The sequence below is a fragment of the Solanum stenotomum genome, chromosome 1 (genome assembly GCF_019186545.1).
Source record: "Solanum stenotomum isolate F172 chromosome 1, ASM1918654v1, whole genome shotgun sequence".
In the NCBI taxonomy this organism is placed as follows: domain Eukaryota; kingdom Viridiplantae; phylum Streptophyta; class Magnoliopsida; order Solanales; family Solanaceae; genus Solanum; species Solanum stenotomum.
The window spans coordinates 10,073,005-10,205,599 of NC_064282.1; the positions used below are offsets into that span (position 1 = coordinate 10,073,005).

A 132,595-nucleotide genomic window follows, 5' to 3' on the forward strand; every position below is an offset into this window, starting at 1 on the left:
AATCAGCATCACAAATATGCAACAAAACTCATGAATGGAAATGTCTCAATTCTCATATATTTATATACTATTTTAAATGCTTTTTTCCATAAAGACAATTGTATAATATAAATTTGAACAATATATATAACGTAATAATTTTCTTTAATATTATCCACGCAACGCACGGGCACGTATACTAGTATAGAGGAAAGACTCAAAATGATCCTTTTTCTTTGAGTTTAGAATCAAAGTAACCTTTATCTTTTAATATGGAGCACTAATAGTCTTCCATGTTTCTAGAATTGATATATTTTTAATACTTCATCAAACAATTGTCTAATATTTAACTGACTTATAAACTGTTCACGTGAGAAAGTTTTCCCCTCAAAACTGAATCTTTGTTTCCCCTGTCTCTCACTTCCTACAATGAACCAGGTTTGAGCGGCAGTTAAAAAGAAGAGAAAGATGAAAATAACAACCTAGAACAAACTCTATCGACGGCGGAATAATTCAACATGTGGACGAGATATGTTGAAGTTGGACAAGAAAAAATACTACCAATCCAACAAAATGCAGTTACATTTTAAAGATCAATTTTTTTTTTTACAAAAAAATAGATCACCTCTTGTTTTACAAGTAGAAACTATATTTTGTTATTGTTTTTGAAAAAAAAATTTGGTGTAGTTTTTTGTGCGAATCTGCTATTGTTTGTGGTTCAATTCTAGTGTTGTTTTAGTGCAAATTAGGAGCTGCTGGTATGGTGCATTTCTGGTGCTGTTGTGGTGCTTTACTAGTGCAGTTTTGGTGATGTTGTGATGAATTTCTAGTGCAGTTTGGGTGTTTTTCTACTGTTGTTTTGGTGCAATTTTAGTGCAAATATGAAGCAATTCTAATTTGAAATATGAAAATTTCTTTGTGAAGATTCAAGGGACCAAACAAATTGAAACCAAACATACATCATATTTGTTCCATAGCAAAATTCATTACATTGCAAAATGAAAAGATACATTATTCTATACTAAGTCAACATGTGATAGCATTTCGAAACACCCGTTTTACAATTATTTGATCGCAACTACTTTTGGCTCATTTTTTCCGCTTCTTATCTCGAATTCTCTATCAAAACTTGCATTTGATAAACTTCTGCTAGGCAGAGCTTGAATCTGCCTGGATCTTTTCTCTTCTAGATTATCGCGTGCCTCTAATTGTCTTCGAGCTCACTCATGTTTAGCATGTATTATGTCATAATTGGGACAATCAAAATGATCAATGGAACAATTGATCGAGTATCTGGTGTGCAAATACCTTTCCTATAGATGCACATATATCAATAATGATGAAGAATGCTTTGCAAATGAGAAGAGACTTCCATTGAAGGAGATGAAAAAAAAAGGCATTCCTCAATAATCATTGAAACACCGCTGACATATTGAATATTACTTCTCGGTCTATTTCATTTATGCAAATAGATGAAAGAAACAGAGTTATGATGGATAAATTAGGTATTGATACTATTTGAAGGAGAACAGAGACGGGGAAGGTTTGAGTTCAGAAAGCATTTCTCACGTGCAAAGAAAAGTGCCGTCAAAAATTAGACGGTTGTTTACGAGAGTACTAAATATGCACCAATTGTTGAAACATGGAAGACTATTAGTGCTCCATGTTAAAAGATAAGGATTACTTCGATTCTAAATTCAAAGATGGAGGACTATTTTGAGCTTTTTCTCCCAATATCTATCTATCTATCTGTGAAAAATGAAAAACTCCACCTTTACCCCAAAATAAAAACAAAGGTGTTCGGATTTATTTATTTTACTAGTGAGCTCATCCGCGGTTATAAAAAATGATAAGATGTCATAATATATTTATTCAGATACATAATTGATTTCATAGAGAAAAAATATTTGGTTAGTAGTTAGATGACTTCCAACAAAATCATAAGCTATTCTTTTAAATCAGAAGAAAATATAATTAAACTTACGACAATAAATTTTTTATATAAAATAAAAAATAAAGAGGAATCATAAAAAAAATGTATTTTTTTACACCGCTTACAATCCTAATCATTAAAAAATAAAAAGAAAAAATATGAAATCAATACACAATTTTTTGAACTTTTATCGATATCCATTTTCACAAGTCGATCACCATTCACTAGCTTTTATTTTATTCTTCAAGTCAAATTAAAGAATGAATAATTTAAGTATCGAAAACATAACAATTTAAAAGGCTCGTGTGATCATTTATCCAAAGTCTTACAATGCTTTTATTTATAGGACTATAATATGAATAACAAATAATGTCAAGATTATGACTAATAATTATTTAGATATTATGATAATAAAATTGTGGGAGTAACGAAAATAATGACTATTGAGTTTTGTGTTAAAGAATATAAATGAATAGTTAATTGACATATTTATTATTCTACAATAAAAAAGATAGAGAAATTGTAAAGGAAAAAAAGAAGAAAATAAACAGAATTCTTAGCATTATTGTGTAGATTTTATTGTTATTTAAAACTTGTAATGAAATATTTACAATTGAAAATTCATGGGAAAAAATTATAGTTAGACATTTTTGAGGAACTAAACGGACATAAAATAGAAAAGAAGAGATAATTATGTCCAATAAAGTCACAGTTACTATTTTGAACCAAATGAAATTATAAANCTTTACTAGTGCAGTTTTGGTGATGTTGTGGTGAATTTCTAGTGCAGTTTGGGTGTTTTTCTACTGCTGTTTTGGTGCAATTTTAGTGCAAATATGATGCAATTCTAATTTGAAATATGGAAATTTCTTTGTGAAGATTCAAGGACCAAACAAATTGAAACCAAACATACATCATCTTTGTTCCATAGCAAAATTCATTACATTGCAAAATGAAAAGATACATTATTCTATACTATGTCAACATATGATAGCATTTCGAAACACCCGTTTTACAATTATTTGATCTCAACTACTCTTGGCTCATTTTTTCCGCCTCTTATCTCGGATTCTCTATCAAAACTTGCATTTGATAAACTTCCGCTAGGTAGAGCTTGAATCTGCCTGGTTTCTCTTCTAGATTATCGTGTGCATCTAATTGTCTTCGAGCTCACTCATGTTTAGCATGTATATGTCATAATTGGGACAATCAAAATGATCAATGGGACAATTGGTCGAGTATCTGGTGTGCAAATACCTTTTCTATAGATGCACATATATCAATAATGATGAAGAATGCTTTGCAAATGGAGAATTTTTCTTCTGCCTGAGACTTCCATTGAAGGAGATGAAAAAAAAAGGCATTCCTCAAAAATCATTGAATATTACTTCTCGGTCTGTTTCATTTATGCAAATAGATGAAAGAAACAGAGTTATGATGGATAAATTAAGTATTGATACTATTTGAAGGAGAACAGAGACGGGGAAGGTTTGAGTTCAGAAAGCATTTCTCACGTGCAAAGAAAAGTGTCGTCAAAAATTAGACTACTGTTTAGGGGAGTACTAAATATGCACCAATTGTTGAAACATGGAGGACTATTAGTGCTCCATGTTAAAAGATAAGGATTACTTTGATTCTAAATTCAAAGATGAAGGACTATTTTAAGCTTTTTCTCCCAAATATATCTATCTATCTATCTGTGTAAAATGAAAAACTCCACCTTTACCCCAAAATAAAAACAAAAGTGTTCGAATTTATTTATTTTACTAGTGAGCTCATCCGCGGTTATAAAAAATGATAAGATGTCATTATATATTTATTCAGATACATAATTGATTTCATAGAAAAAAAATATTTGGTTAGTAGTTAGATGACTTCCAACAAAATCATAAGTTATTCTTTTAAATCAGAAGAAAATATAATTAAACTTACGACAATAAATCTTTTATATAAAATAAAAAATAAAGAGGAATCATAAAAAAAAATGTAACAATTTTTTTACACAGCTTACAATCCTAATCATTAAAAATTAAAAAGAAAAAATATGAAATCAATACACAATTTTTCGAACTTTTATCGATATCCATTTTCACAAGTCGATCACCATTCAATAGCTTTTATTTTATTCTTCAAGTCAAATTAAAGAATGAATAATTTAAGTATCGGAAACATAACAATTTAAAAGGCTCGTGTGATCATTCATCCAAAGTCTTAAAAATGCTTTTATTTATAGGACTATAATATGAATAGCAAATAATGTCAAGATTATGACTATTAATTATTTAGATATTATGATAATAAAATTGTGGGAGTAACGAAAATAATGACTATTGAGTTTTGTGTTAAAGAATATAAATGAATAGTTAATTGACATATTTATTATTCTACAATAAAAAAGATAGAGAAATTGTAAAGGAAAAAAAAAAGAAAATAAACAGAATTCTTAGCATTATTGTGTAGGTTTTATTTTCATTTAAAACTTGTAATGAAATATTTACAATTGAAAATTCATGGGAAAAAATTATTGTTAGACATTTTTGAGGAACTAAACGGACATAAAAAAGAAAAGAAGAGATATTTATGTCCAACAAAGTCACAGTTACTATTTTGAACCAAATGAAATTATAAATTTACGACAATCAAAACTTTATATAAAATACAAAATTAAGAGAAATCATGAGAGAACTAAAAAAAAATTAAAAAAATAATACAACATCATTCTTACGATCTTAATTATTAAAACATTAAAAAAATACGAAATCAATGTACAATCTTCCGATCTCTTGTTGATATCCACTTCCACAAGCCATAATCACCATTCAATAGTCTTTATCTAATTATTCAAGAACCAAAACATCAACATAATAAACACTAAAAATATGACAACTTAAAATGTTGATGTGCTCATTTCAACAAAGTCTTACAATCTCTCTATTTATAGGATTACAATATAGAATACCAAATAAATATCATGAATATGACTATTAATTATTTTAGAGGTTCTAATAATAAAATTTTATGGGAGTTATGAAAATAAAAACCATTAAGTTTTACATTTTTTAAAAAAAAACTAAAACGACTTTTTAGCAATTTGACACTGAGCTTTTGATATAAAATTTGCATTACTTTCAACTCTTGCAAATTTCTTACAATAAAATTCAAGTAATAAAAAATACGACTTACATGTAAATAAAAAAGAAAAATAAGTATACCTTTTCGCCAATAATCTTGCGGGACCTTGTTTAAATTTTCTCACTAAATTGCGAGACTGAAATTCGATCAATTTATCAAATATCTTGGAGAAGATGATTTTTCCCATTCAAAAAAAGACACTTGCAATAAAACAATTAAATTTATATAAGTAAAAAGTTGAAAGCAATATATAAGCTATAAAATGCTATTTTATTAAATTACAAAAAAAAATTGTGATTCTTGGTCAAAAAGATGAGCAAGTTTATCACCTAGTTATTACCTAGCTCAACTATACATATAAATTTGATCATTTCATTTGTAACAAAAATTTCTAATGCCTCTATTTATAGGACATAATATGGAATACCAAAAGATATCATGAATATGACTCTATTAATATGAATTAGGAGTTATGGTTATCAAAATACATGGGAGTAATGAAAATAAAGACAATTAAGTTTTTATATTAAATAATATGAATAAGTGCAGTAGTAATTGGCACATTAATTTTTGTACAATAATAATTTAAAAAATAGAAAAAATTGTCAAAAAAATGAGAAAAAGATAAATAGAATCCTTGGCCAAAGAGAGGTGCCACATCACTTTTCTTTTATCTAACTTTATATTATATATAGATAGATTTATAAGTAATTTTTTTTATGAAAGATGTTTGAAACAGATAAAAAGTATTTTAAAATATTTATTTCTAGGTAAAAAAAGTACCCAAAAAAAATAGCCTAAAATTGATAATTTGGATATGATTATCTGTGACTTATAACTTTTAATTTACAAGCTGATCAGTCTAAAACATTTAAAACGGACTTCCAAGAAAATGAAACAAATCCTGGAGTACAAAAAATGATGAAACCACAACTTTTGTATCATATAAAACATAAAGAGGAGAATTTTATTCTCAATTAGCAGCGTACGATTTTATGAAAATTGAGGAAAAACAAATAGAGATGTATTTGTCTTTATAGNATTTTAAAATATTTATTTCTAGGTAAAAAAGAGCAAGCATTAGATGAAGCCGACTTTGTCCATCTCGCATATCAACTTCCTCTATCGATAGCGTAAAGCCGCCCAACACAGAGAACGAACATGTTCGAAAGTACCCAAAAAAATAGCCTAAAATTGATGATTTGGATATGATCATATGATTATTTGTGACTTATAACTTTTAATTTACAAGCTACTTAAAAGAAAAATCAGTGTAAAACATTTAAAACGGACTTCCAAGAAAATGAAACAAATCCTGGAGTACAAAAAATGATGAAACCACAACTTTTGTATCATATAAAACATAAAGAGGAGAATTTTATTCTCAATTAGCAGCGTACGATTTTATGAAAATTGAGGAAAAACAAATAGAGATGTATTTGTCTTTATAGAAATTGAAATTCAAGAAGAGGAATTGATTTTTCTTTTCTTTATTGTTGTCTTCATTGGTGTGTAAACTTTTACCAAATGGTAAAGTTTTGATTATTTTTAAAACCACAAAAAAATACAATTATTGATATAATTAAGGCCCTTCAAAATTAGGTGTGTGAAAAAATCAATTTAACTGATAAATTGAATCAAATAAATGTTAATTTAGTGTTGTGAGGTTATTAGGTTAACAATTATGTAAATTAAAATTATTGAACTATCGGTTCAATTTTCAGTTCTTAGATTTTAGTTAATGGTTAATCAATAAGCTAAGAAGATCATATAAAACCTATTTTTTTTATTCCTAATGTTATAAAAGGTGGCTTATATTGTTATTTTTAGAGATATAAACGCTTTCTTATTTCTCAACAGTGAGACATTATACTTTTAGAGTATCAACTTTGGTTCATAATTTTGCATTGTAGTTCAAAATTTCAAATTATAGTTTGTTACAAGGGACATCTTTAAGAGAATGCTATTGCATCTAAGTTTGTATGGATTCATCTTTTTTGTTGTTGAATTAAATGACAGACAAATATTTAAACTCTTTAAAATTTTTGTTTTGATTTGAAATGAATAGGCACTATTAACACTAAAAATACAAGGTTGTACTTAAAGTGTATGAATTCATGTCTTTGAAATGCAATTTTTCGCAAGTTATTTCACAATATTATTTTTGTAATTCTGTTTGATTGATATATTTTTTATTTATAGGTCTCGTATTTATTAGATCATGATGCTTGTTTTAGCAATCAATATTATGTGAATACAAACGTCATGAAGTAACAAACGTCATAACGTTTGTTTCATTTGCTGAAATAAAAAAAAACATTCTTATTGGATAAATAAATAACTAAACCGCTAAGAACTTTTAATCGATTAATAGAAATTGATAACACTTATCTTACTAGTTTAATTATCAATTTAGAATGTTTACAATCTGACAAAGGTTATTTGAAAGAAGGTCCTTATTTTAGAGATAATCTTTAAGTTTTATCTTTCAACATTTTCAACAATAAGAAAGTAACCAAAAATAATAACAAATTGAATAAACCTATTTTACAATAATATTGATTTGCCTTTGTTTTAAAACTTTTCTAACTACACATGTTTATTTTCGAACTTTTTAACTAAATTAATTCAAATTTAACACTAATGCATAAAAAAAAACTAATAATCTCAAATCCCAAAAAGCGAGGAAAAGGAGAAAAAAAATGGCACATCAGTCTTTTGTCTCAAATGGGTATAGATTTATTTATTTTTTTAAAAAGAAGTATAACTTAAACGAAGAAAATTGACTTTTTAGGCTATTTATAATTTATTATTATAATTTTGCAATTTCTTTATAAAAAATATTTATTACACTTAATTAAATTTAAAAAGAAAAGACGGTGCCCGCACGCCGTGAGTTCTTACATTTTTAACTTACACTCGTAACGGACTAAACTGAAAAGTTTAGGGCAATATTGGTTAAATCCCTAGAGCCGAAAATCCTAATGACAGTAAAGTTCCCTCTCCTCNTAAAAGTGGCTCATATATACCCCTATTATTATACAAATGGCTCACATATACCCTTTTCCTCTAACGGAAGTGAAAGAATTAATTTTAGTTTAAATTTTTTAATTATTTTTAAAAAATATAATCCCATATGGGTATATTTAATCTTCCTCAAACATATATTATTATTTTAAACTTTTTTTTGTTTCAATGACTAATTTAGATTTATTATTTTGATGGTCAAATTTATTTAAGTTTTGTTAATATTCTTGTAAAATTTATTATAGATGACCCAATTTTTTTCTTCAAATACAAAAACTAAATTATATCCGAAAAAAATTGTTTTAAAATTTTTTTCTTTACACTAAGGAATGAAAGAAAAAATAAAATAAGAATAAGAAACTCAAATAATGATAATCAAAAAGTCACAAAAAATAATTATGTCCGAAAAAAATTAAAATATACCTTGAAATTTGCTAGAAAAATCATATATACCCCTAAATAATTTTTTTTTAAAATCAAAAGTCAAAAATATAACTTTAAAACTATTTTTTTTCACTTCCATTAAATAAAGGGTATATGTGAGCTCATTTTGTAACGATAGGGGTATATGTGAGCCGTTTGTATAACGGTAAGGGTATATATGAGCCACTTTCATAACGAGGGACATATCAATTCCAAATAACAAAATTAAGGGGTATATCAGGCCCTTTTCCCAATTTAAAAAGAAAAGACGGTGCCCGCACGCCGTGAGTTTTTACATTTTTAACTTACACTCGTAGCGGACTAAACTGAAAAGTTTAGGGCAATATTGGTTAAATCCCTAGAGCCGAAAATCCTAATGACAGTAAAGTTCCCTCTCCTCCAAATCCCTTTGATAAATTTCTTCGCTTCTTCTACCAGAATTTCCCGGCACCGTCGATTCATCTTCATGGCGAGCCAAAGCTACTTCGATTCTCCCTCGGCGGCAACCACAGATTACCCAGTACCATTATCTCCGCCATTGCCTGCCTTATCTAAGGACATAGAGCCGAATAGAGCCTTAACAGCTTCTTCGAAATCTGCTTTGTTTTCTCTCTCTCGAAGTCATGTTATCTTTGAAGACGAATGGATCATTGCGGTTAATAAACCTCAAGGAATTTACTGCGAGAGCGTTTTGTCTTCACTCCCGGATTTACTCAATGACACTGGTGAGATTCCTTTCGTGTACAATTGGTTGTCTTCTGTAATATTTGGAGTTGGAAGGGGATAATTACTTACTCATAGATAATATTTGGATTAGCAAAATATAATTTCAGTTAAATTGATTCTATAGACTGAGTAACTGACCATATGAACTCTTTTGTTTGTAGTTTATAGGTCGTAGTATACATAATATACACCTGCGGATGTCACTAAACCCTTGCTTGATCGGTGTAATACTTGTACTTCTGTTTATTAACAATGTATAATCAAACAGAGGCTTTTACACTCCCAAAGATGATTTCGGAAAGAAGAGGAATGAATCGAACAGAGGCTTTTAATCATATTATGTTGTTTTTATCGTTAAACATTTGAATCATTTTATATTTTAAGTTAAGAAATATATGAAGACTAATACTACTTGGATACTTGTGAGGTTTCCTTATGTTTTCACCTCCACTTGCAATATCTTCAGGGGCTAATGTTTCCGAGCTTCATTTAGCTAATAGACTTGATCGTGACACAAGTGGTGTGATGTTGATTACTAAGTTACACAAAGTAGCAGCTAAGTTCGTAAAAGCATTTACAGACCATAAAGTACGAAAAACATACCTGGCTTACTGTGTTGGGCTTGCTCCTAAATGGGAAAAAATAACTGTAAAATCAGGTCATGGACGGTCAAAATATGGAGCTTGGCGTGTTTATGCTGCATCAGATGCGGGCAGAAAACTGCCAGGTGGATCACTTGTTAAAGACATGGAGACCTCTTTTGAAGTATTATCAGTGAATGGTCTTGGGTGTTTTAAAGAGGTTGCTGACTTTCATAAAGATGAAGATGTAGTCATAGTTCAAGAGAAATCAGTCATTGGTTGTGACTTGAAGAAAGATGAGATTTTGGTCAGGGCGAGCCCTCAGAGTGGAAGAACACACCAAATTCGCTTGCATTGCCAGTATCTTGGAATTCCTATACGAGGAGATGTAAGATATGAAGGTGTCTATGAGTGGAAAGGAAGCAGATATGATAGTCATGAACTTCATGCAGAAAGTTTATCTTTTGAGCATCCTATTACTGGGAAACCAATGCTGCTTCAGGCACCTTTACCTTCCTGGGCCATTCAACCTTAAAGTCTCAGTTCGAGTAATGATTGATCTTGCAGTTTGATAGTATTTTGAGCTCTCTCAAGCAAATGGTAAAATCCTAGCCTTCATTACTTTGTTGACTTTGATAGTAGTTCTTTTGCCTCTTAATTTTTGCTTCTTGAAATTGTTATGACAATGCTTAAAGTTTGATAAGTTATTTGTTGTTTTATATACCTAGAGGGGAAGTTGGAGAAGGAGAGAGCGAGAAATTATCTCTGGATGGCACTTTATTAAAAGGCAGTAGAGGAAAAAGAGATACCCTTGTATATAGAGAAGTCAATGCAAACTGTTGTCGGGTTTCTTTCAATTGAATTTTTCTTTCTTCTTCTTCTTTTCCTTTGTCAATGGTGGGGGGTCTGTGGCTGTTCTGTTTTGAGTGACAATGCTGCTTTTATTTTGTGATTATCAAATACAAATGCAATTGGCTCCTTAATTTTATCAGTGTTGTTTATGGACTTCAACACATTTTTCCTTTTGCTTAAATTATTTTGTCGATAGGTGATTCCTGATCAAATGAAGCACCCATTTTGGCCCACGTAATGGAAAGCCAAAAAAAAGGGAGTCTGCCCACCAATTTTCTTGGCAGTGTATCTTAGGATGTGAATCTTAATATACCGGCTGTTTTCGTTAAATCCTTCCTGCTAAACTTAGCATGTTTACATGTTTAGTATCATCCAAGATCCTATACATGTGAATAGGCTATACATTTTTCTGGTTATTGTCAAAAACAAAAATGTTGTGTACTGCTGTGAACACAACACCTACAAGAGATCATGTTCAATGGATGTGTCTACATATCTTGTGCAATTCAGCATATATGTGCTTTATTGCTTTTAGTGGATGTTTTTTCCCGAATTATAGTTGATGTCTGTGGACTTCTTCTTGTAAAGAGTTGTCTCAAAATCATCTCCTTTTTGTGCAAAACACTATGTTTCATGTTCTAACTTTTGATAAATATACTTCATAATTGTTGACGATTTTTTTTTTTGGGGATAAAGCTGGTGTGCAGACCAACTTGAGCACACCCAGACTAATACGCTGGGTACCTGCTATCTCTCATCTGCAAAAATGTTAGTGACTCTATCCATCAAGGTTCAGATAGATGGAAAAAGTTTGACAGTACACTTTTTTTGGAGGATAAAGTTGCTGACGATATGCTATTTATCTTGCTTTGGACTAGAGAAAAATATGCTCGGTAGTTGTTGACTATCTGCTATTTAGGATTTTTCTTATACAGTATCTGCAACTAAATTGGAACATACTGACTAATATGAAGTTAATTTATGCGGAGCATCTATGGAGATGTTCTCATTCTCTGCAATTTGTTCAACAAGGGAGAGAGTTGCATAGATGAGCTGCAGGCTGCAGCACCGGAGAGGATTTCCAGTCAGATGTTATTGACATTTCAGTAACTGCCCTTTATGTTAATCTGCTAGTTGTTGGGATGAGGGAGGGAGCAATGAAAAAGGAGCTGCAGGCTGCTGCATCGAAAAAGATTTCCAATCAGATGTTATCGACATCTCAGTCACTTCCCTTTATACTAATCGTTATGGAGGACATTGCAATTCACGCCAATAACAGTTGCATCTCATGTGGTGCATCCGTTTCTTGTTATTAGTGTTTGATGTGTCTCCTTTGCTGGTAAACGGAGCTATGTGCATAAGATTGTTATGATCCCAGAGCTTCCTTGTTCTTATTTAGCATGCTGTGGTAGTTTTTGCTCCAAGAGAGATTGGAGTACTGAATTGTAAATCATCATTCTCGACATGTTTTATTGGATTTGGTTTGCCTGAAGTTATTCCATGGACTGAATCAGTGAAATAGATCAACATTAGTTATGTGCTGAACCTTCCATGCTTTATAAACAATAACAATATTAATTATGCCTCACTTCCAAATAAGTTGCGGATTATTATACAAATTCTCACTTACCATATTACTCTCTCTAAGAGTATTAAAAGTTTTTCAAATTTTCTAAAACGTATAAATCTCTGAAAGGCGTGATCAAATAATCGCAAATAAGTTGACCTCTGTTATTTTTTTAATGCAGTCTTGGGTTTGGTAGAAACGCAGAAGGAACACCTTGATTATTTATTCTTAAATCTTAATCGGTAAGTAATTTTCCACCAAGACAATTCAAAATACATGCATAGCTTCAAGTTGACCGCTGAGAACCCTGAAAGAAATTACGGACACTAAACTATACTCTTTTCTTCTTTTTTTTTAAAATTGGTTTTTCCATAATGGTTGGATTAAGGAAAATTGGAGTTTGAATACTTAACAAGGTTGAACCTAATTAGGTAGTTAATGACATAAATAGTTGAACCTAATTACATTGATCACATTACATACATAAACTTTACAAACTTACCTTTTTGTTTTTATACAAGTATCTTATTAGTGAGGCATCTTTGGTTGACTCTGGATTAGTTTAAATTTAAACTATCTAATTCTGAAAAATTAAGAGAAGTCAAAATTTCCACGATTAAGCAATGGTTAGTCAAAAATTGTAAATTGAATAAATACATAATCCTATGGATGTTGATTAATTTGATTTTACTTAATTGCTCTTTACCTGAGGTATTTCCTAGCAGGTCTCTTGGGAGTAATTTTTCTTATTCAAACATAACGGTTAATCAAATCAACCCAACTTAAAGCTTTCCAACAATTTCCTTGCATGCTAAGCTACGTAGATTTAATATTTTTTCGTGTGCATTTAATATTTACAAATAGTCATAAGAAATACCATATCTTGTTTTATTTTATTCTCTTTAGTTCTTTATAAATAGTCATATAGTCTTTTATTTCCAAGAAATGTTTCCTTTTTGTTGTGTGGTTATATAGAAAGTGAAGTATTCAAGAAAGTTGAAAAAGTGTGAGAGATGGGTTTGATGAGTGAGGCCTTAACACAGATTCTGATACCTTTAGCTGCTTTTTTTGGCATTGGTTTTGNATTGAAAAATACATAATCCTATGGATGTTGATTAATTTGATTTTACTTGTCAATTGCTCTTTACATGAGGTATTTCCTAGCAGGTCTCTTGGGGAGTAATTTTTCTTATTCAAACATAACGGTTAATCAAATCAACCAACTTAAAGCTTTCCAACAATTTCCTTGCATGCTAAGCTACGTAGATTTAATTTTTTTTCGTGTGCATTTAATATTTACAAATAGTCATAAGAAATACCATATTTTGTTTTATTTTATTCTCTTTAGTTCTTTATAAATAGTCATATAGTCTTTTATTTCCAAGAAATGTTTCCTTTTTGTTGTGTGGTTATATAGAAAGTGAAGTATTCAAGAAAGTTGAAAAAGTGTGAGAGATGGGTTTGATGAGTGAGGCCTTAACACAGATTCTGATACCTTTAGCTGCTTTTATTGGCATTGGTTTTGCTCTGCTTCAGTGGTTTTTGGTCTCAAAGGTCAGAGTCTCCAGTGGGTCAAAATTGGAAAGTGAATACAATGACAAGTTGATTGAAGAAGATGAACAAGAAGAAGGTATTGATTCTGATGATGTTGTTGCCAAGTGTGCTGACATTCAAAATGCCATTTCTGAAGGTAGGATCTTTTTTACCTCTCTGAATTTGACTCTCTCATTTTTGTTCAGATAACTCTATTCACCAAAGCTTAGATAGATAAATGAAATCACCTAGCCTTTTGAATGATGATGACATGAGTATAGCTAAATGGAATAATGAGTATTCATATAAGTCGACCTCAATTTGTTTGGGACTGAGGTATAGTTATTGTTGCATCGGATTTTGAACTTTGAAATGGTTTCGTTGACCGCAAAGCATGAAACTTTTCTCCTTTCACCTATTGTTATAACTATTATTGGTTCCATGTGGTTTATAGTTACTTTACTATCCATGGATTTCTCCTTCATTTCAATGTCCTAAACAATGCACGTTTTCAAGGATGATCCATTTTTGTCTTCATCAAGAAGATTATTTGAATTGTTGTATCCGAATCTATAAGATTGCATCTTTAACATAATTGTGTTACATGTGTCTTCTAATAGTTATTGTCATGTCATCTAATTAGTACGATCTTCTTTTTCAAATTTAATGTTTTTCATATTGATCGATAGCTGACAAACAAAACTAAAATCCTAATGCCGAGGTATCTTCATTGTGATTTAAGGATGCAAACTTTTAACATATACTAACAGGTTTCCAGTTACCACTAAAAGAAGCCACAGGATTGTCCTGTTACTTTTGTATTAACTATGTCGAACATTGGCAGGGGCAACATCCTTCCTGTTTACGGAGTACAAGTATCTTGGCATATTCATGGTGGTATTTGGAGCAATCATTTTTCTCTTCCTTGGATCAGTAAAAAGTTTCAGCACAGAAAGTGAGCCTTGCACTTTCAACAAAGAAAAAATTTGCAAACCAGCTTTAGCCAATGCTTTCTTCACCACCATTGCCTTCTTTCTGGGAGGCCTAACTTCAGCCCTCTCTGGCTTCCTTGGAATGAAAATTGCAACGTATGCCAATGCAAGAACGACTCTGGAAGCAAGGAAAAGCATTGGGAAGGCCTTCATTATAGCTTTTCGCTCTGGTGCAGTTATGGGATTCCTTCTTGCTGCTAATGGCCTCTTAGTTTTATATATCTCTATCAACTTATTTAAGCTGTACTATGGAGATGATTGGGAGGGTCTGTATGAGTCTATTACTGGTTACGGTCTTGGAGGATCTTCAATGGCTCTCTTTGGAAGAGTTGGTGGAGGTATATATACAAAAGCAGCAGATGTTGGTGCTGATCTAGTAGGCAAAGTTGAACGTAATATTCCTGAAGATGATCCCCGCAACCCAGCTGTAATCTCTCATCTTGGGACCTTCTGCTCTTGCTATAGTTTTTACACCTTCATTGTTTATAAGTTGAAGCCTTATAAGTTTTGTGTTATATTTTCCTTTGTTGATCACAGGTTATTGCAGACAATGTAGGTGATAATGTAGGGGATATTGCTGGAATGGGCTCGGATCTATTCGGTTCTTATGCTGAGTCATCATGTGCAGCACTGTTTGTTGCATCCATTTCATCCTTTGGTAGTAGCCACGACTACTCGGCTATGTCTTATCCTCTGATTATCAGCTCAATGGGAATTGTTGTTTGCTTGATAACGACTCTTTTTGCAACCGATATTTTTGAGATAAAGAATGTGACTGAGATTGAACCATCTTTGAAGAGGCAACTTCTCATCTCAACTGTTCTGATGACTGTTGGAATTGCTTTTGTCAGTTTCTTTGCTTTGCCATCAGAATTCACTATTTTCGATTTTGGATCTGAGAAAGTGGTGAAGAACTGGTATTCTTCTTCTTGCTTCATATTTTGTGCATAGTTCTACCTATTGTCTATGTTTCCAATATAGCATGATCATTATGTATTGCTACAGGCACCTATTCTTCTGTGTTTCAATTGGTTTATGGGCTGGCTTGGTCATTGGTTATACTACTGAATATTACACTAGCAGCGCTTACAGGTTGGTATTTTCAATTGTTAAACTATGCTTGGATAACTTTATTACATTATGTTAGGTTTAACATCAGTATCATTAACTATGACATAAGTTGAATTAGCTTGCCAATTTTTAAGCCATATCAAATACTACTTGTTATTTAAGTGAGTCTTTCCCAATCGCAAACATGTTAACGAAAATTAGCTTCAGAATGGAAACAAGGAAATCAGTCACTAATGATCAGTTAAGGAAATGTAAGCCCTGATATCACTTTACAGAAGGTAGTAGAGATTGTGACCTGTGATAATCAAACTAGAATTCCGTCTGTTTTCTGGGTTGGAAAAAGAGTGAATTTTCAAGTACGAGAATCATATGATATGTTGAGAATCTCTTATGATAATCATCCAACTAGCCATCAAGTTTTCCTCTCTACTTCTTAGTAATAGTAACTAGTGTTTCATAATGAAATATAGAAGAGTGTCTCTCCACTAGCAATGAAGCATTGTGTTTATGCCTGTTATTTGTCTCTTTTTCTTTTTTATTTTGAGGAGGGGGAAAGTTATGTAGTACTTATCTGATCTATGTCCTTAATGTCTACTATTGCAAAATCTTGCAGTCCTGTACAAGAAGTGGCAGATTCATGCAAGACTGGTGCTGCGACAAATGTAATATTTGGATTGGCTCTTGGATATAAATCTGTTATCATTCCCATATTTGCCATTGCCGCTTCTATATACGTGAGCTTCAGCTTAGCTGCTATGTATGGCATTGCAGTCGCTGCTCTGGGAATGCTTAGCACTATAGCCACTGGGCTCGCAATAGATGCTTATGGTCCTATCAGCGACAATGCTGGTGGCATTGCAGAGATGGCTGGAATGAGCCATAGCATTCGTGAAAGGACTGATGCTCTTGATGCTGCTGGGAACACAACAGCTGCAATTGGCAAGGTTAGATAAGTCTCCTCCTAATCTATAGCATTAACCTCTCTATGTTTGTCCAATTACGCAAATGAGTGTTTCCTGATGTACATAGAAATTCTTTCCAATTATATGAGTCCTTTACACTTCTTAACTAGAAAGTTTCAGCAACTCTAATTAATCGGCAGTTAGGTCACTTGTGAGTTGAGTGAAATAGACTTGCTTCAAAGTGACAGCTCAAAGTTGTGCTCTTGATATTGGTGCCTTCTGTACTATATTATGTGTACATGAATAGTTAACAATTCAGAGACGGATCTAGGGTGAGTTCTGCTGGTTCAACGGAACACATTGCTTTCTGTTCAAACCAAATTATGCATGTTTTTTTAATGTTTATATAATAAGATTACACTCATTTTGAATCTACTTACTCTAGATTTTGGACTCGCCTTTTGGGAACATCAGTTCCAGAGCAAGTATACCTGACAAACTACTTTCCCACATTATCAGGGTTTTGCGATTGGATCAGCTGCACTTGTATCTCTTGCTTTGTTTGGTGCCTACGTGAGCAGAGCTGGTATCAAAACTGTCGATGTCTTATCACCTAAGGTCTTCATTGGTTTGCTAGTAGGAGCAATGCTTCCGTATTGGTTCTCAGCCATGACAATGAAGAGTGTAGGCAGTGCAGCTCTGAAAATGGTTGAAGAAGTTCGCAGACAATTCAATAGTATCCCAGGGCTAATGGAAGGAACAGCAAAACCAGACTATGCAACTTGTGTCAAAATCTCAACAGATGCTTCACTCAAAGAGATGATCCCACCAGGTGCTTTAGTCACGTTAACACCTCTTATTGCTGGTACATTTTTTGGAGTGGAAACACTAGCTGGTGTGCTCGCTGGTTCTCTCGTTTCTGGTGTTCAAGTATGCAACTCTTAGTACCTTCAATTTGCAACATTCATGTCTCTTAGAATTCGCAATCTTATAGTAACTATTTCACATTTTTCGATGACTCTAGGTTGCTATTTCAGCTTCAAACACTGGAGGAGCATGGGATAATGCCAAGAAGTACATAGAGGTAACTGACTAACAAAGCCTCAAGTATTTCAACATATTATATGTAAAGTCATTTTCAATGTTTTTTTTTTTTTTGCAGGCTGGTGCAACAGAACATGCTAGATCATTAGGACCAAAAGGATCAGATGCACACAAAGCTGCAGTAATTGGAGATACAGTTGGTGATCCATTAAAGGACACTTCTGGTCCATCATTGAATATACTGATCAAGCTTATGGCTGTTGAATCTTTGGTGTTTGCTCCTTTCTTTGCTACTCATGGGGGACTCCTATTCAAGTTACTGTAGAATGAGCCTCTTTGTACAAAAACATATTTCTCCAAATAAACATAGAGTTATTCTGTCTAGACAAATTCTTTTTACTTGTCATTTTTTTGAGAAGTGAGTATTATTTCCACACATAACATTTCTTGGGAAAATTATTGTATAGGTAATCCGTAATTACCTTACAGAAAAATAATAATTGGGGCTAAGCTTTTCAAAATTTCTTAATAGAAGTATTTTTATTTCAATAAAAAGGTGTATTAAGCATCCAGTCTTTCTTGTTTTGAAAAGTTAATTCTCATGTTTACTTTTTCTAATCTTCTTTAATAACATGAAAATGAAAAAACAATTGGTGTTACACAGAAAAAAAAGTAGGTGAGTGGGTTGAGCGGATTACAGTATATTCCTTTGTGTATGCCACCCCTCATCTTTTTTGGCCCAATTCAACAAAAATAATATATCGAGCATAGGATGTACACAAATCTTTTTCTATATTGATGAGAGGTAGCGAGATTGTTTTCGATAGACAAAAAGAGTCATATGATCATTAGGTCACAGTAGAACTGTGAAAATAATCTCTTGTAAAAATACAAGATACGACTGCATACAATAAATCCTTGTGATCTAATCCTTTCTTGAATCCGAGGCATAGTGAGAGTTTAAGGCACCAGGCTGCCAAATTCATAAAACAAAAGGAAAGTTATGGATTGATGAAAATGTCAAAAGAAAACAAAGGAAAAACAAACGAGAATTGAGCAGTAAGTAACTGATCAAAATTTTAAATACATAAAGTTCAACATTTTAGGATATAGTGTATGAGCTAGAAAAATTATAATTCTGATCTGAATTGGTAATCTATAAATTATAATAATAACAAATCCAGCTAATAAAAGGAGTGGCTGAAAATTGAAATTGATATCTTCCAAATCAAGCATCCATTCAATTCAAAAATCTGCAAAAAAGACAAGTGCCGGCCCACTTGTCCTTATAAAATGTACTCATTTTGGATAATAAAAATAATTTCCACTCTAAAAATAGATAAGTTGGATCTCAACAGAACTTCTGCAAAAATGAATTAAAAACTAAAACGTAGTTGATAACTTTACCCAACCCCTCTTTCTTTAAAAAATAAATTAAAGTGGATCTTGATTATGGAAATACTTATTTAATTATTCCACCAAAAGTTGGTTGCTTTGGACAAAAGGTTACACATGTTATAACGTATATACTATCTAAATTCAGCAGGCATAAGTTATTTTATTACTCCACCGTTTCAATTTATATATCTTATTTTGATATGACATAATATGTAAGAAAATAAAAAAGACTTGTAAATCGTATGATCTTAAATTAAATATTGTATCAAAATATCATTAAATTTTATAATCTTAAATATACCATATAAAATGTTAAAATTAAATAATTACCCTAAAAACACTCTTTTATAAAACGGACAAAAAAAATAATAGTACCAACAAATTGAATGAATAATAGTTACTATTATACGTCAGAAACCAACCACATGGGTTGGTGCATGGTTTAATGGTATGAAAACTTTCTGCAGTTTTATTTTGTGATTATTATTCTCACTGAAGTTTTTGGACCCAACACAAATTAGAGCATATATATCCTGAAGAATCGTAAATGGTATGTAGATATCCTTCGTCATACTTTTGGGACATTAGTGCTTCTGTCGTCCATAAACTAGAGCATATATGTTCTTCACTCGAACGGAAGACCAAATAGGGACACGTGGCAGAATCTTATTCGTCGATCCGATATTTAATAAATGTCGGGTCGGTGGATAAGATTATGACACGTGTATATCCGCAACCCATTAGTATAAAGGGTATATATGCTCTAGTTTTTTGACAGAAGGGGCACCAATGTCCTAAAACTATGACGGAGGGTATCTGCATACCATTTACGTTAGTTGGGGGTATATTCATCCTTTTTCCCTTCAATCAATAATAGAGTTAAATTTTTTACTAAAAACTTAAAAACAAGCTATGTAATTTAAATATTTTCTTAAGATTATATTTACATAATATAATTTTTTTAACGAATTAATATCAGTTAATACCCCTTCAGACAAAGAATAGTTCCGCCTCCTCTTCATTGCTTGTTAATTGTAATGATGGACGGCTTGTGTTAATTATTTTAAAAGGCACCATACTAAAACATTACTGAAGCTTGAAATCTCAATGAAAATTAACAACAAAAATGATTTTTTTAAAAAAAATAATTAAGATGTTCACAAATTGATTTGACCATGTTATTCTTTATTAAAAAACATTAATAACGGATTCAATAGATATAATGTGCTCATTAGCATCTTGCATTCGATCAACACTCAAATTTTAATAATTACAGTATGGATTTTCCATAATGGAATCCTTTTCCATTTCTTGACGGTTGACAAAACAAATATACATGGAAGCAGATCTCGTAGAATGACAAGAGTTATATTGGCTTAATACGTAATCAATCTCTTAAAATTGTTAAAATATTTCATTTAGATATTCGAACTAAAATAATGTTCAATTGAATATATCAACTCTAATAAGATGTTTATTTAGTTATTTATATTCTTAGAAAAATTCTTACCTGCTTCAAGCTTTTGTTTACGATTTATGTTTTCAAAATCCATAAATTAATTGCATACACCCGATATTTTTATTAAACCATATTCCAATTCAAGCAGAGACATTGCATTTAAAGTTGAAAATATTTTCTTTCTATGTGTGAAATTGTATTTGTAGAAATAAAAATATGTTTTTAAAATTTGTTGACCAACTTTTGCCGTAATGTACAAAAATTGTAGTTGACAAAGAAAGGTCACTGCTAGAAGTATAACGATAAGCTCATCCACTTTCAAATTTTTACAATTTCCAAAAGAAACAATGTGAAAAAGTAATGAGCTTTGGGGAGGTTCTAATAAGCATATTTGACTTTTCAGAAATTCACTTTTTTTTTTTAATTAAACTTCTGCCTCAAGAGGTAAATAGAATTTCAAAAACCGAAAAAATGAAATTGAATTATATAAGGGTAGAATTGAAAAAAATATGTAATTATTAAAGTAGTAGTAACGATTATTAATGGCATTTTGATTGTACAAGGAGTAATTAAATATTTTAAATTAACCTGTCTAATTTTTTTTTTTGAAACAATACACATCACATTCTAAAATATTTAATATAAATCTTGATAAACATTTTAAAATATATTTTTTCATCAGATTGATATAATTTTTTTTGTACGCTATATTACTTTTCATTATAATTTTTTAATATTTTAAATTTTAAATTTTAAAATATTAAATTAATTTAATTAAATTATTAAAATTAATTAAACTAACTCTCATTAAATGAATTTGACTACTATTTTGGAATTGAGTAATTGACAACTATTTTGAAACGGAGAAAGTAAATCCAAAGGTTAGAAACTTAGCATAGAGTATTTTGGCATGGCATTTGTGTGAAATTCATATACGAGGGCCAAAAAAGGGTAAATTCGTTATTTCGAAAAAATCATCGCACAAGTGCTAACGTAAATATGGTCATTCTCACTCGTGTAGGTTCCCAATAAGAATCAGCCACGTCAAGTTAATGACACTCTAATGACAGATGGCACATTGTTATTCGTTCATGCCATTTAATTCTTCCACGTCAGATTAAACCCAAACGCTGCCCTACGTATCTACCGAAAATAACTCTCCACAGTATAAAAGAGCGTTCGTCAGGGATCTCACAGTCAGTATTTTCCATCTCACACAATAGTGGCCATGGCTACTCCACGAATGAAAAGCCCTAGCTCTCTCCATCTCGTTGCTGTGTTCTCTCTACTCGTAGTCGCCGCCGCCGCCGAAGTTTTCTTCGAGGAAAGCTTCAATGGTAAATTTTTTATCCATTTGTGAATTAATTTACGTCAATTGATTGATGTCACTTGGATCAATTTTTGTGATCCATTTGGTTTTGGAGTGAATTTGTGGAAAATGATGAGGAGTGTGAAAGATCTGAGCTTAATTGTTTGTTTTTAGTTTGATCTGATAGAAGCTTGAAGTTTTGGAGTAGATCTGTCAATTTTAAAATGATATATGTAGATCGGAATGTTAGGTTTTTGAATTCTATGTTTGTGATTATGATTTGTATTTTTTTGAATGTTGATGTGTCTGAGTGCCATCGAGTATATCTACATTGTCTCTCTGAAGGAGCATACTCCATTTGCGTGTATTTTCTTGCGATGGGACTGCAATTTTCTTCAAATACTTGGACTGATTGGTGATTGGTAGGATTGTTAGATCTTATCCGGTTTGCTATATGATTTAAAAAATCATATCTTAACACTCTGACTAGCTAATATTGGATCTATATATTATACAGAATAAAATTTCGAAAGATCATGATTATTAGTATTACATGGATAAAGTTAATTCTTGACAATTCCTAGTATAACTAGAGCATTGCACTCTTGTATTGTTTTCATATACAATGTTTGTTGGCAGTTTGTTTATTTGTTGACTGGAAATCAAAATAGTTAGCATCTATTAACTATATGTTCGGCTGAATTAGCAATCAATGTTAGTGTTTGTTACTGAAATACATTAATGTTGCCTAATTACTGAATTAGTGTGAAATCTATGCTTATATTCTGCTGATATTCTGTGGTCTGTTCTGCTGCATTAGAATTGTCAAGTTTAAATGTGTCAAATTATTCTCTTATGTTGGGCACTGTGAGGCTGATAAGTTTTGCTTCTTGAACTTTTAGATGGCTGGGAAAGCAGGTGGGTAAAATCTGAATGGAAGAAAGATGAAAACGTGGCTGGAGAGTGGAATCACACCTCTGGGAAGTGGAATGGAGACGCCAACGACAAAGGTCTGCAATCTCCCACTAATTAGAGCCTAGTTACTTCAAGCTATAAGCCTTTTGATAACTGACTCTTTTATCTGGAGCTGAATGTTAAAAATAATAACATCTATTTACTTATTCTATATTTCAGGTATTCAGACCAGTGAAGACTACAGGTTCTACGCCATTTCGGCTGAGTTCCCTGAATTTAGTAACAAGGGAAAGAACTTAGTGTTCCAGTTCTCTGTTAAGCATGAGCAGAAGCTTGACTGTGGTGGTGGGTACATGAAGTTGCTTAGTGGAGACGTTGACCAAAAGAAATTCGGTGGTGACACTCCCTACAGGTTGCACATAATATTTTCTTGCTACTTTTTTTTTAACCATAAAAGCATTATTTGTTTTGATGTATGTTTTTACTTTTAAAAATGTTCCGTAGTTCATGAATGAAGTTTTTGATAAATGTTTCCATACAGTATCATGTTTGGACCAGACATCTGTGGCTACAGTACCAAGAAAGTCCATGCTATTCTCACTTATAACGAGACAAACCACTTGATCAAGAAGGAAGTCCCATGTGAGACTGATCAGCTGACCCATGTCTACACTTTCATCCTCCGCCCTGATGCCACATACAGTATTCTCATTGACAATGTGGAGAAACAGTCTGGTAGCTTGTACTCTGACTGGGACATTCTCCCACCAAAGAAGATCAAGGATCCAAGTGCCAAGAAAGTAATTCCCAGTGCATCACATTTTCAGAGTCAATTGATATTTATCTTTTTGATAGTGTTAATGATCAAGTTACATGTTTATTGCAGCCTGAAGATTGGGATGACAAGGAATTCATTGATGATCCTGAGGATAAGAAGCCAGAGGTATCCTTTGTATATTTTTTGAGTGGTTTGTCTGTGCCATTTGAAAATGGAGGAAGACGACGATCAATTTATTCAATCTGTAATAACTGCAGGGCTATGATGATATTCCAGAGGAGATAACTGATCCCGAAGCCAAGAAGGTAACCAGTTGAGCTTTACTTATATAAGTCTTATATTAATACCTGGAATATAGAGTAAATTTTTTAATTACTGAGCCTTTTTTAAATTGCAGCCAGAGGACTGGGACGATGAAGAAGATGGTGAATGGACAGCCCCAACCATCCCCAATCCGGAGTACAAGGGCCCATGGAAGGCAAAGGTTTGTGGAGTCTGAACATTTAAGTTGAATGACTTGTCCCTGATTATGGTGCCTAATGCTTAGTCTTTCGTCTTTTCAGAAAATCAAGAACCCCAACTACAAGGGGAAGTGGAAGGCTCCTATGATTGACAACCCAGGTCCTTTTAGTTGTCAATACTACGTCTATATATTTTTGTGAGCTGACTTTTAGTATCACAATTATTGATATCCATGCTGTTTTTGTCTCTAGACTTCAAGGATGACCCAGATCTATATGTTTTCCCAAAATTGAAGTATGTCGGAGTTGAGCTGTGGCAAGTAAGGAATTTTCCTTTTCTTGTGTGATCTGCTGTAAATTACACCATTAACAATTTTGATTTACTGTGTTTGCACTTAATTGACATAATCATAATGTATTTTGCAGGTGAAATCTGGAACCTTGTTTGACAATGTTGTGATATGCGATGATCCAGAGTATGCCAAGTCCATTGCAGAGGAAACATGGGGAAAGCAGAAGGATGTATGTGGTTCCTTCCTTATTCTCTTAGTGTAGTCATAATAGAATTATTGAGTCTTAATAGTTAATATTATCTTAATTATGCAGGCTGAAAAGGCTGCTTTTGAGGAAGCAGAAAAGAAGAGAGAGGAGGAGGAATCAAAGAATGCTCCAGCTGAATCTGATGTAAGCCTCTAAATTTTCTTTGGAAAACCCTTTCTTACTCTATCAGTAAGCTGTGTTGTTCCTTGTTGTCTTGCTCTTATGTTGTTAACATGTTTTTCCAGGCCGAGGAAGATGACGAGGCTGATGAGGCTGATTCAGATGATGCTGATGACAAGTCTGACTCCAAGGATGAGGACACACATGTAAGAATTGACAAATTGTTTTTTAACTTTCAAAACAATGGTGGCATCAATCTTTTCTTCTGGTTCTCAATCTGACAGTATGTACCCTTTTGTTTTTGCAGGATGAACTGTAAGGGCCAAGCATTTTGATTCAACTGACAAAGAAGCTACTTGGCAGTTCCCGGAAGATTTCCTCCTCCCTCCCCCCTTTCTTTTTTGTTTCCTTACTAGTGAATTAGCCCCTTCCCAATTTTAGTGAAAAGACGGAGATTTGAGGGTGCATGAGGTCTTATATGGCTGATTGCTTTGATGTCATTGGGACTCGGCCAATAGGAATACATGTTTGGTTTTGACTAGAATTTTAAACTAAATGGTGTTGAAATTACACTAGTTAATTTCTACCTAATTTTCTATTTAAATGGCTCCTTGTCTCGATTATTTACCGTATTTTATTGCTTGAAGCACCTGAGAAGATTAAATCTGTTAATCAAGTGTAACATTGAAAACTCTTCGAGCTCTGTTACAACTTGACCAGTAAAAATTGGATGCTCACTGTTATCTTTAAGATTTATTCCTCTGTTCGAGTATATCCTATCCAGAAATAATGATTCGGATTTATATAAACGTAACGTGTTAGCTTTAATAACTTTAAGTTTACATTAACCTGACTAATAGAAAGGGAAAAAATGAGTTAAGCTCCATGTCTTTTCTCCTCCCTTAGCTTTGTTGCTTGTTTCCGGTTATTTATGCAGGAAAAAAAAAATCAAAATTTACGACGTTTATTTGCAAAAATTAGTATTGTCATAGGTTTTGTCAGGTTCAACTTTCTTCATGTCATTCAAAGATTAGAAAACTTTTTCATAGGCCGGCCTCTCTTCCATTCTCACAAACATCAACATATCTGCTCCTTTCTTTTCGAAGGAGGCACATGCGCAGTACGCAGTCCACCAAAACCTTCTTTCCTTTTAAGTCCTTGCTATTACTCTTTTTTTTACCATGAGGTATCACAATGTCATTGAGTTGGATTGGACTGTCTCGATTCTCAGATACAAGTGTCTAAGCACTTCATGTAAACGTTTGCCGTGTAATGGTTTCGGAAAAGCATAATCAAAAAGAGGAAGATGTGGTGGCGTAACATTGTCTTGCAACATGACAACCTTACAAGTAAGATTCTGCAAATCTTTCTTGAAGCTAACTACGGATGGACTCTATTCAGAGAGAAGTCCAGCCTGAGAATCTATAACTATAGGTATAACGTTTGATGACCTTCTGCAATGAGGGATGACAACCATAACTAAGTATCAACAACTCTACTACCATAACTGTAGATTTTGTGGTTATTACACAAAAATAGAAATTTAATATGTTGCCTCTAACATTTGAAAAACAATCATACAATTATTAAGCAAGTTTAATTCAAAAGGTACATAAATCAAGGGAAAAAAAAAAACACAACAAAATCACAGCACCCTGCCTATTTAATTTACATTGGACGAACAATACGTACAACAAATCTATTTGCTTCTGCCATCAGTTTTTGGCTTTTTCACAATTAGAACTGGACACTTCACATTCTGCGCGCAGTGGTTGCTCACACTCCCAAGAAATGCCCTGTTATTCATATCAACAATTAATAAATAGACACAGTCAGTAGAGATGATAAAATTAGTTGATGAAATCATAGCCCCCAGTTCATCCAAAGTTGGATTTGCCCATTTATTAGCTCAACCCAACACATAGCCCATAAAAATTTGAACTGATATCTATTCCAAATTGATTCATGCATGTAAAAAGAAATTCAAAAAAACATTTTCTTATGATAACCAAAAAAAATTATAAGATACTAAAACATGGTAAAAGAATAAATGAAACAATTAAAAGTTAGTGAGAATTTGTTGAGTTATAACTCCTATTTTAGCCCATTTTAACGCATGTAATTTTGGGTGGGACAATAATCTATTTATTTATTAACTCAATCCATTTTTAACAACCCAAATTCAACTCAACCCGCTCATTTGCTACATATAAACAAGACACCATTACATAATCATGGAAAAATCCTTACGTAACTATGAAAATCTTGGGAAATTCCATACTATAACTATGAATAACAAATCTATCTGTTAAAATTTGTACCAAACAAATTAGGACAATAAATAATGATCCAATCATTTTATATGAGGCTCTTTTTGTAATTAGCTCTAAAAAAGGAGGACAAAACTCTAGTACCATTTTTAGCATGCTATACATATTTAACCATAATAAATTGAGGAAAATTTGTGCTCTTGACAAATCTTGATTTTCATCGTAATGATTTTTGACTAAATATATCTAGCCTTCAATCTAATTAAAATGTACACATGTCTATGAATCTCACCTGAAAATGAACTCACTCTTTCCGGCATGAATCCAAATTTAATCTAAATACGGGTATTAGACACTTGGCGGAAAAAAAAAATTGAACTAAGTCTTACCTCTTGATGACACCATATCCATGGCTTCCCATGACGAGCATGTCGACATGTAACTTCTCCGCCGCCTGACAGATCACGTCCCTTGCATCACCATGCTCTACTATCGTCTCCACCTTAACCTGTATACAACGCAGCAACACACAAGCATTACCTCTCTACTAAAATTGACCAATTTACCCTTCATTCATCAGCAAATCTACAAAAACTAACCCCATTCAAAGCCTCGCAGGCTCGTTTCGCCTTCTCCATAACACACTGTGCAACTTCACTGCTGTACCTCTCCATGGTCGCCAATATGTCAGATGAAACCAAATACCCTGAGATTTCAACAAAATTACGAGAACTCGCCAATTCAATTAATCACATAATAATGAAATACTCATAATACTGAAGTTTTTTTACCTTCAGGGTGATCTTTCTCACCTGTTCCGTCTAAGGTAGAGTAAACAGCTCGAGGTGGTATTGAGTAGAGAAGGATAAGGGTATCATTGGAATTTCCGGTGATTATGTTCTCTATGCACCATGAAAGGGCGTAACTGCTCTCTTCACTCTCATCTACGGCGACCAAGATCTTGCGTTCCTTTGCTGCTGCATCAGCCATCCTTTCAATTCAGAACTCACAATTTTGTAATTTTAGCTGATTTTAGGAAAGTTAAGGGAATCAATATTTATAGTGTTGTCAGTAGACGGAGTGTGAGGAATTGGAAGGGACTAGGGGGCGGCTGCCTGTGGATTGAAAAAACTGTTGGCGGTTTGTGGTTTTTGCTATTTGGATCTTTTGGTTTTGAGTTGATCAGTTTGGCCAATTGATTGACGTGTTGTGATCAGTATGGCGTGGCATAGAAAAACGTTACTATCTTTGCCAATTGAAAATACTTCTAAACTTGATACAAATTATTAATTTTATTTTTAAATTATTAATAACTTTAAAATTATTTATTTACTTGATTAACTAAATTTAAATACATTCAGATCACTCTCGATTTGTCACAAGACATAATAAATGGTCTCAAATTGTATGTCATGTAACTCTTAATAAAAAGTCGAGAGAAGTGTTAAAAACACTCATAAACTTGGCTAGATTTTACGGGTGTATTTTACTCATGTTATAAGATTGGGGTGTATTTAAGTTCAATTAGTTAAATAAATAAATATTTTTGTAAGGATAAAACTAATAGTTTACACCTAGTGTTTAGCGGTATTTTCAATATTTCTCGATTTATAACTTTGTTTCATACATATTATGGTTTGAATTTTGAAAGTGAAATCTAAGCTATTTTTGTAGCTAGTTGAAGTTATATTTAATAAACAGTTGCACAAATTATATTATACGAAATTATCTTATACCAAATTTCAAATTATACAAACTCGAAACCCCAGCCCACGTAATTATCATTGAATGTTGGTCGCGAGGGATAATTAACTAAGACTATAGCTATGATGACTAATTAACTAGTATATGTTTGCTTAACCATGTAATTTCAATTTTTTTTATTTTCATTTTCTTTTTTATCAAATTTTTAGTGTAAAAATAAGAGAAATAAAAAGAATGAAGGGTGAATGGAAAAATATTTAAAAGTTAAAAATTAAAATTCATTTTTTCCGGTTATTTTATAATTTAATTTTATATTTGCAAAAAAAAATATTTGGGGCATCAATAAAATAATTTAAAATATAATAAGTGAAAAAAAAATATTTGATCATCAAAAATCAAAATAATAAATTAAAATTAATCCATGAATAAAAATTATAAAAAAAAACATGTGAAAAGGAGTAAATATACCCCTACTTGTGTTTTTTAAAATAAATTAAAAATTTAAAAATATTTTTTTCATTAAAATAAAGATATATATGAGTATTTGTATAACAATAGATATTCTTTTTCTACTATTATATAAGAGGGAGTTTATGATGGGACATTCTATGTGTTCCATCATAAACTCCCTATATAATATATAATATAATAATATAATATAATAAATCATTTTTTCTACTATATAATATATATAATGCGAAATGGTTTAATAGACCCTTGTACTTGTATGCGTTTGTATTATGAACCCTTCTACTTAACTCTTTATCAATTGAACCATTAAACTTAATAAAACACAATTTATCAAACCCTTCTAACCATTGACTAGGCTTCTGTGGCATCAATATGGTTGAGTTGGCAAAAGTGCGTGAATTCACTCTCGTTAAGGCGAGTGATATCCTATCTAAGTTTTAAAAAATATTAAAAAATAAAACAATAAAATAAAAAACCTTTAAAAAAAATAACTAAAAAAGGCTTTCTTCTTCCGCCAATTGGTTCACTTCCATTTTTGGCCATCTTCAACCCTATCCAATCCATTTTTCTTTCTTCTTCACACTCTTGTCATCTTCTTTAGCAGATCTTCGCATTGGCACCTAAAGGGAAACGACGCAGGTCAATGGAAGAAGAACGAGGCGGGTGAGGGTGGGATCTGGCCACGACAGCGAAAAGGTTTTTCGATCAAATCTGGTGGCCATAGTGCGACGGAGATGAAGACGGGTGAGGAATAGAGCACGTATGGTCGCCGACAAGAGTTGCGACGACGACTGAGACGACGGCGAGGAGCCTCCTAGCATATTTTTACATCGGAGACAGTAAGGAGTTTCTTGGCCATCTGATACTCCGGAGAGGATGGAGAGCATAGCGGTCGGTGATAGTGAGAGGCGAGGAGCTGGTGCGGCGGCTTAAGGTTTCTGGATTTGTGGAGGTTAGAAAAGGAGGAAAGAAAATGGTGAGGCTGTGTGATGAAGATAAAGGTTGGTAGAGGGGATCATATTTGTGGTCTCGCCGGCAAGAAGAGCGGCAACAACATCGACTTTTTTCGACAGTTGGGCCATTTCACGGTGAAAATGGAAGATGATACCAAATTTCAAATTATACAAACGAATCGCAAATTATACAAACTCCAAACCCCAGCCCACGTAATTATCATTGAATGTTGGTCGCGAGTGATAATTAACTAAGACTATAGCTATGATGACTAATTAACTAGTATATGTTTGCTTAACCATGTAATTTCAATTTTTTTTATTTTCATTTTCTTTTTTCTCAATTTTTTAGTGTAAAAATAAGAGAAATAAAAAGAATGAAGTGTGAATGGAAAAATATTTAAAAGTTAAAAATTAAAATTCATTTTTTCCGGCTATTTTATAATTTAATTTTATATTTGCAAAAAAAAAAATTTGGGGCATCAATGAAATAATTTAAAATATAATAAGTGAAAAAATATATTTGATCATCAAAAATCAAAATAATAAATTAAAATTAATCCATGAATAAAAATTATAAAAAACAAAACATGTGAAAAGGAGTAAATATACCCCTACTTGTGTTTTTTAAAATAAATAAAAAATTTAAAAATATTTTTTTCATTAGAATAAAGATATATATGAGTTAACAATAAATATATATATATATATATATATATTTTTTATTTTTTTTTTATTATTATTATTTTTTTTTTCTTTTTNGGAGTTTATGATGGGACATTCTATGTGTCCCATCATAAACTCCTTATATAATATATAATATAATAATATAATATAATAAATCATTTTTTCTACTATATAATATATATAAGGCGAAATGGTCTAATAGACCCTTGTACTTGTATGAGTTTGTATTGTGAACCCTTCTACTTAACTCTTTATCAATTGAACCCTTAAACTTAATAAAACACAATTTATCAAACCCCTCTAACCATTGACGCTTATGTGGCATCAATATGGTTGAGTTGGCAAAAGTGCGTGAATTCACTCTCGAGGCGAGTGATATCCTATCTAAGTTTTAAAAAATATTTAAAAATAAAACAATAAAATAAAAAAACTTTAAAAAAAAAACTAAAAAAGGCTTTCTTCTTCCGCCAACTGGTTCACCTCCATTTTTGGCCATCTCCATCCCTGTCCAATCCATTTTTCTTTCTTCTTCACACTCTTGTCATCTTCTTTAGCAGATCTTCGCATTGGCACCTAGAGAGAGACGACGCGGGTCAGTAGAAGAAGAATGAAGCGGGTGAGGGTGGGATCTGGTCACGACAGCGAAGAGGTTTTTCGGTCAGATCTGGTGGCCATAGTGCGACGGAGATGAAGACGGGTGAGGAATAGAGCACGTATGGTCGCCGACAAGAGTTGCGATGACGACTGAGACGATGGTGAGGAACCTCCTAGCATATTTTTACACCGGAGACAGTAAGGAGTTTCTTGGCCTTCTGATACTCCGGAGAGGATGGAGAGCATAACGGTCAGTGATAGTGAGAGGAGAGGAGCTGGTGTGGCGGCTTAGGGTTTCTGGATTTGTGGAGGTTAGAAAAAGAGGAAAGAAAATGGTGAGGGTGTGTGATGAAGATGGAGGTTGGTAGAGGAGATCGTATCTGTGGTCTTGCCGGCAAGAGGAGCGGCAACAACATCGACTTTTTCCGGCAGTTGGGCCATTTCACGGTGAAAATGGAAGATGATGTGAAGAGACCCAAACTTTTAATTTAAAATAATAAATTAAAATTTAATTTGTCAAAATTGATCAAAACTTTATGATTTTTCTTTTGTCAAAAAAGAAATTATTGTAAAAATAAAAAATGATGTGGCAAATTTTATCTGACATGACATGTGACATCAGTGCAATTGAGAATCACGATGAGTTGAAAGGGTTCAATAGGTTGAGTTTAGATGGGTTCAGGGGTCCAGATGACAAAGAGGTAAGTAGAAGGATTCACAATACAAACGCATACAAGTACAAGGATCCACCAGATCATTTTGCCTATATTTAATATATACATAAACTCCCTTTTATTATATAGTACAAATAAATATAATATATATATATATAATATAATATGATATATAATAATATAATATAATAAATCATTTACAAATGACTTAAAATATTTAATATTTAAAAGATATATAATAAAATAGATTGACTCTTAAAATTCTATCCGGGTCACATATATTGGGACAGAAAAAATAACATATATCATTTCAAAATTACCAAAAAAGTATTATAAATAATAATAATTAACAACTTAAAATATTTGAAAGATATTTTAAAAGGGTTAATTTTGTAATTTTATCCATATCACATAAATTAGGACAAAGTGACCAGCAATGTAGGTTATTTGAAAGTTACATAAAAATATTATAAATCACAATAATTAGTAACTTAAAACATTTTTTTTTTTTAAAAATGCAAATTTGGATGACTCTTCAAATTTCATTTGTGTCACATAAATTGAGACAACAAAAATAACATATATTGGGTCCATTTAAATTTATTTGTCTTATTTTTTTATTTTTTTTATATTTAAAAATTGCGTAAAAATACTATAAATCATGATAATTGACAATATAAAATATTGTTTCAAAAAAAATAAAATTGACAACATAAAATATGTTTTGAAAAAATACAAAAAACTGATTATTGAAGTTTATCTATTGTAAAAATACTATAAATCATGATAATTGACAACATAAAATATTTCAAAAAAAATACATATAAAAAATTTCGATTGATTCTTGAAATTAATCTATTGTTAAAATTTATGTATAAAATACAATAAATCGTGATAATTGACAACTTAAAATATTTATTAAAAAAACACAAAAAAAGAAATTGACTGATTCTTAAAATTAATCTATCAATGTCACATAAAATGAGACAAAAGTAGTAATATGTATTATTTAATGTGAAATTATTGAAAACTGCGTAAAATGTATTGTAAATCTTAACAATTAACAACATTTGATTAACTCTTTAAATTTTATCTATGTTACATACATTGAGACGAGCGGAGTAATATATATTAAGTATTTACAAATTATGTAAAAATATTATAAATTACATTATTAACAACTTAAAATATTTAAAAATCATATTAAATTTAAATAACTCACTATATTTTATCTGTGTCACATACATTAGGACAAAAAATAATAGTTATTGGGCCCGTGCTTAAGGGAGTTTATGCCCAAGTATAATATATAATATTCAATGAATCTCCAAATTTCATTTGTGTCACATAAATTGAGACAACAAAAATAACATATATTGGGTCCATTTAAATTTATTTGGCTTATTTTTTTAGTTTTTTTTTTTAAATTTAAAAATTGTGTAAAAATACTATAAATCATGATAATTGACAACATAAAATATTTCAAAAATAAATACATATAAAAAAAATTCGATTGATTCTTGAAATTAATCTATCATTAAAAATTATGTATAAAATACAATATATCGTGATAATTGACAACTTAAAATATTTATTAAAAAAACATAAAAAATAAATTAACTGATTCTTAAAATTAATCTATCAATGTCACATAAGATGAGACAAAAGTAGTAATATGTATTGTTTAATGTGAAATTATTGAAAACTACGTAAAATGTATTATAAATCTTAACAATTAACAACATTTGATTGACTCTTAAAATTTTATCTATGCTACATACATTGAGACAAGCGGAGTAATATATATTAAGTATTTAAAAATTATGTACAACCATATTGCTTTCTGTAGGCTTCGAATTATCGTGGTCATTTTTTAGGCTGATACAAGTTTTGTACATTTTCAATTTTTTTTAATATTATAAATCGCAATAATTCATAATTTAAAATATTTTTAAAAATATATTAAAAATTGAGTTGGTTTCGGGAATTTTATTTATACTATATAAAATGGGACAAAGGAAGCAACATATATCATTTACAAATGACTTAAAAAACATTAAAAATTACAATAATTACCAATTAAAAATATTTAAAAGCTATATAATAAAATAGGTTTACTCTCAGAATTCTATCAGACTCACATTTATTGGGGCAGAAAAAATAACACATATCATTTTAAAATTATCAAAAAAGTATTATAAATAATAATAATTAACAACTTAAAATACCTGAAAGACATTTTAAAAGGGTTAATTTTGTAATTTTATTCATATAACATAAATTAGGACAAAGTGACCAGTAATGTTGGTTATTTGAAAGTTACATAAAAATATTATAAATCACAATAATTAATAACTTAAAACATTTTTTAAAAAAAATCTAAAATTTGGATGACTCTCCAAATTTTATTTGTGTGACATAAATTAAGACAACAAAAATAACATATATTGGGTCCATTTTAATTTATTTGTCTTATTTTATTTTTTTTTGGATTTTTTATATTTAAAAAATGCGTAAAAATACTATAAATCATGATAATTGACAACATAAAATATGTTTTGAAAAAAATACAAAAAATTTCACTCATTCTTTAAGTGAATATATCGTAAAAATACTATAAATCATGATAATTGACAACATAAAATATTTCAAAAATGTTGTATGTGAGTAGTCTTATTGTGCCTTGAATAGCGTCAAAGAAAGTACAGGTTTGTGATAAAAAAACTTATTCTTTTATCCACGCAAACAATCGCTTCAAAAACTCCGTTATTAGCCCCAAAACATACCATTTATATTATTGGGCCTGTGCATAGCACGGGCAATATTATCTAGTATATATATATGAGTTGCTTTCATAATAAAAAAAGTAAAAGAACAAATATACCCCCAAACTATTATAAATTGTATGCATATACCTTCCGTCATACTTTTGGGACATACGTGCCCGTACTGTTCAAAAACTAGAGCATATATGCCCTTCATTCTAAAGGAAGACTAAATAGGGACACGTGGAACAATCTTATCCGTCGATCCGATATTTAATAAAGGGAGAAGAGACGAATTTACCCCCGAACTTTAATAAATGGTACGTCTATGCCTTTCGTTATACTTTCCGTCCACATAAGCCCCTGCCGTCCAATTATAGGTACACACATACCCCTCTCACTAACGGCCCCCTCATTTTTTACACGTGTCTTAAATCTAATCAACTACCCGTTTGACCTTTCTTTTTAACCCATAAACCAACTACCCGCCCCATAAACCCAATACCCACCCAACTTCCTCCCGAATCCGAGCTTGAGATCAAGCTCCACAGTAACACTAACTTTTTTGTTAAATTCATTAGAGCTAAATAAATGCGCAATTGAAGTTACCACTGAGCATTTTCTTTGATTATTAGCAACAGCGCCACCATTTTTCTTTTTCATTTTCATTTTCATTTCACGAGACGAATTTGAAGATGATGACGTTGATGTTGGTGAAGTAGGAAGAGGAACAATCGGAGAAATTTGGAAATTTGTTCGAGCTTTTGAACCTCTCAACCACCTCGCCGCCGCGTCGTACGCACGCGCCGCCTCCTCCGGCATGTCGAATGTACCCAGCCAGTGTCTGCACCGCCCTATACGGTCGCGAATCTCCGCTGACCATCTCCCCCATGGCCTCTTTCTCACTCTTCTGTAACTCTTCTCCACTGATAGAACATTATTATTATTATTTCTCTTTTCTGCAGGACACGTGCGTTTCAGAATTAAAACTGCTGAATTTGGATCATCATTTTTGTTTTCATTGTTATTGTAACCGAAAAGAACATGTTCTCCAACAACAGCAGCAATTCCTTCAAGAACATGGGATTTTTCATTTTCATTTTCATTAGCAGAAACAGAGTAATTATCCCAAAATGGGTCGAGGGAATAATTAGTGTTGTCAATGGAGAAATTATGATTTGGTTCATTTGGGTAATAAAGGGGTTTTTGTGTAGAGAAGAAGAATAGGATATATCTTATAGGAAATTGGGTGGGTATTGGGTTTATGGGGCGGGTAGTTGGTTTATGGGTTAAAAAGAAAGGTCAAACGGGTAGTTGATTAGATTTAAGACACGTGTAAAAAATGAGAGGGCAGTTAGTGAGAGGGGTATGTGTGTACCTATAATTGGACGGCAGGGGCTTATGTGGACGGAAAGTATAACGGAGGGCATAGACGTACCATTTATTAAAGTTCGGGGGTAAATTCGTCCCTTCTCCCTTTAATAAATGTTGGATCGGTGGATAAAATTATGACACGTGTAAGTCCGTAGTATAAAGGGTATATATGTTCTAGTTTTAGGACGGCGGGCGGGAACACCATTGTCCAAAAGTATGACGGAGGATATATGCATACCATTTATGATAGTTCGAGAGTATATTTATCCTTTTTCTATAATAAAAATATATTCGTTCTAAATAACAAAATTAAGGTGAGACCTTTTCCCTTTTTTATTAATTGTTTCGCACACATTTTTTTTGCTCACAAAAAACGATAAATCCAAAATTTATAAAATTGGGTCTACCTTTGTGTGATTTTTTTTCTTTTCAAATTAATCGTAGGAATAAGTAGTTGGTTCATCCCAACCAACAAAAGAGAACACAACACAGAAAAGCTACAAGGGAACTCTCACTTAGTTAACTCCGCCACCTCCAACGGAGCTCTCAAAGCTCAAACACTATATATCTCCTCCTTCTTCCCCTGCTCCCACATTTCAATCTCCCAAAAACCCTAACATTCACAATGCAATCTTCAATTTCTCTTTCGCTCTCTTCTCCATCCACGATCTGCAGATCGGACTCCTCCGCCGCCGTTTCCAATGCCAATGTTAATCTGTTGAATCCACGATCACTTCGATTCTGCGGTCTTAGAAGGGAGGCTTTTGGGTTGAATTCGTCTCTGTCTACGCATCGTATCCAGTCATTATCTAATGCTACGAGGCGTCCTCGTTCCAACAGAATCGTGGCTTCTTCGGCTGGAAATGGAGCTGCTTCTAAGGGATTTGATTATGATCTGGTTATTATTGGAGCTGGTGTTGGTGGTCATGGTGCTGCTCTTCATGCCGTCGAGAAGGTAAATCTACTTTTGTGTCGTTTAATTGTTTAGTACAAGCTGATACTGATGTTCACCCAATAGTGCCATGCTGTGTTTAGTTGCTGAATACTTCAAACTGCTTACACTCAGGTGATTTCAATAAGTTGAATTCTAAGATATCTTGCTCTGTTTCGGTTGTATTACTTATTTAGCTGCCTTTCTTTATTTGTCCGTACTCCATATGAATTTCTTTTTCTAGAACTAACATTTTCTACCTAACAATAGAAGGAATTATTAGCTGGAATATGTGCTTTATTTTCTTTATTACTGCATTGTTACTAATGAAGAATCATTTGTTGAAAATTGGATCTTTAAGCGTGGGCTTACCAAAGAAAAGCACAAGGGAGAAAAATAAAATGTAGAAATGTAAATAAACACATCATAATTATTTGGACAAAAAATGGAAAAAATATAATTAAGCTATATATGGTGTTGTGCCTAAACTCGTTAATGAAGGTGTAGAGGCCTCAACAGATTGATGCCTACACTAAAGCACCAATTAAGCGAGGAAAGCAGCACATGCTGGACTTCACTGAGCTTCTGGGATTAAGTGCACTTTAAGTGAGCCTTTATAACATTGGTGTGAACTCCTATAAAACATCACTTTCACTTCTATAACACTATGCAATTTAATTGTGAGATCGTCAAAGCCTGGATGGGATGGGAACGTAGGTTTAATAGGATGGTTCCTTTTAGTTTTCTACCTGATAGTGTGCATAATTACTTAAAATTCTTTGCAGGGCCTGAAAACTGCTATCATTGAAGGGGACGTAGTTGGAGGTACATGTGTAAATAGGGGTTGTGTTCCTTCCAAAGCCCTTCTAGCTGTGAGTGGTCGCATGCGGGAACTTCAGAATGAACATCATATGAAGTCTTTTGGTCTACAGGTATTTCTTGTTCATGCTCCTAGAAGCCTAATGAACACCACATAAATTCTTTTGATTTACAGGTGTTTCTTTTCTTGATCCTAGAAACCTATCTAACATGTTTAGGTTTTGACATGGGTTACTAATATAGCATATGCTCGTTAACATAATTGTTTGATTATTTGAGTATTTTGTTGCATAATCACAACACTTGACTTCATGAGGTGATGTAACATGAAATAGTTTAGGAGCAAAACTATGAAATAAGTGCTAACTTCCAGACTTCACATTGGCACTGGTTATGATATGTCCCATATCTAATTGCTATTATAATTTTGGGAGCATCCTTATTTTGGAGATGACACCCAGATATTGTGTGTATTGGGATGGATGGATCAACATGGATATTTCAGCCGAAATGTAATTTTAAACAAAAAATGTGGTTTTATTGACTATGTTTGGAGATGCACCTCTTGTTTCTAATGTGTTTGATGCTTCCATTTTCAAATGATTTTTGATAAGGATCTAGGATGACTTCAATTCATAGCCTATACTATTTAAATTTTATACATTTGACAGAACGTGTGTGCTTACTTTTTGCTTTTGTTACTGACAGTTGTTAGTAATAAGTTCTTCTTATAATATCTTTATTTTTAACATATAATGAAAAATGTGATAAAGACTGCATATATCTTAGTACCACTGTTCTTATCTGTTCCCCTTATCTCAAAAGCTTTTTGTACTTCCATGTCATAATCGTACTTGATAGTTGATACTATACTCGTATCTAAACCTGTATTACATAGAACACAAGTCCAAACTGGAAAGTCTGATTTTTTGTATTTACCCTAATATTTGAGAAATACAGAACATGAATAAGGGTCATTTTGTACCTCTCTTTTTAGGGGGATGTATATAGGGAAACAGTGATCACTGAATTCCCATAACAGTGACTTTCTAAATCATTTAAAAATCAAGGACATAGGAGTAAAAGTTGATGAAAAAATAATTCATGTAAACTACAACAATCAACATGTGTTTCTGGTACCTACTTATTGTGTTTAAATGAACTTAACACTATGCATTGTTTGTTAATTAAGTTGCATCTAGAAAGGAAGCTTGAGGGTCCCCTAATGTAACTTTTAACTCAGTCTTTCACACGTTTTTTTAAGTCTTTCACTTATCTTCATGTAAGGTTGCTGCCGCGGGATATGACAGACAGGGTGTTGCTGATCATGCAAATAATTTGGCCTCCAAGATTCGTAGTAATTTGACCAATTCAATGAAATCCCTTGGTGTGGATATATTAACAGGTTTTGGGACAGTTTTGGTACGTTTATATTTTACAGATTACTATTATCTACTACTAACCTGTGTCTGTAACCAATTGGATTTTGATGATGAAGCTTTTGTTGTGCTTTTTCAGGGTCCACAAAAAGTCAAATATGGAGATACTGTAATAACAGCGAAGGATATTATTATTGCTACTGGTTCTGTCCCCTTGGTGCCCAAAGGCATCGAGGTTGATGGTAAGGGCTTTCCTCTTAATTATTGTTGTCCATGCACAACACAGTAAAGAACTGAATTATTGAATTGCAAGTCTTTTTTATGTATGATATACTGAAGGTTGCAGCATGCAGAATAGCTTGTATTACTTGACTGTCATTGTAAAGAAGGTTTTGCATCAAGATTTGGAATTAATTTTCCTACAATCACTTGAGTTCATCTATGTTGAATTGCTGGTAGAGATTTAGACATGAGATATAGCACACACAAATATTTAACAACAGAAGCTATTTCGTAGAAAAAAGAATCAGCATTCTCATCAAGAGAACAGAATTAGCATTAGATTTTGTCATGCCAAGTCATTCTCGTTCTCTTCTTGTCCAAAGCTTCAATGACAATTATGTATATACAGCCCCAGGGCTTTGGTCTAGTGGTATGAGTGCAATGTGTGATGTGCTGGTTTAGCTGAGGGTCACGGGTACAAACCTTATCCTTCCTTTAAGTAGAGAAGGGTAGAGGGTCGGGCCCATTATCCACCTAGTTTCGAACCGTGCACCCCTAGCCCTCGGGGATGTTTTGTCTTAAAAAAAATTATATGTCTACATTTATGTTGAACTTGCATCATCTAACGATACTGATGCTTGCTTTTGCAGGTAAGACAGTGATAACAAGTGATCATGCACTCAAATTGGAATTTGTACCTCAATGGATTGCTATTGTCGGAAGTGGTTACATTGGACTAGAATTCAGTGATGTGTACACGGCACTTGGAAGTGAGGTAAAGGCTATTATACTTTCTGCCAGACTGTATCTGTAGCAACAGAACATCAATCTTTTCTTTCAAAATATGTCTTTCTATGCTGACCACTGGATAACTGTACAGGTTACCTTTGTTGAGGCTTTAGATCAGCTCATGCCCGGCTTTGATCCCGAGATTGGGAAATTGGCACAGCGAGTCCTCATAAATCCTCGAAAGATTGATTATCACACAGGTGTATTTGCAAGCAAGGTAATTTTTGAAAATAGTTGCCTGCATCCCAATGTACCAATCAGTTATCTGAATTTTGTTGCACCTTCTTCAGATAACTCCAGCAAAGGATGGAAAACCAGTGACTATTGAGCTTATTGATGCAAAGACTAAGGAACTGAAGGATACATTGGAAGTAAGTTGTCGCTTTTCTTCCAAAAGAGTTTAACATTGTTGTTACACATTCATGCTTTTGGATGGAAGCTTTATCCCTTTGGTCTTAGATCATGATTATTGGTTAAGATAATAAATTCTAAATCATATCCAACAATAAACAAATTAATAAATTTAAAGTCTGGGGATTGTAAAAGTACCTTTATTTAGTATTTCTGCAACATCATAGGTCTCATTCATCATTAAGTTAACATTGTTGGACTTAGCTGTTTATCGAAAAACAACAACAGTTGGATTGGTCTGTCTTATAGGTACTTCATTGCGAGATATACACTTGATAAGCACATTGTGATTGTAATACGAGTAAATAAGTGCACAGCTTAAGTCTATGGTATTGGATAATTTAATTACTAGTAAACTGTATCAATTTAATCAACATTCTTTCAACACATCATTTTAAACTATGCAAGAGGAAAAAAGGGACTATGCAGATAGGTCTTTCTGAGTCGTGTTATGAACATCAAAAGAGGGAGAAAAGCTTTGTTTTGTTCCCTGTAATCAGATTTAAGATCTTGTTTTTCACAACTTATATACTTCTCTGCATACACAATTCCTGTCGGCTGTCACTAGCATCTTATATGTTCTGAAATTATTTTATTCTGCTACAGGTAGATGCTGCTTTAATTGCAACCGGAAGGGCTCCATTCACTCAAGGACTTGGCCTGGAAAATGTTAGTGGCGTGAATGTTTATTGAGACGAACTTTATAAATGTTATGACATCTCATATTATTGTTTTATAAACAGATAAATGTTCAAACACAACGCGGATTTGTTCCTGTTGATAGTCGCATGCGAGTCATTGATGCCAGCGGAGAGTTGGTAGGCATGATTAATGTTCTCTTTACGTACTCTAGACAATTTTCTTTCAACTCATTAGGCTTTCTGGTCACTAGGTTCCCCACTTGTATTGTATTGGTGATGCAAATGGAAAAATGATGCTTGCACATGCTGCAAGTGCACAAGGAATCTCTGGTAACGATATCATGTGATACCAACTGCTATGATTATCATCAAGCAAGTTTTCCTGTAATTGTTGAACATTTGTCCTTACTTCTTCTACAGTTGTTGAGCAAGTTACTGGCAAGGACCATGTCCTGAATCATCTAAGTATTCCAGCTGCATGCTTTACCCATCCTGAAATCAGTATGGTCGGATTAACAGAGGTATAGTAACTTTTTTTTGGTGTATAGTCTGTGTTTCCTTATGCACTTTCTTTACTGGTTGCATCTGGATTATTTGCTCTTTAAATGTTGTCTCATTTCATTTATATAGCACCAGAAGGAAAAATTTACTGCAACAATACTTTTGCATTTTTAGGATGTTCAGCATATATTAAATAAAAGTTAGGGTTAATGAGTCTGCTTGTATAATTGTCTGATACAGTATACTGGAACTTACACAAGTGTGCCTATTTTATTCGCCTACATACACTTGATGTGTATGCAAACTCGCTGAAGCATGTTTGTATTTATTGTGGAAATTCCGCTTTCTCTAACTTGTTAACATTCAATCTGTCTTTTTTATTATGGGTTGCATTATTTTTAGTTATGAATTTTCATTATTTTCTTGCAGCCTCAAGCTAGAGAAAAGGCTGAAAAGGAGGGCTTTGAGATTGGTATAGCCAAGACTAGTTTCAAGGCCAACACAAAAGCCCTTGCTGAAAATGAAGGGGAGGGACTTGCAAAGGTGTCCATGCTGATCTTTTCTAATTGATTTTTTCCATGGACTAGTATATGATTACAAGCTACTTCTTGCAGTTTGTTTTTAAATCTGGTGGTTTTAGTCTGTCTCTAGTTTCCCAAGACTAGTAGGATTGTTTTTGTTCATTGAAACGTTTGTCCAATGCAGTTGATATATAGACCCGACAGTGGGGAGATCCTCGGTGTTCACATTTTTGGAATGCATGCTGCTGACCTCATTCATGAAGCATCCAACGCCATAGCTCTGGGAACACGCATACAGGTAGACATTAAGTTCCATTGCATTTTCTCCTCACAAGATAAACATGTATACGGGTAGACACTACCTTCCATTGCATATTCGCCTCACAAAATAAACAGTTCCTGCAAAGATTTTCAACTGATTTGGTTAGAGGTTTTTGGTATTGGATAAGATTTTATTTTATTTTTCCAATTTTTTACTTTTTGCTTTGAGGGTGTGGGATGATGGAAGGGTCATGTTTTCTTTCAATAACGAAATTCTATTTCTTTTTTTGCAATCAATTGTGATCTTCAGCTGGATTCCAGCATCATGATTCTAGTGTAAAAGAAAATATATGCCAGCTACAGTTTTAGCAACATTATCGCATTTTGCTTTATCATTTCACATCTTGCAGGACATCAAGTATGCTGTTCATGCGCATCCAACCTTGTCTGAAGTGATTGATGAACTCTTTAAGGCAGCAAAGGTAATCTCTCGGTTCCCTGTTATTGCGGCTAATTTTGTAGGTTTCTAGAGAATATCATAGTTCATTTCCCCATGAATTAGAACACCGATAATTATCCACACACACAAAAGAAAGGAATACAGTCATCTCCTTGTCAAGATGCTCCGGTGGGGGTGGTATATCATGGGATCTCCAAAATACCATTGATTCTTTAATCCCTAAATTTAGTGTATTTGGATCTTCTTGTTCTCTAATTGGGAGTCGTAAGCTGTCTACCAGGTATTTGCAGAAGTGTCCCTCACACATGTGCATGTAAAAATTGCAGGTAGGGAGGAAATTCTCCTTAGGTTGTGAACTGAGATTCTCTCTCATTTTTAACTGGTATATTAGATAATCTATACTCACAAAATACTACGCACAAGGAAATACTGGATTGTTTGTTCACCCCCTCTCCCTGTTGTCTTTTATGGGTCATATACAATAAGAAAGGATTTTTTCAGCTTTCGCAATAATAATAATATGTACATTTGGATGGCAGGTTAAAGCTAACACTTCTAGTCCAGTTGCTGAGCCAGTTGCAGCTTAAGTTTCAAGGAGCCGCTGTGATGGATTCATAATTTATAGGATTTTGCATAAGTTTCTGATTGGAGCTTGTTGGCTTGATTTTCACATGTTGTGTTGTGCTATTCTAGAAATTAGTTTCTTGTTCAACCTTTCTGCAAGTGCGCACATACATTAGTTAGTTGCCTAAATGAATTTGGGCGTAGAAACAATTTTGTTTTCTAGTTTGTTAGCATTTAAGCTTGTGGTATATATTTGTTGCACTTGGAAAATAATTTTTTGTGAGGACATTGTAACCTCTAAGTTACAATTACTCACTCGTGCATTGAGCAACGGAAAGGAATGCGGCATTGCCTTGATATTGACACTGTCCTATAAGTTACTGTAATGTAGTAATGTCCTGCGCAAATATGCTTTCATATAATGATGGGAAAAAGAACAGCTTACAAAGATGAACGAGCGGAAACAGGAGTTGTTAGAAAATGAACAAAATGAATTGAAGAGCACTCTTAGGACCCGTTTGGCCACAGATTTTCTAAGTAAAATTTGGAGAAAAAATTGGCAAGTAGTGTTTGTCCATATAATTTGTCATTATTTGGTGAATATTTTTGGCAAATAACCCAAATTCTCAAATACAAGAAAAAACTAATATTTGGATCAAATTTCATTATTTGGGAGCTTTAAAAATTCAAATTCTACATCAAACTTTTATCTTTTGCAAAAACACCCTATTTAATTGTTGTGTTGCGTTGTATTACATAATTTTTTACGTGAACAACAAAGCAATGATGGAATATGAAAGTGATGATATGATTGTTGATGAAAATGACGAACAATGACTTAGGATAACAAAGTCATCAACTTCGTCTACTTCACAATGTATGGAATGATGTTTGTTGCACTCGCTCCGAACTACCACATTGCTCCAGTGTCATGGACATTAATTGTTATTTGCTGCAATAAGATCCAATTGACTTGTTGCGAAAGTCATGAATCTTATTGCGTTGACGTTTCTATCTTGCTATGTAATACAAACATATGGTTAATTTTGATAGTTTTTAAAACTTATGTGTACAAATCATATTTCTTAAAAAGTGAAATATGTTTTTCAAATACTATGGACAAACATATGGTGAAATTTCACCCAAATTTTTATCCAAATAATATTTGTCAAAAATATTTAAAAATTTATTGCCAAACGCTTGCTTAATTTTCCGCCTTATCATTGGACATAATATTGATGTGTTAAAATTAAAAATATTCTTTTATATAATAATATCATATATATATATACATATTTTTAGATATCAAATATTTTATAACTTTGAAAATAAACAATAATTTATTAACACAATTTTTGTGTAAATATAGATTATTATATAAAATTGGGTGATCCAATTTCCACCAAAAAGTAGATGTGTTGATTCTTGTGCTTGGTATCCTACCACTCGTTTTGCACGGCGGAAGTATTTTTAGGGGAGGGGATTATAAGATTATATGGGGTGTTGAAACTTTATATTGGGATAAAGCGATGATTGATGTGAGTATTTGCGATAATTAAAAGTAGAAATTTATTTTTAAAATAGAAAAGAAATAAAAGTAAATGAAATTTAAAAAAATAAAAATTTACGTAGGTATAAATAAAGAATACATCGACAAGGGGGTGTTAGGTTGACTAGGGTTGGGCACTTATATATGAAGACAAAAAGCAAAGCTCACCCCATTAATTCTCTCTCTCCACGCCAGCCAGGTGTTAGCGTTTCGAGGAGGAGAAGACATCAAAGCACTTCTCCTTCAATCAATTCTACAGATTTGTAGCCCTAGATCAATCCTTAGGGCTTTGATTGGGTTCTTTCGGATCGGAGGAAAAGCGAACTGGATCAACGATGTTCTTGGTAGATTGGTTCTATGGAATTCTTGCAACCCTTGGTTTATGGCAAAAGGAGGCTAAGATCTTGTTTTTGGGTCTCGATAATGCCGGAAAGACCACCTTGCTCCATATGTTGAAAGATGAGGTCTCTTGCCGTTTTCTCCCTTTTTTTTTGTTTTAATTTCCCCTATTAGATATGTTGTATCATACAATTTGCGCCGTTGATTTTAATTTACATATCTAGATGTGATTATTTGTATCACAGACGGTGAAGAAATGGAGCTTCATCTGATTTTCTGAATTCTCCAACTTTCACCTGAAATTGAATTTTCCTTGATGTGGCTTTATGGGTCTTATGTGAAAGAGTTACAAGTTTGAAAAGACCTGTTTTTTCTGCTATTGGTTACTTGTAATCTTTGAATCTGAAATTGAGGTTTATTGAATTATGGCAGAGATTGGTTCAACATCAGCCAACACAATACCCAACGTCAGAGGAGCTTAGTATTGGAAAGATCAAGTTCAAAGCATTTGACTTGGGTGGTCATCAGATTGCTCGCCGTGTTTGGAAAGATTATTATGCTAAGGTGTGTTGCTATTTCTTTCTCTTCTTGTCTTAATTTAGATATTTGACTTGCGAACCGTATATTATTTGTTTCTTAGGGTGGTATTTATTGGTTGGGATTCTGTTAAGCAGTGGTGCTCTTTGGTTCCATACTTGCTAAGTTATCATTTTTACTGGATTATGTCATTAGTGTTTGTGTGTTTATGTAGTGATGATGGTTAATATGGTCTGAAAATTGACAAGTTGATTGTGAGTTCATCTTCTTGTCCACTAATGTTGGAGACTGGTTAGACAAATAATGAATTATTTACTGGAGAAAGAATTCTATTAAGTACGTAACAGGTTGTTATTGCTAAATTCATTTATGCGCTTTCTTTGTTTCCAGGGAAATAGTCCTCTACTCCCGCTGCTCTATCTTCATTCCTGATTTCTATTTTCAGGAATTTTGAAATGTTTGTGATGCTTTACCAAGAAGTTCTGGTATCAATATAGATATCTTCAACATGTACTAAGAAGTTTTCCAATTTTCTTGTAAAGAATACTTTAGCTAATATAATTTAAATTCAGGTTATACAGGAACTCAAATTGTTTATTTGATATTCATTTATTATTTCAAGTATAATGCTTAAGGCGACTTTTTTTTAACTTTTTTTCCTAGATAGTAGTTTATTGCCTTCATAATCCCAAATAAACTTCTATCTGTTTATTTGATTCATGGGAGGCATATATTGATATTGGGAGTTCGCTGATAGCACCTTACTTTTTTCCAGGGGGTGTTTCAATAGTACCTCTCCATACACAAAAAATTATCTTGTTGATGCAGAACTTCATTTAGGAAATTCTTTTTGAATCTTTATATGGATAACATAGGTATAATAGATCCCGTGGTTTTTAAGTTTTAGCCACCCAAAGAGCAGATTTTGACTGGCTGCAGCCATTTCATCTGCAAAGTGTAAAGAAGTTCTGGTGTCAAATAAAGACGTGAAAAATTACTCTTCCCGGTTGCTTTCTGTTCTGCTTTCTTATAATTCTTGAGCATCCTTCAAAATGACTAGCTTAAGATCTTTTATCCATGCCGGAACAAAGTTAGCTCTATTTCTTGTTAAATCTCTTATATAAAATTTCACTAATTGTTTCCATTGTTGTTGTTATTGGTACAATTCTCAGAATTGACATTTACTGATTTAAGATGAAAGAGAAATTATGTAATTGAAGAATAGCTTTCTGATAGAGGATTAGTTTTATGTGAGATAGCCAAGTTTATACTAATTCACTTGTCTGGCATCTCTAATAAAGATATTCAACAGAAACAGCAGAGAGGGAATCACAGATGCAATTCCTTTGTTAATGACCCTTATTCATACTTGTTTTCTGAAACTAGATTTTTGTCAGATCTGATCTAAGTTGGTATTAGACTTCTGAAAAATGCATGGCACACATGACTCCATATGAAATAATGTTTGCTAGTCTTAAAGCATTTGCCTGCAAAATCTAGAATTAGAAAATGGAAATTTGATAATGTATCTTCTCTATGAAATACGAAGTGCTATTTGACAATTTTCTGGTGTTGTGCTTATTGTAACATGTTTTTTTTCTGAAGGTGGATGCTGTTGTATACTTGGTGGATTCCTACGACAAAGAAAGGTTTGCCGAGTCTAAGAAAGAACTGGATGCTCTCCTCTCTGACGAGTCCTTGGCCACTGTTCCATTTCTTATATTGGGTAACAAGATAGACATCCCTTATGCTGCCTCAGAAGATGAACTACGTTACCATTTGGGGCTAACAGGCGTCACCACTGGCAAGGGGAAGGTAAACCTGGCAGAGTCCAATGTCCGTCCACTTGAGGTGTTCATGTGCAGCATAGTCCGCAAAATGGGTTATGGGGAAGGCTTCAGGTGGATGTCTCAGTACATCAAGTAATCATGTCTAGGAGAGTGAGATTTGTTATTTTGTTTTTAAGTCTTATTTTTGTACTGGATAAGTTGAAGATGTCTGTTTATCTCTATGGGCTAAATAGTTTCTGTGTTTTCCCCAGGTTTTCAGTGAAACAGTTAAAAACAGTGTTCTATTATATATGTCTAGTCTACATTTTTCTTTTCATTCATAGTTGTTATTTCATGTTTTCCGTTTTTGTTCCTTCAAGTGTTCTAATTTGTTCCTCCCCAATTATTGGATATAAAATTTGATTAGTGTGGGGGTAGTTCGCTACTACATACCATTAGTAATCAAGACGTGATAATCATCTACTAACAACTTGCAGCGAGGCTGCTATGTATATACTACTACCAATGCAGCTTTCTGCCTAAATATACAAAAATTTTAACATAGTTTATTTGTATATATGGGTTGGGAATAAGTGATTAACACTATAATCCTATTCTCATCACAAGATACTTTTATTGTTTTTTTTCCTTCCTCTTCGTTTTAAAGCATTGAAGAGAGAGATGGCCACCCAAACCCCCTTCTTACCACCCTTTCAGAAGGTGATGCAAAAGGATAGAGATTCCAGTACGTGATGTTAGAAAGTAGCCTACATTCGAGAGAGAGAAGGTGATGCAAAAAGTATTGAGATTCTGATATGTGATGTTAGAAAGTAGCCTACATTCGAGAGAGAAAGATTAGTCTGTGATTTGAACTCTCTCCCACCGGCAAGAATTATCTAACCTCTGATGTCTTGCTATAACTCTAAGGAGACAAACTTTGCCTCAATCCAGTTGATTTCTCTTTTTCTCTGTTACTCTAGGAGGCATCCATCCCAAATAAACTACCCACCGAAAGACTTATAAAGAAAATATTTGTGCATCTTCTTCTATTGCGATTATGTTTGCATTCTAGATATGTATAACGCTTTTTTCCTACCACGAATCTTTGTATATTGCTTGTGAAATGTAAGCTTCTTTAGAATCATAGACTGCACATACAAATAGCAAACAGGGGATGTAGCTCAGATGGTAGAGCGCTCGCTTAGCATGCGAGAGGTACGGGGATCGATACCCCGCATCTCCATTTCTTTTGCTAAAACACCCATCTCTGAACTTATAAAAAAGAAAAAAAAAACTATATAAAAGGTTCAAAAAGAAATGATATGATTATAGTGATTGTTTTTATGAAATATAAACTTATGGGTCCATTTTTGTATTTGAAAAATTCCAAATCATGATTTTTGAAGAATTTAGGATTCAACGCTGTCCAAACACCTACTAAATCTTTGTTACATCAATAGGAGAGAATTACAGCATCTTTTATCCATCTTTGTTATTACATCAACTGGAGAGAATTAGAGCAACAAGGAATGGGAGATGGAACCTACACTTGGTGACTTGCACACCTAACACATTTTCCTTCTCTTCAACCTTATGTCTCCACACCTAACATATTTGCCACTATACTGCCTTTCACTTATGAGTTCAGTTCACTTTCATTTTATTCAATCAAATAAGGTCAAAATCCCTTCAATATGTTTCTTTCTCCTTGGGGATTCGTTGATATCGTTGCAGAAAAGCAGATCAATTAGGAAGAGCCCTTCATTGAAGGGACCCTATCTATCTGTCAGCAAGGAGCAAACACCCATAGTTTAAGATGCAGCTAAGGGATTAGCCACATAATGAAGTCGAAAAATGATCAAACAATTGTGCTCTGTCCTGGCGCTTTTTTAATGCAATTTCCGCTCATCAATACTCTCACCTTTTCAACGTCTTCCCATTTTCCTCTATCAGCATATATATTGGATAACAATACATAGTTACTGGAGTTCCAAGGTTCAAGTTTAATAAGTTCCTTAAGTGCGTATTCAGCCAACTCCATTTCACCATGAGTGCCACAAGCACTAACCAATGCACCCCATATAGCAGCATTTGGTTTCATTGTCATAGTTTCCACTAGTTTATGAGCCTCCTTTAGACAGCCACCACGACCTAGAAGATCAACCATGCATCCATAATGCTCAATTGTTGGTTCTATACCATGATTAGCAATCATAGAATCAAACAAATCTCCCCCTCTTTGGACCAAACCTGCATGTGCACAACATGCTAAAGCACCCACATAAGTCGAATTGTTAGGTCTCACACCTTCATCTAACATCTCATCAAACAATTGTACTCCCAAGTCACCCTTCCCGTTAAAAGCACAGTTTGATATAGCAGCATTCCAAGAAACTACATTTTTTCTAGGCATGTCATTGAATATAATAAACGCAGTCTCCAAATCACCAGATTTTCCAAAGAAATCAACCAATGCATTGCCAACGGATACAAGATTGGGATAGAGGCCTTTAGACTTAGCATAAGAATGAATCCACCTTCCCAAATCAAGGTCTCCTAATTGAGCACAAACAGGTAACACAGTAACAACAGTAGCTTCATCAGGCTCAAACCCACCATTCCTCATCTCATGGAAAAGTGCCAGAGCCTCCTTCTCCCTCCCATTTTGCGCTAACAACGAAATCATCAAATTCCAAGAAACAACAGTCCTCTCACCCATTTGCCTAAACAGCCCAAGTCCCATATCCACATTTCCACTTTGAGAATAACCCTTAACCATCAAATTCCAAATAATCACATCTCTGTGAAGCATTTCATCAAACACCTTCTTCGCATCTATCATCCTCCCACATCCAGAGTACAGCTCAACAATCCCAATCCTTATCGACCCAAATCTGCCAAACCCAAGTGCAAGAACATGCTTATGTACTCCTTGTCCCATTTCCAAGTCCTCAAGATTAGCACAAGCCTTGAGTAAAGGGGCGAAAGTGAACTCATCAGGCCAAATGCCACGTCGTTTCATAGTGGAAAAAAAGACGACAGAATTTTGATAAGGGCCACGTAAGGAGTAACCTTTGATCATGGAATTGAAGAGAAAGATGTTGGGATTCTGGAAGTGTTGAAATATGAGGGATGCATAAAGCATTCTGTTAAGGGAACCGCAGATGGAAATAAAGTGGGAGATGAGCTGGTTAGAGTGGTGAAGGTGGTGGCGAAGGATGTGCGCATGGATTTGAGTGAGTTGGGTTCGAGTTTTTTGGCCGTGGAGCAGCCGGAGAATCCTCCGCTCAACCTCTCGGCTCCCTCTGTTCATATGAAGAAGAAGAAGAAGAAGAAGAAGAGCACAGTTAGTGGAGAGTGAATGAGAGTAGGAGTTAATAACTTTGATTTCACAAAACTCACTCAACTTTCATTCTCAACTTAGAAATCACTCAACTATGAATTCTCTGAATAAAAAATCACTCAATTTATTTAATTATTTTTTTCACTAAAAATTTTTGATATGAAATTTTTATTTTTAATCAAATTTTAAGAACCAAATATATATCCATTTAAATCATTTAATGACCCGTCTCATTTAATTCAACTCGCCAAAAATATAAAAAAGAAGAAGAAGAAGAAGAACGCTTGGGAGAAAGGAGACAAGATATAATGATTTGGGAAATTAATAATTAAATAAAAAGTTTAATATTATATTTTTGGCGGGTCGAATTAAATGGGGCACGTCATTAAATGGATATATATTTAGTTCTTAAAATTTTGGTTAAAAATAAAAATTTCATATCAGAAAATTTTAGTGAAAAAAATAATTAAATAGGTTGAGTGACTTTCTATGCAAAGAAGTTGTAATTGAGTGACTTTTGAATTGAGAATGAAAGTTGAGTGACTTTCTGTGAAAATAGTTGATAGTTGAGTGACCATCAAAGTTATTAACTCTGAGAGTAGGATTTAACCTTGACGGGAAATACTCTTGTTTGGCTGGTTCATATTTTACAAATAACAATCAAATTATTTGTATCAAATTTTTAAATTTATAAACCAAATTAAATTAATGAAATTCGGGTTCTTTATGGGGTTTTGGGAAATTTTTTTCCAGTTTTCTTGATTAAAGTATTTATAAAATATATAATTAACTTGTTTTTAAGGTATTTCTTAAAAAAATAAACAAAATATGAGATTAGTGATAATACTAAAATATTCAACAAAAAATAATAATGAAATCGCATAAATTGCAAATTAAAATGTCACAATGAAAATGATCACAATTTATAAAAATACAAAATCATGTTAAAATAAGTCTAATAAGTATTAATTACATGATTAAAATTAGGTTATGTATTTTAAATGTATAAATCAATATAAAATTAAAGAACAAATATTCAACATTATTATCATTCTTAGTGTTGAACTAAAATTTTTTGTTAACACTAGTATTGATTTGATTTTTATTAGAGTTACTAATATCTATGGGCTATAACTTTTATTGGACTATTCCAAATTCCAAGTATCAAAAAGTTCAAATGTTAAAAGAATTATGAACAAATATAAGAAATATTTTTAGAAATAATATCAAAGTAAATATTTTTAGGTATAAAATAATTTTAAAAATTATATATACAATATCGGATTGATTTGGTCTAGTGTTGACTTTTCTTTAAAGTAAAATTAAACTAATCCAAGTATAGTCGACTATTTTTTTAATACCAAATCAAGTCAAATCAAATTATTAGTCAAATATTTTTCTCATTTAACTCGATTAACGGTTTGATTAAATTTTTTATTTGATTTTGTATACCGATGTAATGAAACTGTACCATTGTGGAATGGATTGAAAACCACAATTGATATTGAAAGCCACAAATATCCCCTTCTTTTTTTTTCTTTTTTTTTTAAGTTTAAATTTGGACTCTGGGTCTATTTTATTTAATAAAAAATGGGCTCCTAAATGAATCCGCACATAAATATACCAAAAAGACTTGATCGGCCCAAAAGTGGTCAGACTAGGTGAATATAAAAGAACCCTAAATGATGGGGTTTTATAATTCTGTGCTCTCCGCCTCTTCTTCTCCTTGTTCTCATCGCCTCTGTGGAGATGTTCTCTTTTGTGCTCCCCAATTGTGGCTTCTTTCTCCTTCGATTTTGGGTGATCAACATTTTCTATCCGATGTTGTTGTTGTTGATGATATCATCTTTCAAAGGTTCATTTTTTAGCCATCTTGCTTCTTTATTTTTTCATTTCTAAATTGACTCTGCTTTCTTGTTTGAAGGTGTACTAAAAATTATTAAGTATTGAGAAAAAACTTATGGAGATGGAATAAACTTGATGTTGAGATTTATATGTAAAATCCAACTAATTCAGGATTGAGGTATTATTGCAGTTATTGAATTCTTAATTCTATATTACTACAATACTGCATTTTCTTAGAAAGGAAAAAGAAACGGTAAAATGCACTAGGCATATCTTATCTGCATCAATTTCAGGATGCAAATAGGGTAGAAAATCCTAAAATTGCCACTCGCATTACGGGTGAAAGATAATTTAAACTCCCTTGTTTTTATCTGCCCTCAAATTTGAAACCTTTGATTTATGAGGTAGTTGCAATTCTTTGGATAGCTACAAAAGTTCAACTATTGATGGTAATAAATACTGATACTTAGTTTCATCCTCTTTTTTTCTCTTATTTAAGATTATGATGATAATTGTTCTATTTATGAGGCAGTTTCATATGATCTAACTCTTCGATAGATATCATCACAATCTTAAAATAAGAGGGGGGGGGGGGGGGGGGGAAACTAAAGATCAATATTATCACCATTAGTGGTTAAACTTCTGTAGCTATCCAAAGAGTTGCAACTGCCTCCTGAGATAGAATGTTCCAAACTTGAGGTCAAACTAGAGCAAGGGAGACTAAATTCTCTTTCACACGTAAAGTTGCTGGCAGTTTTAGGATTTTCTACCCTATTTGCACCCTGAAATTGATGCTAATGAGATCAACCTGGTACATCATACTATATTTTTCCTTTCTAAGAAAAAGCAAAGCAGTAATAAAACAGAAATAGAAATTCAAACAGCCGCAATAACGCCTCAATCTTAAATTAGTTGGTTTTGCATATAAATTCTCAATATCAATTTTATTCCATCTTCACCAATATTTTTCTAATGAGACAAACTAGAGATATTGGTGGTTTTCAATATCGATTATGGTTTTCGCCTTTTTTGTCCACTCCACAATCATGAAACTCTATCAACCACATAGATATTGGATAATCAAGTTCACCAAAAACTTAAGAAAATGAAAAGAAATCACTTGATACTTTTCCTCATTGAAGATATTGAACTTAGGGTATGTTTGGTATGGTTATGAAAAATGTTGTTCAATTTTCCCATGTTTGGTTGGCTTATATGTTTGGAAAATATTTTCCAATCAACTCATTTTCCTCAAGAAAATGACTTTCCTTACAAAAATTAAGGAAAACATTTTTCAAAACTCTATTTCATCCTCTAATATTTTTTTGCTTACCCTGCTCATACCCTGTACCCGACCCTCTCCATTCAAAAAAAAAATTAAAATTAAAATTTTTCTTATTCTTTTAATTTCAAATATTTTTTTTATCCCTACCACCAAACCACAACCACCACAAAAAAAAAAAGTTGCTTTTTAAAATATTTCAAAATTATTTTTTTAAAAAAAAATTTACGCCACTCCCCCACTCACCCGCCACCCTGTCAATTTTTTAAAAATAAAAATAAAAATTGAGAAATATTTCAAATTTGATTTTTTTTTTTCATTTTTTACATCCCCTACCCCCTGCCACCCCACCCAGGCCATCCCCATCAATTTTGTTTTAAAAAAAAATAATTTATTTTTAAAATATATTTCTAATGTAAAGTTTTTCATTTTTGCACCACCCCTACCTCCAACCCCCCTTCCCCGGCGCCACCTCCCACTCAAGCAACCCCATCAATTTTATTTTTTAAAAAAAAAGAAATTGTTTTTGACAAATATTTCAAATTTTTTTAAAAAATTTTGGTCGAATTTTGGAACAGTCATCAAGGTCTTGTCCTAGTTTGGGTGTCGAGGTCGGATCCTAGATCAATTATCCTAAAGAGTATTTTTTAATCTCAAGCAAAAAAAAAAGATATTTTCTGGAAAAAAAAAATCATTCACCAACCAAACACACCCTTAATCACCATGATTTTTATCCAGTAATTGACCGTCACTCACCCTTTGGGTTCCTGTAAATTTTCCTAATATCACATTTAACTTTTGTTCAAACCAAAACAATACAAATAACTTGCGAACTTTTCATTTCAAAAGGCTTTGTTGTCTGAAAATCTGAACATCAGAGTAAAAAGGTGTATTTTCAAAATGCAAGCAACTTCAAAAACGCCATAGTAAGAATTGTTTATCCTCTCTCAGTTCCTTTAGGTATACGCATCACCAGGCAATGAAAAGTTCCTTGCACTATATATTTATTTTACATAATATCAAAGGGAAATGAAAAGAAGAAGAAAACGTCAACTACCCATCAAATCACTAGTTTGTAGAAATTTTCATACCGTAACCGTATTCTCCAAACTAGCAATGATGCAGAAAGATTTGGACACTTCAATCAGCAATGAACAATTGGAGAGGATATACTCCAAACCGTGGTTGCAATCAGTTCAGTGAGAAAATTCTGGAGACTAGCTTATCAAACATGAGATTGACGAAACTCAACTGCCTGGCTACTATGGTACCGAAATGGAATTTCTATCTCATATTTTAGACCTTTTCAAAGTAAACTACCAGCCTCTGGCAGATTACTCCAGACTAAACCATCTTCCCAATAGATTCATGGCCAAAGGCAATCACTTTTTTGAAGTTTTGAAACCTCCAAATCCCATCATAGCTGCAACATCAGGGTCTATTTCAGGTTCCTCTTCTGAGACCTTCTCTTTCTGGATATCAATACAGATCATCAAAGTAACCATCAACAAAACTTTGTTAGAGAAAGCACTGCCATAGAAAGGGAGAGTGGGGAAGTGATAAAGAAATAAGTATATGACCAAAATCTGACTCATGATATCAGTACCATAATCTCTAAGTCTAATATCCAAAAGTAAGTTTCACAGAACTACAAACCTTCTTCTCTTTCTTCTTTTCTCGACGTAAACGTTTCCTTTCTTCCTCTTCCTGCTGCTGTTTCAACATTCGCTCATCAAAATCTACAAACAAAATGAAAGATGGTCATAGCAGTTCAATATGTACATCCTAGTCCTTATACCTAAGAAAGCAGCTGTGGAATTATTTTTTAATCAGTGACAAACTGAATGTGATACAGAGGAAAAAGGAAAACCACATCAATCTTTGCTATCACTACATATAAGGTACATACTCAACCTATAAAAGCATTAACCATTCACTAAGCTGAGGCCGATTATCAATTCATCTTTTTTTCTAGTTAGATTTCTACCTTGCACAGTAAAGCTTCCTGGATCTTTGCGCTTCTTGAGTGATTCAAATCGTTGTTGGACCTGAGAATCAAGAAAAAATAAAAATTGGAGCCAGATATGTTTATCATCTAGAGTCTAAAACATTAAGCAAGGATATTCTGAATCATTCATTGTGCCTATTTATAGCACAACCAATATGAAACTTTTTGCTGAAATAAGTAATAATTGTTAGGTCTTTCTTTTGAATTAATACTTCAGAAATTAGTTGGATTCACCTAAGAAATGGATATCTCATGTATAAAATTAACTTACCACACAAGACAATCAAGTCCTTCAGTGATATTGACATTTTCCAAACAAATTTCAACTTCAGTCAAATCCTTCATACTTTCCAACACGCTCTATTAGGGGTTTAACTTACTGATATTACTGAAAAAATATTTTTTACACAATCAACGTAATTTAACCAGTTGTAACAAGTCCTTTACCCTATTTCCTTGTTACCATATTCAGGATTGCTATAAATAGTTACATGATGTTGTAGGTCAACTTCTCCTAGTGATAAAGAAGTTAAACTCTTTAAGAATGAACACAGGATTATCTATAGGTACTTCAGAATGGAGGGAAGGGAGAAACCCATAAAAAGAAAGAATTAAGCCTGCAACAAAGATCATTAATTTGTGCCAGAGAACCCATTCACTGGCCCAAATTATTTATGTATCGAAAAGCATAATATAACCATGTTATGCGCGAAGACAAAAGTAACTCCAGAATACAATGCAGACTCTCAAATCTATTGCCTTCTCAAAAAAAAAAAAATGCAGACTCAAAACTTTTCCAAAGGCATGGACAATTTATTCTTTCAAGGGACCATCTCATCCTTACGTTCCCTAAGCAAATCTACAAACTTGAAAACATGTATCCCATCAAGAGAGATAGAGTTTCACTAGAAAAACAAAATTCTAAAATCTGGTACTCAGGATCTTAACAACAAATTGACAGGACATCAGTCACTTTTGAAGAAAGAATATACCTAGAAATCCTACTCCAATACCCTTTTTTTATTTCTCAATATCCTAATGTTAGTCCAGATATTTCCTTCAGTTTTATAGCGGTGAGGAATCAACATTTTAAAAGACAAAGTTGACACTCACCCCGAACTCGCCTTTGGGTGAGGCAGCACTAAAATGCCCTGAGACAACCATGTGAGCTTTAAATCTCATGAGGCTAATGCTCAATACATGGGGCGTCAGTCCCATGCACGCTTTATCCCTTGGGATATTTATAATGTATGCCCATTTATACCCTGGATTATCACCCTGATGCCCATGTCATTTTATTTACAAATTTTCTCTTTTTTTCTACAATTTGGAAAGATGGTACTTTACAATTAAGAATTTGGTAACTGTACTGTTATTATTGTGCACAAATATTATAATACCAAGGTAGTTAAACCAGTTTCTGAGAAAAGTTTATTTTGGGTTCTACACACTTTTAAATTACTTTCATATTCTTTCGCAATTTATCTATTTTTAATTGAACATTTGTTCTTAAGAACTGAAACTATGCAAAACTATTCCTAGTGAATGATGTTGTTACTTATCAATACAGAATAGAAACAATACTTCCTTGCCAAAACATTATATTCAGCCCACCTGCTCTAGAGAGGATCTCTCCACCCGCATAGACATACCCAAAGCTCGTTGATCTGGGAAAAAAAAACATGCATCAATCAAGTATAAAACAATTGAAGCAGTTTTGAGCAAGAAAAAAGGCCAACAGGGGTGAAGTACAGCAACAAGTGAGAAGGTTATAGGTATCAATATGACATACGCTTCTTCCCGTTGATATGGTCTAAGTAGTTTGCAGAATCCTTCACTACACATTCACATACTGGGCAATAGTATCCAGCCTGAATGGAAACAAATTATTTCATTTATATCTAACAAGAAATAATATTGTACCTTAACAAAGAAACAGAAAATATTAGTGATCACTAAGCAAGAGTAAGGTGGTTTAAGTACGATATGCACAACAAGTTGTAACACAAGTGTTTTCTTTTTATCAAGAACAAAGTTTCTTATCTATGAGAGCATATATTGCAAAACCTCTAGGGTCCAAATATGCCCCGACTACATCTGATTGACAACAAATGATCCTTTAATCCAATATCTGGACCATGTCCTTGCTTCTTGACAACAAGAAGTTGAAATATAATAAATACAGAAGAAAGAAAATTGCATCGGTGCAATTAGGAATTAACATGTAAATAAGAACAGTGGAAAATACCTGCTGACTTAATGGTGCAATTGGAGTAACCACCTGCCAGAAATGAATAACACACAAATGAGAAATTGATGGATACATTGAAAATACATAAGAAGCACGTGCTGACATTGAATTATTTCAACAAGTTGAATTCAGGAACTACAAGAAAAAGATATTTGCAAGCAATAACATTCAAGACACCAGGGGAAAAGAAGGAGCAACAGAGAGGAGACCCAAAGCATGAAAATATATCCTTTTTTGCTCTTCCAATTTGGAGAACAGGGATGGGTTTCGTAAAGATTGATTTGGGGTGGATCTTGTACATATTTAGCCTAATGTTTAGGGTTCTTGGAGATAATCATGTACGGAGTTATGACACATTTGTTTTCTGTTAATTCTATTAGAATTTGACCTAGCGAAAGAGGAACTATAAAGGCAACCCAAACTAAAGAAATTATGTAAAAACATATCCCTTAGAAGGAAAACTAATCCCCATATGTCATATTATCAACAGACAAAATTCTAAATTGTGTCAATCACAACAGATATCCAAGTCCATATAACTCAGCTTCACTAAAAAGGATGCAAATGAAGGTATATACAAGACTTGATTAAGAGCCTTTTTTAATTGCCTTATTTTAAGTGTTTTTAAGCCAAAAAGAGCTTTTAAACACTTTTGAAGTGTTAGGGTAAATTTAACTAAAATGCTTATAAGCACTTTAGTTTTAAGTTAAAATGGTAAAAAATAAGTCAAAAGCCATAAGTTAGAATTTCTAACTTAATGGCTTCCAACTTATGGCTTTTGGCTTATAAGTCAAAAGCCAAAAGCCAATCCAAATAGGTTCTAAGACCTAAAAGGCCGTGAGTGTCCATCTACAAAAGTTTCTAGAATGTTCAATATGTATGGTCCGCATGTTGAGATTATTTTGAGTGCCACTTCCGAAGAGGTATCCATAGGGGGACAAGTATATTTTAGTTCCATAGATTAAGGCTTTCATGCATTCATATACTTCCGAAGGGGTGGTGACTTATCACCTACATAAAGTATAACCCCTTCTGGAACATAAAATCCTGTAGACATGCTTTACGAGAGGCAATCCACCCAACACATGCTACTTTACGAGGATCTCTAGTTTCTCATAAAATTGGCCAAGGCCAAGTGACCCAAATCATGTTCCTGTCATCAGTTTTGGACTACATTCTATAACATGTCTTCACTGTGAATATTTCAGTTCTATATGCAGTCCAAATATACTCCACCAGATTATTTGTCTTCTTCCTGGTTCCCAATCATCAACATTAAGGAGTCAATCGATTCCCCAGCATTGACAGTCCTTGTTATTTCCTAACCATTATTCCTCCTACAATGAGCACTGGTATTGTCAAGATAAAGGAGAAAGTCATAGATCTCGAGAATTCCTCCTCCAGAGTAGTATGCCATATTTAAACATCTAGCAACCCTATTGTCTTCATCTCATTCCCCACCTAAAAGTTTACATGTTACTGAAACTCGTCCTACAATCCTCTAATATATTTCCAAGACACACACAAGAGGAGAAGAGTACATTTATTATTATACAATAGCAGTCTTGTATGCAATATTTGCAATTCATAACCTTTCTCCAAGACAGTGGGACTAGACATTACAGCTTATAGTCCACTACAAACATGAAAGAGCTAAGGTTTGGCTGATGGTTTGCAAATAATAAAAACTTCTTCATCACACTAGAGGCTACAGAATTCAAATGAAATTTAAATGACAAAAAGCACCACAAAATCTCAAAGTTTGAACAGAAAGTCACAGTCAATGCAAATAAAAGAGCTGAGAACTCATATAAACTTCTGTTAATGTCATAGATGTTCCTCTCTCACACACACAATTTAGAAAAAGGAAAAAAAAAAGAGTCAACTTGAACTGATAGTTGAAAACAACATATTACAACAAAGAATAATGACGACACTATGAAAGAAAAGAAATTGTGGCAAACCTGAGTCTTTCCCAACCGAGACTCGAGGTCCACTTGATAATCTCTTGGTTTCAAGGGCTTCCTCTGCACTGGAGGTCCTTTTGCTGCACAAAAAATGATGATATTTTCAATGATGTAAAACTCTGGGTTTCAACTTTCAGCTCTATGGATACAACACTAAGCAAAGCACCAATCAATCCATCACCAATTCCACCTACATCCTACACTAGTCAGCGTCAGCTATACCAATCACATATCATATACTAACTACACCTCCATCCATACTAGTTGGGACATGGGATCAACTATATCAATCTTCCATATTCATCCTACACTGTTCTGGCACATTCCATTACTCCAGTAAAGAATATCACGTGTATCTGTAACATACAGGTCTCTGGCCAAACTAAAAAAAGACGACTAAACAAAATCAATCAAGTTAAACAATCCAAGAAAAAGACACTCCAAATGACAACTAAACAAAATCAATCAAGTTAAACAATCCAAGAAAAAGATACTCCAAATGTGCATGTTAATAATTATGATAGTCTTACACTTCGATTTCCGACCATCCGCCTCCTGCACCAAATTGCAAATCAACCATGTCAATTAACAAGTAAATAACTAAAACATTTAGGAAAAAATGGAAGATAATTTATGATTGAAACACCTGTTCATCGCGTTCACGAGCACGCTGCAAAATCTCTTCTCTGTCGAACTTTTTTCGAGAAGTATTATCAACTCCAACAACCTGCATTCCGCCATTAAAGATACCAAGCAGTTGTATTAATAAAATTAGACCAGTAAACAAAAACAAAAACAAAAAGTGAAAGAGGGATAAAGAGAAGAACTGAGGTACATGATTGCTGGACTGATCCATTGCTTCGGAAATTGGACCAGTTGCTGGTACCGCTAGTTGAGAAAAACTTGTGGAATCGACAGGGAATTGCAAGCCCCGGTCCCGGAGAATGAATATCAAATTGTAAAAACCCTAGGTCCGATTGTTCAACAAAGGAGACGAATCAATTTTCAGGAAGGAAACGGGAAGAGAGTTTTCGTTCGGTTTCAAATAAGAAAGCTCAGAAGAGGATAAGCCGACGGGTGTTTGGTCTAGTGGTATGATTCTCGCTTCGGGTGCGAGAGGTCGTGAGTTCGATTCTCGCAACACCCCTCTGCTCTTTTGTCATTGTTCAATTATTTCATCACAACTTAAATTTGTGTGCTCGTCTTCTACGGCAATTGTAACTTGTAAGAAGTCCATGTCGATAAATGTTTCTTAGCATTGACCAATCACAATTATTTTTTAATGTGAATTTAATAATGTTTTTTAAAATTTATATCTATGTTTTTTAAAATTTATATCTTAACTTGAAATGATAATTATGATTATTGTATTTTACATAAAAATGTAATTTACCCCATAGTTATAATTTCTTATATGAACCTACCATCTTTAGAACACAATTTGAGCGTTATATTCATTTTTATCTAAGTACTGATTATTAGTACGGTAGAAGTTGTTTATTATTTTTGTGACGATTCATGATCTAAACAGGTCACACATATATCTTGGTACATGCTCCTCGATGTTGAGCACTCTTTGAAGAGTGGTGAATTTTGTGATATTTTTGATTGACAATCATGTTTTTTAAGAAGTTGTTCAATTATTAGCGAGTTGAATTGTATATGTAATGTGGTGGGCTGATTTAGATTGATCCCAAATCGAATGTCGATTAATTACTTCTATTTTAATAGAATATTCAATTTGAAGATAAAATTTCAAATCACAAATTTAAGTGAAATCCATGTTGTTTTCCTTGAAAAAAAAACAAGATCATTTACTTGTCTACTTTACTGAAATTGGATATTCATTTTTACTTGTTCAAAAAATTAGAAGATAAATTTCTAATCTGTCCTTATTATTTAGAGGAATTTACGCATATAGTCACTCAAAAATAGACTAATTACGCTTCATAGTTATAGTTTGCTAATTACGATTCCTAGTTACATGTTATAGGGAGGAGAGTGATGAGCGATATTGGGAAAAGGAGGAGAGTGGCGAGCGATATTGGGAAAGGCAGAGAGTGGGAGAGAGGTGAATTGTATATTATACATATGTATTTGTATATCTGGCGAGCGAGATTGAGAGAGGGAGGAGAGAGGAGAGATGCGAGAGAGATTGGGAGAGAGGCGAGCGAGATTGGGAGAGGGAGGAGAGAGGCGAGCAAGAGAGAGCAATAATTTATATAATTCGCATCTCGTTTGTATAATTCACGTGTTTTTGTATAATTGAGTAATATAAAGTCTGGAATTATACAAATATGATAAAACTCGAAATAAATAATTGATACAAACATAAGCATATGAACTTTAAACAATTATACAAAATATACTATACAAATTACATCATATAAATTATAGGTGTCACGCCTCGAGCCTACACCCTGGACGTGGCCGGCACTCGAAGACCATTGCTTGCCCCCAAGCGAACCCTTGGCCTGGCTTTCTTAACTCAGCGGAAACCTAACTCAACAGAATAACTTCATGCAATGAAAGGTCATACAACAACCCAACTGATAAAATCTGGCTAAAAAAGCAACTCGAGTCTCGAAATAGAATATTTACATAAATACACAGATGAGAGACTCAAAACTAACTGACTGACTGACTGACTGTCTATGAAGCCTCTATAATACAGAGATAGATGTTGGGACAGACCCCGCAACATCCTAATAAAACAAAACTAAAAGAACAAAACAATCGAGTCATCCGGAAAGCAAGGAGGCTCACCACTGACTCTAGAGTGCTCAATTGGATCAATAGCGTGCTGGAGGCTGATCCTGGGTACCTGCGTCTGCATCATAAAAAGATGCAGGCCAACTGGCATCAGTTCATGGAATGTACGGGTATGCGAGCTGGACAGCTAAACAACAACTTAAGCTTGAAAGGGATACAAAAGAGAACTTACCTCGGCTCTGTTCAACTCATGAATAGTTGAACCCAATATAAAGCAATGAGACACATGCAATATATATAAAGCTTGCAAAACTATTTAAAACATGACGTCAAAATCATATATATAATATCATGAAAATACCATGCTTCCTCTCAAAGTCTACTCGTGCAATGCATGATTGAGGTCCCATACCCCCATCCATACTAAGCAGAACCCCTCGAGGAACCATGTAATTTCTACTGTAGGAGTTTCTCTAACCGATAGCCATTACTACATGCTTAAGTAGTGATACAACATTTTACCTCACGTTACCCGAGGACCATCATATACATTGCCGTGATATATGACCTTACTTTAACTTTAACTTAGTGGATCCACTAGCTTAACTTTACATGATCACCTAAAAAGTATGACCTGTCAAATGCCATGTTTGGCTACATGGTTCATATGGAGAGTTGAGTTAATATGAACTTGTGTCTCCAATTCGGTGCTTAAGACTACTCCTAAAAATACTTTAGTTCATTAGTGTTTTAAACACATCTTGCTTTAGTTGATATAATTACTCAAAACTTAGCCCAAAGGCTCTTGAAAACCCTTTCTAAAAAGAACATCTCAAAACCATAATTTAATATGACCATTGATGACTCGGGATATTTATACTGCTTAAACATTGATGGTATATCTAGAGACCATACTGTTTAAACATTGATGACATACCCTAATAACTTTTGAGAAATGAACTCAACTTTAAACTCTTGACTTAACTTGAAACTCGATACTTTTTACTTGACTTGAAACTTGAGACTCTTTACTTAGCTTGAAACTCTATACTCTTCGCTTGACTTGAAACTTGAACCTTAAAACGAAGTTGAAACGTTCAATAAAGACTCTTGAACAACTTTGAAAACTTGCCTTGACTTACTTCTTAACTTCTAGACTTGACTTCTAACTTCACTTGACTTTGATCCGAACTCGCCTTGAATTGGATTACGGATTCAAGGTATATGATCGCACGTTTATGGATGAGTTCTTGACGTTTAAACGTACCTTGGAGTGTTGGAAACAACTAGGAAACATAGGTACAATACCAATGAACATNCTCAACTTTAAACTCTTGACTTAACTTGAAACTCGATACTTTTTACTTGACTTGAAACTTGAGACTCTTTACTTAGCTTGAAACTCTATACTCTTCGCTTGACTTGAAACTTGAACCTTAAAACGAAGTTGAAACGTTCAATAAAGACTCTTGAACAACTTTGAAAACTTGCCTTCACTTACTTCTTAACTTTTAGACTTGACTTCTAACTTCACTTGACTTTGATCCGAACTCGCCTTGAATTGGATTACGGATTCAAGGTATATGATCACACGTTTATGGATGAGTTCTTGACGTTTAAACGTACCTTGGAATGTTGGAAACAACTAGGAAACATAGGTACAATACCAATGAACATAAATGGAAAAATATGAAAAAAAAAAAAAGGGAAACTTGGCGTCCTTGGCGCTCTGCAAGGCGCGGAACACCAGCCCTCGAAGCTCAGAAGGGGCCTGCTGGCGCTCTGCTAGGCGCGCCACCCCAAAGGCTGGACTTCAGAGTCCCTTTTGAGGCGCACTGGCAGGCGCGACGCGCCAACCCCTTTCCCAGAAAAATTTGACTTTTCTCCCTCTTTTTCCCAACTCTAAACCACCCTAACTTCAAAGGTTACAACCCCAAAGACTAAGGATCATAAAATCCCTCAACATATAAGAGATTCAACTCAAAACAACACAACCAAATCATGTCCCAATCAACAAGAACTTCAACAACACAACCAACATATTTTCTTGAAAATAAAACGAGTTTGGCGTGTGGGGGAAAGGACCAACCCCAACACTATGAATTCACATTCCTCAATAGGGATCACCTCCGACGATATCCACGACGATTTTGACGAAAATCGTTGTTTCTTCTTCTCCTTCTCCTCTTCTTCTCTCTCAAAGCCCTAACCCTCACTCTCACTCTTTTTTAAAAAAAAAAAAAAACTGATCTAAAAATCAGCTTAGACCCTTTAAATAACCAAAAGAATTGGTTAGGGAAAAGACCAAAATACCCTTACAATTTTCGGACGGACTTCCCTGCCAACTGCCCAACTTCCAAAGGGCATAACTCACTCATACGATCTCGGAATCGAGCAAACTTGGTGGCGTTGGAAAGATCATTCATAAGCTTCGCAAACATAACTGGAATTGCACCTAACTCATCCTGAGCTAGGAGTTATGACTGCTCAAAGTTGGCCAAAAGAACTCACTTTTTCCCATACTTAGCCAATTTTCCAGATCGTTAATTCTTTCAAAAAAAAAAAATTCAATTCTAAGCCTCTTCATAGTTATTTCAAATTGTCGGATGTTATAATAGGGATAAGGGTCTGAAAAATACCCCAACTTTGGTTGAAATTGTTGTTACGATACCAAACTTTATGGAGGACCTATTACCCCCTTGAACTATTTAATAGCGTATTTTTTACCCTCTGAACTATTTAATAGCGTATTTTAAAGGTATATATGTGCCGTGGACACATTATTATTTATAATTTTACATTATTTTTTATGTCCACGTGGGCAAATATATATGTTTAAAATACAGTATTAAATAGTCTGGGGGTAATAGGTCCTCAATAAAGTTTGGTATCATAACAACAATTTCGGCCAAAGTTGAGGTATTTTTCAGACCCTTATCCCTAAATTATATTATACAAAATTCGGAAACAACACGTTTATACGAACTTTAAGAAGTTATACACAAAATGATTGAATGTATAAGGTGACAAAATTGAAAATCCAAAGGAAATTATCGTCATATACAAATACAAACGATCGTATACACAAGAATTGTTAGAGCTTGTTTGGTATTGCTGCTGGGAGGCAAAAATGTTTTTTTTTTAGAAAAAAAAACACTTATTTTGAGAAATTAAGTGTTTGGCAAATTCTTAAAACTACTTTTAAATGGAAGCGGAAACAATTTTTCTGCTATTGGGAAGAAACTAAAAAATTCTGTTTTAAAAAAAAAGCATTAGCAGAAATAGAAAACCAATTTTTTAAGACTAAAATATCCCTTACATACATACATATTTATCAATATATCTCTTATTAATTAATCGACATATCTCATAAGTTTGGTTGATTTTTATTCAAGAATTTTATTTTTTATAATAAATTTTTTATTTTATTTATATTTTATATTATTATTTATATATTATATTGTATATATTACTTTATGTATTATTTTACAGAATTATAAATAAAAGCAACAACGATATTTTTGTTGTATTAAAAAGGAGAAAAAATAACAATGAAAGATTTAGATCCTCCAAAAAAAGTAACAAATAACAAAAAAAAATAATCTTAATTTGCGTATTATTTTATTTTAGTTTGAATTTTTAAAACATTAAAGTATTATAACAAAAAAAGGATAATAGCTAAGATTGAATCCGAAATATAGGTAATAAATAACAAAAAAGATTCTTCTTTTAAAAAAAAATCAACAATATTTATCTATGTACAATATTGATTGAAAATTTGAATATGTACATTTCAAATAATTAAATTAAAAATGTAATTAAAATTTTTGTATTAGATGTTTAAAATAGTTTCTCTCTATAAAATATTCTTACTGTTAAAAGCACATCGATACTTGTCATTCTTCGTAATTTGACTCTCAAAAGCACTTTGTAAAGAAAATAAGTCAATTACAAATTGCTTATCAAAAACACTTTTCAAATGAATTCACCAAACACAAATTGTTTTTTTTAAAAAAAAAACACTTTTCTAAAAAACTATTTTTAAAAGTGCTTCTAAAAATAAGCAGTTTTTAGCAGCAATTAGCAGCAATGTCAAACAGACTCTTAGTTGCGAATTATAAAATGTGGCGAATTATACAAACTCGAAGTCAACCAACGTAATTAATGGTTAATGTTAGTCGCAAGTGGTAATTATAACAAATTATAACTATGATGAATAATTAAGTAGTATAAGTTTGCTTAACCACATAATTTTTTCTATTATTAATTGTAGTTATTTTTAATGCATTTATCAAAGTATTGAATTTATTATATTTAAACAATAATATAATTAAATTATTATTTTTAAGAGAGGTGTCAAATTAATACTAGACAAAAATGAAGGAGGAAGTATTATTTTACTTTTATTATTTTACTCCCTAATTGAGAGTGGGAGTAGTTGGGTGCATTGCCATTAATTAGTAGTATTACACTAATTTGACGGTTTGACATATTAAACCAGAGTGGCAGGGCCCAATTGTCATCAACGTGTCATTGTCTTATTTGTTCGAACATGTCATAGACAAAGTGGAGTCTCATTCGTCAAAACTCAAAACATAATATCTTTGTTTTCTTGTTTCTTTCAGGATTTTGATTGTCAATTTTCGTAATCATATTTTCCTCTTTGTTTCGTGTGCTCGGTTACCGATAAAATTAAATCTTTTAAATTTGTATTTAAACGTTAACTATGATAACCAATCAATTATCATATTTTTAAGAAACTCATATTATGCAAATTATTGCACAACGTTTTGAAAATACTTTTTTCGTTTTTTTTATATGTCATCCTTACTATAAATAGTTGATTCATAATATCTGTCATTTTCATAAAATCAATGCATAAATTACAATATTATTCATATTATACTTTTGTAAGTTATTTGCCTTGAAATATAAATTTGACCAACATAGAAAAATTTAGTGAATAATTCATGTTCATAGGTCAAATTAATTAATCAAAATAAATTAATTCATATTCATTGGTTGAAAAGTTGACTTCAACAAAGACAAAAAATAATTAAGGGTAGAATAGTAAACTTACTTAATTTCTTAATGCACATGAAATAAATAATGGTGACATATAAATAGGAACGGGAGAGTATTAATTAACACAGACTTGCCTTATTTATAATAATTTCTTGTTTTTCATTCGCAGTACCTACCTATATGAGAGCCCAACCAAATTTGAATTCGCGCTTGAAAGTCCAGACAGGTAAAACCTTTTTTAACAAAGGTGATTCTGTACTCAAGCCGACTTGAATCCGAAATCTTTAGTTAAGGATGAAAGAATATTTCCTACTCCACCAGACCACTACAATATTTGTTAGTGTCCTATTTATTACTCCAGTCCAGTAACAACTTTTTTATTTGTTATGATAATTATTCTATCACCCAAAAAAAAGAGACTATAACTAAAATTTGCTTGTAGATTACGAAATACTACCCTCTTTTAAAAATTTATTATAATATTTATAATAATTAATATATAATTTTAAATCTTGTAATCGATCTAAATATAAGTAACTAACTAATGTTTAAAATAAAATATAATTTTTTTCTTGATATAATAAAATAGATAAATAAAATAAAAATATATGTTTGGTACAATAAATGAGTAAAAATGAATAAAAGGAGTAGTATTTAATATCTTTTTTAACATAATATATGTATAATAGTGAGAAAAGAAAAACATATAATAAAACGTTTTCTATAAATACTAAACGGACGGAGCCATTTCTCAATTTATTGTTTGTTTCTTCCCCTCCTTTTGAAAAACTCACAAGAACAAGAAGAGGAGCTAGTAGAAAAGAAAAAAATGGGGAGATCACAGATCTGTAGTGCTTTAGCAATTTTAGCTTTGTTCTTCTTCTCTTCAGCTTTGGCAGATGATGTCGTTGTTTTGACCGAAGAGAACTTCGACAAGGAGATCGGTCACGATCGCGCCGCTCTCGTTGAGTTCTACGCTCCTTGGTTCGTACATCTTTCTGATTTTCTTTACCAATTATGCGGATATATTATCTTCTTTTGATTTAGTAATTTGCGAATTTTGATAGATGCACTGTATTGTGAATGTCAGTGTTCTGTTAATTGTGTGTTTCGGTAATTAGATCTGTGATTTTCTTGATCTAAGATAGTGTGATCCGATTTGATTTGCAATAGCTAAGATGTAGTTATTGCTTCGTAATATAATCGATTTGATTAATTTGTTCGTTTCCTAGAGTTGTTTTAGTTCATTTGATTGTCAGTGTGTTGTGCACTGCAGCAAATTGATTTAAGTTTCTTGTTTCTTGAGGTTTTTAGATGTTAAGTTTCTCATGATTGGATATAACGATGTGTGATGTGCTATTGTAATTCTAGATACTATTATTGCAGAATCTTGAGCCTAAACTAATATCTCAGGAGTGTTTATGGGATTGATTTGAGTATAGTGTTATATGGGTGCAAATCTTGCTTTTGTATATGGAGTTCTTGTTGATTTTTAATTACTGAGATGCGTGAGTGCTAAATATGTAAGGTTGCTGCGAGATCGAATACTTCTAGGTTATGATGTGGACTAATTGGGTTCATATATTGGCCATGGGCAGGTGTGGGCACTGTAAAAAGCTTGCTCCCGAGTATGAAAAGCTTGGTGCAAGTTTCAAGAAAGCAAAGTCTGTTTTGATCGGAAAGGTTAGTTCTTTTGAATATGAAATGTGCTCTCAGTTTTTCATTGTGCTTGAATCATATGTAATGGAGCTCTTTCTGTGGCTGAGGCCGTAAAAGTTTTCCCTCTCTTTTTGTGTTTCTTTCCTCAATGTATCATACTTCTATTTTCCTTAAAGAAACTGCCGAATTCCTCCTATGTTTACTACTCATTCATTTTGTCTTGTGGAGAACTTTGAGCAACTTAACCAAGTAGATGGTTGTGATTTGTGCCTGATTCAGTCGATTATTTCATTTTATCTGATGGGAATGTAGTTATGCAAAATAAAAAAGAATAGGAAAGGAAAAAAGAAGTGTGTAACTGTGTATTCCTGTTTCTCCCATAAGAGAAGGTTATGTTATTGGTTTCATGTGGTGGGGTAGTTTGGGAAAAGTTCCTTTGGATAGTGATAAACTGATTATTTGGTTTGACAAATTTAGTTGGATTGGATGGAACACTGGGTTCATTTATTTTTTTACCTGTATTAGCAAATGCATTTTTTATTTGTAATTCAATTTGTTTCACCTAATTTAATGGAATTTTTCTTCTTTTTATTTTAAGCCGGTATAATAGAGTGCTGCATGACATAATCTGATGGCTCAACATAGCTGTTGCAATTAGGCAACAGGTGTGTAGAAATCATCCATCAGTTATTGCTTTCAACATACCATTGTTTAGAGGTTGAGCTGAGAATTACCTGTAACTATTGGTTTCCTTCTATAAAAATCTTAACCTATTTGCCAGCATTTTCGTTTCTCTGAAAAGCCAATCATGATGAAAATGAAAATTTTACCAAATGCTAACATTCTCTTCATTGCCTTTTTATTTATTTTTATTTTGACAAATACTTAAGTCTTTTTTCCGTTAATTTTTCCCTGTTTTTCAATTTTTGTTTTGTTAAGTTTGTGATGATTCTTAGAAACAATTCTCTGTAGATTGATTGTGACGAACATAAGAGCGTTTGCAGCAAATATGGGGTTCAAGGTTACCCCACTATCCAATGGTTTCCAAAGGGATCACTGGAGCCAAAAAAGTATGTTCATTAATTCTTGCATACTTACAAATCAGTTTTTGATTGCTTTTTTCTTTGTGATTCTTTTGCCCTACTTCTTACAATTTTTCTTATTGCAGATACGAAGGTGCACGATCTGCTGAAGCCCTTGCTGAGTATGTGAACAGCGAAGCAGGTATTAAGCTTGCCTTTGCAGCTTGAGTTTTTACCAGTAGAATGAGTTGGCTGATTGTGTATATAAGTATGTGGTGACTTTTATTGTATTTTTGGACTCCAATTCAGAATATGATATGCTACTACTTATGTTGACATTCTGTCATGGATCTATCCGAGCTTTTATGCCTTGTGTTGTAACAACGGTTGAATGTTGTCATCCATATCTGAAATTATATTACCTTCCTTAAAAAAGTCATCCATATCTGAAATCTCCCTGCTCTGTTAGTACGAGTGTGAGTGGCAACTTGGGTTGGGGAAATAACATTGTGAAATCTTTAAGATGGTTGAAGAAATAAATTGACACCTTTATATTTGTAGTCTTAATCTCTCTCCGTCCCTCTGCATGTAGTGAAGCTCACTTCGTTAAGCTCCTTTTCCTTAAGGTCAGCTTCCTTGAACCATATCAGGTTATTTACTTCTCGAGGATTTATACTATTTATCCAAGAGCATCGAGTACTTAGGATATTCATATTCTCTGTAACGGCAATCTGTTCATCACTTTCTGTTAGTTCAGAAAAGGAGAGGGGAAGGTGGAGTTTACTGGTGAGTTGGTGAATTGTTCTCAGAATGTGACAGACAGCTGTACAGTGTGCTCCATATGGTCAACGTCAATTTACCTAGAAGATGGTTAAGGGATTCCCAAAATCTGTTTGAGACTCCCTTCTGAATGGCTTATTTTCCTTTATTTAGATAATGGGTTTGGACGTGTAACTTTCAAGTATAAACTTTGGTTTCTCTTGTTAAATTTTGAGGCGAAAATGGGTTTTCGAAGTTGTGTGTTATTCTTCAGAACTGTGTTTTACTGCTTATAACTTAAGTTTCATTGGTGATACACACACAATAGAGCTCTGAGTTATTATAGAAGGGAAGGATGTGTGATACTCTATTAACTTAAAATTTCATTTTGCTATGTTGAACTTCCAGGGTAAACACATCTCTGGTTTTTTAAAAATTGCTGTTTGTATCATTTCTTCTAAACTTTTATCACGAGGAAATTTAAATTTCTTTTGTGCTTAGTGTAACCTGAAGATTAATTTGGAAGTAGATAAGTACTATGTCTGCTGGTTTTTCAATCCTATAGGATTTAGCATCCTTTTTTTTAATCAATATAACTTGTTGATGGTGAGGAGGATGATAAAGTGGTATTTTAATTTTGAGAAAAAATGGTAACGGCAAATATCTCCAGACCTTCAAGTGGATTATATCAAATATGCAGTTCTGACACTTCTGTTATCCTATTTTAGGGACTAATGTGAAGATTGCATCTATCCCATCTAGCGTTGTGGTGCTATCTTCAGATAACTTTGATGAAATTGTGCTGGATGAGACCAAGGATGTGTTGGTTGAATTTTATGCACCATGGTAAAATTTTATGATTATCTGCTTGGGAATAAACAAATCTTTAATAGACTAGAGGTGCTACGAGTTCAATATAGCTGGTTCTGAGTTCAGTGAGCCAAGGGTCATCTTTTTTCCATCTACATCTCTGATTTATGCTTTACTTTGTGTGTAGGTGTGGTCATTGCAAAAGCCTTGCTCCTGTAAGTGCATTAACGTCTTATTTTGAAACCTCTAAGAGCTAAGTTACTATGTGAAGAGATCTGAATTCATATCTGTTTATGAATGCAGATTTACGAAAAGGTAGCTACAGCATTCAGACAAGAGGAAGATGTTGTTATTGCAAACCTTGATGCCGATAATCACAAGGATCTTGCAGAGAAGTAAGTTCTACTTGTTAACTAATGTCACAAAGCACTCCTTAAACTGCATATTTGCACCAGCTTATTGAAATGTCAAAGCCGTCAAGTTCTTGTCATGACTCCTCAATCATCACCCTCTCCCTAATGCGTTTGCTTCTATAAACTTATAGAATAACTTCATGAATCTTCCACCCCTTGCGGATTCTTCAAGATACTCCAACTACCTGGCCCCTCATTATATTTTCATTAAAACAATAATTTGTGTCTAATGTTAGAATGTAATTATAGCCATCCCACTTACTCCAAGACAAGCATATTGGGGAGGCCACAATGGAGGCTTTATTTTTGGGTGTGATATAGATGATAGACAATAGATATCAGGAAATATGAGTTGTGTTGTGTGACCCTGTCAGCATCTGGCTGGGGAAAGAAAATATGGCTACCCAATAGCATACATCTAGCAATTCTTACGCCATAGTCCATCTAGTAGTGTAGTTAACTTCCAAAAACTGATCAACTAAGGAATAGAAAGAGAGGTGATGAGACAAAGCCATTGCATTTTCTCTTTTTCAAAGTTAAATGTGTGTTTCTTTTTTCGTCTAAAAGGGTAGGTTTTGTCCATTCCGCATTTATGAATTCCAAAGTATGTTGGCTGTGGAAATAGTTTGTCCCCGACTTCACGTTCCCTCAGTGTCAGGATATATGTTTCTCTGTTCCAAATTTACCCTTTTCTGTTACTGTTTTGGTGTCTCTGTCCAGCTAAACAAAGTCCTCCCTTCCATTCTATCTCGATCTCTCTGAACACATGTACATTCTTGCATGCACATGCATCATAATAATGTAAAATTTTGCTAACCAGGTATGGTGTAAGTGGCTATCCCACACTGAAATTCTTCCCAAAGGGAAACAAAGCTGGTGAGGATTATGATGGTGGCCGAGACGCAGATGACTTTGTCAACTTCATCAATGAGAAGTGTGGCACTAGCCGTGATTCAAAAGGACAATTTACTTCAAAGGTTAGTCAACAGCTGAATAAAGTGATAAATTAGAACATTATAACATCATTTTGTCCTTGCCTTTTAACTTTCCTTTGTACCTCATGGCAATAGGCGGGTATCGTCGAATCACTGGATACATTAGTGAAGGAGTTCGTCAGTGCCACAAACGAGGAAAAAAAATCTGTATTTAGCAAGATGGAAGATGAAGCTGGAAAACTGAAGGGTTCTGCTGCAAGGTAAGATTGCATTGAAATGTATATTCGTCATAGAACACCTTATATTTTTGAGGTGTAGCATGGTTCCGATTACATTGTTATGTTACTTGAGTAGCAAAGCAAGCAGGAAGAACTGATGTTCTGCACCTGGATTCGTCTTTGGTGAGAATTTTTGTTTGCTCCTTTTTCTCAAGTCCTTTCTATATTGTCTTTCTAGGTATGGCAAGATTTACCTGAAGGCTGCCAAGAGTTCCATGGAAAAAGGAGCTGATTATGCCAACAATGAGATTCAGCGATTAGAACGCATGCTTGCCAAGGTATAACTGAACTTTCTTCTTATCCATGTGCAGCAGCTATCCCCCTCTGCTCTATCTCTGTTTTCCTGTGTCCCACACAATTTTGATTACTTGGCACAATTCCTATTTCCTGTCAATAATCCACCCGTGTTAGGTGAAAAAGGTGGTGAATTAGGAATGGAGATGAATTATGGAGCATAAATTGAAACATTACTCTGCTAATTATGTCCTTCAATTGGAATTTAATAACAATAATATGCTGATAAAAGACTTCCAGTAATCTAGTGACATAAAGTTTCGAACTGTTTTGTTTGATAATTTCCAGTACTTACCTACTTGGTTGGAGGGAACTTTGAAGTTCCTGCTTTTAACTGTTGACAGAAGTTGACTTCTCTTTTGTATGCTTGATTCTACAGTCAATCAGCCCCACTAAGGCGGATGAGTTCACCCTCAAGAAGAACATTTTGGTGACATTTGCATGAAGTCCTTGTTATTGCAGCATGTGATTATACTGCCTGGCTTGGTATCACGTGAGTTTTGCCTAAGGTCCAGAATTGCATTATCTGGTTAATCTTCTGTTGTACCTTTTTGTACTCGGAAGTATTGGACACCACAGATTTATTTAGGCATTTTGTTTAGACCGGTAGCTATATCAACTTAGACTTTATGTCAGTCATGATTAGCTCGTGACCCACAACAACTAATAGGGCCAACATTTTCAGCTTCTTTTGAACAAATAATTAGTAAAGTATTATCATCACGGCACTTTAATCTTCTAACTTCTACTGCATTAAACTAGATTTCATCTCACATTATGATGCTTTATAAGCCCTAAATGGTCTGCATCATTGTCTTGTTTGTTATTGTTGTTGGATCGAGAGGGGCTTGAATGGGTGACATAGCTCGTGAGAATTCATGTTGTAGATCCAAACTTGCCTGAGATTGAGGCATGGTAGTAGTAATAAACCACTACAGGGTTCTGACTTCAGAGTGGGGTCTTCCTGCACCTTTTCTTGTTTCTGACCTATGATGTGCAGAAAACTCTATCATCATTATGATTCTAGTGTGGGGAGGGTTGTCATTTAGCATATACAATGTGCAGTAAAGATGTTTTTTTTACAAGCATTAAACATTCCTTGGTTTAAATTAATGTCTGCGACTATACTTATTTGTTCAATTCTCATTCTCATTACCCAAAAACAAAACAAAATTTTTTTTTTGGAAAACTTCAAAAGAAATCGAAACTATCCATTGGTCACATTTCTCTTTTGTTTCTCTATAACTACCTTCCCCTTGAGTCTACTGTCTGCGTAATAATCGGATAAACAAACTGGCTAAATAGATTCTTTGGATTTATTGATGTGCTCTAAATTGGACTTCAACATGATTCTCTATTTGCTTCGAATATCTGCAGATTCAAAGTTTTCGGACAAGTAGTATACAAGAAATACTTGTAGATCTTTGAATACAAGTAAAAACTGTTACTTTTATTGGTTCATATATTTCAAATCGATGATTTTTCTGTTGGTTGGCATTGGCCAATTACTTTGTGCTTCAGATTGAGGTAAGTTAAGACTTTCTAGCCTTTGATTCGAATATGTTGTCATAATTAATGGCATTGGGGTAAGAGGGTATCGTATAGGTGATGGGACGAGCATTTATGCGGCTACCTCATCTCTTTTAGGCCGATTTATGTGATAGGAGCATTCACGCGACTTTGCTTTTAAAAAAATAAAAATTGAAGAGGAAATCGCTGCCAGACAGTGATTTTCTTAAGAAAAATTTATTTATTGACGGAGTTAACAGGGGTTAGAAATAGAGTAAATGGCCAAAAACATCCTTCAATTATAATCCAAACTTAAACTACATCCTTAGATTATAACAATGAATAAATAACATCCTTAAACTATCCTAGAAGTTACAAGTTACACCCCTATCTTAGTTTTCTGTCAAAAACTAACAGATTCAAAGAGAAAATATGTCAAGCACTTGACCTATCCCTACAAATCTACCATTATTGTCCCCTCTCCCTAGCTTCTTCAGCAAAAAGCGAAAACATTAACCTACGTTTCTTTCATTTGGAAAAATATAGATAAGAAAAAGTGGAAGATAAATATTCTACCCATACCTTGCTTTCCAATAGCTCTAATATAGCTACAAGGAATTGATGTTTGGTGAGATTAATTTATGGAATGTGCAGAATAACATGAAAAATAGTTTCTTCTCTTTAAAATTTTTATATAGCTTTTCTCAACTATATTATTCCAATTTTATTGTTTAGATAAAATAAATATAATATTATATGTAAATGAGATACATAATTTGTTTTTTAATAATATATATATATATATATATATTCTATAAGTGGATATGAGAAGGGCGGTGTATACATAGTCTTACTCTTATATTGTGAAGATTTTTATAATTAATAATTTACATCGTGTATAAATGAGATACATAATTCATCTTATACCTTTATAACTTGAAGACTTTTATATATATAATTAATAGTTATTCATTTGGAATTTATAAAACAATTTAAAGTTTACTAATAGATCAATTATTTACATGTTGAAAATGACAAACATATCAAATTTTGGTAAGAATATTATTGCATTAATTTTTATGCCGTTTGATAACGGATGGTCATGCGCTTCTGGTTGAATTAATAGTTGTATCTTAGCATAAAACTAACGGGGGGATGTAATTTGCAAGTTTTTGGATAGTTTAGGGATGCTTTTTGTTTATTATGTTAAGGAAAGGATGTAGCTTAAGAGTTGGATATAATTGAGGGATGTTTTTGGCCCATACGCAAAGATATTGCTGATGTGGTAGTGATTTGTCCATTTTAGTACTAAAAAGAAATTAGTGATCCTTTATGCATTTTGGAAGAAAAAAAAGTGGCTTTTTTAGCTTCGGACTCTCATTACATGCTTCATATCCCAAGCCAACTTACTCACCATGTATTTCTCTTTCCCTACACCATGCCAGTTGACAAGACAAGTTTCACTCAGTGAACGTTGGACAACTGAAAACTGAAGTAAAATAAGGCCCAAAAGTCTTGCGCTGAGATTGGGACCTGTTCCAACATCTCAACTTGACCCAGTGAACTAAATTCATTTCGTGTAATTTTTAGAGTGGTAATTTCTTAATTAATGATTTATAAAGAAAGAGTAATTTACAAATTTATAGAATTACTCTACCAAGGCGTCTGGAATAATTATTGATTAAGTCAAAGTCTGGTTATGGTATAAAAGAATCAAGTTAAAGAGAACACGATTTAATTCATTAATCATCTAATTTATTACTTAATCATTGTAAGTTAAGTCTGTGTACACTCTATCTTTTCCGAATCGAGATTAAAAAAAAAAAGAAAAAAAAAGGTAGCCAACAAAATTGTATATATTTTAGTACTAGTCGACAGGTTCCACTAATTGGGGCCAGATCACTTTTCGTACTTCTCAGTTTCATGTGAGTTTTCACTATCCACCATATAGGCTGCAACCACACAAACAATATATGGTTTCACTATTGTTTCGTTTTTATTATATAGTCTTTCCAAGGATGACAAAATATTGATGTGAGAATTAAAGTTTATTTCTACCACACATAATGTCGTACGTGCATATGCTAACCATTTCCTTGTTATGTAAATATAAGGCATTTTATTTGCGAGAAATCAAATTTATATTTTTATATTTTTGAGATTTTTGAAAATTATTTTCTTCTATTTATTTTGTAACTGGTCAAGATATTTTAATTTTTCGTTTTATTTATTTATAGAATCAAATTTAAAAAGAAAAATTTATTCACACCTTTATTTTAGCCTCAGAGAGAAATAAAGCTATTGACTATAAGGTACGTTGCGTTACATTGCCTAATTGATAGAGTTTTTTGTTTGGTATAGCACCATATGTAGAAATTTGTCTACCTTTCATTTATCTTAGGGCATCGAAAGAAATTTCTAGTCAATTTTTCCGATGCTTCAGATATGAAGAATTTGATTAATCGATTTGGGAAAAATTGGAAAAACAAAACCTCCTCTTTCCCCAATTGGTGCACATGTTTGAAACTCCAATTTTTTCCTCTTCCCAACTTAAATATAAAACTTTTTTGCGTCCTTATCACTAAAACAAAGCCCCCCAAGCAACTTGTTTCATTTAAAAATATATATATTTATTTCTTTCTTTGTTGATTGAACTTTGTAAATTTAGAAGAAAACAAGAATTAAATAGGACGATTCAATAACGCAATAAAATTGTAGGCCCTTTCTGCCAGATTTTTCCAGCTAATTTCTGGTCACTTACTCAGTCCAACAAATTAAAAGATCAGTTAAAAACCTTAAGTAAAACTGGCACTTCTTTCTGAAGCATAAAATCTACCAAAAGGTAATTTCCAAATTTTATATACCTTATTTTCTTCAAGAAACAAGAATCAAGAATAACTCTTTCTTTTTTTTTCATGTTAGTCTTACTTTCACGTTTAGTTCATTTAAAAGAAAATGACTCTTTTAACTTCAACTTTTCTCCGTACATGTTTCATACAATAAGATTCAAAAGTCTTATTTACTTCTTTAAACATAAGTGTCATATCAAAATCAGACAAATAAATTGACACGAAGGGAATATATTTATCATCAAAGGACTTGCATTAACATCTAACTTAAACATAGAAAGAGTAACCAGCAAGGGTTATGGAGGAATGACAAGTACTTCTTTATTCTTAACCAGAGGTCTCGGATTCAGATCCCCATGAGTACATAGTCGTCTTTGTTAGGGACCGCTTTACCCTAATGTAAGATTTCTCGATGCGAATCCAAATTTAGTTGCGTTCTAATGTAGGTAAGTGGGAAAACATAAAGAGTATATCAGGTGATTTTATTAATTGACCATATATACTATAGTTCAGCTATGTCTCTATCCATATAATTTCAAGATTTAAGACAAGTATGGGGTGTTTGGTTTTCTAATGGTCCCCAAAACAGTTTGTTTATTATCTTCATACAAAGGGTACTATTGTAGAATCATGATTAGTGTTTTATCCCAATTCCGAAGGGACCATATGTAACAATAATATGACAATTACTATGCTCCAACAAATATATGTATATCATCTCTATTTCACTGACATATAGATAACACAAGGATAAGATTTTGAATAGATATTCTACTTCATTTAATATACTTTTTTTTAAACTATTGATGGGCAATTTATTAAACTGATACGTAACATGACAACAGATTCTCTCGAATGTAAATTTGGGTCCAAAGTAAACCATTGCTATTGGAACAAACAAATAGAAAACAACCCTTTCTGAGCTGCGGAACTAACAACTCTATTAGAAAATAGTGACTATTACACAGAACTAGGGGTGGAAAAATCAAATCCAATCAGTCCAACACGACTCATTCTATTTAGGTTTGATTTTGTTATTGATCTGCCCATTTGTTAGCTCAATCCATTTCAACCAACCCATTTCAACCCATAACAAACAAAGCTAAACTTAGTAAAAATTAGGCGGGTTAAATTATGATCCGTTACTAATCCGTTGCTTAACCCATTTTGACCCAAACAAATTTGGGTTGAGTTGGGTCTTGAAGCGTTGACCGATTTTGATCCGCCCAAATTTAACCCAATCCACCCAATTGTTACCCCAACAAAGAACACTATACAAGGATGCTTGATTGAGCGTCTATCCAAAACATGCAAAGTAAAATAGCGGTAAATCAACTAGATATAAATCAAGAACTCTACCTATGTTGTAAGTGACGAGTCATGATTTTCGTTGAGGGAGTACGATAAAAAAGGAAGTACTGTATGTTATATTGACAACAGATGAATGATTAAGGCAAAGGCCATGTTAGTATGTTGCTTAATGTGAAACTACTTTACGTCAACATCTAGGTAAAAAGAGACCCCATGAGAATGATTTAACAAAGCTTCACTAGTATTATTTTTATTTTCATCCAGATCTGCTTTGTCCATATTTCAGGACTAAAGTCTATAGTATATATAAAAATAAAATATTCCAAGAAGATGAGACAAAAAGCTGCTCCTTCAACACCTTTTCAACTTCACTTTATTAGATGCAAAAAGGAAAAACAAACCCAACCTTAGGCCATTATACATCACTTTTGAGTGGTATTTTTTATAGCTCTCTTTTTTTTTTTTTGTTATAATATATAAAGAGAAGGGGTATTAGAGCCAGTTTGTGCATATTTGGATTAATTTCATTTGGACTTTTTAATTCTTTAGATAAACTAAATTTTGGACAAATAAAATGAAGTTATTTAGTGTTTTTATCTTAGTTGAAATTTGAAGTTGGGATGCTTCGATGCAAAAGCGTGAGAGATTGATTATGAATGATTTCAAGAGAGATTTAAACAAAATATGATACATCTTCAACTTATCGAGAGCATAACAAGATAGGAGATTGTGAGGTTATAAATTAGGGTAGCTAAACGAGTGTTGTGTCACTTATCATTTACTCATAAATACTACTCCTGGTATTCTCTACATTATTCCTATAATTTCTTGTCCTCTGATTTCTTTTACTATTTGTTGCTTCTTGTTTTCAAAATAATTATTGCTAGAAAGGTTTTGTCATGATTTTTATGTTAGTTTGCCCTAACTTCTTCACTTCTGATATCCCTTTTTCTATACGATTTTAAGTTGTTCTTCCATTAAGGCGAAAGTTTATAAAAAACAATCTCTGCACTTCAAAAATAGAAGTAAGATCTACATTTATTTAATCTTTCATAGACCCATTTTGTGAAATTATACTAATAATATTAAAATTTAAACTTAAAATCTCATAATTTCCTTGAAAAAATTCACCTCGTGATTCATAGTTCACTTGCACTTATTACTGGGTCATCCCATTATGACTATCCCATTCGATATTTGTTATTCCTTATATATTGTTTCACTCATGCTAGCTACTTCATATATTTCAATTATTGCAAACCTATTTTCTTTTTAAAATTATTTTCAAAAGAACATCATTTTTCTAGAATTTGAAAATAATATTTTCATTTTAATCTTAAAGGAACTGTAGAGGAAACATGATGAAAATCACAAGTTACAAGAAAAGTAATTTTCTTTTATTAATTTTGTGCTCAATTAGACAAGTATGGGGGTATATCTCTTTAATCAACCATCTTAATCAGTAGAGAGCATATGCTAAAACAAGGCTGGCCTACAGAAGATACAGACAAGAACAACTCAAAACTTCTGATGATACATAATTTATTGTTTGACAAAAGGCAACAGTATCTTTTTTTTTTTTTTTTGGGTAATGGGTTTCGGTGTGGTGTGTAGGGGCCTTCTGTCTACTATTTACCCGCTGCCAAAGGCCCTCTGCTCCATCTCCATGTGCGTCAAATCATAGGTTCTTAAGAAAAATAATGTGCACTGTGTGTGTAAATAATGCAAATTCACATTCATGTGTATATCCAATGTCCTATCACTTCATATCATTCCAACAAACCTTTTAGGCTCCACACGGCACCCAAAATGATCTTTGTACCCTTCCCTTTTCCTTCCCATAACAACACATTTTAGGGGTGTGCTAAGTCAATTGTAATTAAAAGTGTAAAAGACAAATCTACTGGGAATATCAGGGATGAGGAGTCATGAAGAATATTAACTACCCTATCCCCACAACAGCTTAGCTAAGCAATTTGTATTCTAGTGCTGCAAATTTGCCATAAGCAAAGATCTAATAGGGAGTTTTAAAGGTGGCCTTTCTCTTTCTTTGAGCCCACAAAGGGAGTAGAAAGAAATGATCTCATGAATCTCTTTTTTTAACAAAGCAAAAATGGAGGATCTAACAAGAAAATGCCACAAGAGTTTACCATGAATGGCTAAACAAAATCCCAACATTAAGCATTTTTGAGGATTTTTTTAGTACATACACAAAGAGATAACAGAATAGCATAAAAACAATACCATAACAAGGAAATAAAAATCTATACAATCAACTTAAACGTATCTCTCATCTCTTGATGGAAGATGGATGATAGATATAGTAATAATAATAATAATGATTGATTAGATATACAATTTTTTTTTTTACCTTGAAGAAACTGGATTCAAAGCTCTAGCAAAGCCATTCATGGCTCCATAACTCTTTGAACTGAACCCTAAACATCCAAGCAGGCCTTGCCTATATGGCAAGAAAGTTTTCTTCCTCATTTCTTCTGATTGAGCTCGGTTTGTAGTGTAATGCAATTCATGAGGCGATGGAGGAACTCTTCTCTTCCCAATCCCACTTCCATTCACGGGCTTTTTCTTCTTCTCTTTTGTATTCCCATTTTGTTTATCTTTTTTTGTTTCAGATGTATTTGCAGAATCAGTTGGAGTTTTGTTGGTTGCAATTTTGTCAAGCTTTTTGTCTTTCACAGGTGAAAATGATATCCCACTCCAAAACTTGTGGCCGTTGTTTCTTCCTTCGCTTTTACTTCTATATAAAAACTCCTTCAGGAATACCCATCTTTTTGAACTCCTCCCGACTGAAGAAGACCTCGAAGAAGATCCAGAAGGGCATGGCGTCGTTTCATTCGAAGTTTCTTCTTCATCATCTTGCTTAATCTCTTCATTTTCATTCTTCTCTTTCTTCTTCTCATTGATTACTACTTCCAATTCCTCCTCTTCATAATCCTCCTGCCATTCATACGACGTCGTCCGAAGTGGTGACATGGATCTAGTCCTTCTCCTCAATGATCTACTCCGCAGCTTCAAATCTCTTCCTCTGCAACTTTTCTCTTCTTCATCCTCATTTTCGTCGAGATCAAGCAATGGTGCTAGGACTTGTGGACGTTTAAGGTGAGTGGACAGCTTCATCGGCCGGATCTGTCCGTTTAAGAACAACTCATCAGCCGAGCTCATGGATCCATCGGCGCCGCCGCCGCCCTCAGTGGTAAGTCTAGCAGAGAAATCAAAATCTTCAGAAGGTGATGAAATTGTAGTGCTAACAGCATTTTTCACGCTGGTAGTTGATAAAACGAAATGCATAGGACTCGCCGGAGCACTGTAATAGAAGCCACAGTGTGGTTGACCACGGCCTGGACTTGACGGAGCACTAACATATGGAGTTGAACATGAACTATCAATATCGTCTGAAAACATGCCGGCTTCCGCCGCCGAACCAGTTTCATGTTCGGATTCCGGCACGGCGGAGGAAGTGGTGATGATGGAGGAGTGATTTTCGAGGGGTTTCATTATTTTCTGCGAAAGGTTTGTGCTGGGAATGTGTAGTGAGTGATGTATGCATAAAAAATAGAGAGAAGTAGGAGGGGCTTTTTGGGAAGTGAAAAAGGTTAGAGAATGACCTAAAATGTTGAGATATATAACGACTATGCCACTGGGAGTAGCAGGTCAGGAGCTTATTACTGCTGGTATTTTTTTCCTAATAAAATAATAGTAATAGTTATTTTTGTCATAAAGAAAGTGTTATCCTCACAAAAATAACATTTAGTAGGCGTTTGGCCATGCGATATCATACCACGATATGGTGTCGTGAAATGAAATCAGCGTTTGGACATGCGATTTTACGCTGATTTCATCTCATGATTCCATATCATGAGAGGTGATCATATTCTCCAAAAACCATGATATGGAATCACCATGTGATTTCATATCATGATTTGAGATATTTTAATACAATAATTGATCCATGAGTTTATATTTTGTTAAAACAACCCCACATTTATATCTACTAACCATTTGTTTCATATGTAAATAAAATTTATAATCACATCATTACTTTTTAAAATTTATTATTCTCACCAATATAAAATTTATTATCACTTTAAATTTGGTGAATATAAATGATAAAGTAGAAATTCATTTGGTGAATATAAATGAGAACAAAGGGAGTAATACTTTTTTGATTTTTCATAATAAAAAAAAACGTCTTAATCTTATGACTAAGCATAATATTGATAAAAGACAATTTTCATTGGCGGTGCCGCACTTTCTTAATCTTAGTATTTGCAAAATGTTCGTTCACATGACTGAAGGATATCAAGTCCAATTGATTGAGGACTTAGGAAAATTTGATCAATTAGTTATTAATATTTAGTCAAGTGGACTAGTTATAATTTTTTTGATTAAATTTTATTAGAAGTGTTTTTGACTCAAACTTGTGGTAACTTTTTAAAATTTCGTTATTCAATAATATTTAACTATTGATTTTTCTTGTAAATAGTTAGAAGTTAGTGATGTTTGTTAATTTTTATCTTAGTGCATTTAACTTCTAAGTTAATATTTACTCACTAATGTATGTTTTTTTTCTACTTTATAGGTTATTTGTAAGAGTAGTTGAGAGATATGAACATATCAAGTACAATTTATGTTCAATTTTTTTTAATTAAATTAAAGTTAGATGAAACAATTATTTAACTGAAGAAAAAATAACTTTATAATAATTTATTATGCGATTTTATAATTTTTATTTATTTGATAAGATTGAATAAACAATTGGGGCTATTTTAATAGTTTTACAACTTATGGGATTTTTATGTTTATGAGAAAATATACAACACAAAAATTTCATATTGCATGTCCAAACAAACCTTCAATTTCATCTCATGATTCCATATCATGATACCATATCATGATTTCATATCATGATACCATATCGCATGGCCAAACGGACCCTTATTATTATGAGAATATGGGAGTAAAAGATTATAGTTGAAAAAACCATACTACTAATTACTACTTTGAGATTGAATAATTTTACAAAAACGATACTAATTTTTTAACACATTTATTAATTGATGGGATGAGATTTTGAAAACTGTGGTATAAATTTACATGAGCATTAATTGAGTGCTCTGGACGGATGTTTCTACATTTATGATTTCTTTTCAAAAAAACATATTCAAAATGCATACAGTAGCATTTGAATAAAAGAAAAAAGTTTCATTTTTTCTCAAAAGAAAAATGAGTAATAATTAGTTTGGATAATAGAATCTCACTGTAATGTAATCTGCATATGCTAAAGAGTATAAACTATTATATACTAATTCAGTGTAAAAATAATTCTGTTATTTGAATGACCCAATTTATGATGAATTTCATTTAAAAGAAAATTTTAAACATTTCATGTTAGAAAATAGAATGACGATGCTGGTATTGTTGTGTAAATAAATGACACCGCCAAGAAGAGTTAATTAATCTAAGATTAAATGTCTTAATTACAAGTGTAAATTACTGATTTGGAGAAAAGTAATTAAATTAGTCACATTTGGAGAAAATGAATCTAGTCGTGCACTGCCAATTATTTTTTTTCTAAAAAAAAAAATCACATTAAAAAAAAACAACTTTATATCCCCTCCAATATAAAAGTAACAAAAACCATCCCAACCAATAGAAATTAAATATATTATTTTGACTTTCTTCAGCTATCAAATAGAGTTACAATTATGAATTCTTTAATGTTTGTTTAATAGACAAAACGTAAGTGTGCCTGCATGTATTATTTTTCACATTTGCAAGATGGAATCAGAAGAAACGTTGGTGGTGAAAAATATAATAAATGTGATTTCCTTTTCTGGTGAAGCATGAAAGATGTGCTTAAAACGTTTGTTCTCTCTTAAAAATTAATTAAAAAAACATAATTATAAAGTATATTATTTGAAATGTATAAAATCTCAAACAACTCAATGACTCATATACACTTTGGTAAATTAAATGAAACAACATTGTATTTTCTGTGATTTTAGAGTTTAAAGTGTTAAATATTGGTTTATTGGCTGGATTGCCCACAAGGAATGCTAATTAGCTCGTTAGTCAATAAGATTGTTTTCATTCTAAACCTTATTTTTAACGTATAATTATAATTGTATGAATATTGAGAATTATTGATTTCTATGTAATAATATGACAATTAAAATTTTCTTTAAAATAGGTTTTGCAAACAAAGAAAAATCATTTGTTTCTTAAGAATTTTCGACGATCATCAACATGAATCGTGATTATTCCAAAACTACTCATTATTTTCGATTATATTACATAAAGTAATACGTACTCAGTCTCTAGTCTCAAGAGGATAATTAATTGTAATGAGTTTTAGTAACACTAATGAAGCATAATAGTCATTTAGGAAAGGCTGGAAAGTTTTAATATATTATTTAACAATGATTTTTTTAATATACTACCCTATCTTTTTAGCATAAAATAAACAAAAACAATTGGTTTCTTGTGTTCAAAGGAAGCACCACTTGATGAAAGATAATATTTGCACACACTTTTAGAAACTCATTGTTGCAATATCTCAAAGCAATACATGAATCATGATGAATCTTTTGTAGTTCTTGTGCTTTTGAGTCAATGAGATTAGATAGGGTATCATCATTTTTTAATTTTGGTTTTTCACGGCCGATGTTTGGATTGCGCATTACAGGGTCCATTCGGGAGTGATGTTTCCAACAAGAATTTTTTCGTATCCAGGGCTCGACTGCAGGGCTCATTCAGGAGTGACGTTCCCAACAAGATTTTCTCCATATCCAAGGATTGAATTTGAAACATCTTGTTAAAGGTAAAACAATTTTACCATTGCACCATATCTCACGTTGATATTGGGTATCATCATTAGTACATAGTCAAGGGGACTAGAATTCTTGACCAATTAGAATGTCTAAATATAATCATTTTTTCCTCTTCTTTTTTTCTTCATGATGAACATATATTATCAAGAAGTAACATTTTAGAGATCTCCTGGCATGCATGAAACTTTGGTATGAATTATTATGTGTAAGACAAAAGCAAATGATGGTAAGAATACTAAGAAATATACTAAAGACTAGATCCATAATATGTTGATATTTGCTTTCCAAAAGTGTGGAAAAGGTCACTCCATTTCTTGTGGCTTACTAATGCTTAGTACTCTTGCCATGCCATGTCCCAACATAAGCAAAAGGCCTAAATTATTGCTACTCTCCAAAAATATATACATAATATAATTGTCCTCTCTTTTGTCTCATCCACTCCTCTTTTATTACTTTTATTAGTATTATTTACATTTGGGATAGCAATATTATTGGTTTTTTCTTCAATTGTTTTAAATCTTGATTTCCAAAAAAATAATTTAAGAAATTAAAATTTCAACTATACTCATTCGTAATTACATGGTAAACGTAGATTATTAAAACATTCTAAGAGCTTATTTAGATTGAACTATTTTGAGTGCTTTTAAGTTAAAATAATTTTAAAGTACTATTGGGTGCTTATAAGTTTTAAACTTAAAATGATAAAAATAAGTCAAAAGTCAATTCAAATTAAATCTGCTTTTAGTTTTTCATAAGGGAGTTTACCTTAAAGAAAATATTGATAATATAATTCAAATAACTTAATTATATGTGATGTATTACAAAAACATATCAAGTCTAATTCCATAAGTCAAATTTAGAAAAAAAATTATATACGTAGATCTAATTAATATAAGATAACAATGGAGTGTGTCAAACTTTGATACTCCGAAAAAATCCAAATAATTAACTGGCCTATAAAAATGACAAACTACAATACTATTACGTGTCCAACATCAAGATTATACTATATTATAGTATAAGATAGGAACTCAAAGACAAGTTGATCATTAACTTGCCACTTTCTTAATTATTTCTTTTTGTATCATCTTAAATCTTAGCCAAATATAGGGTATGAACCAATGGATAAATTCCTTTCAATAAAAAAAACGGGCAAGCAAAAGTCATCAAATCTATATACAAGCCAAATTGGTCTAGCACAACAAATTTTCTTAATAGGAAAAACAAAGGGGAAATATTAGTGGGGGGGAGGGGGGGGATTAATTCTCCAATTTCAATTGAGATATATTTTGACTTTTGGAGATTTATTTAACTACTACTCCATAGCCCTTAGCCATAACCTTGTTTTGGTTGATTTTAGAACCCTGTTTTCCCTTCAGCCTCTAGGGGTAATTGGGAATAGCATAAATATTTTGTTTATGACTTTGAGGAATTTGGTTTATGGTTTGAGATAGGGTTAATTAAATATGGTAAATACTCCCTCCATTCAACAATATTCGTTCATTATTTACCATGCACATTTAAAAAAAATTATAAATAAAAAGATAATTTTACTATATCACTTTTTGAATATAATAAAAATGATGTCTTAAAAAAATATAATAGAAAAATAACTATAATTAATAATAAGATAAATTAGGAACTAAGTATAAAAGTTATTTATTAATTTTATAAAACAGATAAATATTATTGAACATTTCAAAATAATATAGAAAATAACTATTATTGAACGGAGAAAATACGCTAAAAAAGTCTAGATTTATAAAATGGGCAAATAGGCATGAAAAGATTAAAGATTAAAAAGAAAGGATTAAAAGAGCATAGGGAGAAGAGGTTATAATAGAATAGAATAAAGTTAAACTTAGGGAGTTGGGAAAGAAGTACAATGGACCACACATATATTAGCCTGCAAATAACAGAGCAAGGCACGTTCCCCTGTGAGGTCTTTTCTTCCTCTGTTTTGCACTCTCACCATACTTACCCTGCCTATCCATTTTCGTGCATCCACGTTTTCTGTTACGTATACGATCGAAAGTTTACCTGGACATCTTTAATGAAAAATTATATTATTTATATCTTTAAAATTATTTTTTATATATTTAGTAGATGTTGAGTTCTCTTTAATTTTGTCGTGTAATACTTTTTAAGTATATATTGAGATGTCCGCAATTTGTTCATGATATTACCTCCTTGTAGACTGTAGTTGTTATTGATAACAAGAATATGTTTAGTGTAATTCCATAAAGTAGTAACTAGAGAATGCATAGTGTACACAGATTTTACCATAGCCTTAGTTGTAGAGAAACTGCTTTCGATAGACTATCGATTCAATAACAAACACTCCAAAGTAATATAAATAACCAAAATAAAGATAGTCGTGACGAAATACTATAGATTACCTAACAAGTCATCCTGATCAATAGTCATAACAAAACTATAGCTGCAGCTCACATTACACCATTGTCAGTTCATAAGAGAAGATCATGACTTTTACATTCTACCAAACGATGGTTAAACTACTGAATCAAAACCTTGAGAGAGGTCAAAAAGGTTTAGATAAGTTGTTATTTCACTTTTCCTTAATTTTATTTTTAAATTTTCAATTGATTATGCAAACAAGGCCTTAGATTAGTTGAGGGTGTACAGATAGACTCGAGAAGGAGGTGAACAAAGGCCTCTCCATAGGATTCTGACTTAAGGCAGCCAACACGAGGCATAAGGTTAATTAGTGGAGTAATTAATAATTAATCATTGATAAAACAATATTCTATAAACTGTCAACATTACTAATTATTATATTATTAATTCTGTAAAATTAATCTGCATAAGATTAATGAATCTAAGCAGATTATAGAATACGGAGCTCCTTCTCACCTTTCCTATATCATAGTTTGGTGAAGAGGATTTGTCGATGCCAATCAGTGCTCGCCACGTTTTAGTTGTAGCACTTTTTAATTTTTTTTTTATCCCTTTATAAAATAATTTCCTTATTTATAGTACAAAATTATCTCAGGATTTTATTTTACTTTAGATTTATGTTTTAAATATCATTTTAAAAGATATTCTAGGTCAAGGCAAATCACGATCAAATCATTTCAAGTGAAATTTTCTCATATATACATGCATCTTATGGTGACTACATATGATGATTTGTTTTATTTATTCAAATTTTATATGATAGATTCATTTTGATATTCATATATGTAATATTTATCTCGTAGATATATTAGATTTTAGCACTCAACATTCACTACAATATAATATAACTGATCTTATAAATATTTTGTAGTAACTAAAGGGAAAAAAGACAAATATACCCCTAAACTATCGTAAATGATATACAAATATCCTTCGTCATACATTTGGGACATTGATGCATCTGCCGTCCAAAAACTAGAGCATATATATCCTTTATACTAACGGACATACGCGTGTCATAATCTTATCCACCGATTTGACATCTATCGACGGATAAGATTGCGCCACGTGTCCCTATTTAGTCTTCCGTTAGAGTGAAGGACATATATGCTTTAGTTTTTGAACGATAGGGGCATCAATGTCCCAAAAGTATGACACATGGTATCTGCATACCATTTATGATAGTTCAGGGGTATATTTGTCCTTTTTCCCGTAATTAAAATAGTAAAATTTTAATTTGATAGACATTCTTCCATGACTTAATATCTTGATAACGTTACTTTGTATATATTTATTTATAATTAACACACTATTTTTTTAAAAAAAAATTGTGTGTGGGGGCAGAGGACAAATTAATGTTGTAAATAATAAAGTTGTACAATCTGCCTCAAGACTTGTAATTCTTATAAATAATAAAAAATACTTGCGGAGTTCATTATAGTTAATTGTATCTTTAGTTTTTTCTAAAACAAATAAAAAAAAAGGATTCTTGAGGCAATTCGTGTACGTCCGAGTTAAACGTTCGGTCCCATTATAGTTAAAATGCCTTGTCATAATTCATAATTTGTCTTTAAAAAAAACAATTCGTTAAAAATTAGCTCGGATACATTATAAAATAATTTAGAATTAGGAGAGAAATAAGGAATTTTGAGGTTTTTAGAAATAGAAGGGAATNTATAATTAACACACTATTTTTTTTAAAAAAAATTGTGTGTGGGGGCAGAGGACAAATTAAAATGCCTTGTCATAATTCATAATTTTTCTTTAAAAAAAACAATTCGTTAAAAATTAGCTCGGATACATTATAAATAATTTAGAATTAGGAGAGAAATAAGGAATTTTAGAGGTTTTTAGAAATAGAAGGGAATATTAGAAATAAGAAAAACATAAGACGTGTATTTCAGTAATTTTTCCTAAAATAATTTAGAATTAGGAGAGAAATAAGGGATTTTAGAGGTTTTTAGAAATAGAAGAGAATATTAGAAATATGGGAAACATAAGACGTGTATTTCAGTAATTTTTCCTAAAATAATTTTGAATTAGGAGAGAAATAAGGGATTTTAGAGGTTTTTTGAAATAGAAGAGAATATTAGAAATATGGGAAACATAAGACGTGTATTTCAATAATTTTTCCTTATTAAATTCAAAGATAACTACATCAAGAATTACTAATTACTAACTAGATACTAAATTTATTTTTTGTGCACATGATGATATTTTTTAATATAAATTAAAATTAAAATTATTGAATTCAACTGAATTGATATGTCATTCTATTAGCCATAAATTGTATTGAAATAAACCAAAAAGAATTAGACAAAGAAAACAAAATTAGAGGGAGTAAAAGCATGAGAGGATGGAGCATGTGATATTAGGGTGTGAAATGGATTTAAGTATTATAATTTCCTTATGCAAATGACAAAAAGAATGCACATGAGGTGTTGGTCAAAGTATGGAGAGTCTCTCTAACTATCAACAATCCCATCATGCATGTTTATCCCTTTCCACTTGTTAATATAAAATATTAGTAGTAATTAATGAGAGATCTATTTGCATGTGGTGCAAGTTTTCTTCATGTATCTCGCATAGTTAATTATGGACTATCCAAATTACAAATTAAATTATTGTTGGAAAAAAAAATGTGTTAAAGTAAAAAGTCTCACATTGATGGTTAATGAGATGGATGAACTATTTATAATGTTTGAACAATCCTTTTCCCTCTGAGCTATCTTTTGGGGTGTGAGTTAAATCTAAGACCTAATTTAACATGGTATCAGAGCAGGGCCCATCTCATCCAATGTTGGGACCCAAAAAAAATAAAAAAATTGCCCATGCACCAGATGCTAAGCATTAGGCGTAAGGTGGGGTGTCAAAGCAAAAAGTCTCATATTGGTGATTAATGAGATAGGTGAACTTCTTATAATGCTTGAACAATCCTCCTACACTTGAGCTATCTTTGGGGTGTGAATTAGATCTAAGACCTAATTTAACAATCTTGCACAAAGTCTTTATATTTGTGGTGGTATATAAGTTTTGGTCTTTAGTGTCTACCATATCTTTTTTATCGAGCCTTACTTTTAATTGAGGTTAATTCAGAATTTAAAATTGAAAAGTTTGATTTTTAATATATATGTATGTTTTGTGTTAAAATATTATATTCGAATGAACGGGTTGTTTTAATTAATAGCTATATTTGTCATTGTAATTGATCTACACTTAATTACAATTTGATGTGGCTAATTTTAGTATTGTTAAACAACCATATCCCATTATCTCAAATTAAGTTCTAAGATCTAATCGGTGAGGTTATAAATTTGTCAAATTATTTGTAGATCTGTTGCTTGATTAGAAAGTAGGAAACTGCCATTTGCCTATGTGCCAAGGCATTTCGACAAAAACAAAAAGAATCTTCAAAACACAAGGATCCAAAGTAGATTTGTCAATGTTTACGCGGGCTGATTTAAGCGAGTTAAGATGTCTAGAGTTCAACTGGCTTCAAAACTCCCATTATTTGTTGTGAGTTTTCTTGGTTCAACTTGCCTCAAAATGCTCAGTAATAATCCGTCAAATTCATGAAATTCAATCATCTCTCAGTATGCATATATAGAGAATAATTGCAAATAAATCTCTATTAGAATTGTTAATTATCTCATATTTTCAGATTAAAGGTTTGATTATCACAAAATTCTTCACAATTCACATCCCCTTTCGTATATTATGTCACCATCAAGATATGTGTTAAGAAACCCTTGATAATTAATGAACGCTTTCTTGATAAATTCTACCGTGTACAAATTTGGAATAATTGTACAATTAAATTTTGGGCATTAGATGATTATATATCTATTAATAAATTAAGAGAAAAAAATTAAAAAGAAGAAATATTATGACATGGAGATAAATGAGATGTCATTAAGAGAGGAGTCCATCAAACTTGGGCGGTGGGGGTAGTTAAACAGTAAGTTATCTTCATATATATACTTCATCTACTCTGCTGGATTTATGTTAAATGGACAAGATATAAATGAGATGATTCATTCCTAATTAGTCACCATCAATCAAGAATACATATTATTTTTTTATTAGTACAAGATAGAATTTCATGACACATACAAAAAGTAAATAATTTTGACAATCTTAATCTACATAAATTGTTATTACAAAGCATTAGATAAAATAAACCTAACCATTAGAACTCATTAACTAATAAGTACTATAAGGATGACGTCTTTAACAATTTAAACTTTTTGATCTTAGCTTAAATTTGAGATCATTGATTAATGTAGCGTAGGGATCTCAACTATTCTACCGCTTTTCTTTCAATGAAGTGAAACAATGATTTACTATTTTAGATCAGAATATGGTGGTTGGGCTTTTTGACAGAAGTCATTGTCTGTTTCTTTTTCAGAAGATTCATTGTAATACCAGATTAGATTTGGGTGGGGGTGGGGTTGGGGGTGCACGTTACTTTGTCAGAGCTTCGCCGGCGGCCAAAGTGGACGGCTGTTCCCAGTAGGACCACCTTTCTGGTTTTCCTTTGTGTCACGACTCACGACTCTCTTAAGCCCATTGTCATTGTTAACTCAAATCATTACGTCTTATTTATGTTTTTTTTGGAAATTAAACAGTAATATAAATCATAGTTTAACTCTCTAAATAGTGTAGTCGTAATAATATTACAAAATTAGAAAATAAAACCTAAGATTTCAGTTTGAATCATCCATTGATATAGAAATGTTTCTGTTCCAAAAATTCTTGCAGCAGTGCATTTATAGAGTAAAAAAGAGGCCATGAGAACAGAGCTTGAGCTCAAACCCAGAACATACTCTACAAATTCTGGGATCACCTATCAATACCACACGACAAAAATCAGCGGAAATTAAGCAGAAAGACTTTTCATCGTTCAAAGGATAATGCACCATATCATCCTATCATCGAGACCATGATACTATCTAAGAACATAAAATATGAACAATCACTTGATCCACTGATCTCTTTGCTTAAATTAAGATGAGCAATAAAGAACAATGCACAAGGAAACTCTAAAGTAGCAAAGCTAAAGTATAAAACTTCATGTTGATTAAATCCAGAAGAGGACTCATTCACATTAGGTCACCGATCAATTCATCCATCAAAGATGAAAGGATCTCCTCCTCAATGCCAACACCCTCTTCGTAGGCTTCAAAGCTAAAATCGGTCCACTTCCCGTATTGAGTGCTCATGTCCTTGTCAACAATCTCATCCACCATCAACTCTTCCATGCTTGTCCAGCTAGCAATCTCTCTATACACTTCTTCTGCTAACCACTCCTTTCTTTGGACCAATGTTGTCCACTTTGCCCAAGCTTCAACACCTCTGCCAAAACTCAGTTTGCATCTGAGTTCCAGGCATTCGACTACCGAATAGAACAAAACTCTTCTCCGAGTCTTCAGCTGCTCCTCTGCATTTTTGTTGGTTCCAGCCTTCTGACTCTCCAACTTGTCAAAGAGATCAAGAGCAATAATGCTCTGAACCTCACCCAACAAGAATTCTTCCATTACCAAGTCTGAGCTTCTAATTATATCTCTGATATAATTAAACTCCCAGTAAGGTGATTCATTGAAATTTGTGGAAGTCGATGTAGCAGTTGAATCCTTTTCACCTGCATCAGCAAGAGAAACGGAAGAGGCTGAGTCCAACAACTCTGCATCACCTTCCACCAAATGGGTCCTCATGTAGGTTTTCCAATTCATCATTTCGTGAGATCCATCAGGCAGATGATACTTGCTCCCTGAATCATAAGTTTCATCCATCAGGATTTAATTGATATTTTTTCAAGGAAAAATGGAAGTATGCTGGTAATTACCACTGAATAGTTTTAGCAAAAAAGAGACTGCAAATAGGACAAGTAATTCCACCTGAAGAGCAGGAAGATTATTTTTGTTTATGGAGTTGAGAAAAGAGAACTTTACCAAAATTTATCTGATCATGTGATTATGAGCAAATTATATAAAATAATCTTATCCCAAACTATAGCCCTAATAAATGTAACCTTAAGGTAATCCTTTGTTTCCCAAATTGTTTTCCTGTTTTCCATTTTCATCCATCTAACAAGCTTGGGCATTTAGCCTAAAGTGGCAAAGTTTCTACTTTTTAGATTAAAATATAATACGAAACGCCTTCTTACAGAGAGTCAAAATAAAACAACAGAAATATCATCACAATCTTAAATAGGATGGAAACAAAAGGAGGAAACTAAAGATCAGTATTATTACCATCAGTGGCTAAACTTCTGTAGCTATCCAAAGAGTTGCAACTGCCTCCTGAGATAGAAGGTTCCATACTTGAGGCCAGACTAGTGCAAGGGAGACTAAATTCTCCTTCACACGTAAATCTGCTGGCAGTTTTAGGATTTTCTACCCCATTTGGACCCTGAAATTGATGCAGATAAGATCAGCCTGGTACATCATACTGTTTTTTTCCTTTTCTAAGAAAAAGCAGTACAGTAATAATACAGAAATAGGATAACAAACATATGCAATAACCCCTCAATCCTGAATTAGTTGGTTTTGCATATAAATTCTCAACATCAATTTTATTCCATCTTCATCCATTTTTTTCCAATACTTTATAATTTGTACAATGGGACAAACTAGGGATACTAAAACTAGGAATTATCTAAACCTCACACTTGCCCCTACATGACATATAATCTCTATAACCAAGCTGAAATGCACTTTGTCAGATATCAGACGTAATGCAAGCCTACCAACAATTACTAAACCTTAATTCCAACTAAATCTATAGTGTATATATTCTGCTTCCATTGTCTTGTTCTTTGCTAAGTTCACATGGATTTAGTTTATCAAAGAAAAGGTCTGCATGGATTCCAAAACATTTTAGAATCATATCATCAGAAGTAACAAAATTTATAAGACTGCAATGCTTTTTATAAATCTAAATCTGGCATTCAGTGGTTTCAACTAAACAAAAGAAAGGAGACGGGGGACCCCAGACCTCTTTGGCTTACAGTAGGGAAAGCCTTTTATATGTCTACAGCTACTCTTTTTGTCATCTATAGGATTGAGAAATCAAAGGTAAAAATGATGACTTCGAAAATCATTTCAGAACCCCAAGTTACCAGTTTAAAAAAATAAATCATTTCAGAACCCTTAAATGACTAGTCAAATAAGAAGAAACAAAAAAACACCAAAATTATTTTCACAGCCTCCTGTTGAGCTTGACTGCTATTTCACATAATAAACTACACGACTTAGCAAAAGAAATAAAAACACCCAAAGTTATTTACTTGGATCTCGGCTCAGTAAGGAAGCTGGACAGTTCAACTTCGAAGAATTCCTAACCCTAGCCGTTATTCATGCAAAGTGGTCATGACACATTTTCACATTTGGGTACCTGTTAGCCATACACGCATTTATCATGTTGATGTACCTCCTAAGCACCTGACCTCACCCACAATTCATAAGTAATTTCCTAAATGATACATGACTTGGAGATCCTCTATTTCTTTTCACCGAGGAACAAGTATATGCGCACTTTCATACACTGACAAAAATGTGGTATGCTATGTCAAAAAGTTTCTTACACATATGATCATCATCTACATTCCAATTTCTCATTGCTTTACCTGTTCCTATTTTTTATCTGAGAGTTCGTTTGGGGGTCGGTTGGTGTTTTAGTCATAAAAATGGCATTTTGAAGCTAAGGGAATTTCAGAAATACCTGCCACATCTGAGTTGCAGTAAGCCGGAGGTCATCAACAGAAGAGTGACCGTGGTCACCTGCTTTTTCATTAAGCAAATCAACTTGAGGTCTCCTCCCATGTGCTACAATGGACACACTATCTTCAAAAGTACTGGCAGAAATAGAAGCAGTCCCCGTTTTGATGAAATCTTCACAAGATGGTCTGACTTTAGAAGTTAATTCTTTAATCTTTTGTTCTAAGAGAATACCTAAATCATCACCACCAATGGGAAAAGAAGGCATTGTTGATGTCCTTGAATCAGACTGAGCATCATAAGAATCTGGAAAGAGACACAAAGCATTGTTCTTTTCCAAAACATGACTTGATGATGTGGGGCCAGTCATTGATTTTTTGATGGGTGAGGTGAAAGTAAATGACACCACATCACTCCCATTTTTCCTGTCAGCTGTTTCCCAATTGGAGCATCCTTCAATAGCTAAGTTACATTTTATAGACCTCTCATGTTTACTCTTCATCATATTGTCAGCACCACATCCATCAGAACCAATATCGACATTGACTGACTGTTTCTTTCCAGTAAAGGACCTCACTCTGGAGTCCCTAGATGATGAAAGGTCCTTTCCAACGTCAGTTTCTACAATACTTGCAATTCCGGTAGCAGTTGTGGTATTTACAACAATTCTACTTACAGTCTTGGTTGACCTAGACATGTTACCAGTAGATGATAATTTTTTCTCTTTTTGGTAGGGAGCTGAAGTTTTCGAATTCTCCCCGTCTTTATTAGATGCAGAGTTCTGCTTCTGGTTGTTCTGCCTGAGCACATCAGAAGGCCGGTTGAGTGAATTTTTCCTTTCCCCCCCTTTTACACTTGGCCGCCTCCGACCAGACTTAGACTCATTCTGTTCTTTCTGGTTCAATGGGTTCTTACTAGAAGTAGATTCCTTCCCCTCTCTTTTCTGAACATTGGTCTTTGCCTGAACTGCTAGTGAAACTGACTTCTCCTTCCCCTTATTTTGGGATATATCTCTTCTTGATACCTCAGAAACCCTCAATTGACGCATATTATCTGATTGAACCTGGACTCTTTCGCAGGGTTGTCTTCTGACGTTTTTTACAGAATTTTGTTCTTTTGGCCTGTGCGGTGCTTCATAATTACTAGACTGTCTCTGAACAGCCTCTATTTGATCTCTCAAGTCCCGTATTCTCAAAGGGGCAGAGGAAGACCCAGAAGATTGCACCTTTTCTCTGGCAGCGGGTCGAGGACTCTGCTGGTATATTTTAGCAGCTGCCTCTATTATGTAAGCTGCATTCTTAGGAGGGATGAACCCAGGACTCTTGATAGGAGATAACAATCTGGGTTGAGTAACTGCAATAGGTTTAGCTGATTTTGGAGGCAATACCTCACTTTGAAACCTCTCGATGGGCCGGCTCTGCACCTTCTGCAGCCCTACTTCGACAGGGTTTCTCTTAAATCCATCCAATTTATTTCGCATGTTACCATCGACTATCATATGATGTTCATTCTGGAAATCAGCTATAAAACTTAGGTATGGAGAATCTCTGAAGGAGTGACAATCAGAGGATGAGTTAAAATAGGGATCAGACTCTTTTGAAGTTGGCAAAGAATCCAATCCCATAAGACGTGCAACAACCCCAGGTGCTTTTTGACCATAACTTTCATCCTCAGCTACTGATGAAGCGCTATAGAAATCATAGTTCTGCTTGGAGTTGGAACCAAGACTATGATCATGAGCCTTCAATAATATACAGATTATCAAAATGACAGACCAAAAGATATGATAAACAGTCATAGAGATAATGTCTTGAATTATTTGAGAGGAGATAGCAGAGCAAGGTAACTAGTTACCTGCTGAAGTCTTAAATTGGCTGATCCATTGGCATTTTCTTTTCCTTGTTTAGAGTTTTCTACAGGAACATGGGATAGCAAAATATTCATCAATAAGCATCAGTTACAAGAAAAGTGGCCTTCAACTGCCAACTGGCAAGGAGAAAAGGAGTTACCAGGTAGTTCAGACTTGTTAGAGAAAAGCTTCTTCCGAGATTTGATATTCCAATCAAATAGCTGAAGAAAGCCTCCCTTTGAAGTTCTCTTTTCAACCTCCATTTTCTCATTTAATAGAACAATGCTCCCATGTGGATATATCAACAAACAAAATCAGACAAAAATCTGTTGTCAAGAATGGAAATTTTCAAGGCATCAGGTCCCAGATGTTCTACAAAGAATGAAGTAAACAAGTAATCAGAGGAAACAAAAACTTTGCAACCAACTTCACACAACTTCCATTTAAGAGTGTGTTTAGAATGGAGAAGAATGTTTTCCATAGAAAATTCTCTGTGATATCTGGTTGGGCATAAAAGTAGGTAACATATACAAATTGTATACGGTTACAAAAGGGTATACTTGTAGTATTCTTGTACTTTTGAGTACTAAGAGTTGACATCCATATCTACATGTTGATTATTGTTGAAATTATATGATATAAGGTGTTATTTGGTTTACAATTTAGTTACACATGGATTATAATACATGTTTGTTTACGCAGAGAATGATAATGTTGGAATTGATGCCCGGGAAGGTAAGTCTAGTGGTGATAGTGCAACACATAATGTGTTGGTTAGGCACATGTTCACACCTTAAAGCAGATAAAATCCTAGTATTCAAGCAGAGAAGGATAGAGGAGCGGGCCATTATCTATCAAGATTCGAACTATGCGCCACTGGCCCTTGCAGATTTCTCAATTATCAATTACCAAAAGATAATAATAACCTAGGAATTGTCATGCGATAAATAATAAACAAGCAGTGTTCTGTAGGAATTGTCTATATTTATTTGTCCACATCCCGTGTAATTAATAACACAAATTCTCATATAAACAATATATGTATTAGTAACCGTTGCATAAGTAATATACTAAATTCTATATCAGGGTTAGAACATCCTTATCCCATCAACCAAACATCCCGTAAGGGCTAAGAGGTTGATATTAAAGGAAATATTCTCAATAGCAACGGAATTCATTTCCTCTTTTCTCGCTTACAATTTCACAGAGGAAATTATTTTTCAGGAAAGCATAATCCTCCATAACAAACACACACAGCATTTCGAGAAACCAGCTAAAAGATGCAATTATCACAAAGCTGAAACCTAACTCTTTCTAACCAGCACTACTTCATTTGAGCAAATGGAAGATTCTCGAAGATCCCACAATTAAATTTCTACATCAAAGTAAACATGTAAACCTATATATGTAAAAGCATTTTGTTAAAGCAGCCAAAAACACCCCGAATCTTGTGCTAAATAGAAACAAAATTAATCAAATAACAATGAGGAACAAATACAAAAAACTCGGAACAATCCAGTAACAAACTCACCAGTGAATCTTCAAATTAGTCAAGTCGCACATTGTTCCCACCATCAAAGAAGATAAAAAGTAAGATCTGAACTGTAGTTGAAGCAACAAACAAACCTAGGGTTTTCAAAACAAATAAACGATCGATGAGATGGTGGAGAAAAGGTAAATGAAGAGCTGAGAGGAAAATGTATGCTACTGTGTGTGTGTGTGTGTGTGTGTGAGAGAGAGAGAGAGAGGGGAGTGAATTTGAAATTAAAAGAGGAAGGTGAGAGTGAAGAGTTAAAAGAAAGAAAATGAGACCGAAGAGACAACGTCCTCACCGTTACATAACAAGGAAATTCTCTTTTTTCGAATCCTCCAATTGAATTATTTCACCTCTTTTTTAATGTAACAAACTTAATAAATACATATAACATAATCAAATAAACAAAGCTATACTTTTTCTTCTTTTTTTCATTTTATAATAAAGGTAATCATGATTTGATGATGCGGTCACATATTCAAAATGATATTAAATAAATTATTTTCTTATTTTATAATTAGAATGTTCGGATTAATTTGTATGTATTTTAGTTGATATTATGGGGCATCTAAGTATTAATATATTTTTCCAACACTGAAAATTGAAAATCTATTGAGTCAAAAAATTATAAAAAAGTAAAACTTATTAATATGTATTGTTTGACGAATATTATTTACTATTAAGATCGAAATATCCAAAATTTATGCATTGATTATGTTATAATTGAAGTGTTTGAATTCATTTGTCTGCACTTTAGTTGATTTTATTGAGCACCTTTAATTACAGTAAGTATCGAGTAACTCTATCTAATCTATTTGTATAGATGGAAAAAAATCATTAATACCTTTTTCCCTCGCTAAAATATTGAAAATCTATTAAGTTCAAAATAATATTAAAAAGTAAAACTTATTAATATGTATTGTTTTGATTAAATTTAATTACTATAATGACCGAAATATACAAATTTTATACATTGATTGTGTTATAATTGTAGTGTTTGAATTAATTTGTGTGCACTTTAGTTGATTTTATGGATACCTAGGTACTATCTCTAATTAGAATAGGTATCGAGTAATTCTATTTGATCTATCTGAATAGATGGAAAAAAATCATTAATATTTTTATCCATCACTGAAAATTGAAAATCTATTGAGTCAAAAAAATATAAAAAAAAGTAAACTTCTTAATATGTATTGTTTGACTAAATTTAATTAGTATTATGATCGAAATATACAAAATCTTTACATTGATTATGTTATAATTATAGTGTTTGAATTAATTTGCGTGTACTTTAGTTGATTTTGTGGAACACCTACTACTATCTTCAATTAAAATAGGTATCGAGTAACTTTATCTGATGGAAAAAATCATTAATATTTTTTTCCTCCCTAAAAATTAAAAATCTATTGAATTGAATTTGAGATAATCAGTCAGTTTTTTTTTTTAAAAAAAACTTATTAATATGTATAGTTTGACTAAATTTATTTACTATTATGACTAAAATATACCAAATCTATGCATTGTTTATACAAAAACTCATTAATATGTATGTAGTTGACCAAATCTATTTACCATTATAACTGAAATATACAAAAACTATAATATATGATACGTAAAAATACAAAATTATATAGTTACTAGTAGAGCTTACATGATCGGTTATTTTTCAAATATCAAATCAAATTATTTATATTGAATTTTAAAATTCATAAATTAAACTAAACTAATAAAACTAGAATTTTTCAACCTCGAATTTTTTTCTTGTGCTCCAAGTTCTACCAAAATACAACTATTTAAGGTGTTACTTAAGAAAATAGCACAAAATATGAGATGAGTGATGACACTAAAATATTTAATAAAAAATAATTATAAAATTGCATAAAATAAATATTGCAAATTAATAAGTCATACTGAAAATGGTCATAATTTAAAAGTACTAAATCATGCTAAATTAAGTCTAATAAGTATTAGTTACATGATTAAACATTAAAGAAAAATTAAAATTAGTTATGTATTTTAAATGTTTGAACCGATGCAAAACTAGAGAACAATTTTATTTTTTTTAATAACTAAAGAACAAAATTTCAACATTATTGTCAATCTTAGTGTTGAATTAATATTTTTTTTGTTAGCGTCAGTACTAATTTGGTTTTGATTTGAGCTTTATTAGAGTTATTAATATCTATGGACTATAACCTTTATTGGATCATTAAAAATTCTAAATCTCAAAAATTTGAAATAATATGTTATAAAAAGGTAAAAATTATAAAAAAAGTATAATAAATATTTAGAAATTATATCAAAGTAAATATTTTTGTATATAAAATAAATTTTAAAAATTAAATAGAATGTCGGGTTGGTCACGGGTTGACTCTTTTTAGTTAAAACAAACCAACCCAAGTATAATTAGGTTTTTGTCAATATCAAACTAAATCAAACCAAATCATTAGTCGAGTTTATTTTTCGATTGAAATTTTAACTCAATTTACGATTTGATTCAATTTTTGGTTTAATTCTGTACATCCCTACTATTTTCTAATCTGGGTTATACAAAATATTTAGATTGAAAATTGAATTAACTAAAGCAATATAAAAAGAGTCATCTTTTTCTCTTTTTTCTTACCCTTTATACTCCATCTTCCTAGTGTGATTATTTTAATTATCTTTCTTTTTTTTTATATATTAGAGAGAAAGAGGAAAAGGTGGTATTTGTTAATTTGTTTTTATTGTTTCAAGAGCCAACAAGGTGTAAACAAAAGATGAGTATTGGGAGTATCCTTTTTCTGTTTTTGAGAGGACACAATATCTAAAAGAATATATCATTTCAATACTTCCAAGGTAATTGCTTTGATTCAATTTGACTTTCCTAACCTAATTGCCTTGTACCTTATACTCGACTTGTAGTACTAATTTTTAATATATTAATAAAAAAAATAGTATACTAGTAGAGTTACTTCCAAATATTCCTTCAAGTCCTTTAGATCAACTTTGTATGAGATCTCACTTATTGGTTTGAGATAGTGGTGAAGTGGTGGAATTGGTTCATGCATCCTTAATTAAAAGTTTTGAGTTTGAGTTTTGAGTATGGAAAAATCTTGCTGGGAGTCCACTTCTAAATGGGTCTACAGTGAGCGATCCGAATCTAATCGAGGGAAAAGAACACTTGTATTCCAAAAAGAGAAACTATTTACAAGTTGCTACCCCCTTATTTTCATATCTCCCGTTTTTAACTATTAATTCGTATTTACTATTTGATACCATCAAAGTATGTATATACTCTGATGGTATCAAAGAGAAAGAAATAATGATTTAGTGAAAATACTACTCGGTTACTTCTTAATATATATATATATATCAAGGAGGAAGAGACAGTGTTTCAGCAAAAAAACTGTTCAATTACTTCTTGATATTATCAAAGTATATATATACTCCGATGGTATCAACAATGATTTAGTGAATAGAACAAGGGGGCAATTGGGTAAATAGTTTGGGCACAAGTCCAATCAGGGTAAATATATTAGGTTGAGTCCAATTTGGGTAAATACTTTGCCTCTTGAGTCTAATTTGTATGTTTTTCCTTCAATCGGGGCTTCCGTGTGGGCTTCGAATATCGGATGAAAAAAAAAAAACTTATTGCTTCACTGACTTGCTGAGAAACACTTTTCTTTCTCCTTTTTTTTTTTTTTTTGCATAATTTCTTGTTCTAAATATTAAACGTTTTGTAATGTGAATTTGTTCTAAGAGTTTGATGTTTCTAGCAAAAATAAATAAATAGAAATTGAATGATAAGTTATTTTTAATTTTTTTAAAATCTGAATAAGTAAAAGTAGACCATCAAACTAACCCAATATTTAGTAATTGTTGGAATTATTTTCTCACAATTATTGTTTTTTCATGTGGCAGAATGCATCATTCATGATAGGTCCCAAAATTAAAGGTGACTTTAATATTGCACTGCAAAATTTCAAAGTGTCCAACATGAGTTTGTCACATTCAAAACCAGCAAATGAGGTTTAGGGGGACCATCATATCATAGCCATGTGGAAATACAACAATATAATTATATTAATGCACAATTTCTTACAATGTGAAAAATAAAAGTACTAAAATTTAAAACTTCTTAGTAAGCTCATCGCAAATCTGAACTAGTAAGTCAATAGATTTTGAATGCTTAAGGTAGAGAAGGTAACAGCATAATCTTTATTTTACATAAGAAATGTAATCTCTTTATATTTTCAAGTTATAGAATTTAAATTCTCGAACTCATATATATTTTTACATTAATAATAAATTGTGTTCTTCCGCTAAAAATGTTGATTATAATAACTTGAAGGAAATTGAAAAATCATAAGATAAGTATGTGTTTGGATTTTAGGTAACAATGTCCTTCATGGCATTAAACATGATGAGCCCCCTTTTACGACTATATATAAATGAAAAGGATTTATAAAATTATGCATGTGAATTAGGTCAAAAGATTCTGAAAATCTAAATTCCATTGGCTATATATGTCAATATCTTAGATCCCCATTCCAATCATAATTACTATATCTTATCTTTCCTCTCCCTATCCTTTGATTATTTTTTTAAGAGCAACTTTCACATATAACAAACACAAAATTCATATTTGTATGCTATTGCAAAATTTGCATAATTGAGTTCCATAACAAACATAATTATGTATATTTCGCTATACATATACAAAAGAAAGCAGTTGTATAATCTGCTTTGGTATACATATACAAAAAGATCAATTGTATAAAGTGAGAGAGGCGAGTGAGCGAGTGAGATCTGGGAGAAGGGAGAGAGGGGAACGAAAATATATGTATATATACAATTTTCACGTATTTTATACATTTGCGTTTTTGTATGAAGTGAGAGAGGCGAGTGAGAGAGCGAGATTTGGGAGAGGGGAACGAGAATATATGTATATATACAATTTTTTCTCGATTTATACAAATACAAACACATTTTATACAATTTGCGTTTTTTGTATAAAGTGAGAGAGGCGAGTGAGAGAGTGAGATCTGGGAGAGAGGAACGAAAATATATGTATATATACAATTTTCTCTCGCTTTATACAAACACAAACGCACTTTATACACTTGCATTTGTATAAAAAACGAGAGAGGCGAGGGAGAGAACAAGAGTGGCGAGTGAGATTCACCAGGAGAGAGGTGAAATAACAACAGTTTGCTATGAGGTACAATTAAATCAAACTATATTTATAACATTTAATTTGAATTAATAGTTTGCTATTATATACAATTTTCCCTTTTTTTAATGCGTCATTTCAAAAATTATAATAAGAAAGATGTTTTTATTAATTTACTTTTTAATACCTTTTTATTTATGTGTCTTATCTATAAATATCAAAATATTAAAATGAATTAATGAAGGACAAAACGAAAATAATAATAATTAATTTTATCTTGAGTTTTTTGTAAATTGACATTAGTAATGCAAACAGGTAATATAAGATGAAGAAAGTATTTATGAGATTGATGATTTATACCGTCGATCTCAAGTAGCTTGACATTGAGCATAGTAGTAAGTTAGTTGATTTTTTCTCAAACTACATTGTTAAAAGACGGATTTAAAATATGTACTTAAAAGAATAATTTATTGAGTTCGAAATTTATTATTTATTTGTACATATATAGTAAACTTTTTAACATAACAATATTGTCTCATTTATAATTTTTTTTTTTGAATAAAGCTTTAAAAGCTAGAGTGTGAGAGGACCATTTAAAAAGTACTTCTTCTAAGAGACCCCATTAACAACTATTCCATAGTTAGGAGGAAGTTGATATGTGAGCTGTCGGCATTTGAATCATCTGACTGAATTATTATTATTCTTTCTTTCTTTTATACTTATATATAGGAACAAGAAAGCAAGTACCAAAATTAAGTGTCCATATGTATATATGGCTGATAAATCAACAAGATAACTGGCTTAATTATAGGTACTAATAAGATAAAAACAAAATTGTATGAGCTCTTTTTTCATATTTTAGACCCCACGCATCAGACGAATAATTCTTGATTAAGATTAATTCAAAAGTACATACCACCTGGTGCATGCACCAAAGTAAATGTGTTTTTTGTGTCATATTTATTTATTTATTTATAAATCGTGGTTAATTTATACAATTCTTACTTCAGTTTTGGTACTTTACTATAGTAGATCAACGTGATTTGGTGTTGTAGTGGATACAAATAATTTCCATTAAAAATTGAGTTGATATGTAACCCAAATTTACCCGAGAATAATCTTGTCAAAATATTTTTTAAAACAAATATGTTATATATAGTCATAGTAAAGAAAAATAATAATTTTATCAGTCACAAAAATATTGTAAAACAACTCATAATGAAAAATTAGTAAAAATTAGGTCATGTTGGGAAGACCCATTAACCAACTCATTTTTGACCAAGCAAATTTGGGTTGGGTTGAGTTGGGTCTTTGACCCGTTTATTGTCTTGATCCATTATGCCCGCTCAAATTTGACCCAACCCACCCAATTATCACCCCTGTTCAGGATAACTCTTAACAATTGGAGAACAAATCAGGGTTCTTTATCACCCCTCACTGGGACCATAATCATCATAAAACACCAAAGAGAAAGGGTTTATTTTGTTGTGTTATGAATAATTGTGTAGCAGAATGCACGCCCTATGTCATGCAATAATATATGGGTTTTTTGGTTTCTCATGTTTGGTACCCACATTGAAACCCAACTAATTTACATTGACGCTGGCTAGGATCCATTCTGGAATAAGATTTTTTCATACTCAAAACTTGAAAGCAGAACCTTGATTAAGGCAGGAGGAGGCTCATTGGCTACACATCTTTTGATGGTGCAAGGACAAATGATAGGGTTACATCATACAACTGTAAAGCTGCCACTTAATGAAAACTAGGAACTCTTCTGACAAGAACATACATTCTTGCATTAATCCAAGAAACGGTATTAGTCAACAAGAAAACTGGAGCTAGAGCCACAGAAAGAAATAAACAAGGGGCAAGATTTACGTGAATGAAATTCAATAACAAGACACCGTGACAAGAATTTAATGATAAAGGGGTTGTCATTTCCTACCATATGTGAAGCGGTTTCTAACAAATACTCATGCAATAAGACTTCAAGGCAGATCATGGGGAACAAACCAAATATGTATTTAACTTTGATGAAACAAACATTCAATAAAGATAGACATCTCTCATTTATGCTGAGGCAAGTTAAAATGTACAATATCAGCACAACAACATGCGCTTCATTTATGTTTTCTTGAAGCTGAGCATTAGACTTGGCTTTAGGACAAAATATAGGATGACAGTAGAGAAAGAGCTCTCACCTCTTTGAGCCATAAGTGCAGGACATGCACTTACTACTCCAAGATGCATCTTTTGCTCTTGAAGATGAGCACCATGTTGTATGAGATGACCATATAACTGGTTACCCTAGTCAATAATAAAACATGTCGAATTTACTTTATCAAGACTGAACCATGTATAACATAGCTGCTCAAAACTTTCAAAGTCACCATCTCCATTCAAGTGTACATGTTTCAGACGGGATTTTTTTGGTGGTTGAGCAATAGAAGCTTGATATTTGTACTGTGGCCTTCTCTTGGGATTAAAATGTAGAACCTTCACGAGGAAGACTTGAGACAGTTGTCACATGGATTAGAACCATTCTTGCAGGAATATTGGTCAAAGGACTCTCCGAAGTGTTCAAGTAACAATTTTCTACGACATTCAGTCTGCAAATTTAAGGATAGTGTGATGATTAAGTACATAACATAGAGATGATTCAAGAGACTGTACAGTAACAGAAGAGTTAGCTAGAATTATGAGGACTATGCAAGACACCAAAGCTCTATAGGATATCAATTAACGTACCTTAAGTTCACAGTATTTCTGCATTTTTCGAGCTTGTTCCATGGCCCTCTTCAAGCTTTCCTTTTTATAGCCCTGCCCACTTCTTAGCATGCATACAACTCGACTGAAATCCTTCTTTTGGTATAATATGACACATGTAGCAGGAAGGCCATCTCTTCCTGCCCTTCCAGCTTCCTGATAATAACTTTCAATAGATTTGGACATTGTATTATGAACAACGAACCGCTGAAAATGCAGAAAACTATCAGTCCCCTACCTAATTCCCTGAAATAGCAAACAGTGCATATAATGGAACTTCTAAATGAAAAGAACCTTCATAGAAGATTTCAAGCTAAAATGGCTAACCAAATCTGGCTTGCACCTCTATGGCTTATGCCTTACTCTATATAGGTTTTTTATATTTGTAGCAAGATCATTTATCAATGACATTTGAGTAAGAGTCATATTTGGAATATCATCAGTCATCAAAGAGGTCATATTATGGAAAGAAGCAGAGAAACATCATAGTCCACGAGAACTCACAACATCAGGTTTGTCAATTCCCATTCCAAAAGCAATAGTTGCACAAACGATATCAACCTCTCCAGAGCGCCACCTCTTCTGAACTGCAACCCTCTGACGAGATGCTAAACCAGCATGATAGTATACTGTTTTGATTTTGCATTTCTCATTCAAAAATTTTGAGACATCCACACACTCGCTTTTTGATAGGCAGTACACAATTCCAGATAGATTCTTGAATCGATCCAGTAAAAGATTCCCAAGTTGCTTGAGTGGCTCTTTGCTCTTTCCAGTAACTTCATACTTTAAATTGGATCTATCAAAGCTGGTCTCAAGGACAAGGGCACGAGGAATTCTTAAAGCACTCAAGATATCCTGCAAAGTGCAGAAAAAGTGAAACTAGGAAAATAACCAGACCTCACAAAAGAACAAATTCAAGTAGCTGTCTTACTTCACGGACTGCATGGGTTGCTGTGGCAGTTAATGCCATCACTGGAACATCTGGAAAATTTTGCTTAAGACATCCTAATACTCTATAATCTGGTCGAAAATCATGTCCCCATTGGCTGAGAAACAGGTAAAAGAACAGATCAAATATACCTTAAATCAGCTAAACCATTGACAACATCATGCCTATTGTTTTTCTATTTCTATCAGATTATTTGAAACAGGGACTGCATAATTTCCAATCACTTTCGTGATTCTTTTTACCAAACATATAAGAACGCCCAAAACTATGTATTCAAAAAACATAAGGTTGACATAAGCAACAACATCAACAAGAAGAGGATATAGTTTCTTGATGGATTTCCTGTCCCCTCATCTGATACATCAGTCTGCACTATTATAGTTTTACATCTTTACCTCCAAACAGTTAAGATGATTTTAGAATAAGGGCATACCTCACACAGTGAGCCTCATCAATAACAAAACCAGCCAATTGTCCCTGAAATTAGTCCAGTAAAACTTCTATTTACAAACACCATCTAGAAATATTCTGGACTTAAATAAGATAAAATAACTACCCGTGCTGTTATATGCTTACAAAAAACTCACCTTTCTATGCATACATTGTAAGGTTTCTTGAAATGATAAATTTCCAGCTATCCTCTCAGGAGTTACATAGAGGAGCTTGCAGGATGGTACATCTTTCCTAGAAGTAAGAAAAAAGGATGCAAATTCAGAATATGATATTAGGTACGAACTACAGGAATTTCAGGACAGGATTACAAGAGCTGCTACAACTTTCAATGAAAAGAGTTTGTGGTTTAATGATAATACTTTCTAAAGAAGCCAATAAGTCAGATCAGATAAAATTCTATTTCAGTTGACAAGCCCATTCGAATACATGAAAAGGCTTCTCATAGTAAAATAATTTAATAGAGGACGGAATAGTCATGACTTGGCATTTGATCTGAAATTATGTCATTAGAGTCAGTCTTAACTGAAAACAAGTGTAAGTTTTAAGGCATTCAGGATTTACTTCATAGCCAAAGGAAAATGTGTGTGGGGGAGATGAGGACAAAAGACCAATAAAGGTATAAATGCCGGCCTCCCCATTTTCTTTATTTGCAAGAGCTATCTTCCAAGCTTTCCATACTTGCACATATTTAAAGCAAGCAAATTCTTTTTTTCTGGTGCCACAGGAAACAAGATGAGACCTGCTGAAAGTGCAGTAAGTATTCCTGACAACACATGCATGGTAGGGGCTTGCATGAGTATGCATATTATGGACCATGAGTCATGTGAAGACCATAAAACATGTTTTCTTCTGTGGCAGGCTCAAGAAGTATATTACTAGTCACACTCAAGAAATGTTCTCCTGAAAGTCAATCAGTAAAGTCCATAATTTAGAGGAGTAAATAAGTGGATATGAAGATACACAAGTAAAACCATGCCTTAATTCTCGTAGTACAGCTGCAGTTTGTGATTGAGTTTGTTGGGAATTTAAAAAGGTTGCTGGTATCCCGAACTTGAGGTTAAGGGTGATTATCTGATCCTGAATTAGTGAAAGTAGGGGAGATACAACAATCATAACACCAGGTTGAACAATCGCTGAAAGCTGCATAACAGAAAAGGAAAACAGAATTAGTGCTAACACTAGTCAGAGCCTTGACAAATTAGTAGGATTTGATGGGTGACTGTAATGTCCTAAAGCCCAACTTTGAATTAAAATATCGACAAAGGTGGAGAACTTTAAGCATTTGAAAACCATTTTTAAGTGCACACATTTGACCTAAAGAATGTAGTAAGAGTAAAGCTTTCTCTGCGTTGCTTTTTGTTTCAATAAGTGCTAACAAAAGTTTATTGATCACAGAAAGGCTAAGATGTATTCTTTTTGTAAAGAGGGCTAACCCAGATACAAGAAGCATACAATGGTAGAGATCCCTTCCACAAAAATATGGTTTTTGGTTAGTTGTCTAGTGGAATAAAAAGATAGGAGAAAATTCCATGGAAGCGTGAAGAATATGATAGTACAAGAAAGCTGTCTTGTGTACTTTTTCGTTTAAATAAAGGATAACTTGGTGCCTATGCGACTGGGTTAACTTTTTAGATAATGATGGTTGAGAAAACCACACTGCATATATATTTTAACAGATATATGGCATATCTGATGAATTAAATATTATGATTTATTAAAAGAAAATTTAAGAACTTGATATGCACCNAAGGAGTTTCCCGCAAGTGCACCACGGTTAATTCAGGTTTTACCCAGCCGATGGCCCTCAGAAATTGTTTGCACCTAATGGGTTTCGAACTTGAGACCTTGAAAGGGAGCAAACCCCAAGGCTCAAGTCAATTGCCAGCAGGCCAACCCCTGAGGGTTAACCACACTGCATATATATTTTAACAGATATATGACATATCTGATGAATTAAATATTATGATTTATTAAAAGAAAATTTAAGAACTTGATATGCACCAATAAGAATCTTTCACCACTTCTCCTAACACAATCATTTTCTAATTTTTCCCAACTCAATGGGATTCTTTGCACAGCACATTCCAAGGTAAGTTGATGGGTGAGAAAATTGGAAATCATGCAACATCCCATATTTGAAAAGATTGCATACTTCAAGCAAGATGATATGCACTTTCTGGACATCCTTTAAATTTTTTTTGCACATTTACCTTAAGCATGATTTATGTGTCTGTGATAAACAGTCTTATAACCTTTCACAGTGTGATGTGTGGTGAATAGTAACTGATTTCTCACAAGGAAAGTCAGGACAAGATAACATCAGCTGATATGACCAAAGGTAAGAACATAAACAACAGGAGCAGTTACGGAATATTCTAATCTTTTGGCAGACAAGTCTGCAACTTTATATGCATTGGAACTACGACTAACATTTCAAACTAGATTTCACCAACTGCAGGTTCAATATGAATCAAGAAGTTCTTGCAATCATGCATCACTCAAGACAATACTCAGGGAAAGGACCAGCTGTATAGTAAAGAAATCTACCTGGTAGCAAAGACTTTTACCACCTCCAGTTGGCATAAGAACAAAGCAATCTCGTTTTTGAAGACATGCTTGACAAGCTTGATGTTGTAAAGGACGAAAGGACCTGTTTCCAAATACTACCACATTTGCCAGTTCAATGTCATCCAACCTTTGCAACTCTTCATAACTAAGGGTTTTGTCCCCGTGATTTGATTCCAAGGGGCACTCCATTTCGGGGGAGATCGATGAATATGAACCTTCAGTAACCACACTCGTATAATCCTTTCAACAAGGGCAGAGCATGGAGTAGGAGGATTTCAGTCAGTACTAGATAAATTGGTTCAGATAGAACAAGATAAAGGGTGATCACATGTCAGCTAAGAGTATATCATATAGCCATTCATTTGGATCTCAGCTATTAGAAATAGTTTACAGGACGATTCAACATACCACTGGTCTAATGCAATGCTGCAGTAGAAATGTTGATACTTTAAGAAATAAACAAAACAGTTGATAGAAAAGATCATAAGTCTAAATAAGTACTACCATCGACGTTGAGGCACGGCACCCTGATTGTGGATTCATGCCCTGGTGAATTCTATCACGGCGAATCTTAGAGGTAGAGGGGAGATCCTCTTTGCTTGCAAATCTAATACCCATCTCTTCGCTGTCACTTGAAGAATCCAACAGCACTGCTTTTGCACGCCTTTGTTGTTGGGGTGAATCCTCAATAACATGGACATAGGCGCCAGAATCCTCATCACAATCAACTTCACAGTCCTCACGAGCACCCTTACCCAACATATCAGCTAGAGCTCCACAAGCCTCTGATTCAATTGCTTGCAAATCATCCCAATCCTCAGTGTCTTGCATAGATTCAGCCAGCAACGCAAGAAATTCATCTCCACAGAGCTCCACACTGATGAAATCTCGCCCATCATCACCTTCACAAGTGAAAAAAAATAATGAAAACTGTAATAGCTCCACCAATAAACTCCTAAATAAGAACCATGTAATCAAGTATATCAATCAAGTAAGCCTAAATTCAAACCTAGTCAGAATCACCTGCATGAATCTTTTCATAATTAGACAATAACTTGAGTTATTTTTTCTTTTAAACATATATAATCCTGATTCATGAAGCAATAATTGTACTAGTTCTGGGCTGCTGCGGTAAGGAATGGGAAAATGGAGGGTTTACCGTAGAGCTCAACGAGGCGATTCAAGCACGTCTTTGCGGAGTCTTCATCAAATCCGAATTCAAGGGCTAAGCTTATAAGCCTAACTTTCTCTAACTCGAGATCTTCGTCCTGCATTTCTTCAGCGTCTTCAATTTCCGCCTTTCGCGGCCGTCGCAGCGGTGGCCGTCGTTGGTTTTCCCGCGCTTTCATTTGCCTTCTTCAGAATCAATTTTAAAACTTCTTTTCGTACTACGAAAATTGTATTTCGAAGTTTTATCCCACTAGTTTTATTTAAACGACAACGTTCCGTGCTACTCGTTTTGTGTTGGGCTTGGAGCATCTATGGCCCAAGGCGAAGTTACACTTCTTATCTTTACGTACACACAACAAAATTATTTATCCTCAAATAATTGAAGTGAAAAAATAGCAAACATGACAATAAAATTGTTCTTTCTCATTGTTAGTTAGAAGGTTATAAAAAATATATATATATATTGTCCGGCAATTATTGACTCAGTTATATAATTTTCAAGGGTATAATCGGAAAGAAGATTTTTAAAGAGTTTTAATCTAAACACAAAATGAGGTGGGAAACAATGAATCAAACATTTGATAAAAATAAATTTTGCATTACTAATACATGCATTATTAATCTTTGTACCAAACGACCTCTTAATGGATAAAATGGCCTTTGAAGTCCTAGTCGTTATAAGAGGCATTAATATATATGTATACCAAATATAGATCAACTACCTTTTCTACTCCTTAAATTAAAACCCATTTTTTTGAAAACCTCAATTGAAACAGATCTCCTCATTTGGATTAATCTAACTATTAAAAAAAGTGAATAAGAATATAGACGTTGAAGTACTCATTCATCAAATAATTAAAAACAGAAAAGAATCCTAGAAATGCCCTATTCTTGATTTAACACACCATCTAATGATATGGCGATAGGTGTGAGTTTTGTAATTCCTACATCTAATAGAAATAAAACAACAAAGGAATAATAAAATGAGTGAAAGATCCATAGAAACTAAAATTACACACAATCCATCCATATTTTACACAAAAGGAATTACATTTTGGAGAAGAAAAAAAAAACAAAATATGAACAAGAAGAAGATGGAGAAATACAACAACGTAACATACATGAATATAATATAAACAAAAAAGCATGCTTAGAAACCATGAATGATTCTAGAGCAAGTATGTTTGAACCAACGATAACTATTTTTGAAAGATCTCTTAACTTTTCCTTCCATGGAATATATCTTATATTTTGCCACCCTCTTCTTCCTATTAAACTCCGGATTCGAGTACCATGTCTCTCTTCCTCCTTCTTTATAACTCGTCTTTGCGATTTCGTACTTATTCTTCTGAGAATATGGCTGCATCATATCCATCGTCCCAAAATGATTATTATTATTATTATTATTGTGTGCTCGAATAACGTATACGTTATTAACTGCATAGGCTTTGTCATCGATGATTCCTATTCTTTGCCCGCTGTTAACATATCTCCGATGAGCAAACGTGACATCTTCCATTAGTTTTTTTCTTCTTTCCTCCTCCTCCTCTCTAAGATGGTTTTGTGGTAGAGAGACAGAGAGGAATGGAGGAGAGAAGATTAAGGCTTTAGAAATGCATGTTAGAGACTGCAAATATATAGAGGACGAGATTAATGGGAGGTTGAAAATTAATACTCTCATGACTAAGAGGGTAAAACTGTAAAAAATTTGAAAGTAGAATTTAGTCTCATTCAGTGGTAAAATTGACCATAGATAGACAAAAAGTAATAAATGCATCTAAGCTTTTCAGTTATATTTTGGCCCAAGGAGAAAAAATGAAATAGAATTCTGAAAAACCAAGCAAAACTAATTTAACCAAATTAGTAACTGAAACGTTGCTGTTCTATATATACTCACAAACCTGTAACAGTTCAAGGCTTTAAACTGTAAATGTGTGCGTCTTTCAGAAGAAAAATACTTACATGTGAGTAAAACTTAGATGTATCATAACAACTTTATTTCCTAGCTTTAACTTAAAGTTTGTTCAGTAAGCTCCTTAGTCTCGACGCTTTGTGGAGCTTTATCAGTTTTGGCCTTGGCATTCCGCCTTTTAGCTTCTTTTTTGGAAATCTTCGAATTCGAATTATCAATGTGGGAAGCCTGGAAAAAAACCCAGCACAAGTTAGGTGAGCATACAAAAATTTATAGATAGAAGTAATACATAGCAAAAAGAACACTGAGCCTGACGAAAATAGACGTCTTAAAAGAGGAAAAACAAAGAAAAGGCGAGAGGTACTCTATTCATACAATGTGAGATTTCCACTCAATTTTGGAATGCCCATCCTGGTCACCAGTAGGTTGTGTGTAGCCGCGAACATGACGAAATATGTGAACAAGAACAGCAGCATCAAGAGCAGCATATTCTAGCTGCATAACAAATAAAAGGTATTACTATCAATTACTACAGGGCCAAAAACCATAATAATGCACAAGGACAAGATCATATCATTCACAAGGACAAAGCCACTAGCATCTTAATCACATTTCTTTATAAAAATACAGCAATCCACATACTACAACAAGTATAACTTTATATAGCGATACACATAATAGGTATGAATACATGCAGGAAGGTATTCCACATACTAGCACTACCTTTATCTGTGATACTATAAAATGTACACATTACCTGAAACTGAGTTAAAGGCCGTTGCTCCCAGTTGCTATTCCTTCTTGTTTTATTCAATCCAGTACCCAATATTTTCTGTATCAAGAAAGAAACCAAATAAAAGCAAGAACTTAAAATTCATTCATCGTTCTTATTATTAATATTGCATCTCTTTACTACAAAACCAACAAGAATTTATACTCTGCATATAGATACAAAAACATTACACATGCGACGACAAACATGAATGCAGAATACATTTATGAATTACCTTTGCCAGACCAGAGAGACCACCTCTTGGTTCTTTGAACACATTCTGGATATCGAGGAGCATGTCATAGTGCTTGAAGCATTGCAACTGCCCATAAGATAGAGCAAGCTGCTTCACATCACACTGGAAGTTGTAACCTGAAAACTACCAGATTATGACTGCAGAATTTCGTCTGCAAATAAAGTTTACAGATCGAAAATATACTGGTATACCAAAGAAAACCAGGAATGTGTTCCATACAAATATCTAGTTAAATCAGTGGTCCCTCTTAATGGACACATACCGCTTGATATAAGTAGTGCAAAGATTGAAAAGAAGCCATGAAAATCAACTAGTTTTCTTTCGTGGAGCAGAAACGCTGTACTGAACTTATAACATGAAAATGCCCACAGATTAAAAGAATGTTATCTCCCAACAGGACAATGTTCTCTCTTACCAAGCTTCAGTACTCTTGGAGAATGCAATATGCGGGTTAAGCAGTCATCCAGTACATCCGGAGAATCTCCATATAACTTAATGAGATCAAGTATATAAACTTTGTTGTCTGAAGCAATCTGCATGATGGAAACCTGTCCCATGGGGAAATAGAAAGGCATTATACTGTAAAACATGCATTTGCTTCACTCCCCAGAAGTCAGTTCATCTTAAATGGGTTCTCCATCATGCCCAACAATAAGAACAATCAATTCAAAGAATATAAAGCTTATTCATTTTGAAATTAAGGGATAAAAGGTTATTGCACAAAAAGGCAACAAACCAGACTATACTAAAAGAGAGATTGGTAGGAAACATGATATTCTTTATTCAATCTCACAGAAGGCGAATACCCTCTAGCTCCAAAATTGTCTCACCAAACACATTGCAAAAAAATGAGATACATTGCACAGAAAAGAATTGAAAGTCTACTTACTAGACAAACCTCTTTGTTCATCACGAAAGACACAAAAAGTTAACATTCTTAAATACTTCCATATTAGCAAGGGATTGTTAAACTCAGTTTATCGGAAGAATCGGAACCTTCTATCTAAGACAATAAAGAGATGGATGAATCACCTAATTATGTACTATGCCTGATCCCAGAAAAAGTGAAATTTAACCAAAAAGGAGACCAAGATTAGCCCAGAACCCATCCATGACTTATAAGTAATAATGACCAAAGAGCTTTATGAGTAAATAATAGATTCAAACAAAAAGAATAGAGAATAAAATGGGATGTACTCACATGCATTCTTCCTGTGTCACCTGAGGCGAATCCATGAAAGCTAAATTAATTACAAATAGATCATTGGGGTTCTAGGCTCATTTTCTTATCAACCCTCTTCATAATGGAGGGAGAAAGAGAGACATCTACACTGTTAATTCTTATTACTGAGCTATTATTACCAGAGACGAGCAGCACATGAGGCCATAGCCTTGGCCATGGAAGCAGATCTAAAGATCAAAAGCTCCTTATGAAGTTTCATATTTCACATTGCTGCCATGTAATATGTTTTAACCCATGACAACCTACAGAAAAGAGGAATTTTTCTATGCAATAGGTGCTACTTATGTGGAGGAGATATAGAAAGCAATGAGCATTTTTTTTCACTGTCCAATTTCAGATCAGATTTGGAAGCTATTGACGAGAGGGAGTTGCTCGGATGGTAAGCACCCCTCACTTCCAACCCGAAGGTTGCGAGTTCGAGTCACCAAGGGAGCAAAAGGGGTGGGGGCTCCTAGGGAGGGATAAATAAAAAAAAAAAGGATTTGGAAGCTATTTTGGAACATGTTGGAGTCAAATCGTCCATGCCAAACAACACTGCTGATTTTTTGAGAAGCTGAATCAGGGCAGGTTAAAAGAGATGAATCACAAACACAATCACATCCAGAGGATAAAAGGTCAACAGCCAATTTTTTGTTTTACTTCTGGAGTAAAATTGAACTTGTAAATGAAGTTGAATCTATTTTAGAGCACAAGAATCCCTACCGATTTAGATAGGGTATACTTCTGCTTTCATACATTTGGCACAATGAACATAATTCCAGCACATTTCTAATGCCGTTTATGAATAAAAACTTACCATTTCAATACCAACAAAAAAAAATATTTAGTGGACGGAGAGGAAGATGACTGAGAAACAAAGTCCAATATGTTTCAGGGAAGAGTAACTATTTTGTTGTCTGTATTGTAGTTATAAATCAACACAAATATCTTCACTTTTCAGGATAGGTTAAGCTGATTGTGGTGTAGTCCAAGACATTTCATCAGTCGTAAATTTAGATCCCTCTTTAGATCGTGAGAAACAAGGAACACGCTTTTTTACTACCATCCCTTTAAGAACAAAGAGCAAGATAATGAGGCAGGAAGAACTACTACTTATAAAAAGTAGCTTTTATCCAACTAATACCTTATTAGGTGGGCTTCCCTTTTCATAATTAGGCTTCCACTCACAGTCAACGCCCACAACTTTACATTCTTCAATGTCGCATGTCGCATCCAGCAAGCTATTCATTTCATCTACCCAGACTACTTCCTTAATTGACAATTCATCAAGCTGCAAGTATCGGTGTGTTGGAATACTTTCCTCAAGCTCTACAGAAGTAAGAAAAAAAATAGGAGTTGACGAAAAGAAAATTTGCTTGGAGCTGACTACTTCTGAAATAAACCACAAGCCAACATCCAGAAATAATTAAAAGAAGGAAAAAACATAATCAACCAAGTCCTAGCAACATAAAAGGCAGCATAATGAAAACCGCATCATTTCAGAATAACTATACTGGGTGGATCTCAGAATAGTTTATCATAGATCAAAAGCATACACTTCTTTGTACCAAGAGAATCTCATCAAAGATTTAATGCACGCGTTGCAGCATGAAAAAGCATAGTCAAAGAGCAATCTTAGCAGACTCAAATTTCCTGTAGTTCACACTAATTCAACATTAATGCAGATTAAAACTTTTTGGAGAGGTCAGCAAATATAGCTCATTAGTGCTTTAAATCTAAAAACTTAAAAAAGTGCTTAGACTAAATACTTAACACGAAGTAGAGGAATCCAATATACCTTTGACATTTATGAAGCCTTCAAGGGAATACCGTTCACAGAGTTCCTCGACCTTCTCCATGTAACCAGCTTCCATAGCCAAATATACCTATTATCAAATACAACACATGTAAGTTTTTACTCAAGCGATATTGCACATTCACATATTGCAAAAGTCAAAAGATACTTTTAACTTGTCTCTCATGAACATTGATCTTTGAAGTATCAGCCCAATAACATAAAAAGAACTCAAATTTCTAAGGAATACATTCAACCACATCCTTTCATCAGACCAAGAAACTGACAGGAATAATATACTTATTAGATAAATCTGAAGCTTAAATGCCTTAGGCGCCTATGTATAGCACCTCTCAAGAGTACTAACAACTTAAATCTTGTCAACAAATTTGATGGCACTAAAATTAATTAGCAATTGACAAAATTAATGTAGCTGTGTACTTGCCAAGTATTCAAGAAGTTGTCGATCATCATATATCCTTGCCTCAGCAACGTCCCAGCAGCCCTTTTCTGCTAGCTTCTTCAGTTTACTGTAAACTAGTACTGTCATTCAGTCAGCATTGTTCATAAAAATTAGCTGAAAGGTTAAGTCACACAAAAGTGGATGAAGTCCACTTGCCTTTCTTTGTATTGACGATATATTTCCGGGAACTCCTCCCGAAGATTGTTTTGCCTTATAACATCAAAGGCGTGCTTTTGCAGTTTTCTGTTGACGTATTCTCGGACAAGGGTGCATAAGATTGGCCTCCCCATAAAAGTTGCCCACTTTTCTGCTGCTCTGTACTCTTTGCTTTCCAACATTTTAAGTAGAAATGATTCACCAGATTCCCGGATAGAAAAGTGTTCCAACAATGAAACTGCAGTCATGTAAGACTGGGAATCTACTAACCTAGAAATATATTGCTCAACCAAAACCTTAGCCGTCTGGCATGTGTGACCCTTCTCATCTGCATCATACATAGCTTTTTCTATGTTTGACAGACTGACATCAAAAACTTCAAGGATTTTGACTAGGACTCTTTCTTCATGATGCAGAGTACCATCAACAATGGCAAGAAATAATTTGGCAGCCAAAAGTTTAGCTTTGTAAATACCATTCATCCCATTTCCCACTTTCAGGAAATGACGAAGGGCGGATATTATCAAATGACTGAATCCTTCACAGTGTGACTCTAATATAGGCAGCACATACAGGCAATGTGCAACAAAGATGGCTGCTCCAGGTTGGGGATCATTGTACAAAAACCCATACGCTTGCTGTTGCAGAACTCGAAACTTAGCAGTCGCCTTGCATGTTCCTATTAAGGATAAAAACTTGTCGGAAAATATATAATTATCAAATATTACCAAATTGAGCTACAGCATAATCATCCATAGAAGGAAACAAAAATTACTTCCACTTCTTTTATTTCAAGACCTATTGATGATCCTTTTCATTGCCCTAAGATTTCATGCTTTAGGTTTACCAAATGAAACTTGAGAGATTACCAACAATTTGGCAATGGATGCTAAATGAGTCACAAGTCAATGATTGTTAACGTAAGAAATAAGCCTGTGTCTGTAGCCACTGAGTCCTACCTATGTAAGTCAGAAATCATTTCATGCATTCAAACTTTGACTAACATGTAGCTTTTTTTCTGTTGCAGCATAAACCTGCTAATTCATCTCAAAAACTATTCTATGAACTTCCTACCCACAGAAGATAGTAGTAGTACTCATAGACTCGACTCCTTTTGGGATGAAGGAAAGGAGTAAAGTCTTTGCTGTACATATGAACACGAAAATCACACCTAGATCTTCATAGTTCATATTGCCAAAGGTATTGAAAAAAAACACTCAACAATTTCTTTTTTGTAGATCATCAAATTCTACAGATACATAATCTAGCACAGTCCACTTAAAATCATCATGTTGCTCAAATGACATTGGAGGGAAAATGGTTAATTCAATATCTACAGCTCTCCTATCATTATCCACTAATGTATTCACAATCACCATTTTGCACCAAGCCGCATCATTAGGGTGGTCAAATCAACAAGGTGGACCAGTGGCTGATAAGCATATCTCACGTTTATTTTAAGACTAGAACTTCACAGAAAGATGACAAGAATCCATGAGCCAGGATTCTTTTGCTTCCAGTTTGGAGTTTGAAAGATTTAAATGGTCATGAGACAGTGTGGTTATTTAGGCATAGAGAGAATGTCATTGACCAGAGGAGCAGAGGTAGGATGACAGTTCTTCATTCTTTACCATATAAGGATTTAACTCATGCCCCTCCTTTCTATGATACAAATTCTTGAAAAAAAGTATTAAGCATCCAACAAATGATTATCAAATCCTTATCAATTGATCATTATACTGAAAAAGTTCTAACTGTCATTTGAGCAACAAACAAAGAAATAACCAAAAGAACGATCAGATATCTACTAGTAAAATGTTTAAGGAAAAAAGTTTCTAAAACTTATGGAATGATCAAAACTAGGCCAGACAGCATTTTTTTAAGAAGAGAAAAAGTGTGGGAGAACTTTACCATAAACATAGCATTCCTTTAAGAGGTAGAGGAAAACCACTGGAGAAACATTGGATAGATCGCACAAAGCATGTCTGGATACAGCCAAGGGATGTCGAGCTTTATCTTGATTGTGTAGGTATAAAAAATTTTCATCCACACCCATGGTAGAAAGTTGAAGGAACCAGAAGTAATAAAAACCTGCACATTTGAATAAAGCACAGAATAAATATTCTCAAACAACATTGCCTACTGTAAGCTGGACGCCACAATGTCCCAATTCCTATAAACACAATTGCTTTTTGCAAGCAGTGTTCTGGAAGGCGCAAGAAGTCTAGAACTTGAATTAGAAAAAAACAAAGCAAAATTCAAACAGTTAGAAAAATACAGAGGAAGAAGTAACACTGAAGTCTGAAGAAGAAGAAGGAAAGAGAAACGGAGGAAGAAGAAATACGTATTGGTTGGACTTAGGAGTTGCCGGAAAAGTTTGGCTGGTCACCGGAGAAGTCTAGTTGAGTCAACCGGTTGGAGTTGGAGTCGCCGTCTAAGAGTGCAACTGTGCAGATTTGGAAAGAAAACCCTAAAATTACCTTTTAAAATAACCCTAAATTGGTCGCCTTTTGAAAAGAAAATAGAAAAAGCAACGCCTTTTTCGCCATGGTGTCGCCTTTTAAAGATCGCTTTGGCACAAAGTTAATAGGCGGTAAAGGGTCGCCTCGCCTTTCGCCATTGTGGATGAGGCGATTTTTGCATCAAAGAAACATCTTCTACGGCTATTATAGTCAATGATAGTGGAGGAGACAGGAACAAACAAAAATGCAATCCAAAAGAAACTGGCAATCCTTATTTAGATGACCTGAAGGTAATAGAACCAACTCTTCAAATAATTGTGGACAATGAGGAAGAATAAACAATAAAAATAATACATATATAGTAATACATAACACGCAATACGTTCAAACTTTCTCCCAATCAAGTTTTGAAATTTTGGAACCTCCCAAACTTGCAAGTTCTCTCTAAACTTCAGATCCCATATAACTTCTCCACCTTGCAGTGTACATATCAGTTGAACCGACATCTTATGATGGCATGAAATACTCTACATATTTGAAAAAGTAATTCACCAAGTGTTGTTCCCATGTTTCCTAAAAACTTACCCTACTTCCATCATTCACCCTAAATGGTATATTCCCATTAAACTCTTCCACTCCTTTAAGATATTCCTACAAAGCCTACATCCATAAGGAAGTTTGGTATTCTTAAACCTCCAACCCACTTCCAGAACCCTATATTTCTCCTTAATCACCTCCCTCCATAAAACGTTCTCCTTTACACCATATCTCCACAACCACTTCCCCTATAGCACCTTGCTAAGGTCTTTAAATTGTTCATCCCAAGTCCACCCTAACACTTCGGTGTCGTAACCGTCTCCTAATTTACCAAATGAAACTTCTTTTTCCTGCTTGAGGAATACCATATAAAATCCCTTGAAGCTTTCCCAACTTTCATATAACACTGAATGGAGCGTGTAACAAAGGCATGAGGTATATGGGACTGCTCGAAAGTATACTTTTGATTAACAGTTCTTTTCTCCCTGTGGATAATCTCTTTTGAGAATGAAAAGAAATGGGTTTTTGGTGCATGATGGAGGAAGTGAATCAAATATTGCATCTCAATGGTCAAGTTTTCGGTCCTTATGAACGGCAACATGTGTGGCTTCGTTGGTAGTTCTAGACTTCTAGAGGAGTGAGACGAGGAAACCCATTTTCAATATGATGAAATCAAGATTCTCCTAGTTAACGTAGTCATAAGCTTTCTCAGGATCTAATTTGCAAAAAATCCCCGATTCCCCTAGCTTTCTCCTCAAGTCAACAATTTCATTTGCTATCAGTGTTGCATCTAACAAAAATATGTCTTCCACAAAAGTGTTGCAGGAAGTAGACATCCTAGATATAATTTTCTATATGCTTACCATTAGACTAATAGGTCTATAATCCTTGATACTAGTAGCATCCTCTCTTTTTGGGTAAATGACAATGAAAGAAGCATTGAGAATTTTTTTCAAATTCTCTGATCACCATAAAAGACTAGACTCAACTCACCTCTGACTGTATTCTAACAATGCTCGAAAATGCTTAAGTAAATTCGTCTAGTCCTGGAACTTTACCCCTGCACAACACTCCACTGTCTCCCACACCTCATCTTCCCATAGCTCTTTCAAACCACTACCCTCTTATCCTTTCCTATTTCATTAAATGCTAATCCATCCAATTTAGGTCTCCAATCCACCTCCTCTTTAAACGAGTACTCATAGAAACCTCTTATTGGCCCTTTAATATCATCCTTCCTCTCATGCACTACCTCCTCATATTTGTCACAACTCCCCTAAGAACAAGCATTGTGATCCAACCATACCTACCTCAAGGAAGCTAACGTGTTTTTTACCTCCTCCTTTATTTCCCTTTACTCTAGCACCATCTCTCCCTCTACCCTCTCTGATTCCCCCACTTTGTTTATGATTACTTTCATCTTAACCTCTACTCTTCAAAACACCTCTTTATTCATGATCAAGACACCGGTGGTTAATTTGCACTATGTGCTACACAAATATAAGTATAGATCGTGCAATTCCACTAACATATTTTGTATTACATCTCTCAAATTCCAAACTCCCCCTCAAAATAAATCCATTACCACCTCATCTCACTGAGAAGAAGACTTGCATAAAAATCTACTCATAGCAGTCGGTGACAAATGTCAGCTTTCTTGTAGAAAATTTTGATGTATGTCTTGACATAAGCTACCGACATCAATGGCACATGAAAAATAACTTTGAAGTATTCCATTTTACAACATTAGCATACCAGAAAAGATGAGCAATTTCTCAAAAAGAATCAAAGAACAAAAAAAGGAAGGTGAAAACCTCTATTACTTTGATTTTTCCATAATTGAGAAACTGATGGCCAACCAATTTTATAGACAACTTATTTGGGTCTTAATTGAGTAGACAAATAGATCAGATGACAACATTATTTGATGACAAAGCTTCAACATTAAGCATTTGGTGAATGGTGATAACTGGACCTCCTACAAGCTGATATATAGCTTCTCACTATCTCAAACGTTAAAATCTAATCAATTATGTGTTCAAGTTTGCAAGATTCTAGTGAACTCATATTTGGAGTATTACTAGTATCAACTATGGCTATGTAATATATCTGTAATCTTTGTATGTATATTGAAGGATCAAGGATCTATCAGAAGTTGTAACATACATGTGACAAAGACGAAAAAACTAAATCACAAATAGGCTAACCTTGGCCATTGTCGAAACAAATTTAAATAACAGAAAGATGGTGGGGGAGCTTTTGAACTATCTTTTCCAATGAATTATCGTAGTTGTAGATTCATCACCTAGATATTGACTTGCTATATATGCAACAACTATTTAAATTGGTTTAAATGATGTTTCATCCCAAATCAATAACCTGGAAAATTTCTGAGGTATATTCATACAGTCGAGCTCTAAAAAACTACTTTACCGCTAGTCAATTGTGCAGCACCATTGGCTGTCATATGTCCACACCCTTCTATTTCTGTTTCAATTTTATTTTTAGTTTTGGAGTTACATCCAAAAACTTCAATAGGTTATCTCTCTAGCTTCAAATTAAACCAAATTCTTGCATGAACCCATGTAAAAAAAGACAACAAGCACAAGTTATGCAAATAAGACCAGCAATTATCTGTCGTTCTCTCTAATTAATCCATTAGGAGCACTTAGTAATTTTTTCTAACTCTGTTAAGCCTAGATATTGTAAACATCAGAAATTTGAGAATAAAGCTTCAATATAGTTAGAGTATGCAAGGTAGAATAAATGAGAAACATGTTCAATGAGCTTGGTAGTTTGACTTTACATTGTACGGTTGGGGGCCTTATTTGTTAACCGAGTACCTGGACTTGGGCATAGAAGCTGGAGCAGTGGATTTGCTAGTCTTGAGTCTGAGAGCTATATAGTCAAATCAACAAAAGCATATCACGGGAGACGTCGAAGATGAAAATAATAAGCTGTTAGTCATATAGCAGAATTACACTACATGAACTAGAATTATCAAGCCACTTTTTGGGGTAAACAAGTGTATTTAATATTGCACTATGACCTCTTGAACAATTTTACTATAAAGCTCGTCCCTCAAACTATTTTTGGGAGCTCATTTAGTCTAAACTTTTAAAAGAATGCCATCTGTCCTCTTCCATGGTTTCTTCTCTTAAAAGGCTAATTGAGCCAATAAAATGAGAGAAAGAAGAAACATAATAACTGAATCATTTATCTCCCTAGAACCCTGCTTCCCATTAGTTCCTTCTCTTCCTCCCCCACCCCACCCCACTCCGCTAAGATTTATTAGAGAGATAAATGTACGGTTTAAGTTAATCAAAATTGCTTCTCCTACGATATTATAGCGTGGAATGCATTAAGTCCTATTACCCATGGCACTTTCCAACCACTCTCTCTTATCCTCCCTTTAATTGCCATTCAATCTCTTCTTTCTCCTCGTACACTATTCTGTTTACCACTTCAGAACAATGAAATTTCTCCTTCTATTTGCCAACTACCCAATGAAAAAAATTGTATTAGAATCCCTCTCATCCAGCCATAACACCCTCGATTTTTGCTTCCAACTTATCTCCTGAGTTAAAGCCAAGGAAGCTAACTCATTATTTTGATAAAGTAAGATGTTGTATTTGAAGGGCATCAAGGAGATCAAATTACATACATCAAGGAGAGCTAACTCATTATTCAACTCCACCTTCCTTCCTCTTTCCCATTCCTCCTTCGTCCCAAAAAAGAACTAATCTCCTGAGCTAATGAAAATTGGCACTCTTCCACTGTTTTTCACAAATAGTGTAACCCCAGTAAGATCTGTCATGTTGCAATCCACACACTTCACTCCCATTTTGAAAGCTCCTGGTACCAAAGATGCACCGGCAATCTAGAAATTCAAGATCAGGACACCTTCCTTTTTTCTCAATTTCATGCACTATCATAAGTCATATCCTTAGTTCGCCTTTCCAGCATTAAATAATTTCCCCCATCCACCTTTGTACTTCACCAACACACGTCAAACCTCCATCTCTTTTCCAAACCCGTTAAACCATACCTCGCACACCAAGCTTCAGCAGCCCAACTAGTCACCAATTTCGACGAACCTACCTTTTCTCGAACCTTCTGACCAAGCATGTTGAGAGGAACTCTTTCTTGCTTAAACATTTTCGTTACTTAAATCAACCCTGGTTCATCTCCATAGCCCACTTTCCCCCCAAACTCCATCTAAAACCAGTAACGACATAATTAATGTCCTGGTAAGAATGAATATTATGTTTCTTTTCTTCATCTTATGTGAAGCTTGTTGTGAAGTTGGGGAGGAGAGCATGAATTTGAGAAGAAAATGACTGGGGCTATGGAAGCAGGGGTCGTTATCCTTGTTATGTTATTTAGGCTTTCATAATTCATTTATGTTAGTCAACTATCTAGCAATAAAAAATATCAAAAGGGCCTCTCAGACAATTTATCCCAAAGCGAAGGTGGTATTTTGAAAAAGAGTTTGAGCAAGAAGTGCTTGGTAGAAAAAAAAAGTATTAAGGTTTTTTCAAATGCATTTTAAGCTTCAACTTATGTACACGGGGAAAAGTACCAACCTTGCTAAGCTTTCTAGAAGCATCATGATCAGGTTCCATTTTGCAGGGCAAGTAAGCACATGGAATGGACCAAAGAAGACACTTCATCGCCCCTTCATGCCAAAACCCATGAACAGTGAGCCTTGTGCATCTTTATAAAGCTTATGGAAGTTTTTAACATTATTGCATGAAAAAATTGTACGGTATTTTAAGTGTAGACAAATTTAGTTTTTGTGCTCATATTCAAAGTTTTAACACAAGACAAATTTGGCACTGCATACCTTAAACACAAAGAGCAAAGTTTAGTTCTGTGTATTCAACTAAAGGAGCCATTAGACTGTATTTTCTTCTATTCTCTTTTTCCTTATTGGTTTTTGATAATTACATTGGACAGAGTGGCTGAGTAATATAAAACACAGATGAGTGTTTTTCATTGTTTAAAATGACTACATCATGTTGCAATAGACCACAGTAACATGTTCATTGCATTTCACTGCCAATCCTTTCATGTCCAGTGGTAAGTTGACTACATAGTTCAGTGTATATTAGAAATATACATGGTGTGGATCTCATGGAACGGAGATTCTGGATTCCCCTTGCTTGGATTCTTTGAGGTGATAATGAAAGTACATAGTGTGGCACTACATTGACCTTTTCTCTTCATGCTGACATGGAAGAGTTTGCTCAAACCTAATGTTAAATATTAAGTAAATTTGTTGAATATCACGTGTATAAGTTTTGCAGAACAAGTAATTACCTTTTTAGTTTTTTATAAGTAACTATTTACCTTTTTCATTTAAAATGACCCTGAGTAATCAGTGTTACAGCAATCTAATATATAGAATGATCCCCTTACTTAATTACCAGATGCTTTAGGACAAGCTAAAGGGAAAAAAAAAAAGAGAAAAAATGTTCCAATAAATTCATGCTGACCTCCTACCGAACCCAATGCATCCAATGAAGATAAACCGTACTTACCTTTTCTAAAAGACAAATAGGACTTCAAAGATATTATATACAACAGGAAAAAGTTTCACTATCCTAAGCATCTTTATTGTGGCAGGCAGCAGCCAGTCTCTGATATGCACCAATACCTAAGATTACCTAACACATGTCAAAGCCTCCAAGAGCATTTCCCGTATACATGACTACTTTTCTAATAAGAATCTAATCTTAGTATTCTTTCACCTCCTTAGTTGGTGGCCAAAACTTAGAGAGTTCCACATTTAGTTTTATCCACTCTTGTTCTCCTATTACCTACATTTAGCCAATTATAACCAAGACTAAGAGAGTTACAACCTCATTTTTTCTCTTCACTCTTGTTTTTATTCTCTTCACCAGACATTATCCAATGGATATTCCTAGCTTTCAAAGTTGCACCTGAACTTTCTTTCCCTTAAATTTCCAATTGATACCCTAATGTCTAGAGAGTCGTATTTTTATCTTTTTGTTTCTGTTTTTTGTTTTTCCGTTTGAACTCATCCACTTCCTTTACCTCGCCCAATTGATAGGAACCATAAAGAACAATAAGTCATTTTGAAACTGGAGAATGTTACCAAGTAGACGCGTAAACACTGATTTCAATCTAATTTATCTAGATAAGATCATTTTCTAGAACTGGTTCAATGAAGCACTTCCCTTCCCTTTTCTTCTGCCAAATTAATCTAATTTATCAAGATAAGCTCATTTTCCAGAACTGGTTCAAGGAGGCGCTTTCCCTATTTTTTTCCCCCAAATCATCTAACCACGGAAACCATGATTCCGATTATTTTTTTTTCTTTTCTTCTGAGTTCTAAGGATCCAAACTAGGATTTAAAGAAAACACCAAGAACTAAACTGAGTTAACAACATCTGTCCTGATAAAACTCATCCACCCATACTTATCAAGCATTGAAGCAAGCTTAATAGTTTTATACACAAATGTGAAATAGTTCAAATGAAAATCTCTACACACTTCAGCTAACCATTAACCAATCAAACAAAAAAAGAAGAAATTTCTTTAAAAAGTAAAAAAACAAATGACATTGATCAAACTAATCATGACTCACCGATTAAGAATTCTCGTTTAACCAACAAGCAGTAAAAGAATCACCAATTTCACTGCAACTAAAATTTCTGTAAATACCAAAGTTGCACTGTTTCATAGAGCACTCTACTGTGAAAGAAACGAAAAAACAAGAAAGCAAGAAACAGAGTTCTGTCGGTTTACCGTGATTTCTCTTTCTCTCTACAACACAACCAAGAATAAGAACAATGTCGCGGTGTATTTTCCGGGAAAAAAAGAAACAAGCAAAACTATAGTTTGAGATTTTGTAACTTCTTTTGAATGCAATTGAATGGCATAAATTAAAGAAAGAGTTGAGAAAAACCCTAGTCAACTGCCATTGATGAAAGCCTTTCAATTACCAAAAATGGCAGAGAAACAAATGTGTGTGAGTGAGTCTCTTTCTTTCTTGAGTGGTTTATTGTATTTCTTATATCAGTCTGTGTGTATTGACTGCAGCTATTATGCGCAGGATACGTGACTGTACTGGAGGTAAGGTACAACTAGTAACAGCTAACGTGGAGAATGAAGAAGGGGGTTATTTTCGACTTTTTAACTCTTCTTGTTTTCGATAAGGTCTGTGTTTTCGAATGACGTGTAATAATGAACCGAAAAATAAACCAGATCATCGTGACCGTTAGTTGATTCAGTACACGGTTCTTGATTTCACCACTTGAATAAATTGCTTAAAATGTTAAAAGAATGAAATAGGAAATAGTATTATTATTATTATTATAGTGAAAACAAGAAAATTCAAAATATTATAAAAGTTTTTAAGATGAGAGAATATGATTTGACCTATTTGTACAAGATTAATCCTTTGGGTTTATTTACTCTAATAAAATAAATCCTTTGGGTTTATTTACTCTAATAAAATAAAACCTTTGGGGGTAATTAATTTTCTTTTTATTTTTAGGAAATTAATCCGTAATCTTTTTAAAACTAAATATCTTTATTTATACGCTGAAAATTCCAAAATTAACAACTCTTGGTTTGATAATTTGAATAACATTTCGTAATATTTAATAACAATTCATTTTTTAAGGATGTAATAATTATCTTTTTTTACTAAAAGTAAGCAACAATCGTAAGCATCAATTTTCTGTCAACGCCTTCTTAGTCAAGCTTGTCACAACAGGCTCGCCTAAAACAATTTATATATTAGTTTGCGACCTAATCGAAGGATTTCCAAATCAAATGGTCGTAAATTTATTACTCCAATTTTTTTCACATAGTCTTTTCATCCCAAAGGACAAAGGTACAAAAAGAGTAAAAGGAGACAATTTTATGGATGGTGACTTCGGAGGATACAGACAAAATTGTTTGATCATCATACTCATTATTTATGCATGGAAAGAGAAGGACACCACCACATATTACCCTTACCACAATTGGAATGGTTATTTTCTTCTTTTCCCTTAATTTGAAGAACATTATTTGACAAAGCATATTGGGGGTTTATTCCAGTATCAAATGTCACTAAGTAGAACTATTGATGTGACTTTTAAACTAATTTAGTCGCATTTTGCATGACATTTTGAGCAAGAAGAATTCAAACAAAAGATTAATTATATTGGCTTTTATATATTATAATAAAAATATTGGCTTTCATATTCACATAAAGTCAAGAGCCTTTCTTGTCTAGGAACTGCTATTGGTTGATTGTCATTTTCTGTAGTCCTTTTCACAAGAAAGATTTTTACATTATTCAACATGGATTTTTTTTTAACTTGTATAAAAATACTAACCTCACCAATTGAATTATCGTTTTGAAATTTGCAAACTTATCATTGAGGTATTTGTCAATTTGAATGGTGTGCCGTTTAGAGCTGAACAAACAAATGAATGTCGATTTTCATGATGGTACGAAACAAAATAACAGTAGAAGTATAACAGAAGTCAATTTCTCTGAGAGTTCAAAAAAGAAAAAGATTAACCTCATACTATAATTCATCTATACATGATTTTATGTAATAGTTGAACTCTTTTTATTCATTTTTCTTTTTTTTAAAAAATCACTGCAGTGACATAATAATGACCTGAGGATTCGAAAAACATTATAGCAAATTTGATTTCTAAAGTTTAGCCCATAATTAGCTGAGGATTCCACTATTAGACTGAATCCGACAAAGACATGAATGCATGAAGCTGATTAGACTGTTATATTTTACTAGCTTCACTTGCCCTTTATCCAACAATTTAATAACCTGAAAATATAAGACAGGTAAAAGGTAAACACTCAAATTCTTTAGCCAATCCAGTAGAACAAACTTCTAGGGGCAAAAAGCATCAGCAAAATCGATATTGCTGTTTTAGAGTCAAATCAAGCTTTACTGAAATGAAACGGAAAGAAACAAAAAACGTAAAACAACCTTTATTGTTGAGAAGGAAATCAGACCAAGCTCATGTTCTGAACAATCAATCGTACTTCACTTTATTAATCAACAAAAATTAACTGCCATAACAGACCAGGAACAAGGGAGGGAGAAGCCTGCACTTCTACATGTATACTGCATAAGTTAAAGCTGATAATAACAGATGACAAATTTCTAGTTTTACATAAGAAAAGTACATTTAAGACAATAATTGCAAAAATAAAAGATAAATACATCAAGTTTCAACAGCCTTGCTAGAGAACAAGTTCAGCAACTATTCACTAGAATACTTGAAGGAGCTACCCAATAAGCTTCTAGTGTGACAAGGTGATGCTGCTTACTGTTACTTGTAACAGTTGAAGTGTTTGTGTGTGTGTGGGTGTGGGGGGGGGGGGGGGGG

At 33.2% G+C, this 132,595-nt stretch overlaps 14 protein-coding genes and 3 non-coding genes across 26 annotated transcripts; 9 read left to right on the top strand and 8 right to left on the bottom strand.

The window, feature by feature from the left end:
* The first annotated feature begins 8,838 nt into the window (after positions 1-8,838).
* LOC125853034 (RNA pseudouridine synthase 1) lies at positions 8,839-11,794 on the top strand. Of its 3 annotated transcripts, none has more exons than XM_049532713.1 (3): positions 8,839-9,219; positions 9,687-10,401; positions 11,350-11,794. In XM_049532713.1, exons 1-2 carry the CDS (start codon positions 8,871-8,873, stop codon positions 10,334-10,336), a joined length of 999 nt encoding a protein of 332 aa, XP_049388670.1. In that variant the 5' UTR covers positions 8,839-8,870; the 3' UTR covers positions 10,337-10,401; positions 11,350-11,794. The 3 variants fall into 3 exon arrangements, with proteins under 3 accessions (XP_049388670.1, XP_049388677.1, XP_049388683.1); XM_049532720.1 differs by having other exon boundaries at positions 11,628-11,794; XM_049532726.1 differs by having other exon boundaries at positions 11,686-11,794.
* Positions 11,795-13,609: 1,815 nt separating this feature from the next.
* LOC125853708 (pyrophosphate-energized vacuolar membrane proton pump-like) lies at positions 13,610-18,330 on the top strand. Its single transcript, XM_049533439.1, has 8 exons — positions 13,610-13,910; positions 14,598-15,172; positions 15,283-15,662; positions 15,751-15,837; positions 16,430-16,760; positions 17,238-17,648; positions 17,743-17,802; positions 17,881-18,330. Exons 1-8 carry the CDS (start codon positions 13,676-13,678, stop codon positions 18,085-18,087), a joined length of 2,286 nt encoding a protein of 761 aa, XP_049389396.1. The 5' UTR covers positions 13,610-13,675; the 3' UTR covers positions 18,088-18,330.
* Positions 18,331-21,780: 3,450 nt separating this feature from the next.
* LOC125866659 (calreticulin) lies at positions 21,781-25,359 on the top strand. The gene is made up of 13 exons (XM_049546969.1): positions 21,781-21,956; positions 22,831-22,938; positions 23,063-23,255; positions 23,385-23,643; positions 23,730-23,786; positions 23,879-23,926; positions 24,019-24,105; positions 24,185-24,242; positions 24,335-24,402; positions 24,509-24,604; positions 24,689-24,766; positions 24,868-24,948; positions 25,050-25,359. The coding sequence occupies exons 1-13, from the start codon at positions 21,848-21,850 to the stop codon at positions 25,059-25,061; spliced, it is 1,254 nt and encodes a 417-aa protein (XP_049402926.1). The 5' UTR covers positions 21,781-21,847; the 3' UTR covers positions 25,062-25,359.
* Positions 25,360-26,222: 863 nt separating this feature from the next.
* On the bottom strand, positions 26,223-28,193 carry LOC125853661 (universal stress protein A-like protein). 2 transcript variants are annotated; one of them, XM_049533383.1, is made up of 4 exons: positions 27,804-28,193; positions 27,612-27,718; positions 27,402-27,520; positions 26,223-26,538 (listed from the first exon to the last, which is right to left on the bottom strand). In XM_049533383.1, the coding sequence occupies exons 1-4, from the start codon at positions 28,000-28,002 to the stop codon at positions 26,442-26,444; spliced, it is 522 nt and encodes a 173-aa protein (XP_049389340.1). In that variant the 5' UTR covers positions 28,003-28,193; the 3' UTR covers positions 26,223-26,441. The 2 variants fall into 2 exon arrangements, with proteins under 2 accessions (XP_049389340.1, XP_049389341.1); XM_049533384.1 differs by having other exon boundaries at positions 27,825-28,190.
* Positions 28,194-35,151: 6,958 nt separating this feature from the next.
* LOC125853739 (ethylene-responsive transcription factor ERF084-like) lies at positions 35,152-36,439 on the bottom strand. Its single transcript, XM_049533511.1, has 2 exons — positions 36,435-36,439; positions 35,152-36,094 (listed from the first exon to the last, which is right to left on the bottom strand). Exons 1-2 carry the CDS (start codon positions 36,437-36,439, stop codon positions 35,326-35,328), a joined length of 774 nt encoding a protein of 257 aa, XP_049389468.1. The 3' UTR covers positions 35,152-35,325.
* Positions 36,440-36,704: 265 nt separating this feature from the next.
* LOC125851148 (dihydrolipoyl dehydrogenase 2, chloroplastic-like) lies at positions 36,705-44,090 on the top strand. Its single transcript, XM_049530939.1, has 15 exons — positions 36,705-37,189; positions 37,951-38,097; positions 39,272-39,406; positions 39,503-39,605; positions 40,236-40,360; positions 40,466-40,591; positions 40,665-40,745; positions 41,392-41,454; positions 41,529-41,603; positions 41,678-41,756; positions 41,847-41,947; positions 42,357-42,470; positions 42,633-42,746; positions 43,120-43,191; positions 43,709-44,090. The coding sequence occupies exons 1-15, from the start codon at positions 36,860-36,862 to the stop codon at positions 43,754-43,756; spliced, it is 1,713 nt and encodes a 570-aa protein (XP_049386896.1). The 5' UTR covers positions 36,705-36,859; the 3' UTR covers positions 43,757-44,090.
* Positions 44,091-45,432: 1,342 nt separating this feature from the next.
* On the top strand, positions 45,433-48,264 carry LOC125851361 (GTP-binding protein SAR1A). The gene is made up of 3 exons (XM_049531150.1): positions 45,433-45,746; positions 46,054-46,185; positions 47,764-48,264. The coding sequence occupies exons 1-3, from the start codon at positions 45,618-45,620 to the stop codon at positions 48,082-48,084; spliced, it is 582 nt and encodes a 193-aa protein (XP_049387107.1). The 5' UTR covers positions 45,433-45,617; the 3' UTR covers positions 48,085-48,264.
* Positions 46,844-46,965, top strand: LOC125854052 (small nucleolar RNA snoR83). The gene has a single exon (XR_007445345.1). It is a non-coding gene; the product is annotated as a small nucleolar RNA snoR83 (small nucleolar RNA).
* An 833-nt stretch (positions 48,265-49,097) lies between the features above and the next one.
* Positions 49,098-49,170, top strand: TRNAA-AGC (transfer RNA alanine (anticodon AGC)). Its single transcript has one exon. It is a non-coding gene; the product is annotated as a tRNA-Ala (tRNA).
* Positions 49,171-49,676: 506 nt separating this feature from the next.
* LOC125851231 (pentatricopeptide repeat-containing protein At1g09190) lies at positions 49,677-51,280 on the bottom strand. Its single transcript, XM_049531005.1, has one exon. The coding sequence runs from the start codon at positions 51,238-51,240 to the stop codon at positions 49,786-49,788; it is 1,455 nt and encodes a 484-aa protein (XP_049386962.1). The 5' UTR covers positions 51,241-51,280; the 3' UTR covers positions 49,677-49,785.
* Positions 51,281-55,433: 4,153 nt separating this feature from the next.
* LOC125851356 (uncharacterized) lies at positions 55,434-61,778 on the bottom strand. Its single transcript, XM_049531136.1, has 10 exons — positions 61,459-61,778; positions 61,270-61,350; positions 61,154-61,178; positions 60,621-60,703; positions 58,654-58,686; positions 58,198-58,276; positions 58,020-58,072; positions 56,385-56,445; positions 56,054-56,136; positions 55,434-55,869 (listed from the first exon to the last, which is right to left on the bottom strand). Exons 1-10 carry the CDS (start codon positions 61,477-61,479, stop codon positions 55,780-55,782), a joined length of 609 nt encoding a protein of 202 aa, XP_049387093.1. The 5' UTR covers positions 61,480-61,778; the 3' UTR covers positions 55,434-55,779.
* Positions 61,699-61,770, top strand: TRNAP-CGG (transfer RNA proline (anticodon CGG)). Its single transcript has one exon. It is a non-coding gene; the product is annotated as a tRNA-Pro (tRNA).
* Positions 61,779-69,108: 7,330 nt separating the features above from the next.
* LOC125851296 (protein disulfide-isomerase like 2-1) lies at positions 69,109-75,268 on the top strand. The gene is made up of 12 exons (XM_049531087.1): positions 69,109-69,344; positions 69,959-70,043; positions 70,992-71,089; positions 71,188-71,243; positions 72,529-72,646; positions 72,798-72,825; positions 72,914-73,005; positions 73,844-74,000; positions 74,094-74,218; positions 74,415-74,514; positions 74,910-75,179; positions 75,216-75,268. Exons 1-11 carry the CDS (start codon positions 69,190-69,192, stop codon positions 74,973-74,975), a joined length of 1,080 nt encoding a protein of 359 aa, XP_049387044.1. The 5' UTR covers positions 69,109-69,189; the 3' UTR covers positions 74,976-75,179; positions 75,216-75,268.
* A 7,076-nt stretch (positions 75,269-82,344) lies between these two features.
* On the bottom strand, positions 82,345-83,792 carry LOC125851247 (uncharacterized). Its single transcript, XM_049531030.1, has one exon. It carries the CDS (start codon positions 83,713-83,715, stop codon positions 82,567-82,569), a length of 1,149 nt encoding a protein of 382 aa, XP_049386987.1. The 5' UTR covers positions 83,716-83,792; the 3' UTR covers positions 82,345-82,566.
* A 10,576-nt stretch (positions 83,793-94,368) lies between these two features.
* On the bottom strand, positions 94,369-100,799 carry LOC125851047 (uncharacterized). Of its 2 annotated transcripts, none has more exons than XM_049530843.1 (6): positions 100,567-100,799; positions 99,196-99,361; positions 99,041-99,099; positions 97,191-98,927; positions 95,723-95,879; positions 94,369-95,238 (listed from the first exon to the last, which is right to left on the bottom strand). In XM_049530843.1, exons 2-6 carry the CDS (start codon positions 99,296-99,298, stop codon positions 94,571-94,573), a joined length of 2,724 nt encoding a protein of 907 aa, XP_049386800.1. In that variant the 5' UTR covers positions 99,299-99,361; positions 100,567-100,799; the 3' UTR covers positions 94,369-94,570. The 2 variants fall into 2 exon arrangements, with proteins under 2 accessions (XP_049386800.1, XP_049386808.1); XM_049530851.1 differs by having other exon boundaries at positions 99,196-99,407.
* Positions 100,800-107,355: 6,556 nt separating this feature from the next.
* On the bottom strand, positions 107,356-113,861 carry LOC125851078 (ATP-dependent DNA helicase Q-like 1). 2 transcript variants are annotated; one of them, XM_049530883.1, is made up of 10 exons: positions 113,626-113,861; positions 112,971-113,368; positions 112,446-112,706; positions 110,870-111,038; positions 110,033-110,124; positions 109,879-109,922; positions 109,428-109,542; positions 108,998-109,351; positions 108,476-108,700; positions 107,356-108,336 (listed from the first exon to the last, which is right to left on the bottom strand). In XM_049530883.1, exons 1-10 carry the CDS (start codon positions 113,813-113,815, stop codon positions 108,226-108,228), a joined length of 1,959 nt encoding a protein of 652 aa, XP_049386840.1. In that variant the 5' UTR covers positions 113,816-113,861; the 3' UTR covers positions 107,356-108,225. The 2 variants fall into 2 exon arrangements, with proteins under 2 accessions (XP_049386840.1, XP_049386834.1); XM_049530877.1 differs by having other exon boundaries at positions 107,357-108,336; positions 110,033-110,129; positions 110,875-111,038; positions 113,626-113,860.
* A 1,544-nt stretch (positions 113,862-115,405) lies between these two features.
* LOC125851096 (uncharacterized) lies at positions 115,406-130,264 on the bottom strand. Of its 5 annotated transcripts, XM_049530889.1 has the most exons (14): positions 129,986-130,264; positions 129,825-129,891; positions 127,798-127,889; positions 126,055-126,109; positions 122,124-122,303; positions 120,213-120,891; positions 120,039-120,123; positions 119,597-119,684; positions 118,943-119,127; positions 116,992-117,124; positions 116,556-116,692; positions 116,306-116,380; positions 115,924-116,043; positions 115,406-115,776 (listed from the first exon to the last, which is right to left on the bottom strand). In XM_049530889.1, exons 3-14 carry the CDS (start codon positions 127,882-127,884, stop codon positions 115,645-115,647), a joined length of 1,956 nt encoding a protein of 651 aa, XP_049386846.1. In that variant the 5' UTR covers positions 127,885-127,889; positions 129,825-129,891; positions 129,986-130,264; the 3' UTR covers positions 115,406-115,644. The 5 variants fall into 5 exon arrangements, with proteins under 5 accessions (XP_049386846.1, XP_049386860.1, XP_049386854.1 ...); XM_049530903.1 differs by lacking the exon at positions 127,798-127,889 and having other exon boundaries at positions 129,986-130,263; XM_049530897.1 differs by lacking the exons at positions 126,055-126,109; positions 127,798-127,889 and having other exon boundaries at positions 129,986-130,263.
* Positions 130,265-132,595: the final 2,331 nt, after the last annotated feature.

Excerpts from the sequence above, each read along its gene's own strand:
- LOC125851148 (XM_049530939.1), top strand. The coding sequence starts at position 36,860 with ATGCAATCTTCAATTTCTCTTTCGCTCTCTTCTCCATCCACGATCTGC. Across the intron at positions 40,361-40,465 it reads ACACGGCACTTGGAAGTGAG|GTTACCTTTGTTGAGGCTTT; the intron begins GTAAAGGCTATT and ends ATAACTGTACAG. Across the intron at positions 41,604-41,677 it reads TTGATGCCAGCGGAGAGTTG|GTTCCCCACTTGTATTGTAT; the intron begins GTAGGCATGATT and ends TCTGGTCACTAG.
- LOC125851361 (XM_049531150.1), top strand. The coding sequence starts at position 45,618 with ATGTTCTTGGTAGATTGGTTCTATGGAATTCTTGCAACCCTTGGTTTA. Across the intron at positions 45,747-46,053 it reads TCCATATGTTGAAAGATGAG|AGATTGGTTCAACATCAGCC; the intron begins GTCTCTTGCCGT and ends GAATTATGGCAG. Across the intron at positions 46,186-47,763 it reads GGAAAGATTATTATGCTAAG|GTGGATGCTGTTGTATACTT; the intron begins GTGTGTTGCTAT and ends TTTTTTCTGAAG.
- LOC125851231 (XM_049531005.1), bottom strand. The coding sequence starts at position 51,240 with ATGAACAGAGGGAGCCGAGAGGTTGAGCGGAGGATTCTCCGGCTGCTC.
- LOC125853708 (XM_049533439.1), top strand. The coding sequence starts at position 13,676 with ATGGGTTTGATGAGTGAGGCCTTAACACAGATTCTGATACCTTTAGCT. Across the intron at positions 16,761-17,237 it reads CAACAGCTGCAATTGGCAAG|GGTTTTGCGATTGGATCAGC; the intron begins GTTAGATAAGTC and ends CCACATTATCAG. Across the intron at positions 17,803-17,880 it reads ATGCCAAGAAGTACATAGAG|GCTGGTGCAACAGAACATGC; the intron begins GTAACTGACTAA and ends TTTTTTTTGCAG.
- LOC125851247 (XM_049531030.1), bottom strand. The coding sequence starts at position 83,715 with ATGAAACCCCTCGAAAATCACTCCTCCATCATCACCACTTCCTCCGCC.
- LOC125851296 (XM_049531087.1), top strand. The coding sequence starts at position 69,190 with ATGGGGAGATCACAGATCTGTAGTGCTTTAGCAATTTTAGCTTTGTTC. Across the intron at positions 72,826-72,913 it reads ATTGCAAAAGCCTTGCTCCT|ATTTACGAAAAGGTAGCTAC; the intron begins GTAAGTGCATTA and ends TTATGAATGCAG. Across the intron at positions 74,515-74,909 it reads TAGAACGCATGCTTGCCAAG|TCAATCAGCCCCACTAAGGC; the intron begins GTATAACTGAAC and ends TTGATTCTACAG.
- LOC125851078 (XM_049530883.1), bottom strand. The coding sequence starts at position 113,815 with ATGAAAGCGCGGGAAAACCAACGACGGCCACCGCTGCGACGGCCGCGA. Across the intron at positions 113,369-113,625 it reads TCGCCTCGTTGAGCTCTACG|GTGATGATGGGCGAGATTTC; the intron begins GTAAACCCTCCA and ends TCACTTGTGAAG. Across the intron at positions 108,337-108,475 it reads AGAAATACTGTGAACTTAAG|ACTGAATGTCGTAGAAAATT; the intron begins GTACGTTAATTG and ends TTAAATTTGCAG.
- LOC125853034 (XM_049532713.1), top strand. The coding sequence starts at position 8,871 with ATGACAGTAAAGTTCCCTCTCCTCCAAATCCCTTTGATAAATTTCTTC. Across the intron at positions 9,220-9,686 it reads GGATTTACTCAATGACACTG|GGGCTAATGTTTCCGAGCTT; the intron begins GTGAGATTCCTT and ends CAATATCTTCAG.
- LOC125851096 (XM_049530889.1), bottom strand. The coding sequence starts at position 127,884 with ATGAAGTGTCTTCTTTGGTCCATTCCATGTGCTTACTTGCCCTGCAAA. Across the intron at positions 126,110-127,797 it reads CTTCTAGAAAGCTTAGCAAG|CTCTCAGACTCAAGACTAGC; the intron begins GTTGGTACTTTT and ends TTGACTATATAG. Across the intron at positions 122,304-126,054 it reads GCTTCTATGCCCAAGTCCAG|GTTTTTATTACTTCTGGTTC; the intron begins GTACTCGGTTAA and ends TCAAATGTGCAG.
- LOC125851047 (XM_049530843.1), bottom strand. The coding sequence starts at position 99,298 with ATGGAGGTTGAAAAGAGAACTTCAAAGGGAGGCTTTCTTCAGCTATTT. Across the intron at positions 99,100-99,195 it reads TAACAAGTCTGAACTACCTG|AAAACTCTAAACAAGGAAAA; the intron begins GTAACTCCTTTT and ends ATGTTCCTGTAG. Across the intron at positions 95,880-97,190 it reads CTGCAACTCAGATGTGGCAG|GGTCCAAATGGGGTAGAAAA; the intron begins GTATTTCTGAAA and ends CATCAATTTCAG.
- LOC125853661 (XM_049533383.1), bottom strand. The coding sequence starts at position 28,002 with ATGGCTGATGCAGCAGCAAAGGAACGCAAGATCTTGGTCGCCGTAGAT. Across the intron at positions 27,521-27,611 it reads CCTGCGAGGCTTTGAATGGG|GTTAAGGTGGAGACGATAGT; the intron begins GTTAGTTTTTGT and ends CGTTGTATACAG. Across the intron at positions 26,539-27,401 it reads GGATATGGTGTCATCAAGAG|GGCATTTCTTGGGAGTGTGA; the intron begins GTAAGACTTAGT and ends TATGAATAACAG.
- LOC125851356 (XM_049531136.1), bottom strand. The coding sequence starts at position 61,479 with ATGGATCAGTCCAGCAATCAT. Across the intron at positions 60,704-61,153 it reads GGATGGTCGGAAATCGAAGT|CAAAAGGACCTCCAGTGCAG; the intron begins GTAAGACTATCA and ends TTTTTTGTGCAG. Across the intron at positions 58,277-58,653 it reads TTGCACCATTAAGTCAGCAG|GCTGGATACTATTGCCCAGT; the intron begins GTATTTTCCACT and ends GTTTCCATTCAG.
- LOC125866659 (XM_049546969.1), top strand. The coding sequence starts at position 21,848 with ATGGCTACTCCACGAATGAAAAGCCCTAGCTCTCTCCATCTCGTTGCT. Across the intron at positions 23,256-23,384 it reads GGTGGTGACACTCCCTACAG|TATCATGTTTGGACCAGACA; the intron begins GTTGCACATAAT and ends GTTTCCATACAG. Across the intron at positions 24,403-24,508 it reads TCGGAGTTGAGCTGTGGCAA|GTGAAATCTGGAACCTTGTT; the intron begins GTAAGGAATTTT and ends TGTATTTTGCAG.